Source organism: Podarcis raffonei, chromosome 8, assembly GCF_027172205.1.
Source record: "Podarcis raffonei isolate rPodRaf1 chromosome 8, rPodRaf1.pri, whole genome shotgun sequence".
Taxonomy (NCBI): domain Eukaryota; kingdom Metazoa; phylum Chordata; class Lepidosauria; order Squamata; family Lacertidae; genus Podarcis; species Podarcis raffonei.
Window position 1 is genome coordinate 24,607,497 of NC_070609.1, and position 142,173 is coordinate 24,749,669.

Sequence of the window (142,173 nt, forward strand, 5' to 3'; positions counted from 1 at the left end):
TGGTACAGCTTTGGGCAAAGGCTAAAGAAACACCTCTTTCGGCACTTGAGATGTATATTTTTTAGGACCCACCCATGATTGTAAGTTGTTTCCAACTGTTTTCAGCATAGTGTTTAAGCTGCTGTAACCTGCTCTGAGGCATTAGTGTGGGCACTTAATTAATTAATTAGTAAATATAATAACAGAATGAATGAATGGACAACTTGTTCTTTTGTATTTGCTGCTGTGGTAATGGAGGCTGCAATGCTATGTTCACTGTCCTGAAACAGGGTCCCTTTAAACTGAGAGGGGAGGGCTTTACTCTCATGTTTGTTCAGGCTCTTAACCTACAGGCAGGTAGGTACAGTTATCCATGAAGGTTGACAACTATGTATGTTTTCTCCAATATAAATGTGCCTGCGCTCAGTTGAGCTTCTTCCCAGTTAAGCATGCACAGGGTTGCTATGGCCTGCACCTATATATATATTGTACATTATAGACATAGCAAACTGATTCACACAGCATTGGGTGGTATCAGAAGGCTGGAAGGAAATTGGGAGGTGATATTAATCTTTCTCTTTTACACTGTTTAAATATATTAATATATATATATTTGGACTTGTTTGTGAAGAAGAGGACAGGTGTGGGGAGTACAGACACTGCCTAAAGCATCACTTGCCAAATTGGTGCCCTCCAACTGCTTTGGACTACAACTCCCATCAGCACATGCTGGCTGAGGCTGATGGGAGTTGTAGTCCAAAGCAGCTGGAGGGCACCAGGTTGCCAAAATCTGGCCTAGAGTGTTCAGCAACGGGCAGTGAGATAACTAAACGTTTAAAAGAAGACAAGAGCTTTGCAGTGCTGGAACAAGCCACACCTCTTAAGTGTGTGTGTTTCTCCTTCCCTATGAAGGGATCCAGATTTCAAAAGCTGTAAATATTCTGTGCGGGAGTTCTGGCTTTACCTGTGTGCGCACTATCCCTTTTATAGCACATTCAAAGCACATGCGCCTTCAAAGAATTCTGGGCACTGTAGTTTGTTAAGGGTTGCGGGGGAATTGAAACTCTGCGAGGAGTAAAGTGTGCATAAAATGGGGCGCCTTCTCCTGAGCAGAATCGCGCGGCAAAACTTCAGCATGTTCCTTCTGACTCTTTGAAACGCTGAGCAGCTCTGAGAGCGTATGTAAAACCGGCAGTTAAAAAACAAAACTAAACTGGAGAGCAACCAAAACAACAGCAAAAAACGCTCCAGCCCTGAGCTCTCTTGGAGAGTAAAGCCCCGATCGCTAGGGCTGCAACTGCAAGAAGGCTGCGCCTTTGCAAACTGACTCGGGAGTAAGCCCTATTAAACTCGACGGGGACTTACGTGCGCGTACAAAACGTGCTGGATCAGGCGCGCCGCCTTAGCTCTGTGTTGATAGGCTGCTCGTTTTTCCAGAGAGGAGGATCTCCGCGGCTTGGGGAGAAAGGGAACAAGGGCAACTGGGTGCACTTTGTCTTTAACAGGCTCCGGGCCAAAAATCCGCGCTTGCAGGCTCGCAGGCAGCGGCGGCGTAACAATATCCCCACGTGACTGCCATGAAAGCCTCTGTTCCAACCAGCCAGGCACCGAGGGAGGGAAAGAAACTTACAAGAGGTCGGAGAAGAGGCGCCGCTCGTCATTTACGCACTAGAGAGAGAAGCCAAACCTCGGGGATGTGATACGAAATTGACCAGAAAGGGCTGGAAAAGACGGATTTGGCCACGCTTCTGCCCTCCCCTCTTTTCTCTCCACTTCTCCGCGGTTTCGCTTCGCTCTCCTGTCACTCTTAACTTCTTCCTCCTTCCTTCGAAGGCTCCCTTTCCCTCGCCGCCTCTTCCTTACTTTTGGATGACTTTCTCCCCCACAACCCCATCTCCCTCCCTTCTTCTCCCCGGCTGCAACTGCGCCCCGATCTCCAAGGTAACGCCTCTCGCAGCAACATGCCGGAGCAGATCACCGTCTCCGAGTTCGTGGCCGTGACTTCGGAGGATCTCAGCTCGCCGGCGGCTTCCAGCTTCGCCTCCAAATTGCAGAAGTGCCGGGGGGCCGTGGTGGCGCTGGAAGAGGTGAGAGGGGCGGCGGAGGAAGCGGGGCTTGTATGGGGACGGACGGACGAGGAAAGGCTCTTTCGTTGGGGGAAAAGGCTGGAGAACCGAGATAGTTTCCCTACACCCCCCCCAACTAAAAAAAAATAAATCGCGCCTTTCTTGCGCGTAAAAGTGGGCGCGGTTGTCTCCTCGGCGCGGCGCGCACCTGAGCCTTAACGTATTTACTAAGAAACAAGCCGCCCTAGTGCTCAGTGGGGCTTGCTTGCAGGTGATGATGCAGAAGGCAGAAACAGGTTTAGTTCCGCGTTCCTGGCTCTCGCTACTTTCTCTAAATTTTACGGCTTCCTTCAGTTGGGGAAGGGCCCAAACTCGGCGGGGGAGCGTCAGTCTTTGTGCGCAGAGGGTCCCAGGGTCCATCAGGCTCCAGGTCGGATCAGAAATGCCCTTCGCCAGAAGCTAAGAGTGCTGCTACCTGGCATTGTAGACCACATCGAGCTAAGTGGCTCCAGCGTCTGCTCTGCTCTGTCCTCCAAGAGAAGGGGGGTGGCCATGGGGACTGCTGCTGCCTGCCCCTCAGCAACTGTCATCTGAGGCAACCACCCACCTTTGTCTTATGGTGGGGGCCAGTCCTGAAATCAATAGTACTGTAAATTTTCTGCCTGAAAGTTCTTGAGTTCTGAGGCAGGTGCTCACGAAGTGTGGCACAGGCAACATCTGTAGAGCCAAGATTGCCCTTCATCTGCGCCAACCCGAGGGACACCTGATGCAGCCCAAATACAGTCCCAGATAAATGTGGGTGCAAGGCTAACGTTCCATTAGGGGTTTTTTAAACCCCAAATAAGCATATGGTTAGGAGGGGTGCAGGAGCAGATTCTGTGCCAACTCCCTCCCTCTAGGAACAGGAGGAGGTCAACTCTGCAGGCTGCTTCTTTGCAAGCGCCGTTCCTGTTGATAGAGCATGAGACTCTTAATCTCAAGGTCAGGAGTTTGAGCCCCATGTTGGGCAAAAGATTCCTGCATTGCAGGGGGTTGGGTTGGGCTAGATGAGCCATGTGGTCCCTTTTTAAAGCACTTGCAGAAGAGCACCCTGCAGCCTGCAGGATTGAATCTGCCACTCACCAGGCCGGTGAGTGGAGAAGGATTAAATTCTGCATCCCCATGGAGAGCGTTCAGGGAAGCAGATGCCTTGCAGCCTTCTCACCTCATGCCCTGCCCCCTGACAGTTCCAGTTCACTCTGGACGACTCAGTCTGGCCACGGCTGTCTTGATTTGGCCCAAGCTGAGATCCCCACAAGTAGGTTTGGTTTTGATTGGGCTTTGTCCAAATCAGGCCCACTTGCCCTACTTAGTACTTGACAGATTCAGAATCCATATTTATCCTCCTTGTAATTATCACTCCCAGCCATGCAAGTTCTTCTTCTGTTCAGAATGTAAGACAAGATTCTGTGAGTGCACGGTCAGCATTCAGGAGGCCACTCTTCCCAAGCCAACCTGCTTTGTAGGTGCTCAGGCTACGTAGCCCTGTACTTTTTCTTGTTTGCTGTGACCCCACTAAACAAACTTTTGTTTGTTAAGCCTCTTCTCCACTTGGATCAATACTCCATCTGCATTTGACATGATGTCATAGTTGTTCTCCATCCAGATGTCTCTCTGTGTGTTCTGGGAGGGGGGCTGTGAGATTTCCAAGTGACTCTTTACCAAGATGCTAAGATGCACGCATTTGGAATGGTTACTTCACCTGTTTCAATATTGTGAACCAGGAGAGAATTCCTGGGAATGGGGACAAGAGATGAGTACCATTTTCTGAAGGCTTATCATTAAGGCAACTACGTATCCTGTTTTACAGAAGACATTTTTTTTTTGACAGCACCCTTCGTTGGAAGGGCTGTCAAGCCCCAGTCTAACTAAAACATAGGAGAATAAGAGGAGCCTGGCTGCTGGGTCAGACTGGTGAAGCATCTAGTTCAGCATCCTCACAATGGCCAACCAGACTCCCTAAATTAGGGGTAAGCTTACTTTTTCAGCAGGGGGTTGGTCCACTGTCCCTCAGACCTTGTGGGGGGCCGGACTATATTTTGAGGGGGGGGGAATGAACATATTCCTATGCCCCACAAATAGCCCAGAGATGCATTTTAAGTAAAAGGACACATTCTACTCATGTAAAACCACGCTGATTCCCAGACCGTCCGCGGGCCAGATTTAGAAGGTGATTGGGCTGAATCTGGCCCCTGGGCCTTAGTTTGCCTACCCATGCCCTAGATTTTCCAGCAAATGGCATCCAGAGGCATACCATATTTGACAGTGGTCAAACATAGCCATTGTGGCTACTATCCAATAGCTATAGAAATGCCCTGTTATCAGTGTGAGATAAGTGGATTTCTGATGGATATTGTTTAGTCGTGTCTGACTCTTTGTGACCCCATGGACCAGAGCGCGCCAGGCACTCCTGTCTTTTTCTGATGGTAGCCTAAGGTTATTTCTGCAGCTCTCAAATTCTGAGTGTTTGACACATGCCAGTAAAAAGTTCCTCTGATCCATGCTTATTCCAGGTTGTTTGCAGAGATGAATGTTGAGGTAGGCCAGAAATAAGAAGAATCAGTTTTGGAATAGGCTAGCAACCCCAACATATGTTTTATATTTGCAGTCTAAAAGCAGGAAATTCAAAAAGTGGGTTGTCATATTCAGACTATATCTATTTAAAATTGAAGGGCAAGTTAGTGGCTAACCTAAATCCATTAAATTCAGCGGGACTCCTCTGAATTTGACTTACCTGGATATAGCCCAGTATGCTTTAGTCTTGTTTTTTTAAAACACACACTCATACACAGAAGTCTTTCTAAAGAACATGGTTAGAGGCCGTTTCCACAAACAATGCTTTTCTTACAATGTTGGAAGTGAAACATCCTTCAGCCAGAATTGATGCCTTCCACACTGAGTAATGCACTCTTTATTAAAAATGATATTTCTTAATCTCACTTGTTAAAGAATGCTTTGATTTCTGTCCCCACACCCCTTCTAAGAAACCACAAGGAGTGTAATCTTGGATGATAATGTGAATTATCTTTTTGTCAAAATTGCTGCCTTCCACACTGAGTAATGCACTCTGGATTAAAAGGCAGATTTGTTAATTTGTCTTGTAAAAGTGCTTTGATTTCCAAACCCTGAGAACTGCAGTCTTGGGTAACAATGAGAATTCCATTGCAGTTCCTCAATCTGACATTACAGATACCTGCTCACTTTCTGAATTCTTTACAATCCCGGAGGCAGCTCTGAAAACCCTAAATAATGGAGACATTGCAGTGCTGAACTTGGGCTGGAGACCTCTACTGTTCCAAAAGTCTCTTCCATTCTGCTGTTGTGCTATACAGTGCCTTCTCTAGTGCAGCACCACGAAAAGTATCTGATGAGTTATGGGAAATGGGAAAACTTGCATGCATACACTTGGGTCCAAAAGAAACAAAAAATTGCTTAGACTTTCTTGGTCTCTTTGGCTGTGTTCTTAATTTTCTTTCAAAACTGCTTCTTCATGTGGCCAATCTTGCATCTGCATAGTTCTCCCTGAGTGTCCCCCAGAAATGGAGTCAAGCTGACTCATGTATGTGATGACTCCCCACCCCTAACCATAAGGGCAGTTCTCAGGAATCATCTATATTTGAGGGTTGGGAAGCCGTGGTCTTCCAGATGTTGTTGAACTCCAACTCCCATCAGCCCCAGCTAGCATTGGCAATGGTCAGTGATGGGAGCTGTAGTCTAGCCACATCCAGGGAAGGTCTCACATTACCCACCCTTTATATAATTTTATAAATGTAGATCCTGCCTTGTTGCTAAGTCAGAGGCAGTAATGCTTCTGAATTCCAGCTGCTGCAAACCACTGCAGGGGAGAGTGCTCTTGTGTTTGGGTCTTTGCACAGACACCTGCTTGGCCACTTGGAGAACCGGATGCTGGACTAGTTGGGTCATTAGCCTGATCCAACAGGCTCCTCTTATGTTCAAGGAGTGTGCTCGAAATGGATCTTGGATCCCACTCCAATTTGAAATAGTTGTTGCTTTATGATTGGAAATAGCTCCATGGGCGCCGGGAAGCAGAATATAAAGGATATTAGTAATATTAACAACGTTAGCAATGGAAAATAATAATCATCATGCTGTTGGGTTGTGTGCCTTTGAGGATCATTTGCTACCTGGCTGCCTTGCATATCTGATTCATACACATTGGATCCCTAGACCTCACTCGTGATCTGCTTCTTTGTTGCCTCTTATCAAATGCCAAGCTACACAGCTGGTGGTCAAAGGGCACCTGCATGTTGTCCTGGCTTATGTGTATGTTTCCACACTCCAATAACTGTCAGACTCATATATATGCCTATAAGGCTCTCGAAGCATTTTTCAAAATGAGCAGAAATCTATTTGTATTTATTTTTAATAAGACATTTCTGTACTGCCCTACACCCAATTGATCATGGGCAGTTTACAAAGAAATAAGGTAATATAGAAACAGATTAGAATACATAATGAACAAAAAACATTCTCCTAAATTCTGTAAATTTGTTGTTGTTTAGTCGTTTAGTCGTGTCCGACTCTTTGCGACCCCATGGACCAGAGCACGCCAGGCACTTCTGTCTTCCACTGCCTCCCGCAGTTTGATCAAACTCATGCTGGTAGCTTCAAGAACACCATCCAACCATCTCATCCTCTGTCGTCCCCTTCTCCTTGTGCCCTCCATCTTTCCCAACATCAGGGTCTTTTCCACGGAGTCTTCTCTTCTCATGAGGTGGCCAAAGTATTGGAGCCTCAGCTTCATGATTTGTCCTTCCAGTGAGCACTCAGGGCTGATTTCCTTCAGAATCGATACGTTTGATCTTCTTGCAGTCCATGGGACTCTCAAGAGTCTCCTCCAGCACCATAATTCAAAAGCATCAATTCTTCGGCGATCAGCCTTCTTTATGGTCCAGCTCTCACTTCCATACATCACTACTGGGAAAACCATAGCTTTTACTATACGGACCTTTGTTGGCAAGGTGATGTCTCTGCTTTTTAAGATGTTGTCTAGGTTTGCCATCGCCTTTCTCCCAAGGAGCAGGCGTCTTTTAATTTCGTGACTGCTGTCACCATCTGCAGTGATCATGGAGCCCAAGAAAGTAAAATCTCTTACTGCCTCCATTTCTTCCCCTTCTATTTGCCAGGAGGTGATGGGACCAGTGGCCATGATCTTCGTTTTTCTGTAAATAGCATAGTTTAAAAACACCTTTAAAATGACACAATCCTATCATCTGATAAAAGCTCAGTGAAATAGGTGAGCTTTTAATTTGGTGCCTGAAATAATACAAAGTTGCTGTGTGGCACACATCAGTGGGGAAGCCATTTCAACACCAAAAAGGGGCTCCCATGGATCCTTGCAATATGCACCTCAGTCGACGCAGAAATCACCAGGAGAGTCTCTTCCACTGATCTTACAACAGGGTCAGGTTGATAGGAGAGAAGGCCTTGTCTAAGATACTTGGGCCCTCAGCCAATTCAGGGCTTTAAATGGCAACATAAGAGACTGCATGAGATGGACGACTGGCTGCCTGGGACTGGCGTGAGGTAGAGTCCATCATCATCAGGATAGCCTGACCACAGTTGCCCATGCACTGGTACCCTCATGGCTGGATTACTGCAATGCCCTCTGTGTGTGTGTACCTTGGGGGTTGGCCTGGAAGCTGAAGCTGGTGCAGAACATGGAGGCTAGGTTGATTGTGGGGGCAAACTATGGGCAGCATATACACATTGCTTTCAGGATTTGCACTGGCTGTTGATCTGCTATGGGGCAAATTCAAGGTGTTCTTACGAACATATAAGGTCATGTTAAGCTCAGGACTAAGTTACAGGCCACCTTATCCCTTATACACCCAGTAAAACCTCAGTTTCTCCTGCAAGTTCCACAGATATCAAAAGCTTGTCTGCAGTAACTCAGAGCAAGGCTTTTAGTGTGGCTGCTCCTGTTCTGTGGAATTGCAATCCAGCTGAGATATGACAACTGCCCACTATCTGCATTTTGTTGAAGAAAAAAAATGAGGACATTTTTGGTCCAATAGGCTTTTCCAGCTGTTTTAGTTTTTCTTTAAATGTATCAGCTGTTTGGGGTGTTTCTCACTGGGCTTTCTGCTGCTTTTATTGTATATCACATTGAAACAATTGTGTTAGAAGGTGATGAATAAATTGATCATGATGGCAATAATAATGTCTAGGGCCACAGACTTTCCATCCTTGTTCGAAAGCATTTTATGGATGACTTCATGCTTCAATTTCTCCTACTTGGATTGCACGGTTGGATGAATTTTAGTTGGTTTGGATTTTGTTACTTTTCCCTGTGTCTTTTCGGTAAACTGTATTGAATATTGGTGGGAAATAGTTGGGCGTGTGGTCTAAACCACTGAGCCTCTTGGGCTTGCCGATCAGAAGGTCGGCAGTTCGAATCCCCGCGATGAGGTGAGCTCCCATTGCTCGGTCCCAGCTCCTGCCAGCCTAGCAGTTCGAAAGCACTCCAAAAAGTGCAAGTAGATAAATAGGTACCGCTGCGGTGGGAAGGTAAACAGCGTTTCCATGTGCTGCTCTGGTTTGTGTTCCGTTGCACCAGAAGTGGCTTGGTCATTCTGGCCACATGATCCGGAAAAACTGTCTGCGGACAAACGCCTGCTCCCTCGGCCTGTAAAGCAAGATGAGCGCCGCAACCCCAGAGTCGTCTGCGACTGGACTTAACTGTAAGGGGTCCTTTCCCTTTATACTTCTTTTAAAGAGAAGGGGCTTTGTGGGGCAGACCAACTTGATCAATAAACCCTTCAAATACATTTGTGGCCTGAACTCTGTGAGGTTCAGAAAAATCTGGAGGTAAAACTTTAAAAGTGCTTCTCTCTTCATTACATTTTTATTTTGCTACATGGGGCTGATCTTCCTCATTTTATCCTTGCAGCAACCTTGCAAGATAGGCTGTGCCCATGAGGTGGGAGAGTGATGACTCAAGGTCATAGAATCATAGGGTTCCTTCCAACTCTACAGTTCTGAGGATCATCTAGTCCAACCCCCTGTAATACAGGAATATGCAATTGTCCCATACGGGGATCAAACCTGCAACCTTGGCATTATCAGCACCATGCTCTAACCAACTGAGAAAGGTTAACTTCATAGTGGCTGAGTGGGGATTTGAACCCGCCCCTCCCGTCTGCCGCCTTCTGACCAGGATGGCACTGGGCACAAGCTTTCCTGTTGACTAGATGGAAACTTGCTATGTTACACTGCTGTCTGTCATGTCATTTGTGCAGAATAGCAGGAGGCTGCTGTCCGTTGTATTGCTGGTTGTTTCTGTGACACTTTTGCTAATGTAGCCAAAGTATCAGTTGAACTCCTTCCAACATTAGCATCATCCGTAAAAATAGAAGCCATGTCCAAATGGCCATCCGTAATATAGAGCCCTTGATATTTTGTTGCAGCTTTTTTCTTCAAGTGGGCTGTTGCCTTAACAACAAGAACAACAACAACAACAACAACAACAACAACAACAACAACAACAACTGCTTGCTACTGTGATCTGGCACTATTCAGGGTGGAAATGAAGCAATAGGATGTTCCTGAATAGGCAAAAATTGCAGAAGATGAGGAGCTTAATTGCCCAACAGACAAGTTGTGGCCCAATAACTCTGCAAGATGCACATTGTGGTGTCAGCCACCCCAAGGCGTTTCTAACACTATTAGAGTACAGTGCCTCTCTTCGGTATGGTGTTGGCACACATTTGGAGAGGCCATTGCATTGCACCTGTGGTTCACCAGAAATGCTTTGTAATTAAACTGTCTGACCTCATGAGAGCCGAAGAAAAGCCCTGCTGGATCAGCCTCATCTAGTCCTGCATCCTGTTCTCCCTGTGGTCAACTAGATGCCTATGGCAAGCCTCCAAGGAAGACCTGGACACAATAGCAGTCTTTCCTCTTGGGATTCCCAGCAACCATCATTCAGAGGCATGCTGCCTGCAACGGTGGGCGTAAGCCCCTAGCCACTGAGTCTGGTAGCCATTGATAGCTTCATTCTCCAAGGATTTGCCTAATCCTCATTTAAAGCCATCCAAGTTAGTGGCTTTTGCTGCCTCCTGTGGGAGTGAGTAAAGGTAAAGGGATCCCTGACTATTAGGTCCAGTTGTTACCGACTCTGGGGTTGTGGTGCTCATCTCGCTTTATTGGCCGAGGGAGCCGGCGTACAGCTTCCGGGTCATGTGGCCAGCATGACTAAGCCACTTCTGGAGAACCAGAGCAGCGCACGGAAACAACGTTTTCCTTCCTGCCGGAGTGGTACCTATTTTTCTACTTGACTTTGACATGCTTTCGAACTGCTAGGTTGGCAGGAGCAGGGACCGAGCAATGGTAGCTCACCCCGTTGTAGGGATTCGAACCGCCGACCTTCTGGTCGGCAAGTCCTAGGCTCTGTGGTTTAACCCACAGCGCCACCTGCATCCCTCACGTGGGAGTGGGTACTGTAGCTTCATTATGAAAAAAAAAGTTTGCTTTTCTGTCCTTAATCTTCCAACATTCAGCCTCATAGGATGGCTCCTGGTTCTAGTATTATGGGGGCTGGGGAGAGAGAAACCCTTTTCATTTTCTCCACACTTCACAACAGTCCCCTCTAGAGTAGGCTGCTGCTTCTTCATTTGTACAGAGCTAGAAACAGGTTAAGAAGTCACAGCCACCCTGCAATTTCATTCCCAGGCAAAGCTTTGTAATTCTTCCAGATCTACTCTTCCCATGAGCTCATGCTGACCTACTTCTAGATCATGCTTGGAATTCTGTCTTGGCCTCATGACCTCGTATAGTTTCCAGGTCAGGTGCTGGAAACAAAAGAGCTACACCTTCCATTGGTTGTACAGTGCTGTATTTTTTAAGTTTAGATTTGCTGGGAGCCTAGTGATGCTACTCTGGCACCCCATCTGGGAGAATCCATTTGACTTGGGGGAACTGTTTTGCCCCTGAAAGTTTTGCCTCTAGAAGTATATAGTGAATTGTGCTTGCTTTTATACCACTGCTTCCTCGGCTCTTTTGGCCTGTGGTTGGCTTGTGTGCATGTGCCCTGCATTAAGCAAATGAGCTCTGCTTCTGCATAGTTATGTCCAGAGCTATGCATGACCTATAGGTTGCCCTAAATCTCCATTTTAACCGGTTAGACAAGAATCCTAGAAGCCACAGCTTGCAGTTATTTCCTGTAGTTAAGCAAAGTGCCATTGGCCTACATGCATGTGTTTGGGAGACGTCATTTCCTCTGTATAGCAAACTCAGGCGCTGAGTGCCAGTTGGATTGTAGCCAAATTTGGGACACTGAGGAACAAGAGAGGATATATCATTATGCAAGGTTTGCAGAGGGGTAAAAATGTATGTCAATCATCTGAAGTCATAACGACACTCCCTTGTCAAAGTTGGCCCATAGGGATGGGGATCTGGCCCGTTGGTCTAAAAAGGTTCCCCACCCTCCACCGGAAGTGAGTGAAGTGGTTGAGGATGCTAGGACTGAATTCAGTGGAGGTTGAGCTCATGGGCTGCAGCCAGCAGGTCAAAGATAAGGACTGCAAATGCCCCTGATCAGAGTTTCTCTCTTCGTCCCTCCCTGCTATGATGCTGTCTTACAATTCTGAATGGCCAGGGCTGTGTCTTATTTATAGTAAATTATATCTGCCCTGCTCATTCCACCCACCCCAGATAGATACCAGGCTGCCTTTCAGCAGAGGTTCTCATCAAATTATAGCAGGTAGAATCAAGCTGGCGCTAATAATAATAAAAAACCCAGCATTCATAATTGCCGTATAACAAAAGAAATTCATCAGCAAAAAAACAACCCTGATTCAAAACTGGAGCTGGAGGTGGTTAAAAGAACAGAATCTGCATCAGGCTCGTTCTAAAGATGCCTGGACAACATTTCAGAACACCAGAGGCAGGAGGGGAAGTTGGCATTCCTGTCAGAATGGCGAGCCAGGGAGCACCCCAAGGTTGAGGGTCTGGCGCAATTTCAAGCTGATGGCCTGAGCTGTGACAAGATGGTTTCTCTCTCCCACTCCCTGGTTCAGCTCCCCACTTCCTAAGGGGTTGATCTCCTTTGGGGATTCGCAATACTTGCCGCGGCAACCTTTACAAACTGAAATGTGGAAGGGACAAACCTCACGTGACACCCGGCACTACTCTTGTCACAGTGGATCTCAAAAAAATCTGTTCTCCAGATTCCCTGTAGCATTCCCTATATATGCACTTGCTCAGGGAGTCTCTCAGTTCGTGTTATTGCTATTGGAACACCCCCAGAATGTTTCCAGACGTACTGATGCAGATTTCAAAGAACAAGGGGTGATATGGCATCAAGAGGTAGTCATGGCCGCCATCTTGGATGGCTTTAATGGAGGGGAAGAATATCAGTAGCTACCAGCCAGGATGGCCATAGCTGGCTAGAGTTGCTGTGGTGCTCAGATTCTGCTTGCGGGGTTCTCATGGTCATCAGGTTGGTCACTGCAAGAACAGGATGCTGTGCTAGATGGGTCTTTGACCTCTGATACGGGAGGGCTCCTCTTATGAGTAAAACAAGGGAAACCTTCACTGAACAGGGGATAAAACAGCATACCTCAGAGCAGTTGCCAACATGGTGTCATTCAGATGTTGTTGGGCTACAACTCCCATCAGCCCCAGGCAGCAAGGCCAATGGTCAAGGACTATGGGTATTGTAGTCCAGCAACATTTGGAGTGTACTACTTCTAGAGAAATTGCCTTGGAGTGACATTTCCTCGGACTTCTGGGGTGGCGCCATCGGCAATGGCGGACTCCCTCTGAATCGGAGGGACTAGCTCCGCGCGAAATCGGGTCCTTTCCGCTACGGCGAAGCGGGGACCCCTTAAAAATCACAGGCGGATGAAGCCTGTGACCATGGGACTCGGCGGGCACCCTTAGCGCCCCCCCAACCCGCTAAGGAACCCACTAACGGGCTCCGAAGCGAAGAGGGGGAAGTGGCACGGTGCTGAGAGTCAACCGCTCTTTCCGTGGAGCGAAGCCGCATAGCCGTTGCCGGAGAGCGCTGCCTTCTTCTTGGGACAATTTGGATTATAAAAATAACCACCGTGAGTACCTAAACTTGGAAAATTGGACTATAATTTAAGGAACTGGGAAAAGAAAGGAATTGGACTCAAAAATTTATTACAATTTGGTACTGAAACGGAAAGGTCTAAACAGGAAGTCAGCCTTCCGTTTCCTTGTAGACTGAACAAAGCAAAGACAAAGTAAACTAGAGCCTTGAAAATCACTATTAAAGGAGTGGATTTCATCATCTAAAATAGTACCCCCCCTTCGGCAGCAGGAGGAGAAGGGGGAGCTTTTTTTGGACTGTTTTAACCTGCAGAAGTAAGTTTAAAACAAAGTAATTTTCCACCGTCCTGACCCAGGGAGCGGGGTGTCAGGACTGACGTTTGAAGCTCATTGACCAGGACAGAAGCTGTTTGACAGATAGTTAAAAGAAGAGAAACATTGTGATTCCACTGCTTCCTTTTGCAGTTTAAAAATAACAACGATTGACAAAGTATCTAAAAGGAAAAGAAACTTTGGGGTTGGATTTGCAACAGAAGTTTTCCCCCTAGGGGGAGATGGTGAAACTGTAACTAACTTTAGGGAATTTCCAGCTGCTGTAGTTCAACCCGTGGGAATTGACTGGTGACCTTGGAGGACAATGCATTCAGAAATGTTATGCGCTTTTTACAAAACAAATGCTCTATTGGAAGAATTACATGAGGGAACGAATTTGATGACTGACTTGGTTGGGAATCTTAAGCAGACAGTGGGAAATTTTGGACAGGCAGTAGAAAAAAGTATGGAGCTTACCCAGGAATCAAACCAGGAGTGTGCCTTGACAGAACAGATGAAAGAAGAGGATTCTGCTTAACTTTGGTAGTCAGAAATGGAGCCAGAGATGGAGGTGGCGCGCCTGCAGGAATATGAGTCTTTGGATTTGGCAACTGATTCTCGAAAAAATCAGACTCGGAAAGATGAAGTTTGGACTGGAAATGGGGGGTTGGATTGACCCCCCTGAGCAGGGATATATGGACTTTCCGAGTCTGGCAATGGGCCGTGAGAGGTTTGGAGATTAGGGGGTTCCAAAGTTTGGAGGGATTTTGAAATATGCTTTTAAGTACTACATGGAGCTCAGTTTGGACTGTGGAAAAGGGACTGATTGGTTGAAAAGGGGCAAAAGCACGATTAAATTGGAGATCACACGAGTGAAAAGAAAATATGAAGAAAAATCGTGGAAGGGACATGGAAGAGATTTAAGAGCCTCGGATATAAGATTACCAGGTTAATGTGCCAGTTTAATGGGATAAATGGACTGACAAACCCGAGACCAGGAGGAAGGCACGCTGGATGATGATTTTTTCTTTTTCATTTTGTTACTAGGACTGTTTTACATAAATGATGAATATTAGAAGGATGTTTGAAATGAAATTGCTTGGCTTTGGTATAAAAGTTTAAGGGATTAGGAAAGAATATAACGGTTAAGAGAAGTTACTAAAAATAAGATATAGGTTAAGGTTTTTTATAAGATAATGAGGAAAATAGAGTAAGGTAATGTAATGAAAGATTAGAATAAATAAAGTGGGGAAGGATTTGCTGAATTAACAAACTGAAGTGGTATACAGGAAAGGGAGGGGTGAGGAAGTCCGGGAAATAAGCAAATGAAAGTTAAGTAAAGGAAGATGGAATTGTTTTTAACTATTTTTAGTTTGTATTTTTTTCTTTTTTCTTTTTTCTTTTTTTTTGCATTTTGTAATATTTTGAAATTTCAATAAATATCTATGAAAAAAAAATGGAGTGACATTTCCTCAGTATTGGCTAACAGTTTAGAAAAGACAAAGGAAAAATAAGCTAGTGGATATTGCCGCATGCTACAAGAATGGATTTCAAAAGTTGGTTTGCTTCCTGGGCCAAGGCCAGAAACTCTCCTTCACCTCCATCCACCCCAGTCTGGGTCTGCATAGGCTGGATTGAAATGTTGTTTTCAGGAGAGAGAGAAAGTCTCATCATGGAGGAAGAGGTGAAGTGGAGGAGGGACACTGTACAGACATGTCTGGGCAAACTTCAAACACTGAAATGGAGAGCTAATTGAGCCTTGTGACAAAATTCTTCAAAACGCTTGCAGAAACAAACAAACGTGTGTGTGTGTGTGTGTGTGTGTGTGTGTGTGTGTGTAGGACATCAACCTTGGCCTCCAGTCTATGAAAATAATTGAGAAATCCAAGATTTTACTGTAACTCTATCCTGGGCAGTAGTGAGTTCATCCTAAAGCAAAGGGGGGGGGGAGTGAAAGATAGTTTTAGGCTGTTAAGTAGATTGCAGCAGTAACTGGGGAGGGGGTGATTAATTCCTTCCCACCCATGGTGGATACTTCAGGGTGGGTAGTTCCTGCTAGTATGAACATTTAAATGTGTATATTTTATGCAAAGGATTGAAATCCTTGTTATTGAGAGAGAGATGGGTGGCTGTTCTTAGCTGTTGATAACATTGTTGTACTTGCTATGATGGATAAATACCGTAATGGCAGCAATCCTTAGAATACACTGCTCACTTTTAATCTGGAATCAGTCCAAGCACAGGGATCTGAAAATCTTAAAATCTTTTGACCCCCTACCTACCATCTGAAATAACTGTGCCTGGTCTTTCACTGAATGTAGTACAGTATTGCCAGCTTAAGAGGAATTAATGGAAGATTGACAGCAGGGGTAGCCGACGTAGTGCCCTCCAGCAGGATTTGACTACAATTCTCATTAGCCGCAGCCGGGATAGCCATGAGCGACCATGTTGGCTACCCAGGATCAACACTTTATGACTCATGAAACTAGAGTTATTTTCACAGTTTAAGGTGAGCAATGAGGAAAAGTGGGGCTCTTGTGCCTTGAATCAGGCAGAAATTCAACTGATTAAGCCTTTTCTAGTATGGAAATAAAATTGCAGGGAAAACCTTGCCTGTTGACACTCTGCCTGCCAAGCATCTTAGTACTTGACATGTGACCCCCTGATTTAATTCTGAGCCTTCCACCCCACCTGCAGGGAATATGCAAATTTGCATTATGCAAAGTACATGCATTATTTATGCAAATGCATGCCCTCTTTTGCAGGTAGGGCAGAGGGCCCAAGTCCACAGACAGTGTACTGTATTGGCCTCAGAAAATCTTCTTGGCACCCCTCACTCTGAATATCTTTTTTTATACCCTGCTGCTCCTAATTTTAGATTTCATAGCTGCCCTTTTCAGGCTGGGCTTCCTTAACAGTTGGCTGTGTTTTATTGCCGTACCAACCAGTTCCCACTTCATTGAGCAGCTCTGCAAAGTGGAGAATGGCTCTCATTGATCTTACTTAACAACCAGCGTGCAAAAGAAAGGGCGATTTCCAAAGAGGCACTCTCTTTCTGACAGCCAGCAAAAGATTCTGTCTGGCTAGCAGGGCACATTTGGAAGGAATTCAAGGCTGATTTTAGAATGCAGAGTGTAAATTAGACAATTGCACAGACAGGCTCCGTGGGGTCAGTGATGGGGTCTAATGCAGTCACAGATGGAGGCTGTGTGAGGTCACCACCAGCTACAGGTGCAGAGCTGTCTCCTCTCTCTCATTCTGGAGACATTTTCCCCTTGCATCTCTGCATCTGTGGCTGAGCTGATTATCCTCAAGGAGGGGTGTATATCTCTCAGAGATTTTGGACTGCAGCTGCAGAAGTCCAGTGGGGTGTGCACAGCTGCCTGGCTTGGCTTCTGCTGGCATGAGCTTGGGGAAAGTAAAATAAAAAGCAGTGTCTTTGGGCGATTGTGGAATATGCTCTGTAAGATGCTATTTTGCACACCGGGAAGGCTCTTTTTGAACTGTTGATAGACCTAGGGACATAGGTAGTTACCTAGGATGGAGTCAGACCCCTGGCACATCTAGTTCAGTACTGTCACCACTGATTGATAGAGATGCTCCACAGCTTCAGAGGGGGACATTCCTAGTCCATCTTGGAGATGCTAAGGATTGAACCTGGAACCTTTTGCTTGCAAAGCAGATGCTCTGTTACTGAGCTGTGGTTGGATTGCCGACAGTGGGTTGTGGGACGGTGATGTCTTCCTAGCACTTAGTCAACCCATGTGTGGGGAACCTAGGACCCTCTGGATGTTGTTGGACTCCCCTCAGTCCCAGCCAGTATGCTGAATAACCAACAGTAATGGGAATTATAGTATAGTGCACTGTTTCTCAAACTCAGGTCCCTAGCTGTTGTTGGACTACAACTCTCATCACCCCTGACCACTGGTCCTGCTAGCTAGGGATGATGGTATTTGCAATCCAACAATAGCTGGGGATCCACAAAAGGTTTCCCCATACTCTAATCCAACTTCCTTGCCTTAAAAAACAAAGGTACAGGAGAAGTTGCTAGAGAGCAGCAGTAGCGGTAGCGATGCCCTCTTGATGTTGTTAGACTGCAGCTCCTATCATCCCCTGACCATTGGACATGCTGGCTGTGGCTGATAGGGGTTGTCTAACAATATATGGAGAGCACCACATTGCAACTACTGCTGTAGAACAAGAGAATGGAATACAGGCGACTCTCAACTTATGCTTGGGTTATGTTCCGGACAGTGTTCAAAATTTGGCAGGAGCCAGGCACATTTTGCACCTGGCTATTAACCACTTAGGGACGCAGGTGGCGCTGTGGGTTAAACCACAGAGCCTAGGGCTTGCTGATCAGAAGGTCGGCGGTTCAAATCCCCGTGAAGAGGTGAGCTCCCGTTGCTCGGTCCCTGCTCCTGCCAACCTAGCAGTTCAAATGCACACCAGTGCAAGGTACCGCTCCGGCGGGAAGGTAAATGGTGTTTCCGTGTGCTGCTCTGATTCGCCAGAAGTGGTTTAGTCATGCTGGCCACATGACCCGGAAGCTGTACGCTGGCTCCCTCAGCCAATAAAGCGAGATGAGCACCTCAACCCCAGAGTCGGCCACGGCTGGACCTAATGGTCAGGGGTCCCTTTAACTTTATCAGCCACTTGCAACCAAGTGAAGATGCCTGGGCACCAGGATGGCACCTGGCATCTCCACCATCTGGAGGTGCATGCCTGGGGTTCACTGGATCTTGACCGTTTTCACGCACTAGCAACACAGCCTGCAGAATTCTATCTGTTATATTTTATCTGCACAATCAGAATGAATTTCAGGAACCAAGAAATCACATTGAAAAATATGACTTTCAAGCTGTCAGGCCCAACAATAACAACTAGGCATTCCATTTTTGGGATTGGTTTAAGGAGCTATACGGCACCTAGCTTATATATCTGAGTTTGTAAATGTGAATATGCACACACTGCAAGTTACCTGTACACTGTACAGCAGACAGGTGAGCTTTCATTGTTGATTGGAGGCGTGGGGCATAGGTCTTGGCTTGAGAATAGGCATGTTTACAAATGTTTCGACTGAACAATGCTAGAATGCTTGCAAGAACTTCCAGATCTTTGAAAGTAGGAAAGTGAAGTCTTTCTTCTGAGATGGCAACAAAATGCAAGGGTGTGGCCTCATTCTTAGCTTTATGAAAAACATTCTCAGTTGCAGCAAATCTGTTTGCTGCAACTGAGAATCTCGTGCTACTGCGTATAATTAGCAACAAGCAGTCTGCCTCTCACCTGCGTCTGGTCTTCCAGGAACAAAGTAGGTGTTTGTCCCTCCTGCAGCTCCTGAGACAGGCTCAGGCCTGCCAAGGACACTCTGGATACTGGTGGAGCCTTGCTTCCTTGCCTAGGTGGATTCCTGACTGTGAGGTTCATGCTGTTTTCAGGGAGCAATCAGAGGCTGACTTGGGGGGCAAATCCAAGCACCTCTGATGGTTGCAGGTTCAAATTCGTTTATTTGCAAAGGTATAACCCATACTTTCACAAAAATATAGCAAGGTGGAGTACAACATCTAAAGATAGAATCAATGAAAAGATCCATAAAAACAGAAATAGATATCAGTAGATACTGATTGGTTAAAAGGAAACCACCCAGAGATCAAGAGCTCTACTGACTGAGCTATCCTAGCTGTTAACTTCAGGCTCTAAAGAAAGAGCTATGGGTGTCTTCCATGCGTGCTGCGGCTTGTGTTGGGATCCTCTGGGTTGTGTGTGCTCTAATGCAAGTGCTGATGATGTCCCTTCCCTTAAGAAGACCCCTTTCCCCCAGCCAAGCTCCCCCCTCCACGGTTTTCCTCTGACTTCATTCCATTTTAACAAATGTTATCCCTTGCTTGACCCTAAACAATTGCTTTCTCCCCATCCAGATGATTACATCCGCCAAGTATTTTTCCAGCACTGTTATCATGACTGAACCAGGCTTCAGGTTAACTCTTTGCTGCTCCGTCCGTCTCTGCAACCTGTTTGATGGTTTGTGGCAGTGCTGCTCTCTTAGATGAGCAGGTAAACAAAGACCCCTGCAACTTGGGATGCGGGAGAAATAAATTCAGTTTGCCATGAAAATCTGGCAGTTAGAGCTGACAGAAAAATTAACCACCAAACTCTCTCTCCTAAAGCAAGTAATAAAACTGTTAGTCTTAACCTTAATCCCTGTCCACTGAAAGGCTAAGCCAGGCTTTCTGATACTGTGGTACCTCAGGTTACATATGCTTCAGGTTACAGATTCCGCTAACCCAGAAATACTGCTTCAGGTTAAGAACTTTGCTTCAGGATGAGAACAGAAATTGTGCTGTGGCGGCGTGGTGGCAGCAGGAGGCCCCATTAGCTAAAGTGGTGCTTCAGGTTAAGAACAGTTTCAGGTTAAGAATGGACCTCCGGAACGAATTAAGTACTTAACCCGAGGTACCACTGTATTTTCATTCCAATCCCATGCTAAATATACCCATCCAATGACAAAGGCTTGGAGTGGTAATATCTAGGGGGGAAACATGTTTATTGCTACATCCCAAGCTTTGCTTTATACAGCCAGGGTATCACATCCCATTTGCCACTTGAGGTGGAACAGGAAGTGCTTCCCTGCCCTGCTGTTGCCGCCACCGCCAACACCATCCGCTCTGCTACCACTGCCAGGAGGCGCTAATTTCAGGGAAGATCACACCAATTTTGGGTGAGATGGTGCCACTGCTTCTCTTGCCTCTGGAGGAGGCAGTGGGGTAGGTGGGGTGTCTGCAGGAGTGCTGCCTGGGGGACTTCTGCCACCTGAGGCAGCCTCCTCCTCCTGCCTAATGGCTCTGCCAGCTGCATACAGCTAAGGTGAAAAGCTACAGTGTGCCGCATTGCTGATTTAGGGTCAATAGCCAATTGAGGTTGCTTGTGGTCAGGGCCGGATTTAGGGTCGATGAGGCCCTAAGCTACTGAAGGTAACGGGGCCCTTTATTTGTCCAGCTGTCCTTTGTCAGCAACAAATTGTCGCTTTTTTGTGTTGAATATATGCTATATGGTAATTTATGGACCTCATAGGTATCTAAAGCCATTTGCACATAACAAATAGGAGCCTACACAACACAATACACTGTTGCTGTATGTAGGTTTTGTTTTATTTGTTTTTTATCTTATATTTTGGAAATGTACATCCAGTTGTTGTTTTTCCTTTAAATTTTTTTGGGCCCCCAAGAGAGTGGGACCTTAAACTATAGCTTCCTTAGCTTATACGTAAATCCAGCACTGCTTGTGGTTGTTCCTTCTTAGGGAAGAGCTGTGCGGTAGGGGCTGCCCTGATCTCAGAGGTGGACGGGAAAGAATGCTTCAGGAGAGCAAGACAGATGGAACCACTACTAGCTTCATCTGTAACTTGAAGAACTTGCTTTTCCTTCCTCCCTCTCATTACTTTTCCCCTGTGTGTCATATCTCTCTTGAATTGTGAGCCTGAGGGCAGGGGCTGTCTTAGTATTGATATTATTATTTTGGTCTTGAGAGACTTTTTGGCTACAGGGGTGGTGTGCAATTGCTCATTAATAGGAATAAAAATGCAAAACTTTTGCAAAATTCGTGCAAATTTGCAAAGCAGCCGATCTCTGGTGACCCTCTGGGTGTGGATGAGCACTGAACAGTAACGGACATTTTGCCTCAAATGGCCAAATAGAGAGATGTTGAGGCTGGTGTCTCTCCTTTTTACTGTGGCAGAAAGGCATCTTTAGGATCCTGCTTTGTATTGCGATTCTTTGTTTGAATCTGTCCCAGCGAGGGCAGAAGGAAAGTGGGATTGGAAGTGGCTTTGGATAGAAAGGAGGGCTCAGGAGATGGACCTGTTTCCACATTCACAGAGGCTCCTCTTTGGCTGTTGGGGGCATTTTATGTTTTTGGTTCCTCAGCCCCAGCTGCCTTCTTTCTGTTCTCCATGCATGCAAATAGCTTGGTCGGCAGAGCATGGGTTTACATCAGTCAGGGTCGTGGGTTCAAGCCCCACATTGTGCAAAATATTCCTGCATTGCAGGGTGTTGGACTAGATAACCTTCATGATCCCTTCCAACTCCACATTTCTATGATTCTACGATTCAGATACCTTCTGTGCATTTGTAAGGACACAATTCAGCAGAGATCTCTACCAACCTTTTTAGCCTCAGTGGCTAGCTGCTTGACTTCCCCTTTTGCATGAGTGAGGTGAAACAAACCAAGCAGTCTTCAGTTAACCATAGTTTCCCATTTTCTCTGAACCAGGAAAGATTGTGACATCTGAATTGCACCACTGACGGTTGGTTTCTAAACAGTGCAATACTTATGCACTAGGAAGTAATAGCATGCACGACAAAAGGGCAAAATGCTATGCTTTCTTTAAAAAATACAGTTGACTGACCTTCTTTGGATGACCTTGGCTATCATTTTATTGGGCAGTATAAAATGTCACTAGAATGGATGCTCTGAAATCCCACTATAGTTTCTCTGGTCTTGAATATCTCCTCGAACAGGCCTTTTAAACTTTACTGCAAACCTTTTCTCCCCCTCACTCCCTGATACCTGAAATTATACCCCTGGATGGAGAGGCACCTTCAGGGATACTGTAACCATGGACTGAAGGGGGGAGTATTTGGCCTCCAGAAAGGAAATCCCTTCCTGCTATTAAAGGTTCCTAGTCTTGATGGCTGTTTGCTGCCAGCCAGGATTAGAGGCAGGCAGCATGCCTGTGAATTCCAGAGAGGGCTATGATTCTCCTGCCTCCTGCTAGGCAAAAAGGATACTGTAGATATTCTGATAGGGCAACTAAAATGATCAAGGGGTGGAGTGCAGGGCTTTGAACTTTTTAGCTGAGAGGAAAAAGTGAGCAAGAGGTGACATGACAGAAGTTTCTATAATTATGTATGACATGGAGAAAGTGGAGAGAAAAGTTCTCCCTCTAGAGACCCTGGGAACATGCAATGAAGCTGAATGTTGGAAGATTCGGGGCAGACAAAAGAAGGCACTTCTTCACATAGTGCATAGTTAAACTATGGAACTTGCTCTCATGGGAGGGGAGGCAGTGATGGGCACCCCCCTTCCTCACCATGTCTTTGATTCAAACGGATGTCTGTCTGTCTGCGCTCTCCCTGAGCGCAGGCTCCATTTTTGTAATCGGCTATGTCTTTTGAAACATAGTAGTGTTTTGACTTTGACATCAGAGCCAACTGCTAGGGGCCGAGGTCCCTTAACACCCCCAATAAAATATTTGAGGAGGCTGGGTCCCTCCAAACTTGATGGGCATTGCCATTCAAATGGCGAGTGTGTGCCGCATCTTGTGATCAGTTACGGAGGATGGTGCTTACCTGCCCCTTCCCCCCATGTTTTGTTCAAGTTGGCACGCTTGCTTGCGTAGCTTTGCTGCTGCCTTTGTTGTGATCCAGTGCAAGACTGTTAAATAAGTGGATGCTATACTTAATGGGCTGTTGCTTGGTTCTTTTATTAAGAGGCAAACCAAGAGGAAGCCAGCTAACCTTCATTAGGTGGAATTGCTCAAAAAAGGAAAGGCTTTGCAACCTTGTTCCAAAGCTTCAATTTTCGTTGCCAAGGATGGGGTTTTAATACAGTGGACGCTTGGACTGCAAACTTGATCCATGCGGGATGCACATTCACAACCCGCATCTGTGCATGTGTGGGTTGTGATTCAGTGCTTCTGCGCATGTGCAAAGCGCAATTTAGCGCTTCTGCGCATGCGCGACCGCTGAAACCCGGAAGTAACCCGTTCCAGTACTTCCGGGTTTCGGCGGTCTGCAACCCAAAAAAAGCAACCTGAAGTGGCTGTAACCCGAGGTATGATTGTACTCTGCCTAACTCACACGTGTAGGAGACTGGAGAGATAAATTGCATTTAGCATGTCCTCTCCTAGCCATCAATAACCCACAGACACACCAGAAGCTCCTGTATACCAAGTCAGACCATTGGCCCATCTAGCTTGTCTGCAGTGTAGACACTTGACTGGTGCTCTCTATACTGGCTGGCAGTGTCTCTCTAGACTTTCAGACCCTACCTGGAGATGCCGGGATTGAACCTGGGACCTTTTGCAAGCAAAACCGTTGCTCTGCTGCTGAGCTGAGCTCCTCGACAGGCCACATTCCAGTCTCAAGACAGAATGCGAGAGAAGGCAGCAGACATTCAAATGAGGCCCTGCTAGGTGCTTAGGCAGGTTTCAGGTTGCGCCAGGGGCTGCCTGAATGTCTTGTGCTGAGGTCTTCCCCATCATTTGATACCTTTGATCCTTTCAGACTAGAAGCGCCTGTGATCTTCTGCATGCAAAACGTGTTCTCTGCCACAGAGCTATGCCCTTGTTGCAGCCAGGGAGGAACTGGCTGGAAGCCACACCTCCTTTTCTAGCTGTTCAGTCAATGCATTCTCTCTCTTTCCCTCTCAATCTCTGCACAGCCCACCCACCCCCTCCCCATGCTTGGGATCTCTCCACTCCAGATTCGGGTAGCCTGGCAGCTGCCTAGCACATCTGCCACAGGCCGGAGCTTCAAAGAGACTTTGTGTGGCCTGGCAATTCCCTCTTCCCGCCTCCCGGCTTGGCACTGCCCAGCAACTCTGACAAACCTTTGTGTCTTTTTCTCTCTCTCTTTTGCCTCGCAGAGCCTGGATGGGGACCAAGCCATTCTCCAGCGGATCAGGAAATATGTGAAAGCTATTCATGCTTCTGGGCTCAGTAAGTTAATGCTCTCTGCGTGCTGGTGTGGCCGCCAAGGGGTGGGGAAGAGTGGGGGGGACACCTTGGGGGGAACGGGTAGGTGCTGCCAGGTGTGTGCAAAGTGCAATCTGACCCCCCTGTACAGTGTGAGCAGTGCCATTTGAATAACCCAGTCGAAGAAGAGTTTGGATTTGATATCCCCCCTTTCACTCCCTTTAAGGCGTCTCAAAGCGGCTAACATTCTCCTTTCCCTTCCTCCCCCACAACAAACACTCTGTGAGGTGAGTGGGGCTGAGAGACTTCAAAGAAGTGTGACTGGCCCAAGGTCACCCAGCAGCTGCATGTGGAGGAGCGGAGACGCGAACCCGGTTCACCAGATTATGAGACTACCGCTCTTAACCACTACACCACACTGGCTCGAGAGAGAAAAGGAACTTTACTGGGCAAACTGAACAAAAACAGTGCATAACCTGTGCATAACTTGAGGAGAAATAATCAGGGTTGCTGTTTTTTGTCTTTTAGAACAGGCCTCCTTCAAAGCAGAAAGGTATTCAGCAGTGCATACTGAGGAAAGGCTCCCTCAGAACTCCCGCAGCCAATCAGGGCACAAGGATTACGCCATTCTGATTGGGTGCTAGGCAAACACTTCCACTACCACTCCCCTCTTGATTGGCTGTCTTAACTGTCATTAGAATGAACCCTTAGGCTACTAACCGAATGATCCCTGCTGTTGTACTTCAAACAATCAAGGAACTTGGGAAGCTGCTCTACACAGTCAGACCATTGGTCCATCTCGCTCAGTATTGTTCATGCTAATAGACAGTGGCTTTTTACAGAGTTTTAATGCTGGACTATTTCCCAGATCCTGCTTCTCCAGCTTCTTGGTTTTCTGATTTCAGCTCTGCCCTTCTTTTCTTCTGGATTTTGGAGAAACCCCCTTTAACCTCTTTCTTAGCATTTCACCCTGGTCTAGTTCACAGTCCGTCACCTGCAAAGTCTGGTGACCCTACAAGATGACTCTCTTTGGTGGGATATATGAATTGGGATCTGGATTTGCCCTCTCCCAGCTGCCCCATCACCAGACTGACCTTTTGCTTTCCCCACAGAAGCTGTGCTGTTTGTAAACATTCTGTGACAGCCTTCTTTGCAGCTAAACATATTGGGAGATTTTATGAGGTTGTGCTGGCAGCAGGAACGCAATTTGCCTTGGTGCAAGGTTTAGCTGATGTCAGCCTTGTGCAATCCGCTTTCAAAATATATAAATTGCAACACAAGACTTCTGAATTAGGATCTCTTGAAGCGAAGGCATAACAAAATCTGCACTGAGCATTCTTGCCCTAGAACAGCACAAGTGAAGGATTCAGGACCCTCTGCCCTCCAGTTGCTAGACTACAACTCCCATCCTTCCCAAGCTGGCTGGGGCTGATGGGAGTTGTTGTTCAACAACATCTGGAGGGCAGCAGGTTGGTGAAGGGGGCCCCTAGCCCATGATAATGATGATGATATATATATGCTGCCCATCTGACTGGGTTGCCCCAGCCACTCTGAGAGGCTCTCAACAAAATGCTTAAAACACACCAAAACCTCAAACATTAAAAACTTCCCTAAACAGGGCTGCCTTCAGATGTCTTCTAAAGGTCAGATAGTTGTTTATTTCCTTGACATCTGATGGGAAGGCGTTCCACAGGGCGGAACGCCTTCCCATCTGCCTGGTTCCCTCTGCCTGGTTCCCTGTAAGTTTACTTCTTGCAGTGAGGGAACCGGCTGAAGACTGTTGGAGCTAGATCTCAGTGTCCCGGCGGAAGGATGTGGGTGGAGAAGCTCCTTCAGGAATACTGGCCCAAAGCTATTTAGGGCTTTAAGGATTAGCACCAACACTTTGAATTGTGCTCGGAAACGTAGTGGGAGCCAATGTAGATCCTTTAGGACTGGTGTTATATGGTCCTAGCAGCTGCTCCCAGTCATCAGTCTAGCTGCTGCATTCTAGATTAGTTGTAGTTTCCGAGTCACCTTCAAAGGTAGCCCACAGTCTCTGTATATGCCACACATGCACCTCAGATTCATTCAAGAGGCCTAAAGGATGGTGTTGGAGGCAATTCAGGTTTCTCTCGCTGCTAATATTCTTGGACCCAAGAGCTCAAGGACCACAGTGTTGGGCCACGCCCTTTACTGGTGTAAGCAGACTGGAAGTGCTCAGGGCTGTTGTTTGCCTGAGGCCTCATTCCAAATAAAGCTTGCTGGATAATCTTGGGCCGGTCACAGTCCCTCATCCTGATTTGTTGTGAAGGTAAAATGGGGAAGAGTATGCCACCTTGAGCTACTTCAAGGAAAGGGGTGATATACAGTGGAACCTCTACTTATGGACGTAATCAGTTCTGGAGGTTTGTCCGTAAGTCGATCCGGGTCGCTGGTAGAAGTGCCATTGTGTACTGGCGCATTCGGCGGCAGCACGCTTCTGCACATGTGCAGACAGCGGCAGCGCGCTTCTGCGTGTGCGCAAACGGCAGAAGCCGCTTCTGCACGTGCATGAATCGTGGCAAACCCGGTATTTACTTATGAGTTTGCCGCGGTCGCAACTTGGATTGGGCCCAAGTAGAGGCAGTCGTAGAGGTTCTTCTGTAAATGCAATGCAATGAAAGGAAGGAAGGAAGGAAGGAAGTCAATAAATAAATAAATAATCTGCAGTGTGGGTGTCGGATGTTGCTGGAGATGCAGTGGAAGAGGCTCAAGTATGCACCACACAGCCCTCTCCTCACAGCTGCTGGTGCACACCCAGCACCACTGCCACAAAATTGCTTTGCACAATTCAGCACATGCCTGCATAATGCCTGCCAGTTGGTGTTCCTGCTGGGCTATTAATGGGTGCTGGTTATGATGGATATAGATTACCTCCAGGATCAGAGGCAGCATGCCTCTAACTATTCGTTGTTGGGGAACATGAGCTCTCTTGCCCTCATGCCTTCTTATTCGATTCCCAGAGGTGTCTGCTTTGCCACGGTGAGAAACAAGACGACGAGCCAGGACAAATTCATACTATACATTTAAAACACACTGGCAGCACTTTAAATAGTCGTTGCTTCCCCCACCCCCCAGGGAATTCTGGGAACTCTGGTTTGTTTAAGGGCGCTGAGACTTATTTTCCTAACTGAATTACATCTCCCAGAGTTGCCTAGCAAAAGAGATTGATGGTTAAACTACTCTGGGACTAGTAGCTCTGTGATGGCAGCTCTCAGCTCCCTTAACAAACGACAGCAGAAGCCACGACTGCTTAAAGCGGTACCATAGCGCTTTAAATGTATGGTGTGAATGTGGTTCAGTATAAAGCTCTTGTCTGATCCTGCAGGGCTGTCTCCATGTTCAAATTCCACACACTGCTTTGCTTCTTCCCTGACTTCTGTGGGTATCGGGATCCAGCAGAAACCTTCCTTTCTCCTGATTTTTGTGTCTTCTTCCTTAGCGCATGTGGAGAACGAGGAGCAGTACAGCGAAACTCTGGAGAACTTTGGCAACAACCACCTTTCTCAGAACAATCATGAGCTTTCCACGGGATTCTTGAATCTGGCTGTCTTCACCAGGGAAGTGACGGCACTTTTCAAAAACCTGGTAAGGGGCGGCATTAGGTCTGCTTTTCTTTTCCGTCAAATGTCTCCACTGCATTCTTCTTCTCAATCCAAATGTGTACACCACCTATTTAGAGGGAGGGGATATTCAACCAGACCTGGCACTTTTAATATGGGACCTGCTTCTTTAAAAGAAATGAATATGCCAAAATTCCTTAACCTCTACAACTCCCATAAGCCCCAGTCCAGTGGTTACTGTTGCTAGCTAGGGCCACATTTGTAGCATACATCTAAAGCACCATGGTGGGAGAAAACCATGACTTTTTAAAGTGGCACCACACTGCTTTAAATGTACAGTGTGGATGTGGCTAGAGTCTTTTCTGCAGCCCCTTTAAAAAGATCTTTATTATTCTGACATTAATGTTGGAGGCTTACAGTCCTCTTTCTCATGCACATCTGATGAGGTGGATTCAGGCCTGCAAAAACTTAGGCCGTAATTAATGCAATTACGTTCTTCAAGACTTTAAGGGAATCTGTTTCAGCCGAAGCAACGGAGATAACTCCCTCTCTGGAAGGTGATGCAATTGTGAATGTGCCGGTCTTGTTTGGGGCAATAGGTTCCTATATTTCAACCACTGCATTTCCGTAAGGCGTGTTTTCCGCACTGCTGTGTTTCCAGCTATGTGTCCTGTGTTGATGCTGGGGCCCATTATCACAAAGCAGGCTGCTGCTACGAGGTGGTCTGTTTGAGGGAAGGATTTTTATGAATATGGTGGGAACTCTTGAAAGAACTAGGAGTGAGTGAATCTGTCAATTTCTGTTTCAGTTGTTTATTTTTACAATCTCCAGTTCAGTTTTCCATTTCCACATCAGTTTGCATATGTGTGTGTGTGTGTGTGTGTGTGTGTGTGTGTGTGTGTGTCCTCATGAAGATTCATCAACATCTTAGTGAGAAATCATTGTACAAAATACACATTTTTATACAGTGGTACCTCAGGTTACAGACGCTTCAGGTTACAGGCTCCGCTAACCCAGAAATAGTACCTCAGGTTAAAAATTTTGCTTCAGGATGAGAACAGAAATCGCGCAGGAGCAGTGGGAGGCCCCATTAGATAAAGTGGTACCTCAGGTTAAGAACAGTTTCAGGTTAAGAATGGACTTCCAGAACGAATTAAGTTCTTAACCAGAGGTACCACTGTATGCAGTTTTGCCCAACATACACAAGTTTTGCAAAGCTATTTCCCCTAAGGAAAGCATTTTATTCCATTGTTTTCACTAACGTAGATATTTATAGGTGTGTGCTTACCCTAGTATATGCATTTTTGTACATATCACCGGGTTGGTGATACTCGAAGTAGTACGACTTTTGGAGGGTTGCTGTGTTCTGGTGTGCAAATTGTTCTAAAAGTTTGCCTTCAAATGCAAACTCAACTCTTTTCTCACCTGTCCCTAAAAAGGACCATTAGTGTTTGTATTTGTACTGGTTGGGCAGAGGGAGAAGGAACATGGGCTGCATCTGTGTGACTTTGCTTCTTGTTGCCACTAATGGTGATCTCTTCCTGGCCCCTCCCTCAGCTTCCCCCTTTAACGTAAATCGGAAACCTCTGGGCAGCGGCTATGTTGTTTATGGCTGGGGACTGAAGGAACTGTGCTGTGGGTTCTGTGTGCTAGAGCAGGCTCTGGCTGGGTATGTTTGGTTTAAACAGAAGCCCCATGTCTCATATTACAGCCCCCTTGCAAATGTGGAAGGAAAGAAAGAAAAAATAAAGATGTGGAAGGGAAAATGTGGAAGGAAGGAAAGGGGGGGAAAACCCCTGTTTGATATGGCTCTAGCGGAAGAGCACATGAAAACAATGCTTGGGTATGTGCCACTTTAGACTAGGGTAGCTAATATGATGCCCTCCAGATGTTGCTGGGAAACAGCTCCCTGACCTTCCAGCTACTAACCCTGGTGGTTGTGGTCTGCATCCATTGTTGGAGGCAGTAATGCTTCTGAATGCCCGTTGCTGGAAACCACAGGAGGGGGAAAGTGCTGTTGTGCTCCAGTCCTGCTTGCAGGCTTCCCATAGGCAATCTGGTTGACCACCTTGAGAGAAGAAGAAGAGGAGTTTGGATTTGATATCCCACTTTATCACTACCTGAAAGAGTCTCAAAGCGGCTAAGATTCTCCTTTCCCTTCCTCCCCCACAACAAACACTCTGTGAGGTGAGTGGGGCTGAGAGACTTCAGAGAAGTTTGACTAGCCCAAGGTCACCCAGCAGCTGCATGTGGAGGAGCGGGGAAGCGAACCCAGTTCACCAGATTATGAGTCTACTGCTCTTAACCACTACACCACACTGGCATGGTCCAGCAGGCTCTTAGGATATGTTGTTATTTTTCACTATGCTGGCCGGAGTTGATGGGACTCCAGCAGTGCTTAAAGGGCACCATGTTGTCTACCTAGGGGTGAACCTGTGTCCTGCTTTAGAGAGGACAGCCCTGTAGGTTTGAAGAAGTGTCCAGTCCCAAGCTTGTGTCACAGTGTTGACAGGCACGGAATGTCAAGAATTAACTCTTTATTGTCAAAAGGACACTTAGAAGTTAGGAAAAGGCACGTCCATCAATCCTACGCCTCTCAGCCACCCCTAGGTGTGCACCTGATGATGCAGTTGCCGCAACAGAGAGGCCCACCCACCGACCTCAGCTTATGTATCTCCTCCACCCAAGCTGCGTGCAAGCAGGTGCAAAGACTCCACCAGCATGTGACCTTTTGCTCCTCCTGTTTCAGTCTTCTTCTGGTCCTGGGAAAAGTGGAGCAGGAGAGGTGGGATCAGGAGGAGGAGGACAAGGTGTGGAAGCCCTTGAGTCTACACCAGCTTGACCGATCTCTCCCTCCTCCTGCTCTTGTTCTTCATTCTCCAATCCTGCACTTCTGACTCTCGTCTCCCAGCTGTTACAGGTTCCCCCAGTTACCTTCTTCCAAGTCAGTCTGCAACCTCCGCTTCTTCCAGTGCCCACTCCTCAATAGCCAGCCAGCACTCCTCAGTGTCCAGCCAGTCCCTGACATCTTGGTTTGAATATCAAGAACTCTAAGAAAAGGAGAGCAGGAGGGGCCTTGAAGTCACCCTTCTGCAGTTAGATCCTGGACAGCAGACTTGAGCTGCTGTGCTGGACAGCACACTGGTCATATGCTCAAAGTCTTATGGTGTGATGGATTGTATTTCTATTTAGATTATAGTAGTTCTTTCTAAATTGGCACACCTAGGCCTGTAGCTCAATGACAGAGCATCTCCTTTACATGCAGAAGGTCCTAGGTTCAATCCCTGGCCTCTCCAGCTCAGGACATCTGGCCTGGTGTCCTGTTATCACCATGACCAACCAGATATCTATAGGAAACAGCAGGACCTGAGTGCAAAAGAACCCCTCCAATCTTGCAGTTTTCTGCAGTGGTATTCAGAAGCGTTTTCTGCCTGTGACCGTGGAGGTAGGACTGGGAATGTCCCCTGCCTGAAACCCTGAAGAGGTGCTACCATCCACTGTAGGCTTTGTATTGAGTCAGTGTTTCCTCAAACGTGGGTCCCCAGCTGTTGTTGGACTACAACTCCCACCATCCCTAGCTAGCAGGACCAGTGGTCAGGGATGATGGGAGTTGTAACCCAACAACAGCTGGGACCCAAGTTTGAGAAACGCTGATAGAAGGACCCAACAGTCTGTTGAGGTATAAGCCAACTTCCTGTGTTCCCATCCATATTCATATTCAAATTTTGTTGTTGCATAAGTGGCCATCCTATGACTACTTCCGCCTTAGGCAGACCCAGCATGCTGATGCAAAATGGTGACGTCACAGGAGTGGCTGTTGCCTTCTGTAAAGTTCTTTGAACAGGACTGGTCCTACCATGAAGCAGAATTGAGGCAGCCAGAAATGCTGGTTGTCAGGGAGTGGCAGCAAGGTCCTGGAGGTTACAGAGCCTGCCCTGCACTCCCTAACCTAGCTGCCCACCCTTGGGGGCAAGGGAGGAGGATGCCTCACCAGGAATACTGTTCTGCAAGGTTCACCGAAACAAGCTGAGCACCCGATGGCCCAGGAAGGGCCGTAGCTCAGTGGTGGAGCATCTGTATTTGCATGCAGTATAAGGCCGATTCCTATGCTCTTCAGAGCTGCGCTGTGGTTTCTTCAGCTGTGCCTGTAGCACATCTGTACTTGATCACAATCTACAGCCGTGGTTCCATTTTGCTTTTTCTGAGTCAGCATGTCAGTGGGTGGCACTGACTTATTTTCATGTGTAGGTTCTTCAGCACAGCCACATAAAACTCGCAGGGTGGATTTTCTTTATTTTCTTCGCTCCTCCTCTTCCCTCCCAAGAGAGGTTGGTCCGAGACTTAGAATCATAGAAACTTAGAGTTGGAAAGGGACCCCAAGGGTCATCTATTCCAACTCCCTGCAATGCAGGAACCTCAGCTAAAGCATCCATCACAGATGGCCATCCAACCTCCAAGGGAGGACTTCTCGTGGGAGTCTTTTCCATTGCTGAACAGCTCTTACTGTCAGAAATGTTTTCCGAATACTTAGTCGGAATCTCCTTTCTTGCAACTTGAAGCCATTGGTTCAAGTCCTATTCTCCAGAGCAGGTGAAAACAAGCATGCTCCCTCCTCATGTGACAGCCCTTAAGATATCTGAAGATGGCTATCGTATCTCCTCTCAGTCTCCTCTTTTCCAGGGGCAAAACATACCCAGCTCCTTCAAGCGCTCCTCATAAGGCTTAGTTTCCAGACCCTTGATCATCTTGGTTAACCTCCTCTGCACACATTCCAGTTTATCAATATTCTGCTTAGATTGTGGTGCCCAGAATTGGACATAGTATTCCAAATGTGGTCTGGCTAAGGCTGAATAGAATGGTCTGGACACTATGCTTCTGTTGATGCAGCCTAGAATAGCATTAGCTTTTTTTGTTTTTGCTGCTGCGTCACACTGTTGACTCATGTTAACCAAGACCCCTAGATCCTTTTCACATGTACTGTAGTAAGCCAGGTGTCCCCCATCCTATATATGTATCTGGTTCTTCCTGCCTAAGTGCAGAACCTTATGTTTGTCCCTATTGAAATTCATTTTGTTAGCTTGCACCCAGTTCTCCAATCTGTTAAGGTCATTTTGAATTCTGATTCTGTCTTCTGCGGCCTTCGCTACTCACCCAGTTTGGTGTCATCTGCAAGTTTGATGAGCATCCCCTCAATTCCTTCATCCAAGTCATAAAGACATTGAACAATAACAGGCCCTGGACAGAACCCTGGGGCACCCCACTTGTCACTTTTTCTGGGATGATGAGGAACCATTAATGAGTACTCTTTGGGTTCGGTCAGTCAACCAGCTACAAATCCACCTAACAGTTACCTTGTTCAACCCACATTTTACCAGCTTCCTTGCAAGAACCATTAATGAGTACTCTTTGGGTTCGGTCAGTCAACCAGCTACAAATCCACCTAACAGTTACCTTGTTCAACCCACATTTTACCAGCTTTCTTGCAAGAATATCATGGGGGACTTTGTCAAAAGCCTTACTGAAATCAAGATACAGTCATACCTCGTGTTGAAGTAGCTTCGGGATAAGTATTTTCGGGTTGCGCACTGCAGCGACCTGGAAGTAACGGAACGCGTCACTTCTGGGTTTTACCACTCGCGCATGCACAGACGGGGCGAATTGCGAGCTGCGCGGATGCGGGCTGCATTCGCTTCTGTATGTGAACGGGGCTCCGGAACGGATCCCGTTCGCATCCAGAGGTACCATTGTACATTATGTCCACAGCATTTCCCTGATCCACCAAGTTTGTAATTTCATCAAAAATGGAAATCAGATTGGTCTGGCATGACTTATTTTGGAGAAACCCATGCTGGGACTTAGTAATCATAGCATCCTTTTCTAAATACTCACAGACTGACTTTCTGGATGCTCAGGAGGTAGTCCTGTAGGCTGTCAGGTCTCCAACTGAACCAGGCTTGTTTCTTTTGTCTCTGGTCATGTTACGGTTTTGGCCATGCGATTCTCTCACCTGACTCCCCCCCCTTCCACTTGTGGGTTGTGGCTTTTGCAAGGTGGGGAGAAAGGGCTGACTTGCCTGTGGGTTTTGTGGCAGTGGAGGAGTAGATGTGGCTTGTGGGCAGACCAGACATTTTTGTGCCTTGCAGCCATCTGAGGCTGCCCTGGAGTCTCCTGCACAGGAAGAGGATTCTCTTGCCGTGAGACAAATTGGAGGAGGTTTAGCATCTTCAGACTCTCTCCCCACCCCACAGTCTCTCTCTCCCCCCACTGTTTCCATATCTGCATGCCATCCCAAATCTGGCCTGCTTGAGGAGTGGGGGGAGACGAGCAGGAAACAATATTTACCTTAGTTGGAGTGAGGCTTGCATAGTCCAATAAATAAGAGTCCCTTTCTGGACCTGCCTCTGCAGAGAGCAGGGGTGGGGAACCCCAGACACAAACCCCACCTGGCAGGGAGAAAAAAATCTGGGGGGTGGCATAGAAGGGGCAAAGCATATTTCTAGTTAAGCATGCTGTGTCCCACATGCTAAGATCTCTGAAAAGAACAAGTGTTAATGACAGGATTCCAGCAATGCAGGGGGAAAATGGGGGTGTAAGCTCTTTGGTTTTGGGGGGCCCTCACCCCCTGCCCCATCTTGTGCCACACATGTTCCCCAGCCACACCCCATCTGCCCAATCTGTGTCCCCCACCAGCCCTGATTCACACCCTGCTGGAGTGCATTTGCTTGCCTGGAATAACAGAACCATACAATTTTAGGCTTGGAAGGGTGACCCCAAAGGTCATTTAGTCCAACCCCCTGCAATGCAGGAATCTTTTGCCCCACATGGGAATGTGCCCTTGGACTCCGATAATGCCTTTTGCTTGCCTGGATGGAGGACAGAGAGGCGTGAAGGTACCAGCCTAGTGTACAAAAGTAAATTTTTTAGATTCGTTGCTCTGCCTGCTTTTGCTTCTGGCCCCAGCCACTACTATCATGTGGCCTCTAGGTGTTAAGTTGGGGGTGAACATATCAGACAACACAGCGATTCTTCAAACAGCTCTTGTTTATTCACAGGCCAGAACAGAACTGAACTGAAGGGTTCAGCCAGCCTGCTTATATAGAGCTCCACTACAATGCAACTGTAACCACTTTCTGTAACTATCCAATCACTGAACATCACTTTCAATCCCTTATTTGCATATGTGGACCTGAGTGAAATCTATCTACAGTATCCCCCTGCTGGCCCAGGGTGAGAACTTCAGTACATAACACTGGGAGACCTCACAGAAGGTCATGTGACCCACAGGCTGTAAAATGTTTCCACCTCTGGCACATTTGCTGCATGCTTTGGAGGGAAGAGTGGGACTGTGCACCTTCTCTGATGTCACTGTGCCCTGCAGGCTCCAACTCCAGTTAGCTGTGAGGGCTAAAAGGGATGCCTAGATATGCATGTCGGACCACACTCTGTGAGAGAGATGGGGAGCCGTGGCCTTCTGGATATTGTTGGACTCCCATCATGCTTTGCCAGTGGCCGTGCTGGCTGGGGCTGATGGGGATTGGATTCCCAATGACACCTGAAGGGCTGCAGGTTCTCCAGCCCTGCTGTACACCAGTTGGAACTTCAGCGTCAGTGTGGCATACCAGTTGGAGTGTTGGACTAGGACCTGGGAGGCCAGGGTTTGAATCCCTGCTCAGCCATGAGGCTCTCTGGGTGACCTTGGGCCAGTTACTATCCCTCAACCTAACCTCCCTCACAGGGTTGTTGTGGGGAGAAGAGTTATGTACACCACCTTGAGGAAAAAGTGGTATATATGTGTAACAAATCAATAAAGGGCGCATACGGTCCACATCAGATGATAAGCCTGCATGTGTGTAGCTCTGCATATAGGGCATTCACTGAGAGAATGTGTCAGGCGTGGGGAGTTATTTAGCTCTCCCAGCAATGTTTGGTGTTGGCGTGAAGAGGCCTCCTGCACATACTGATGTATGCTTGTAGAACTTCTGCACATGAAGGGAGTGGCATGGAGCCATTTGACACACATGCACCTTGAAGTGCACAGGGCCCCTGCGCATGACTGCCAGCTGTGGGTCAGTAAGGCCAGTGTGCAGAGATGGGGCTATAAACAGCATGACACCCACCCCTCACCCATTCCTTTTAAGACATGAAGGACTTCGTGAACTTAAATCGGGAACGTTCATTCACTGAGCACAGCTTCAGAATCCAACACAGGAGTCTGGGTTTTTCTTCCAAATACAGTTCTCTGAATTCCTTGGGGAAAGCTGGGAGGCATTCTAACCAGAACTGATCTAAAAACCCATATATAGCAATAAAATGAAATGAAATGAAATGAAATGCTGTGTGTGTTTAAAAATAATGACATGAGCTTCATTAAACTTTTGCTTCAGCTTTTCACTGAGATTTGGTTCCTACATCTGTGTTAGAAGCTGAAATAAAAATGCATCGCAAATGAATGCCAACCTGGGTAGAAAGGTCTGCCTAGCTGAGCACTAATGGCTGCCTATGTTTTTATTTGTGGCTCTTCCAGGTGCAGAATCTGAACAATATTGTCTCCTTTCCTCTGGACAGCTTGCTGAAAGGGCAACTTAAAGATAGCCGGCTGGTAGGTGTCCTTTAAAAAGTGTGTATGCATGGTGTGTGCTCAAGGCTGTAGTTGGGGAAGATGTGTCCAAACAGAGGTGCCTGGGCCCATGGTTTGATGTCCCAACACATCGCTTGTTCTGTTGTGCCAGTGTCTTGACAAACGCACCGAAGAATGGAAATCTCACATAAAAAGCACCCACAAAATGTGTGCAGTTTAAATGTGGACTTTTCTTGCATTCTTAAGAAAAAACAGATGCTCAAAACAGACCTATGATGTAGTGCCTGTGTAATTAAATGAATTGGGATGCAATTTACTGATTTATTATATTGCATTTATACCCCTCTCTTATTTACAAAAGATCCTAGGGTGGCTAACACTTCTGTGGTTAAAAAAGAAAAATACAAAAATGAAATAGACTTATTTAAAACATTTAAAAAACTGTTTAAAAAGATCTAAAACCAAGAAACCACAAACATCTAAAACAAATTTAGGAGCAGATGTAACCAAAGTTTTCAGCAGGTGTCTAAAACTGTGCAGTGATCATCTTTGCCCAATATTAGCAGGCAGGGAGTTCCAAAGTATAGGTTGTTGCCATGCTAAAGGAACGGCTCCTTTCAAACACAGAATGAACATGGCACGACACTTGCAGAAGTGCAAGATTGCAAGAAGTGCAATCTGCAGAAGATTCTGCAGACTGGAGGAATTGAGTCAGCATGTATAGGGTAAGGCGATCCCTTAAGTAATCTGGTCCCAAGCCGTTAAGTGCTTTGTACCAATAGTAACACCTTGAACTCAGCCCAATAGCAAATTGGCAGCCAGTGCAGATTTTTGAGCACAGGTGTGCAATATGCTGACTCTCGCTCATGCCAGCAATCATGCTGCAGCATTTTGTACAAGGGAAGCCCCACTTGGGGTACACTGCAGTAGCCCTGCCTTGAACTGGACCGCTTAGCCCATCCCTGCTAGCAAGTAGATATTATGTTATGCAGAAAACCCAGGCATGCTGCTTTTTTATTTTAAATTTTTTTTAGGAGAAGACTGTATCAGAAAATGTTTCTATGATGTAATGAAAGAGTGGTAATAAATTTAGCATATTCAGCTAAACCTCATAATAGTATATCATTAGGGTACAGTGGAATTGCACACGTATGCATATTTTATTGGGAGCATTCACCAAATGAGCTGCATAACTCTGCAGAGGAGCCGGCTGCCGGTGTCCACAGTAGCTGTGGAGAGCCTAGATCTCCTGCATTCATATTTAAATTCCATTTACATTGCTCCATACCTATACAATATATTTCTCAGGATATTAGCACAATATTCTGGATCAGTGTCAGGAAAGTGTCACTTTCTCGCTTTCTGTCTCTCGATAGGGATGGGCGGGAGGAGGAGGAGGAGGAAGTGAAATGTCCCAATGATACCCACAGCACTCACTCAAAAAATGTGGACATCAGTAATTGCAAGGAAGTGATCAGGCAGGCAGAGGAGGGATGGATCAACCTCCCTCTCTTCCTTTCCTCAACCCCATTCTGGGATTTTACCAACCTTTGGGCATAGACCCATGAGCACCAGATTCTTGCTGCTTTTCGTTTTCTTTTGATGGAAGCTCATTTTAGCAGTTTGTTGATTGCACCCTTGCAAGGCACCCTTGCCCAGGTCACAGAACCATGGTTCTCTGTGGCTTGGGCCATGGGACACAGGAAGCTGCCTTGTCGTTTAGTCATTTAGTCATGTCCGACTCTTCATGACCTCATGGACCAGAGCACGCCTGCACTCCTGTCTTCCACTGCCTCCCGCAGTTTGGTCAAACTCATGTTCGTAGCTTCGAGAACACTGTCCAACCATCTCGTCCTCTGTCGTCCCCTTCTCCTTGTGCCCTCAATCTTTCCCAACATCAGGGTCTTTTCCAGGGAGTCTTCTCTTCTCATGAGGTGGCCAAAGTATTGGAGCCTCAGCTTCAGGATCTGTCCTTCCAGTGAGCACTCAGGGCTGATTTCCTTCTGAATGGATAGGTGTGATCTTCTTGCAGTCCATGGGACTCTCAAGACTCTCCTCCAGCACCATAATTCAAAAGCATCAATTCTTCGACGATCAGCCTTCTTTATGGTCCAGCTTTCACTTCCATACATCACTACTGGGAAAACCATAGCTTTGACTATACGGAGCTTTGTTGGCAAGGTGATGTCTCTACTTTTTAAGATGCTGTCTAGGTTTGTCATTGCTTTTCTACCAAGAAGCAGGCGTCTTTTAATTTTGTGGCTGCTGTCACCATCTGCGGTGATCATGGAGCCCAAGAAAGTAAAATCTCTCACTGCCTCCATTTCTTCCCCTTCTATTTGCCAGGAGTGTGTTAGACTCTGACGTGAAAGACCTGGGTGCAAATCTCCACTCAGGTGGCCAGTCACTGCCTCTAAGTCTAACCTACCTCGCAGGGTTGCTGTGGAGATTATATGAGGGGAAGAACCATGTATGCCACCTTGAGCTCCCTTTCCTTTTGCATCACACCCTGGGATCCAGTTCATCAGCCTTTTCCTTTGACACCTGGGCTCAGAGCAGAGTGATGTCATCAAGTCCTGGTCTGTGGTGCAACCCTGAAGGCGTGGGGTGTTTGTCGAAATAGCAAGCCAGAGGCTGCAACTGCAGATACGCCATAAATCTCCTTGACTCCTGCCTTTTCCCTTCTCCTGCACAGGGAACCCTTGAGCTCTCCCCTCTTGTCCTTCCCTATTGAGGTAGGCTAGCTACTTCACACCTCTTTCACACCATACATTTTAAGCCCTTTGATACCACTTTATAAATGGTCACTGCTTGCCCCCAAAGAATTCTGGGAGCTGTAGTTTCTCAAGGGTGCAGGGAGTTGTTAGGGAAAACCCCTTTCCTCCTTCTAGAGTTGCAATTCCCAGAGTGGTTTAACAACCAATCCCTCTTCACAGGGAACTATGGGAACTGGAGCAACCCTCTGGATTGGTTGTGAGTAAGAAAGCAGGAAGTTGGGTGCTGACTGAAGGTGGACTGAAGTTTGTGGGCGGTTCTCCACTTGCCCTAATGGTCCAGCCTCAAACTTGCTTTTACTTTCCTCTTTTGCATGACTGGTGCTGTGTTGACAAGGATCTCCACTTGAAAAATTGAGCTTGACTATGTATGTATGTATGAACAAACACCCAGGCTGTTTTCTGCACAGTTGCCAAGTAAGAAACCAGCTTGGTTCCGAGCAATGAATGCAAAAGGCACTGGCGTTAGGGAATGATGCTTAGGCGCTTGAGGCATTAAAAAAATAAACAAACCCAGACTTTTGTTTTACTAAGCTCTTACAAGAATCCCTTAGCACTCTCCCCACATCCACTCCCCATAGCAGAATTCTGGCTCCAGGCCTGCTGAACAGATGCCCTTTCTGTCCCATGGCCAACTGGCCCTACGGTCCAGAAATCAACTGAAGTGCAGAGAAGCGAAGACTTGGATTTTTCAGCCTCTGGCCTGGGGAATACTTCTGTTGAGACGGCTTAACAGCTAACAACTTCTCCTTGCTGTAATCAATATGTTCGGCTTTCCTGGCATTGGCAGGAGGAAAGGTTTTGGTGGCTCGGTATGGGGTGGCTGCCCCCTCTTCCCATCTCTTTCCCCTCCCCCCGCCTTGGGGACTCTCCTGCTAACTCTGCCCCCCTCTGGCTTGGCAGGATTCCAAGAAGCAGATTGAAAAGGCCTGGAAGGATTATGAGACCAAAGTGTAAGTAACCCCTGCTGCCTCTGGCTCATTTCCCCATCTCCTCTCAAACAAAGGTGTTTTGTTGTGGGTTCAGCGGCATGGGAGGTGGCAGAGCTGGCGTCAGCCAATGAGATGGCTATTTATTTATTTGTGCCGCTGTGCTTTCCAGTACCATTCTGGTGGCTGTGCTAGAACCTGTAGCTTGCCAGCAGAAGGTCCCCAGGCTCAATTGTGGTGTTCTCCAGGAGGGACTGGAAAACGCTCTTTTCTGATATCTTGAATAGCTGCTATCTGTCAGCATAGATGAGAGGTGGACCTGTGGACCCTTCACATGCTATTGAACCATAACACCCATCCCCATTAACCATTGTCCTTGCTGGCTAGGGCTGGTGGGACTGTTTGGGGACACCAGGTTGGGCAAGACAGTTCTAGGTCCTCTGAAGCCTCCAGATCCGACTTGGGGAGGAGGATGAGATCTGCAAGGGGCTGATGGGAGTTGTAGTCTAGCAACATCTGGAAAGCTGGTTTCTCCATCCTTGCATGGGTAATACTGAGCTAAATGGACCAGTAGTTTGACTCTTATGTTTCCTAGCTCTGATCTCCATTATATTTCTGCGGGATCTCCCCCCCCCCATAAAAAACAACAGAAAAGTGTTTAGTTGTTGCATTGGTCACAGAGGTAATGAAATGGGCCACAGCAGTTGCATACCATGGGTGAAATTTAAAAAATACCCCTACTTAACACGTGACAATTTTCTTCTGCCATGTAGCTGCTTGCTTGCAGCCTGTATGAATACAACTGCAGTAGGATCACCACTTACGTACCACCAAGGTAAAAAGGATAGAAGACACATGCCTGTGTAGAATTGCATGCTCTAATTTGTATGTATGGGTGCCAATTTAGAAATAATTACTATTATGTAATTAGACATATAATATATAGTGCAGCCTGCCTTAACAGGAAAGGGTGTGAGTTGTGTTAGAACATAAGAAGAGGCCTGCTGGATCAGGCCAAAGACCCATCTAGTTCAGTATCTTGCTCTCATAGTGGCCAAACTGGATGCGCCAATGGGAAGCCCACAAGCAGGGCATTGGGTGCAACGGTGCTCTCCCCAGTTGCATTCTCCCCAGCATCTGGCATTCGGAGGCACACTGGCTCCTAGTACATCTAGGCTGGTGGCTGTCGCAGGCTCATACACAGTCGCCATCATCTCTAAACCATGGGTGTGGTTGGGATGGGGAACCTGTGTCCATCCAGATGTTGTTGGACTCCAACTCCCATCAGCACTCCAGTCAGAGCACAGCCAGTGATCAAGGCTGATGGGAGTTGTAGCTGTTGCATTATCTTTGGCATTCCTCGTTCCCCTAGAGCAAAGATGGAAAAGGAGAAGGAGCGAGCCAAGATATCTGGAGTCATTCAGGCCGAACCATCGGCTGCAGAAATCGCCGAGGACCTGCAGAAGGAGCGCCGCACTTTCCAGCTTCAGATGTGTGAGGTAGGAAGTCCCTGAAAATGATGGTGTTTGTTCCTCCTAGGATTGGATGCCTGACCCTGACAGCAAAGCCTTGGCTGGGCCCTGTGTGGGCATAACTGCATAGGTGCTTGGGGTTAACTGGCCCTCAGCAGCTACTTAGGCCCTTTGGCTGAAACCTAAAAACTCTGGGAGGCTTATTTGATACTTTCTGGCTGTTCTTTTGACCCAGGAGTAGAAAACTTTTTTTTCTTCACCTTCTCTTGGGGGTAATCTGTAGGGGCCTGGATGCTATTGGTGTATTGCTATTATTATATTGCTATTTGTTGCACTTACTAGTCGCTTTCTAAAATGAGAAGAAACTCAAAGCCACAACAAAAAAGGAGCACATAGATTAAAACCAACGTAAAACTGAAACAAAGTAAAAGCTAAAAACACAATCATATTTATAGAAAAGGTACTGGAGGAGGCCACAGATATCAAAACCCCTGCAAATTAAAGGCCAAACGCCTGGCAGGGGAGAAACCAAAGTTTTTGCCTGGCTCCTAAAAATAGATAGTGATGGCACCAGGTATGCCTTCCAGGGGGAGAGTGTTCCATAAGCAGGGAGCCACCACTGAGAAGGCCTGTTCTTGTGTTGGTTCACGTGGGGAGAGGTAGTCCTTGAGTATACAGAACGCGCAGAGAGACCAATATAGCTACTGTTCTGGAAAGCAAATGAGAGCAACTCCTTTCTGACTTTAGTATGCCTCCTAAACACACAATGCACGCATGTACACATGCCTACAAGTTTGTTCCTGGGAGCCTGAGGAAATACCTTCTTTTTCCCAAATCATGCAACCAGGAAAAAGGAAAGAAAGTTATTAAATTGGGGGGGGGGAGAGATGTTAAAACTGGTGGGGAATCCATTTGGCCTGGTGGGACACATCCTTATCTCCCATCCCCTTCCACAGGGCCAACTCTGAGAGGTGGGCATGGCCATCTCAGACATCATGATGGTGTCAGGTGAGTGATAGGTGGGTGGTCCTTTCCACTTCTCAAAATTGACACACAGCGTGGGGGGGGGGAAGGTCAGCTTTGCCACCACATTCCCTGGAGGGTGGGGGACATGCTGGCGTAGTAGCACCAAGCACAATTGAAACCAACCCCCCCTTCCCTTCAGCTGACGTGACCCAGTGATGCAAGCTGTGGTTTGGAGATAATGGCCTCATGGGCCAAGATGGGTGCCCTGGTGGGCCAGGATTGGTCCACAAACCAGACACTCTCTGCCCCTGCTTTGAAAAGCCAGGACAAATAAGGAAGAAATTAACAGGATGGAAGGAACTCTGATAGGATGGAATGGGAATACTCAACATGATGCCCTCCAGATGTTGTTGAAGAGCATATTCCAGCATTGGCCATGTTGGCTGAGGTTGTTGGGAGTTGGAGTCCAACAACATCTGGAGAGAACCACATTGGCCACGCCTGTGATGGAGAAGTGGGGCAACTTCAGCAGGCATCAGGGCTTAGAACGTCTCCTCGGCTGGAGGCCCAAACCTTTCCCTGTTGCATTTTTCTGGAAAGGATGCTTGGAAGAGGCCTAACTTTCACCAAAGGCCAGGGTAGGACTGGGGGAGACACAATAAAGCTAATGATAACAACCCCTCCCATGTAGGAAGGAATCCAAGCAGCTGGAAATGTTTTCTAATCGCTACACATCTCCCCTCCCCACCCCCCGCCTGTTTCAGCCCTGCTGTTCTCCCAACCAGTCATACAGCGCTGGATTGTCCCAAAGGTGTATTAAACACTTGGTGATTGGATGGTGGAATCCACAAATTTATGGAAACCACATACCTCTGGCAGCCTCTCCGCAGCATTGCTCGGCTGTCTCCGGAGAACATTTTTTCCATTGCATTCTGAAAGATTCTCTCTGGCTCCATGGAACTTGTTGCATATGCTTAAAGCCACCTGAGCCCTGGACCTGCCAAAGAATGACTTCGACTTGGCAAAAGGAGCTTGTCTTCCTTGCATGTTGCAATACGCAAGGGAGCCTTGCCTAGCAATACAGTGCTAGTTAGTTCTGTACATTTCCTGGTTGTTTGCGAGGCCCGCAGCTGTGGACGCGTCAAGACTTGTTTGTGTCTGTTACCAACAGCTGTCGTGTGTGACTTGCATTTGTCAGAGCAATATGTGCAGATATCGTGAAAAGGTGCGTTCATAGGGGCATCCAGACTTATCGGTAGTTGTGCTTCTAGCAGATCCACTGAAATCGGTGGGGCAGAATGGATACAACCAGGTAGATGTGGAGGCAGATCATAGCCTTGTGACTAGTAGCCATCAGCAGCCCTCTCCTCCATGCATTTGTCCAAACCTCTTTTAAAGCCATCTTGGTTGATGGCTTGGTCATTGCCTCCTGCAGGAGCAAGTTCCATAACTATGCGCTGCAGCCTTAGTCCCTGACACCATGAGAGACCAGGCACAACCCCCTTCTGTCTACTACAGCAGGAGGTAAGAACACATCTGCTTTTCTGGGTAGCCAAGTTGTAAGGGACACATTTCCCTTACTGCTGAAACAGCCCTCTCCAGCTTTTCAGAGCTGGGGGAGAAATCAGGGGCTCCGACTGCCAACCCCAACTTTCTGCTTGGAATTGGGGATAATTCCCTGTGCCTTCTTCTAAGCCAGGATGTGACACCCTTGGCTCTGGGCCCACATGTGGCTGGGATTCCCCCAGCTGCGCTCTGTACTCTCACCTAGTGCTTTTGCTGAATATGTATCCTTAGTGAGGCCTCTTGCTTCCTTCCTTGCTTAGATGGAGGCTGAGTTAAGTGTGTGTGTGTGTTTGTGAGTGTAAAGCCCTGGCGTTTGCACAGCCTGCTGTACAAAGGTGAGAGTCCAATCTGTTGCTTTGCCCCCTGTTCCCCTTGGGTCCATGGTGGCAAGTGACCACTGAGTTTGGTGGGGCAGATGGTAGGGCGGCCAACAGGAAGTGGAAACTGAGCCAATGATGAGCAGGGCCAACTAATTCTAGTGACATTCCCATCCTGCCTGCTGAATTCTGCAAGGGCAGTGCCGTGGGAAGCTGACAGCTAATGCAACCCTCTGGACTGTAGGCTCACAACCACACCATCCATTTTAAGCATATAGTCTCCCCCCCAAAAAACACACCACAGGAACTGTAGTTTAAGGGTACTGGAAATTGTAGCTCTGCAGTGGGAAAACTATAGTTCCCAGGATTCCTTGGGGGAAGCCATATGCTTTAATATGAGCCATATGAGGGACGCGGGTGGCGCTGTGGGTTAAACCACAGAGCCTAGGACTTGCCAATCAGAAGGTTGGTGGTTCGAATCCCGGTGACGGGGTGAGCTCCCGTTGCTCGGTCCCTGCTCCTGCCCACCTAGCAGTTCGAAAGCACGTCAAAGTGCAAGTAGATAAATAGGTACCGCTCTGGCGGGAAGGTAAAGCGTGTTTCCGTGCGCTGCTCTGGTTCTCCAGAAGTGGCTTAGTCATGCTGGCCACATGACCCGGAAGCTGTATGCCGGCTCCCTTGGCCAATAAAGCAGGATGAGCACCGCAACCCCAGAGTCGGCCACGACTGGACCTAATGGTCAGGGGTCCCTTTACCTTTATATACTTTAAACACATGATGTAAATGTGATCTAAGTAAATAGGCAGGTGATGGCTGATTGAGAGCCGACTGAGGTTGGTGGGGCAGTGCCGTAATCGCCCTGGTGAACCAGCCTCCAACAGTCTTTGGCTAGCACCGGTTGCTTCTGGAGCTGCTAATCATTAGCTTGTGAGGTTGCCCATGGAAAGATGCAGCCCTCCATCTGAAACCAGGTGCCTCTTGTTACTCTTGCCAAAGAGCAATAGACACTTGCCGTGGCGAGGATGGTGAGCGCTGCAGAATGGCGGACTCCTGCTTGTGAGTGCAAGACTTGCCTTCCTGTTGCACTCAGGTCCTGCTTGGCGGCTTCCTTTAATGACATCTGGTTGGCTGTCCTAAGAACCAGGATGGGGCTTCAGGATTCTTATGTTCCTGCAGTAGTTTCCGGCTGTTCTGTCTGTGGGGCCCCTTGGTGTAATGTTATGTACAGCTATTGGGGGATAGAAATACCTTCCTCACCCCCAGCTGCTTAAGGCAACAGTCTTTGCAGGTCGGTGAAACAGGTTAATGTGAGTTTGGGCTCCCGAGGGGCATTCAGCCATCTTGATATGTGGGGTTATCAGTTGTGCGAGAAATTGGAAGAGGAGGCTGACTGTTGGCTCCTTGTGAGCTGCAAAGGGTTGGGTTTTCCAGAAGGGTTAAAAAAGCTCCCCAGTCTTGGGCGGGTGGCAGCTTCCCTCTTCCTTTGTGTGGTTTCCCCCCCTTTTCTTTCTTCCTTGATTTGGGTGGAAGGGTTGGGGCTCCGCCAGCGAGTGAGTCATCCCTTTGAATAGCTTCACTGTTAAATAAATAACAGCACATGGAAGCACTCCTTCTTCGCTCGCAGCTCTGTGCCAGAGGAGCAATAGCAGGAGGGGAAAGATATGAGGCGTGTCTAGGATTTCTAGGGAAGCAGGCGCTTGTTTTACTTTTCTTTTAAAAAAAAATTATTTATTTTTTACTTATGCAACTTGTATGCTGCTTTCCCCCAAAGTGGCTGATGACTCAACAAGAATGCAAACTGGCACCTCAGCGTTCAAAACGCAGTATGCCAGTCCAGATAGATTCATTTTGATACTGTAAGCACTCTGAAATTTTAAATTCTAACATAAAATATTAAGGTGCATCAGTCAATATTGAATTACAGAATTGTAGGGTTGGAAAGGACCCCAAAGGTCATTTAATCCTAGAATTGTAGCGTTGAAAGGGACCTCAAGGGTCATCTAGTCCAACCCTCTGCGATGCAGGAATCTCAGCTAAAGGGAGAGAACAAAGTAGTCTCGCAGTGACAACTTTACCAACAACACCATTTTGAAAGATCTGTTATCATTAGATCCTGACCGGGCATTTTCCTTTTTTCTTCCCCTGTCATCTAGTATCTTCTGAAAGCCAACGAAAGCCAAATGAAGCAAGGACCAGACTTTCTGCAGAGCCTTATCAAGTTCTATCATGCACAGCACAAGTAAGCGCCTCAGGATTTCCAGCTTCCGGCCAGTTGCCCGCATCACTTCCTGTGAAGGGGCTTCTTAAGTGACAGCTGATCACTCATGTTTTGCTGTGGCTCTCTGACAATGCAAGCTAACTTCACAATGTCCTCTCTTGCCCTCCCTTTTTGAAACATTTCTTTTGCTGATTGAAAACGACAACACATTTCCAGTTTCTTCCAAGATGGCTGGAAGGCATCTCAGAACCTGTACCCATTCATTGAGAAGCTAGCAACGTCCTTACATGCAGTAAGTCATTAAGGGATCTCTCTCATCTAAAGCATTTGCAAGGGACTCTTAACTGCAAGTGCAGCTCTGGACTAAAGCACTGGCTTACTGCAGGGTGGGGAATCTCAGGCCCAGGGACCAAATTTGGCCCCCAAAGCCACTCTATCTGGCCCCCGAGACTCTACCCAGGACACACACCCCTCACTGGCCCTAGTTTGCACCTCCCTTTTTTTTTATAAGCATAATCCACATAACAGATTTATTGTTCTTTCAAATTAAATACAGTATCTGAAATTGTTAGGAGGCTTTGACATCTTACGCATGGCAAAGAGTTTATAAACAGATGAAGAAGCCAGTTCTCTATGAGCAGCAGGGGGGCATCGATGCCCCAGGTCACTGTGCCAACGCATCCTCAGTTGGCAGCACAGATGGCATCCTGTCCCTGTGCTTCTTAAAGTAGAAGTACTCCGTCATCCTCATTCCACTGAAGCCTTTGCTCTTCGGGCCTGCATGACTTCGGCATCCCGTTCTAGCTCATCCAAGAAGCGTTCTTGGGAGATGGAATGAATGGTGTAGGCATAAATTCCTACGACCACCGCGCCGATGCCGAGCGCCGTGAGGGCGTTGCGGGCCCTCAGGCCGCGCTGGGCCGCGTCCACCGCGGGGCTCGAGGCCAACCTGCCAGGGGCCCCGGCGCGGTGCAACTCCCACTGCCGCCGGACGCTCGAGGTTGGGCCACGCGGGGGTCCCACTCCTCCAGGCCCCGACGGAGACGGCGACGGCAATGACATTTTCCACGCCCGCTCCGGATCAATGGGAAGGGCCTACTGGGCGCGCCCTCACGGGGACGGCTGAGGCAGGGCGGCCATCTTTGTTGAGGGCCCACGGCGCCTAGTTTGCACCTCCTTGAGTGTTTTGCCTGATTGGAAAATCTCCTTGAGTTCTGACAATGCCTCTTGCTGGGTGGAGATTAAAGAGGGGCTTGTATGAGTGTGTGTATAAGGAATTATTCAAGTATGTGTAACTGTACTGACCCATATTCCTCCTCTCTTCTGTTGTTCTTTCCATTGTGAAGAGACCCGTGTGGTTTTTCACCTATGAAGTTCCATAAATAGTTACGTTTGAGGGTATAGCTGAATTCTTTTAAAAAAATAAAGCCCAGATTTGTAGCTTGTGGTTTGAGGGAGTCCATTGTGACAGAAGGGGTAAAACTGTCTGTCCTCCTTTTTGGAGAAGGTTCTGTCAATTAGAAATGTTTTGCATCAACCCCTCAAAGTTTGTAGAACCCTACAGTGAGATAGGTTTGTTCTGTGGGAGACTTCACTCTTGATTTTGCACCCCCTTAACTCCCTGGGATTAATAGAACAAGTCTCAACAGCAGAACAACGCCTAAGAATGTTGTTTGGAGGTGGTTGCTGCAGTGTTAGTGATGGGGCTGGACCAGGTTTGTGCAGCCTGCATCTGATTTGCCTCTTAGCATCTTCCTCCCTTTCTAGCTTCATCAGGTGAAGGAAGAGGAGGTCAAGCAGCTCACTCGCATCCGCGACTCCCTCCGAGGCATCCTGCAGCTGGAGAACAAAGGGGTGAGTTTCCTGTGAGCACTTTGTGTGTGTGTGTATGTGAAAGAGGTTGTGCACACCTTCGAGATCCCATTCTGTTTTAATTTGAGGCTGGATGGCTTTAAAAGAAGATGAGTCATTCGTGGAGGTTAAGGCTATCAGTAGCTTGTTGTTGATCATTACATTTATTTCCCACCTTTCTTCCAAAAAAGACCTCAAGGGTGGCAAACATAATTTTCCTCCTCCTCCAATTTTATCAACATCAAGCTGAGCTGTTGCGACTGCCCTGAGGTCTCCTTGCCAAGTGGGGATTTGAACCCTGGTTTCCTGTGTCCTAGTCCAACACTCTTAGCCACTATGCCACACTGACTTTCCCTACGATAGCTGTGTTCCACCTCCACTATTATTGGAGACAGCATGCCTCTGAATACCAGTTGCTGGGAATCGCCAATGGGAAGGCTGCCATTGCACTCAAATCCTGCTTTCAGGAGCTGCTTCTTACAGGCTGCTGTGAGAACAGGATGCTGGACTAGATAAGTCACAGGCCTGATCCAGCAAGGGCCCTTCTTATGCTCTTATATCACTTGATTCATGAAATCATAGTTGATCATTTATGTTTTGATTCGTTTAAATCTGGCTAGGTGTTTTGTATTGAAACAAGATTTTTGCATCACGCTTTGGTCATATGGCTGATCTTGCTTATACAGTGGATGCTCAGGTTGCGAACATGATCCATGCAGGATGCACGTTTGCAACCTGCAGCGTTCGCAACCCACGTCAGCGCACGCGCGGGTTGCAATTTGGCACTTCTGCGCATGCGCAAAGCGTGATTTAGCGCTTCTGCACATGCGCAACTGCCGAAACCCGGAAGTAAGCTGTTCCAGTACTTCTGGGTTTCAGCGGTCTGCAACCCGAAAAAATGCAACCTGCAGGGTCTATACTGCCCCCGCCCCTCCACCCAGGTCCTTGAACTAGCCTTGCTTGTGAGAATAGATTGCCTCCCAAAGGGATTTTGAGCCAGCGGCCATGTAGCTGTTTGTGGAAGGAGGAAGTTCACAATGGGGCATCCCATGTGTAGAATCGCTATATATGTTTCACATGTCCTTGCAACTCTCAGGAAAACCTCAGCAGGAAGAACTCTGGCAGTGGCTACAGCATCCACCAGCACCAAGGGAACAAGCAATATGGGACCGAGAAATCGGGTTTCCTGCACAAGAAAAGCGATGGGTGAGAATGTGCAATTGTCTTTGTGTTGGATCTCCAGAAGGTGGTGGCCAAAAGCGATGCAAATGTCTCTTTGGGAGGGTTCTTGCATCTCACTTGCGCTCCAACAGGTACTGCATGCACTGAGAGAGGTCTCTCCCCACCACCCCTTGGAATTAGGCTTTAAAGAAGTATTCTGTTGTGGTGCATCTGTGTGTTTGGTGACCACAACAGTTTCTCCAGTTTGCACATGAGGCCATGGACCCCAAAAGGTCAACACCACCTGCTATACGGGATGGTTTGTCTGAACCGTATTAGTGTTAGGATTGAGCTGGTGCAAAGCCAGGAAGCTTCCCGGCTGAGTGGGGATCTCATCCCTGATATCCTCATTCCTAGTCCCAACACTCTGACCACGCTGCCATGCTGGCTTGTCATTGCTTCCTGAGGAAAGCTTTCTATGTGATGCTAGTGACCCTCAGACATGCAGTTTTTTGCCTTGAACTTGACATGGCACAGTCTAGGAACAGCTGTTCCTGCATTTGATAACTCTGTAGTCTTTCCCTGGGATCCACCTTTAACCCAAACGTGCATTTGGGGATTCATTCTGTATATTTGCATGGTGGTTAGTCCTGTTGCAGCCACCTTAGATCAAGTTATGGACAAGTGTTTTCATGAGCTCAAGCGTTCAGTTTCTCCTGCTCAGCTTGGTTGATCATGTCTGTGCGTATATGCCTGTCACAGATAGTGCTGTTAAATGACCTTTCAAGCCTTAATTGTATTTTAAGGATCACCTGCACCCATATAAATAAGCCAAGACCTTGAGATTGGCTTCAGAGTCTCTGCTCTTGACTCCATCAGATTGGAGGGCGTAGCAGATGGGATCTTTTCAGTGATGGCCCCATATTTTTAGGGGCTCCCTCCTGCAGGAGACGCATCTGGCTCCATCAGTACAGGCTTGTGAATGAGCCTTTAAAACCCCATTTCTTTTCATAGCTTTTAGCTGACATGCTGAGCTGAACGACTTATAGTGTTGCTGCGTTTAAGTAGCCTGGTTTAATCATTAAATTTATTTTATATGAGCATGCTACTAGTCTATGAATTATTTTAAGCAACTGTATGTTTATTTGAATGGAGTTTTTGCTGTCTTGTGCTTCTGTTTATTTTTCTATAATAGGCTCTCTTGCAAGGGCTTTCCCCGAAAAATTAATCTAGAATTATGTAAAGTAAATGAATGAATAAGAATAAATCTCTCTGTGTGTCTGCATGCGCATGGATGGGCACACACCCATGTTTCATCCAGCTGACTTTTTCTGCCACCTGTTGAAGATTGGCCTTTAAAAGTGTTTGCCTGCAGTGATCCCACTGCAATAAAATTATTTAGCGTTTAGGGTGCAAAGGTGCTTCCCCACACACAACCATTAACTTGGCGGGATCCTTTGCCAAAAGAAAATGCATGCCAAGCCTCTTAAGACAGGAAGTCCAGCATTTTGCCATTTGTGACTTCCAGGGGAGATAATCTGGGATCTAAAACTGCATTTGCGCTGCCTTTCTTTCTTGGTGTCCCAGGATTCGGAAAGTGTGGCAGAAGAGGAAGTGTGGCGTGAAGTACGGATGCCTCACAATTTCGCACAGCACGGTACGTAGGGCTTATGGGAGGTGGGTGTGGAAATTCTTGCCCAAAGAGTTGCCTGAAAGCTACAGGTGTGTCCGCACTGATGTGCATTAAGGTTTTTTAAAGGAATTCCTTCAAGGCTTTAGCGAATGTACGATGTCCGGGATGGGGCAGGAGTGTGTGGTTGGGGAAAACCAACGGGCAGCCCAAATGTGGAGGCTTGCAGGATAGACTTGACCGGTGGCTGGAGGTTCCCCACACAAGAGCCATTGTGTGGTGAAGAGGTCAGAGTGGTAACCCTAGAATCTGGGAGAGCCCAAGTTCAAATCCACACCCAGTCATATGAAACCCAATGGGTGTCTTTGGGTCTGTCCCTATCTCTCAGTCTCTCCTCCCTCAGAAGGCTGAAAGGGAGAGGGCGGGAAAGTGTCTACGCCACCTCCAGCTCTTTGGAGAAATGGAGGGAAGTAAGTGTAATACAGTGGTACCTCGGGTTAAGAACCTAATTCGTTCCGGAGCTCCATTCTTAACCTCAAACTGCCCACTTTAGCTAATGGGGCCTCCTGCTGCTGCCTCGCTGCCAGAGCACGATTTCTGTTCTCATCCTGAAGCAAAGTTCTTAACCCGAGGTACTATTTCTGGGTTAGCGGAGTCTGTAACCTGAAGCGTATGTAACCCGAGGTACCACTGTAATAACGAAATGAAATAAAATCATTTTGCCTCTCTCGGCTTGCCCTGCTAATATCTTGCCACTCTGTTGAAGATGGTTTTGGATGGGGCCTGTGGTTAGCAGGGAGGCTGGGCCCCCAGGTCCCTTTCCTGTCTTTGCATCACCTATCAGAATTCATTTTCTTTTCCTCAGCCAGCTCCTCTTTCTCCATTCTCTTCCATCCAGTTTTCTTGTAGGTATTTGTTTCCAAACACACTGCTTTCCTTTCCTTTGGACCACATCAGCAAGGCCGAGAGGGGGATCTTGCTCTCCATATACACAGCCGAGGCTTCCACCTCGGGGACGTCACTTTGGTGCTGCTAATCCAGCTCTTTACTTCACCCCCAGAGGTGCACTCCATTGTCTTTCAAGACAGATGGGAAGCCAACAGCAACGTGTTTTATTCCTTTCCGCATCCTAACTCATACTGTTTTTTGTTGTTGCCTGTGTGGTCCTCAGACCTTCCTGTGGTGGTCATAACCACTTTCCCCCTTAGTGGTTATGGATTGCTGCTTGTGTCAGGTCTGGTTTTGTAAATTGCACTTTGATGTGGTAAAATAAAAGCAGAAAACCCTAAACCCACAAGGTGATTTGACCAGGTTTCATATGTGTCTAATATGTGGTTTGAATATGCCCTCTTGTGGTTAGAATTGGTATTTTCTGTGCCAGAGAAAATCCTATAGCAGGGATCATCAACCTTTTTCAGCCGGTCCACCGTCCCTCAGACCATGTGGTGGGCCGGACTATATTTTGGAACGAATTCCTATGCCCCACAAATAACCCATAGATGCATTTTAAATAAAAGCACACATTCTACTCATGTAAAAACACCAGGCAGGCCCCACAAATAACTCAGAGATGCATTTTAAATAAAAGGACGCATTCTACTCATGTAAAAACACGCTGATTCCCAGACACTCCACAGGCCGGATTGAGAAGGTGATTGGGCCACATCCGGCCCCCGGGCCTTAGGTTGCCTACCCCTGTCCTATAGCCTCCATTCTACTCCTATGTGGTACATTGTAGATACGGAGGAATCTTGCCCATTCCACTTCCATAGTTTTCCAATCTGAAGCTCAGGGACCTCGGGGTGAATAGAGGCCATAGGGAAGAGTCTGCTCGCTACTCCGCTACCATTTCTCTTGCCTTTTTTGCAGATAAATCGGCCTCCCGTCAAGTTAAATCTGTTGACCTGCCAAGTGAGGCCTCATCCAGAGGATAAAAAGTCCTTTGACCTTGTGACACGTAAGTGTATTTAAACCGTTGTACTTCATGCACCCTGCGGGCGAGACCAGTGGCGGGCCTGACGGTCAAGAAGGCAGTTTCTGCACAATGCTGTAGAGGAAAGCGAGGGGCAAAGGGGGGTTGTCAATGTTGGAAGATAGCTCATCTAAGGGAAGGGAAGCTCTGGTCCTAAACCTCCACTGGCTTGCAGGATCTCTTTGGGAGAAGAAAGGCTAAGGAATAAATCCTACACAAATCTGGAGTGGAGTCCCTAGGATGGTTGGATGACACCTTGTAGGCCTCCTTCCAGCAGCTCCTGTAGCTGGTACCAAACTTATTGCTCTGCTTTCCTTTGGGCCACATGAGTGAGGCTGAGGGGGGATCTCCATACACGCTGCCCAAGGTTGTGCCCTGGGGAGGTCACTGGTGCTGCTAACATAGTGATTTGAATTCACCCCTGAAGGTGCACTCCATTGTCTCTCGAGGCAGATGGACGCCCCAAACCAACCACAAAGGATGGGCTTCAACTATGTTGTTGCATGCAGGGAATGAGGACGTGGCAGCATGGCTAACATCAATTTATTGGCATTTACCTAACTCTTACAACTCATTTACCTACGGGTTGTTGTTTTTTTTTAAAAAAAACCCAATATTTTCCTAAACATTATCAAGAGTATTGATAACATCAAGCAGTTTTTCTGAAGCAAAACACTTGCTGCTCTGCAGGTTGAGATGAACTTTACCCCAGAGGTCAGCTGCAAATCAGTTTCATCTGAAACTCTGAAAAACAAACATTTAAATATGTTCATTTTTTAAATAGTGACTTGGGGGGGTTGTATTTTTTTTTTAAAAAAATATACAGTTTCTACTAAGCCTACAAACATTTTCTGTTCTTGTAATTCATATAAATATCATTGCCCACTCCACAATATACAATGATGCATAATAAATAAGAAAATGCAAACACTTGAACCGTATCTTGGAAATCTGTTGTTTCTAAATATCACAAACAATATCATTTCTTAATGAATCCTTCAGAATTTGCCTTCTCGGAATTGTTGTAATATATTTTTAACCTATCATTGAGAACTGTGAACTGATGTGAAAGTTACAAATATATATGCCTGACTTGGTATGTATTAGTCACATGTAAAGAGTTTGTTCTTAACTATTGGTTGGTCTTTGGGTGATTTGCAGTAGATCACCAAGGACACATCACTCCCAGTATTCTAACAACAGCAACAACTCTTACCCATAAACAAAAACAAAATGAAAAATAGAATTCTGAAATGAACAAAACTTGGGTGGAAGAAACCAGGACTGTATTTGTGTGTGAAAGGACTGTGAGCACATTTCTGCTACCAAATACAAATTCCTGGGCTGAGACAATACTCGCAGGTGCCCTGTTCTTTAGTTCTGTGTATATAAGTTTTTTTCTTTTTTTGCATGAAGTTGCACATATATGCTTAACATGTCTGCTCTTTGCTCTTTATGCGTAGAGGCTGGGGGCTATGCAGGGGTTCTCCCAGCCCTAGATTGAGGGACTGTCCAGGATTTGGCTTAATGCAGACGACAAACCCCTTTAATTCCCCCTGGTCCAAGCGGCATTGTCCTACAGCTACTATTGTCCCACAACTTCTCCTCCATAAATCCAGAGATTCCTTATGCAATTGATGTAGAGCTCCTATTCAGATTGTCGAAGTGTAGGGAATCTCCATATTTAGGGAAGAGAAATTAGGGGCTGCAGTAGTTGGAGGAGGGTTTGCAGTCTGCATTAAGCCACAGTATGAACTGGCCCTGATATTCAGGCAGCTGCCAAAGGGTCTAACGCTACCTGCCATTTGGGAACATGCATTGGGGGGAAGTTCTTTGCAGCTGAGATTGCAAGATTCCTGGACTGAGCAGCTGGATGGCCACTGAGCTCCCTTCCCATTTTAAAATACCATGAACTCTGGTTGTTGTTGTTGTTGTTGTTGTTATGCTACAAGCTGAGGGAAGTTTCATGCTTCTTTTTTACTCTTTTTTTAAAAAGATATTTATTAAAGTTTTCAAATTTAATACAATCAAAAAAGAATCAAAAAAGCAAAAGCAAAAAAGTTTAAAAACACATAAAGTTCACAATACTTATTTTTCAATGACATATTTCCCTGACCTCCAAGTTTCCTCTCCTTACAGATAACAGGACGTACCACTTTCAAGCAGAGGATGAGCACGAATGTATTGTGTAAGTCGCTTGCTGCTTGTTCTCTCTGCCTTAGGCCTCCTGCCCCTCTGATTGGGGAAAACTGCTTGTAGCATTAGTGAGGGGAACAAGCATTTGCTAAGGGGGAAATAAACATGTTCTTACTTCTCTTCCTGCTGTTACATCCCTGGTTTGTTTTGGGTTTTTCTCTCCCAAAGGGCCCATTGCTCAGTGGTAGAGAATCTGCCTTGCACGCAAAAAGATGCCATGTTCAACCCCTGGCATTTCCAGATCCTGGTCTGAAACCCTGGAGAGCTGCTGCCTGCCAGTTTTCCCCAAAGTATCCTGGGAATGATAGTTTGTTGAGGGTGCCGAGAGCTGTTAGGAGACCCCAGTTCTGCGCACGGAGCTACAGTTTCCAGAGTGGTTTAAGAGTCCATCCCTCTACCCAAGAAACACTGGGAATTGTAGCTCTCTGATGGGAACAGTGGTCTCCTAACAACTCCCAGCACCCTTAACACACTAGGGTTCTTGGGAATCATTTTGGGAAGGCTGTGAAAGTGGTAGGATCACTGCTTTAGATGTATAGTGTGGGTGGAATGTCAGTGTGGACAATATTGAGATAGGTGACCCCAGTGGTCTGCTATTTCGAATGCCTAGTAACTTTTCATCTTTAGGTAATAGTATCATAAGATCTGGAGGGCAATATCCTGATACTTATAAATAAAGCAAATCTGTTTTGAAGCATTAATACCTCCCAACACCGACAATCATTTTTCCCATGAATGAAACAACCCAAATTTTATGTTTTGTGTTTCTGTGTTAAATTCGTATTCACCTGTATTGGTTTTTTTTAAAATTCTTGAATGTTACTGAAGTATGTGCTCTTGTTTAAAGAAATGAAAGTATTTATTTAAATATAAAAAAGCCTTTCTTTAGTGATTGCAGCCATGAAAGGCATTTGTCCTGGCCTGCGAATTAAATGGGTTCCTGATGAGTGTTCTTTCCCACGAACCAGGTGGGTGTCGGTGCTCCAGAACAGCAAAGACGAAGCACTCAGCAACGCTTTCAAGGGGGACCCAGGGGGGTGCGTGTCTTCGGCCGGCAGCATGGCAGATGGGGGGCTGCAAGAGCTCACCAAACTCATCATTGGTGAGGTGAAGAACATGCCAGGCAACAGGCAATGCTGTGACTGCGGAGCCCCAGGTAGGTGCAGCAGGGATGGGTGCTGCAAGTCAACATGAAAGGATGTGGATGCCATTGCCTTGTCCAGATTTTCCCAGTACTTTCCCCGCCTTAAAATCGCAGCAGGGAGAAGAGGAATGCTTATCTGAGCAAAATCCACCTTTGCTCTGCAAAGCACACCTGCATTTTCAGACCATGAAGTCGTAATTTTCTGGAAGGAAGATTTTAGAAAATCTCCAGAGATTGCTGCTTTTGATGCTGCTATGATGCATGCTACATAGTATACTATAAACTTTGAAATAAAAAGGTAAAGGACCCCTGTCAGTTAAGTCCAGTGGTGAACGACTCTGGGGTTGCGGCGCTCATCTTGCTTTTAGTAGCTGAGGGAGCCGACGTTTGTCCGCAGGCAGTTTTTCCAGGTCATGTGGCAGCATGACTAAGCTTCTGGCGAAACCAGAGCAGCGCACGGAAACGCCATTTACCTTTCTGTCGGAGCAGTACCTATTTATCTACTTGCACTAAATACCTAGGCAAAAATATTTAGAGAAATCTTTAGCAGTGATATGGATATTACTACATATCTGGTGTTTGGTACAGACATATCTGTAATGTTTAATGCCACTAAATTCGCAGCGAAGGCTGCTCAGCTTTAGACAAGGACATGCGTCCATGCGTGAACCTAAGATTTTGTTTTTTATGTACAGGGGTTGACCGTTTTGCACACGTCCAATTGACATGTGGGCCCTTTTGGACCCAGAAGAGGGTGTGGTGGGCTTATGGGCGCTCCACCAACACATGCAGGGGCCAGGAATGGACCTCCTATACAAAATGGTTGCCACTTGTATGTTTTTATTTACTGTGTGGGTCAAGCTTTTATTTTTGTTAAGAAGTTAAGTTCTTAAGTTGTTTGGCTACAACTGTATTTGGTTGCCTTAATAAAGGATTTGATTTGATGCGACCTCTTACAAAATCCAAGGCCCAAGTCTCCATAAGCCTTCTGATCCAATGGGAATATTTCCATTATTATTATTAGTTTTTCCTTTATTACTCACAAGTATATCTTTACATCTTACTTTATCTCACAATTATACATATTCTTGTTTTTAGAGTATGTTCGTACTTATTATTGTCATAGATCGACATGTATTACTGTACACAAAAAAGAAAAAGATGCCATTTTAAAATCATAATGTTCCTCATAAATGAATGACTTCCCGTCTCTTCCATTTTGTACTAATAAACGTATTGCCTATATTTGTCCAGTGGGAATATTTCCATGTCAGCCCAATTGAAATGGATGAGGGCTGTGCCAGAGAGTCTCTTAGCCATTGCCTTCACTTCCATGGGGCTTCCAGCAACTTGTACCCACTGTCCTTTTGTAACCTGCTTACATGTCAAAGTGGGAAAGGAATGAGTCTTGGCGGGGAGAAAACGCCTTTTTCATGTAGCATCTCTGTACTTGGCTTCTCTCTCAGATCCCACGTGGCTCTCCACCAACCTTGGCATTCTGACATGCATTGAGTGTTCAGGGATCCACCGTGAGTTGGGGGTGCACTACTCCCGAATCCAGTCCTTGACCCTGGATGTGCTCAGCACTTCTGAACTGCTGGTAAGCACAAAGGCTGTGCGTTGGAAACAGGGGGCGCTTCCCCCACTTCTGTTTTGCCTCCTTACTTCTCTCTTTCGTAGCGACACTGCCAAAGTTGCTTCCTCCATGGTGGCATCAAGTTCTTTGGCATCCTGAACTCACCGGCACAACAGTGGGAAGCTAAATCTGGTGTAAAACCAGATATCTTTGTGCCTACAAACAGATTTTAAATCTAGCAGGAACCGGCTAAGTGCCCTTGAGGTTGCTTTAGATGAAGGGTAGGGGATCGCTGGCCCTCCAGGTGTTGCTGGACTCCCAACTCCCATAAACCCCAGCCAGCATGGCCCAATGGTCAAGGATGATGGGAGTTGTAGTCCCAACAACATCTGGAGGGCCATAGTTTCCTCAGTCCTGCTGCTTTAGATCTCTTCTTGCATGACAGTAGCTGCTGTGTCCCTAAGAGCAACACATTGTAAAGTGATGCCGCCGGGAAAGGCAGAAGCAGTAATAGCCCAAAATAGGAATAGGGAAGCTGTGCCCCCCCTAAAGCTGCTGGACTCCAGCTCCCATCAGCCCCAGCCAGAATGGTCAATACTCAGGGGTTATGGAAACTGTAGTCCAGCGTATGTTCCCCACCCTGGCCCTAAAACAAAGAAGGAAAGGCTCCTTGTGGAGAATTAATCAGGGACCCCTTTTCCTTTTTATACTCTATGCCTTTTCATACCTTCAGGGTGGTTGTGGGGACTTAAAATATATATTGGGTTAAAATGCCGTCATTTTCTTTTAGCGTATTTTAGATTTTCAAGGATAAGAGAAAGTAATCAAAATGCATAAACATATTATAGAAATGTATCCAGAGCAAATCATCCCATCACGGCAACAAATACAGAAAGTTAAGCAGCAAAGAGTTTCCTAAATCCTCTTATCCCTGCCCTCCTCTAAAGGCTCCCTAAACAAAGTAGATTTCACTTGCTGTCCAGAGTAGAGAAGGCTGAGGGGAGGCCTTTTGCCTTGGATTGCCTTACCAACTAGCCAAATGGACAACTATGGGAAGCTTTTCTGCCTACAGTATTATTATTGTCACATGGCATCCTTAGGCAACACCCACTGCTCATGCCTGCCCTGGGCCTCCTTTTCATTTTCTACCCCCCTGGCCAGACAGTTGGGTCTAGCCTATGTTCCCATTTCCCACAATGCCCTGTTTCCCTGGGGCATTGTGGGGAGTGTTTTTAATGGTGCGCTCGCATCGCTTCTCAGAGAACCACTGATCCTCCCAAACCATTGTCAGGAAGCCCGGGAAGGCCTCTTAAAACAGAAGAGGGGGCATGGCAGGGAGAGATTTTGCCCAGGACCTCCCCCCCACCTACCCACCCAAAGCCTGTATGTCTTTGACGCTTCATGGAGATACATAACACCAGTTCCTTTCCTTGTTCTTACAGCTGGCAGTCAGCATTGGCAATGCCAAGTTTAATGAAGTCATGGAGGCCACTTTGCCAGTCCCTGTTAGCCCGAAACCCTCCTCAAGCAGCGATATGTGAGTAGAAACTGAAACGGGTGGTGGGATGTGTGTGTGCGCGCATTGGTTGTTAACCAGAAGGTTGGCGCTTCGAGCCCACCCTGGGACAGCTGTGGGCAGAGTTTCCTGCATTGCAGTGGGTTAGACGACAGGTGCCGTGTTTGAGACCTCTCCGTCTTCCCTCCACGCAGGAATGCCCGGAAGGAATTCATCATGGCCAAGTACATGGAGCGCAAGTACGTTCACAAAGCGGCCAGGGATGAGCCTTGCCGCCTCTGGGAAGCAATCCGGAGCAGGGATCTCCTGGCTCTGCTTCAGGCCTTTGCAGAGGGCCACGACCTGTCCAAACCTCTAGCCAGCCCCGAAGGCCAGGTGAGCAGAATAAAACTGAGTGTGTGTGCAGGGGAAACACTGGAACGAGGTGTGAGCCATCACTTAGCTAGCTGGAAGCATTTCGGCATCACAAGACCCCATAAATAATGGCCTGCCACATTGTGGTGGCTGGTTTCCCCAGCCACTCTGGCTGGCTTACAGCATATATAAGGTAAAGGTAAAGGGACCCCTGACCATTAGGTCCAGTCGTGGCCGACTGGGGTTGCGGTGCTCATCTCGCTTTATTGGCTGAGGGAGCTGGCATACAGCTTCCAGGTCATGTGGCCAGCATGACTAAGCCGCTTCTGGCAAACCAGAGCAGTGCACAGAAACACCGTTTACCTTCCTGCCGGAGCGGTACCTATTTATCTACTTGCACTTTGACATGCTTTCGAACTGCTAGGTGGGCAGGAGCAGGGACCAAGCAACGGGAGCTCACCCCATCACTGGGATTTGAACCACTGACCTTCTGATCGGCAAGTCCCAGGCTCTGTGGTTTAACCCACAGCGCCACCCATGTCCCGGCCAGAGCATATATAAAACATAGTAAAACATCAAACATTAAAAACTTCCCGATATGGGAGTGGTTGGTAGAGGCAGGGAGCCCACACAGCAGATGTCGATCCAGAGCCAACACCCAGGCAGCTTACACAGGATTTCCTTTGACTTGTGGTTGGTTGGTTTTTGTCCTTCCCCCACCTCATCTGACTTGATCTATCAGAGCAGAGCTCTAGCACAGAAAGGATTGCCAAGTATTGCCTCTTTGCCCTTCTCATAGGAACCAGGTGAGCGGGCTTTGCATCTGGCTGTGCGCTATGCCAACAAGACCTCCCTCCCCCTGGTTGACTTCATTATACAGAATGGGTAAGGCTCAGCGTGGAGAACTCTCCACTACCTATAGACAAGGAAGTATTCGGGAAGGCAGAATTCTGCACATATAGTTGTGCAATCAGGTTCAGTTGGATGTGATATCACTCTGCCTAATAGTGGGCACAGCTGGTGGGTGCTGATAGAAATGGGGCCACCGAGAAATCAGGGTCACCCCTAAAGAATCCTGGGAACTGTAGTTTATGAAGGGTGCCAGGAATTGTACCCTTGTGCCAGGGAACTGCAGTTCCCAGGAGCCATGTGCTTTTAATGTATGGTGCAGATGTGACCAAGGAGGAGTTATCAAGCTTGCTTAAGGAAATCTTGAGTTTTCCAAAGGTACAAAATCTTTAGACACAAAAACCTAAGGAGATCCCTGCCCTCCCAAATAGCCTGATAAGAACTGAGCATGCTCAGTGGGCACAGAATGTGAGAAATGTTAGAAAGAAATGTAAAACTAGAGGTGTGGGGATAGAGAAATGGAGTGTCCTGTTTGGAAGGAATGGCTGGCAAGAGCCCTGAACTCAGAGGAACATAGAAAGTGGCCTTACCCGAGTCAAATCATTAGTTCTTCTAGCTCAGTATTGTCCACACTGACTGGCCATGGTTCTTCAGGGTTTAAGGCTAAGGTCTTGCCCAGTTTTACATGGAGATGAGGCAGACTGAACCTGCGTCCTTCTGCATGCAGCCTCTGAGCTATGGACTCTCTGCTCTCATTAAGTTTAGTGTATTATTGTTGATGCAGGTCCAATTTGCAAAACGTATAGGTGGAATTCAACTAAAATTTTGCATTAGTGCAAGGGGATTTCCCCTCCTCTCTTCCCCACCCCCCATCCTGTGCACACACTATGCCACCCCAAAATCTGCTCTGGAGGGTTGAGGGAACCCCTAGAACAGATTTAGGGAGAGACTATTCTGTTGCACAAGGAGAAATCCTGGTGCCAACGGAATTATCTGCTTAGTGCTGCGTTGCACACAGCCCCAAGAGTCTGAATTTCTGGCTAATTCAAACTTCTTTTCTAAAGTAAAGACAGGAAGGGGTGACTGAGAAGCCTGGAGAGAGGAGATGGACATGGGGAAGATTAAGGAGATCTCCCCTGCAGCCATGAGAACTGACAAACTAGGCTTTGTGTTTTCAGTTTCTTTTTTTAAAAAAGCTGGATTTTGCCCTTTGTTGTCTTGTCTGTGTTCAGGGGAAATCTGGACCGGCCCACTCCAGATGGGAGCACAGCCCTGCATTATGGGGCTCAGTATAATCAGCCCAACTGCATCAAGCTCCTGCTGAAGGGGAAAGCCTCTACAAATGCAGGTAGGATATGGCCCCCAGGTGACTTCCTCTAAGATGCGCAAATACATAAGCACACTTCTCTTCAGGCATGCACAAAGTGAGCCTTGGTTTGGTTATTTCATAAAATTTACACACTGCTTGATTGCAAAAAACATCAAAGCAGTTTGCAAAATAATAATAATAATAATTAGACCATAAAATTCTTGGTAAAAGCAGTTAAAAACAACAATTTAAAGTGTTCCGGGGAAAATTGACGATAAACTAAAAGCAGGTTAAAACACACATCGGCATTCTGGATAAGCTCGCCTAAACAAAAATGTTTTTAGCAGGTGCCAAAAAGAGTACTTGATAAGTGAAAGCGCCCGGCTGATGTCACTAGGCAGGGAGTTCCAAAGTTTAGGTGCCACCACACTGAAAGGCATTATGTGGCACCTGTAACAGGAACAGTTCTGCGGATTGAAGCGGATATATATGGGGCAAGGAAATCTCGGAGGCAAAGTTATTAAGGGCTTTCTATACTGATAGCAGCAACACCTTGAACTCACGCCAATAGCAAGTCAGCAGCCGGTGCAGATCTGTGAGCGAGGTGTTATATGCTGAAGCGTTCTGCACTAACTGCAGCTTCTGGCTCAAGTGCAAGGGATGCCCACATACGTCAACAGCTCTATGCCCTCTTTCAAGTGGGGGTAATATATTAAAATGCCCCCTTCCCCGCCCTCCACACCTCCTACAGCTTTGCTTTGTTTTTCTCTGTTCAGTAAATGCAGCTGGTGAAACACCTCTGGATGTGGCGAGGAGGTACAAGCATACTGAGTGTGAAGACTTGGTAGGTTGGGGGTGAAGCTAGGGGTCATCTGTGAAGCATTGAGAGCCAACATGGTGTGATGGTTAGAGTGATGGACCTGAGATGCCAGAGCTCAATTTCTCATTCACCCATGAAGCAACTAGGTGATTTTTGCAGCAGGCACTATTTGCTGCCCTAACCTACCCCGTGGGGTTGGTGTGGGGGTTAAATAGGAAGGAGATAATCTGGTATGTCATCTTGAGCTTCATGAAGGAAAGATGGGCATTATCACTGTCCACGGCCACATTCAAGACAGGCAAAGGCATTTGAGGCGGGTGTGGCTAAGGACTGGTGAGGGGTGTAGCTTGCGGAGGGTCCTTGAGGTCCAGGCAGAGGGGACTCTGCAGACAGTGCTTGTTTAGTGAGCTGGAATTGACTGGCTATGGCTACAGTCCTAAGAACATTTACATGCATGTAATCTGTATGCCACCTTTCCCTAGTTCAAACAATGCTCAAGGTAGCATGCAACATGGAAAAAAAATACATAATCACAACAGAACAAGAATGGTCACAAACAATAAATAAAACATCAAAAAATATGCAACCAAATTGAGCAATTTCCATGTAAATAATAAAATTAAGATATAAAAAAATATCAGTAACAGCAACAGCGCCCCCCCCAACAATACCCCCCCATGAGTCCGTTCAGCAGCCTCAGCTTTTGTAGCTGGAGTCAGTCAAGGTTCCACCTTCCCAGGCCAGAAGGAAAAGGTCTGCAGGGAGCATGTCTTCTGGGACTCACAGCCAAGACGCTTTCTGGCCTCCACATTTCCTTGGTTGTTGAATCCATTGAACTTGGTGGGACTTACTTCTGAGTAGATATGGTTTGCACTGTTAGTAGTAGACCCATCATTGCATTTGGAAGGATTCCAGTGCATGATTCCTTGGGGGGGGGGTAAGCTCCATTGTGTCCCCAAGCGTGCTAGGTTTTGCAGCACTACAGCACTTACAGGAACCAGAAGGGTCTTTCTCATTGGTAAACTGACGATGGAGTCTCTGTGTCCTCTTTGTTTACAGCTGGAGCAAGCCCAGGCGGGGAAATTGGCTTCCCAGATACACTTGGACTACGACTGGGAAACCCCTCAGGAGTTTTCTTACGACAGTGAAGATGAGCTGGACGAGAAGGTACTGTGTGTTAGGAGCTCTGACTGTGTTTGTCCTAATTCAGAAGTGGGGAGCCCAGCTCCCATCAGCCCCAGTCACCATGGCCAGTGGTTAGGGATCATGGAACTTGTAGTCTGTCCTATGCAGTGTAAATCCTCTGAAGGTATTTCCCTGCAGACCAAAGAACTGAAGCTGCTGTAAGGATGTCTTGCCCTCTGGTTGCCCAGGTAAATGATGTCCTGTAGTTGGGAAACCAGAGGGCACGTGGTTATGAAATTTGTTCCCACAAGATGCTGTGAGGGTTTTAAAGGATGGTCAGGCATTCATGGAGGGCAGGCTATGTTCTACCTCCATTGTTTAAGACAGAATGTTTCTGAATACCAGTTGTTAGGAATCACAAGTGTAGAGAGTTGCTGTTGCACTCATGTCCGACTTTTGGGCTTCCCATAGACATCTGGTTGGCCACTGTGAGAAAAGGATGCTGGACCTGATGGGCCTCTGGTCTGATCCAGGAGCACTGTTCTTGGGTTCTGAGGGCTGGACCTACATGGCCAGCCTGGGGTTGTACAAGGAAGGAGCTGGTAGAAGCCTTCAACAGGTTCATAAACATTGCATCCACAGTCACAGCTTGGCTGTAACTTCATTGCAAAGTCCTCCACCTGCCTAGATTGGCCCGTTTCTTTCACCCCATTACTTTCTCTCCAGCCACGCAACCTCATGGTTTGAGGTAGTCTGTCTCCGCTACCAGCTGGGAAGCCTCAATGGGAGAGCTCTGTTGCCTTCGTATCCTCCTTGTAGGTTTTCAGGAGTCATCATGTTGGCAACTGTGAAAAGTGGAGTGTTGAAGTGGGTCTTTATCCAGGGCTCTTCTGGTTCACTCCTATGGCCTTCGCTCTTGCTTGTGTCTCACAAATCTCTTCAGATGTGCACCAATTTTGACACCATTTGCTGCCTCAAATTGGAATATGCTTTTGAGCCATGGAGAGGCCCTTAAGACCCAGAGGAAGGGTTAGTTTCAGGAACTGGTCCTGAGTGCAGTGAAAGAAGGGAATGAGCATCTAGTACAGTCTTCTTCTGATGTCATGTGCTCCAGATGTTTTGAGACAACAACTAGTATGACTCAGTGGTGAGAGATGAGGGAAGTTGTAACCCAACGAAGTCTGGGAGGCACTACAGTGAGCTAAGAGGTATAGGGATATTGAAACAGAGCTTTGCTGCTTTCTCCGATAGGTGAGCCCACTGCAGCGGTCTTTTGGGTCTTCATCGTCTCCGACCACAGGCCAGCCTGCCCTCTTCCCTCCAAAGAGGTGGAGTTGCACAGGTATAGACATCAGCAACAAGACCTACGAGACCATCCTGGTCCCCTCACGGCCTGGCCTGCAAAGCTCAAAGAGTGAGGAGACCCCACCACCGCTGCCAGTCAAAAATCCCACCAGAGGGAGTTCCAAGACAAAACCAGGGCAGAGTGCTTTGGGTAAGTAGAGCCAAGCAGTGACAAGGCTGACTACATGCTTTGCACACCACATGCTTTGCACAAATGTGTGCATCACAGCCCCAGTAGAAAAAGGGCAAGTCTGTTGCAATTGGAAAATGAAGTGTGTATACATGAAGTGTGTATACACACACAAAGACTCATATTATACAATATTTAAATTCACAATGTGGGTAAAACCCATGTATTATATTTACGTATATTATACATACTGTATGTATGTATGTGTCTATGCATTATATCTTAGATTATAGCCAAGACTTCTACATGGACATTTTCTTGGGGCACATTGGCTGGAGAGTTGAATAAAATGGTACCCATCTTGTGATTAAATAATTTCCCCTCACAAAAATATTTATTATGTTAAGTTTATGTGTAGAGACATACTTTCTGATTCTTACATTCTGATGTTTGCATATCCAGCAGATGTTCTTGCCTTCAGTTTTGCAGTCAGTAATGCCCTCCCTGTAATCACCAAACTCCTAAGCAGCTGCCTATGTGCTCCGAGTAGAAAGATCTTAGCATCCATTGAGAGCTTGTATCCAGTATCTCCATTAAGCACTAAAATCATTGCCTGATGCCTTCTATTTACTGCTCACTCCTTCCAGGTATGAAAAAAGTGTCTAGGATATACCCAGCTAGGTTTGACTCCTAACAGACCCATTAAAACTAAAGGGCCTAGGTTAGTCATGTCTATTAACATTAGCTACACCCATACTATGCATTTAAAACACATGGCTTTCCCTGAAGGGTCTTGAGAACTGCAGTTACAGGTGCTAAGTATTATAGTTCTGTGGATATAGATGACTCTGAGTATGGCTAACATTGACTACAACCCTCCATCCTTCTGTTTACTTAGCCAATGTAATTCTGAGATCTCTGTTTCTGCTTCAGTAAGTAATCCGTTTCCCATTTTTTTCTAGACCCCTCAGAGTCCTTGCCTCAGTCACCAGATGTCCCTGAGGGGCGGCACTTGTCCACTTCCAGTGTTCCTGGAATGCCAGATGGTGGCACGTCCCGGCAGCCGTCGAGCTTCCGCAATTCTGTGGAAGTCAAAGGCACAGCCTACTGGGAAACCTGCTCCGAAAAGGAAAGTGGATCCCTGCGCAGAAGATCGGACCCCAGTCAGGCGACAGTGCTACAGCCTTCTCCTGGTACCTCTCCAGAACAAGGACAAGCCAACCCAGTCAAGTTCAGGTGAGACCAGGAGGTGTCAGTTGTGGAAAGGCCTGAAAGCCAAGCACCTTGTAGGTTAGCAGCGGCTTCAAGGGTCTAGTCCAATGTATGGTTACCATAAATGGCCTGGGGAAAACTGATTTTGGCACCATCTACACTATACTTTTAAAATGGTGTTGTACCACTTTAAGCAGTCATGGCTTCCCCCCAAAGAATCCTGGGAAATGTAGTTTGATAAGGTTGCTGAGAGTTGTTAGGAGACCCCCTGTTCCTCTCCCAGAGCTGCATTTCCCAGAGTTCTGCAGAGAGAGGGATCAATTGCTAAAGCACTCTGGCTTCCAGCATTCTTTGGAGGAAACCATAGCTGTTCAAAGTGGTATGATGATGCTTTAAAAGCGTAGTGCAGACGGAGCCTTTGCTCCCTTCTGTCCCGCCTCAGCCAAACTAATGTTATTTTTAGGTCTGAACTGAGTGCAGACCACCAGGCATGTATTGCTACCCTTGCTCTAGGGCTAGGCTGGAAAACCTCAGGCCTGGGGTTTGGGACTCACACTGGGCCGCAGCCCTTACCAGCCTTGATCTGCACCTCCCTTGAGCGCTTTTGCCTGGCTGGAATGTGCCCTTGAAGCCTCTTGCTTGCCTGGTGGGGAGATGCGTTTCTGGCTGTAGTGTACAAGGGTTAGAGTCACATCTGTGGTTCCACCTACTTTTGCCTGTGGTGCTGCCCTTTCCTGGCATGCACCCCCAGGCTACCCTTCGTTTACATGCGCTTTCTCTTCCCTCTACAGCTCTGAGAGCACCCGATCCTATCGGCGGATCAGTAGTGGCTCGGTGGGCAAGCTGCCTGGCACCCCACTTTCCCCTCAGAGCTCTGGTTGCCCAGAAGAACTGCCTTCCTGCAAGTCTCCGATGCTGACCCAGACGCCTCCCCCCGTGCCGATGCCAAGAAGGTTTGCCCCGGTGAGTTCTGTGAGATGGTGATGCTGTGGTTCAAACAAGTTTTCCACGTGGTTTGGGATTTCCTCTTGAACACAACATCGGTGAGCATTGTCAGCATTCAGTATCTGGGGCCAATAGTCATCCATTTCAGTAATCGAGTCATTGAGAATTAAGTTCAGATGATAAAGGCTGTTGTGGAAAGAGGCTGTGGTTGCCCCTAGAGGCTTCAGGCTGGTAGGAAAGAATGATGGACCTCTTGTGAGTTTCAAAGGCAGGATGAGGCGTAGAACTTTCCTATGGTGATATGTGCAGGCTATAGCACAGGGAGAGACAGGACTGTATCAGCTGAGAGTCCAGAAACTTTTGGCTTCTCTTCCTCCTTGAGCTGTTTCTATTCCAGCTGCTTGTTAGAAGAAATCTGTTAACTAAGGACTAATACCTGAGTTTGCTTTTTCCCTCTTCTCTCCCAACCCCTTTCCCTTTTGAGTTGTGTCTTAATTGCTAGCCTTTAGGAAAAGAACTCTCTAATTACAGATATTGAAAAGCCTCTCCAGGAGGCTTTCCTTTCCTCTTTATCTTTTTTTCTTTTTCTTTTTTGGTTGGAGAGTGGGCAACACGTGCTTTAGTAAATAAATAATAAATTTATTTACTAAATAAAATAAATAAGTAAATAGACATGAGTAAATACTCAAGTCTAATGTGCCATCGAATCTAATGTGCACCTTGATTTTTGCAGTGTAATTTGGCCCAAAAAGGTGAGCATTAGATTCGAGTAAATAAGGTAAAGGGGTCCCCAGCAGAGATTGCTAAGAACCCTAAGGCTAAGTGTGAAGATTCAAACAGCTTAACCCGCCCCCCCCCAAAAAATCCACAATAAATATGCATATCAGGGATGATGTAGTCTTACAACATTGGGGGGGGAGGTGTCACAGGTTCCCCCCTGCTGGCTTGCAGAATGGGTGACAAGGCTTTTGGCAGGGTTGGGTAACCTGTGGCTAGGGGTGGGTGACTTCACCCTTTCATCAATGAGGTGCCTGTTTGCAATTCTGTTTAGGCTTCACAGAACCACGGAAGGGCTGTGGCTCAGTGACAGAAGGGAAAGAGGGTTGTGTGAAACTGACGACTACCGTTTTTCATTTTTGCAGGCTAAGGGACGGCCAAAGAGAGTCATGGCCTTGGTTGACTGCAAGGGGGACAAGGCTCGGGAGCTGACTTTCTCCAAGGGTGAAGTGATTGTGGTGACGCGGGAAGAGGATGATCAAAGTTGGGTGAGTGTTGCTGCTTCCTCCAAGGGACAAAGTGGGGGAACACTGTTCCTTCTAGCTTGGGAGGGAAGGAAGGAAAGACGGCAGGAGGATGGTGCTATCAAAGGCATGTTTTTTCCAACATGGGTGTGTATTTGCAATGGACCTTCTGCACCACTATAATCATTTCCTTGTACAATTGCGCTCTTTCCCTTCTTTACGAGTGATGTGTTGAGGCTCCTTACATCATACCTCTCCCCTTCCCTTTTCAATCCCACTAGTGAAATCCATCTTTATAAGTGTGGCCAGTATTCCAGAAATGTTGTTCCTGACATTTCCCCACAGCAGACACGAGAAACGTCTTGTGCTCATCATACTCAGCAGTGGATACTCTGGTCGCTCTACTCAAATTTTGTCTGGGAAGTACTGATGGTTGCTACGGACATGTTGGTTAAGCAGAGATTAGGAGGCTGTCATGGTCACCACGGCTATTTCTGCCAATCGAAAGAGCGAGCCTCATTGCAGGCATAGCCCATCAATTATACAGAAGGAAAAGAGCGCAGCCCACACTCTCAAAACAATGAAATGACTGCGGTCATGCGGAAGGTTCAATGCAGATTTGCACCTAAGAATGTTTTTTGGGGGGAATAATAAGACAGGTTCTTTGAAAGGTACATTTGCAAGAGCCTCTCTTTCGTCTGCCTTTCTTCACCCCTTTTGATCCTGTCTCTGTCTTGTCCCCCCCCCCCCCCAGATCGGTTTCATTGAAGGTGATGGCACAAGAACAGGAGTTTTCCCCTCCAGCTTTGTCCACCCATTGCAAGACTGATGGGACCATTTTGTTCACGTTCCAGCTGCAGAGAGGAGTCTGCCTGAGCTGCTTTGCGGACCTAAGGTGGACTCGCCCCATCTCCTTTGAGCCTGCTCTTCTCCATAGGATGCCATCTGCGTAATCACTTTGATCATATCCTTGGGAAGAAGCCACTGGCTTTGGCTTGGCTACTGTTTTCATTGCTGTTGTTAAGCAGGACCAGGAGAAAGGACAGGAGCTCTGCTGATGTTGCTTGGTTGACTTTTCCTGGCTTCTTTTTGCGGCCTCACGCAACCGAGGTATCTTCTCGTGGCTGTGGAGGCTCCATCTCCAAGTCATCTCTGCCTCCGTTTGATTTTCTTGCTCGAGAACAAATGTACACTTGGGTGGGATTCAGACTCCTAGTGCAGTGTTTGGTTTCGTAGCAATCTCGGCTTCTGTTACGACAGTCACGAGGGATAAGCCCCGCTTCCAAGAGAAATCTGAAAACATGCAGCAAATGCATATATGCTGGAGACTTGGAAAACCAAGCCAGGCCTTTGGCAGGGCTTCAGAGCTGCTGCACATCCTGCTCCAGCCTTATGAGGATTCACGTTGCTCTTCCCCCAGTAGAGGTCAAATACCCTACCCTCATGGATCCATTTCTGCATCTCTTCATCCAGTGCAGAGTCTTCACATCTGCTGTGTGCAGAGGATTCTGGGAGCCTTGGTTGGTCCCAACTGGCCTAGTCAGTTGAGAGTGCCCTTTAGGGGGAAGGGTTGCAGCTCAGTGGTACAGCATCTGTTTTCATGCATAAAGTCCCAGGTTCAATTCCCGACGGCATCTCCAGGAGGGGATGAAGAAGCCCCCTGCCCGAAGCCCAGGAGCACTGCTGCCAATCAGTGTCGACCGTGCTGAGCAAGATGGGCCAATGGTCTGACTTTGCATAAAGCAGGTTCCTGTGTGGCTATATCTGTTAGGCACCAGGTGTGCGCTGCTGGAGAAGTTGGATAATGGTGTGCAAACTCCAGGTCTTGCCTCCGCTATTCACCTTTCAGGGACTGCATTCTGCCAGGACAGCCACAGCTTTCCCATGTCCCATGGAAGTCACTGCCCTCCAAATGAAGAAGATTGATGAAGGGCAGAACTCATGTCTGATAAAGCAAAGCTTTTCAAAGCGTTGGGCGCTCGTGAGAAGTGAGGGGCATCTGTAGCTCTTCTTCAGGCTGCAAAATGTCTTGGGGCCCATATTGACCAGCCTGTCTGCCATTATCACTCACAGAATTACAGAATCGTAGAATGTTTTAAGTCAGAAGGGACCTTTGAGGTCCAACCTACACACTGCAGAAATCTTGCAACTGCAGCATCCCTGGCAGAAGCTGGTTGCACCTGTGCTTAAATACCTTCAGCAAAGGAAAGACCACCACCTCATGAGGCCATCTGTTCCTCTGTGAAACAGTTCTAGCAATTAGGACATGTCTCCTATTAGCCAAAATCTGTTTCCTTGTGACGTCTACTCTTTGGCTCTACTCTTGGAGCAACAGAGAACAAATTGATTTTCTACATTATAGAGCTCCTGATAACTTCCTGTGGAATCTGTGAGTTCTGTATAGTAATGTTTTGAAACCACTCCTGCTCGCACTTTGGAAGCTTTTCAGGCTGAATCCAAACTTCTTGTTGTTTGGATTTGGGCACCACTGGGAAGGCAGGGATGCCAACAGTGGGCGGACCTAGAGCCAAGGGCAGGTGCAGACAAGTAATTCTAGTTTTCTCCCTGTCCTGTTCCCTGCTGAGTTCTACAGGGGCTATGGAGGAGGCTGGGAGCCAGGACTGGTTGACGTTAAGAAGACAGGCCAGTGTGGGCTGGCTGAGAGCAGACTGAGGTTGGTAGGGCAGTACGCCATAAGATCCAGCCCAATATTTTTAGAACTGCTCAGCCAGTTTGGAAAGTGCCCTTGTCCCATTTTTGATCCTCTCCTGCCAAGCTATGAGAAAACCAATTCTGCAAGTCTGCAGAATGGTTAAATTTTGAACAAAAAGGAAAGCAGCTGTGGGAGTTGCCAAATTGGCAGTTCTCCCCGACAATGAAATCCCTCCCCAAATCCCACTATTAGGTTTGCAACTATTTTTAAAATGTTACTTAAAAAAAATGAATAAATGTGAATGTACCACTTTAAACCTTTTAAGAGGTGGATGGCCCATCAGAAAGATGAGTAGATGTCTGAACCCGTGGGGTTGTCTTGCTGATAGGTATATCTGCTGTGGAAATAGCAAATCCAGTTTGGCTCTCATGGGTGAAGAACTCACTGTGACTGCCCTTTTAAATACCACGTCCGTCCTCACCTTCAAATGCTCCAGTCTGGTTTGACCAGTTTTAAAGAGAAGCAATATCACCATACATGCTCTGGCCCTTTCCCCAGGGTGTGAAAAGTTCAGGGCAATCTTTAAACAGCTGGTTCTTTTCCACAGTGAGCACCCTGCAGATTTCTTTGCAAAAGATGAATGAATAATGTGGAGGCATTGGCCAGCGAAAGCTTTGCTGGTTCCAAAACGGAATCAAACCAGGCCCCAGATGTAAGATGATTTAAACAAGCAAAGTTCTTTTAAGCTGCTTTTTCAGCACCAAGAACAACCAGAGCTAAATTTATTATTTTTGCTCAGCTACCAGCTGTAGATGTGTAGCTTGGTGGGGAGAACATCTGCTTTGCATGCAGAAGGAGGTCTCAGTCCCTGGCATCTCCAGGTACAGATAGGAAAGATTCCCTATCTTAAACCCTGGAGAGCTGCTACCAGATAATAAACGATCCATCTAGCTTGGTTTTTATCTGGCTCAGTGTAAGGCAGGCTTTTATGTTCCTTTTAAGTAAAGCCTAGTACATTGGGCAGAAAGTCTACCAGCATAGTAAGTATTGTTCCCTCAGCCAACCCCAGCATACATCCTCCAGGAAGAAGGGATGTGGGGACAAGGGGCATTAGGCAGTTTGCTGTGTTCATGTCTTTCTGCTTCGTTGTCTTGTGCCCGACAGTCCTGTAGAACTCACTGACACAGAATATGATAAGGACTAATAGGACAAACTGCGGGAGGCAGTGGAGGACAGAGGTGCCTGGCGTTCTCTGGTCCATGGGGTCACGAAGAGTCGGACACGACTAAACGACTAAACAACAACAATAGGTCAATTAAGGCCTGTTTCAGTTTGTGGGGTTCCTGACCAAATACATGAATGGAATAACCACTGAGGTGATTGGATGGGACAAACAGGAAACTCCCATTTTCATTCTCAAACCTGGCTTTATGTGTGTATTCTGTGCACAGAATCTGGCTTCTGGCACAAAGTATGCCTACCTAAGTATCTCAGATCTTCTACTTCTTTAAAAGATAGGATTCTAATTGTCTCAAAGACAAAAAAAGAGGGTGATATAAGGGGGCTGCAACAAAACGTTGCAGTACAAAGTGCTTGTTCATGATTCCAGCCACTGGCATAGCAATCCTTGTACTCTATCCCAAGTCATTTCTTGCTGCCCAGCAGCCCTTTAAGATCACTCTGTAAATATGTAATTATTATGTAGTACAGGGGTTGCCAACCTTTTTGGGTCAGTGGGCTACATTTAGAACTTTTTTAAAAAGTGCCTTAGGTCACAAAATGGCTGCCGTGGGGGGCATGGCATAATAACTTTGCTGTACTAGGGAGAGGCTGAGCCAGTGGAAACAGGAAGAGCAAACAGTATCTCTCACATTTTTTTTTTTTTTTGAGGCAATGTGGCACCCTTTTGTGGGTGCCATGGAAGGTACTAGGGACACTGGCACCTATAAGGTGTCATCTTAGAGGCTCCTGGTATAGAAGTTTACATGTTAGCTAATACTTTGAAACTATCTCAAATTGAGTTCAGCACTCGGAGCAGGGGGGCAGGACTGTGCTTCATTTCCCCCCAATTTCCCAAACTAATGAAAGCAGGGCCAGTCCCATCGTTGGGCAGAGTGGGGTAATGGCCTCTGGCAACAGACACTGGAGGCAGCCCTCTCCAGCCATTCCTCCTGAGAGTGCGCCACAGGCCTGCCATATACCTCTAAACTAGATTGCTTCCCTCAGAGTGTCTTCCCAGGAACCTATCTTGGTTTTGTTGCAGAAATTTTCAACCCGGTTACCCCCTCCAAAATTTGTTTGCACTGAGTTTAAAAGTACCACACAGGTATTTGGATCTGTGATTGTTTTCTTGGACCAACATAACCCTTGTCTGGTATGGGGCTGATACCACAAGTCTGCTGCTCTCTGAAATACTGCATTTTTATATATAAAAAAGACAAAAAGTTGTTGGGAGATAAGTTGAATATGCCACCTGAAAATGTACTGTTTTTTGTTCCTATCTTTTTGTTTTGTTTCTAATAAAAGTTCTGATTGATGATGATTTTTTTTTTATTAGTAGTACTTTAGTACTTTATTCATACCCTAGTTGGCTTCCCAACACCATAGCTTTATTTATTTCAAATATTTTCATATCAACTCATTACACAAAGATCTGGAGTGAAATACAAACAAATCACAGCCATCCTCCTAGTCCTCATGGGCAAGTAGCAAAGGAGCAGTAGGTAAGAGAGGGAGAGGGAAGGAGCTGGATGAGTACCTGGCAGTAAGCCTCCAAACTGCTTAAGGTTAGAAGTTCCTGGAAAGTGGAGAACTTTTGGCCCTCCAAATGTTGCTGTACTACAGCTCCCATCATCCCTGGCCATTCATTGGGCATGCTTGCTGGAGCTGATGGGAATTGCAATGCAGCAACATATCCCACATCTGATGTAGGGCAATAAAAAAAGATATTCACCTAGTGTCAAAAGGACAATGTAGAAAGTTTTCCTGGGCAGTGTATGTTTCCCCAGATGGGGTTGGGGTTCATTTGATTTACTACTCTCTCCTCACCATAAGGTCCCAAAGGAGCTCCTAGCAATTCAGAAATACAGCATTAAAGATTGTTTAAAACAAATGTCACAGGAATAGGGAAGACACTGACAAATGGGAGGAATTCAGTGTCACACTATGATGATTGCTCTCTCAGTGCAAAGTATCTTAGCTTGCCAGACGGAACAATCTACCCCACTTGGAAGAAACCCTATACAAATACTGAAATTGTTATGTATGAATGCAATTAATATGCAATTAATATCTATAAAAGGAACCATCTGCCCCACAACATGCAGCTCTGGGAATTCTCACGGGATGATTTTGGGGTGGGGGTGGGAAGAATTGAGGGGAAAGTCTCATTGCACTGGCTTCTGCTAGTGCAAGTGTTTAGTTGACTCGGGGTCAATATCTCGGGTGTCAAAGCACACAGCAGGAAGAACGCAATGAAGCTCCCAGATGCAGAGCAGGGAGTGCCACAACTTAGGGGCTGCCACAGAGAAGACCGTCCCAGGCTGTCTTACACACACACACCAACTTCTGGGGGCAATGAAACGACCAAGAGAACTCCTCTGCTGATCTGAACACCCAAAAGGTTCTGTGGGGAAGAAGGCAGACTTTCAGAGGTTTTTTTTGGGGGGGGGCAGCTTGAATTGGGTACGGAAACGAACTGGCAATCACTGTTAGTGGTTGCGTGCCCTACTTTCCCCGAAGACAGCCTTGGACTTAATGGGTGTGTGTGTGTGTCCAATCCCTCTTTTAGATTGCAACAACTTTGCTGATTAAAAAAAATGCGACAATGCTGCATTGGGGGGCCGCCTCCCCCCCCCTTTTTCCTTCTGCAGCACCCCGGGACCTTTCCGCCATGGGGAAAAAAAGAGGGAGGCTTTTCGGCGGCCAGTTTTACGCACCTCTTTGCGGGCGAAGCCAGTACCTCCGCCAACAAACTTTTGCAGGTGCAAAGGAGACTGAAAGCGGCGCCCATCTCCGGGGACGCCCGAGGGAAAGGGCGCCTGGAAGGGCCCCGAGAAAGCCTCTCGCTCCCCGGGCCCTTCCAGCCACCTGCAGACGGCCTCAGTATCCAGCCCACCCCGCACCCACCCGCCTGAAATCTTTCCACCCCTTAATCCTCGGCTCCTATATTTAGCCCAGCCCCCTAGTGCTATTTTGACTCCCTGGCCGTCATTTATAAGTGACCGAGTGGCCCCTCCCCTCTCCAGCACGCCTGCGTTATTTCGCCCTCTTGCCTTCCTTCCGCGTCAAACTTCTCCAGTGAGTGCGAAAACTTTCCCTTTATTCCGCAAGTACGTTCCCGCCTCTTAAAAAACACCAAAAGTCACCAAAAACCAACAACTACAACTGTCATAAAACCTGATCCGGATTCAGCTGGGTCCGTTTCTTGCCCCCCCCCCGCGACTCCCCGTTAAATATTTTCAGGCGCTCGCCTTACTGAAGCGTGGCATAGGTTTGGTTGTGTTTTTTGGGGAGAGGAGAAGCCATGGGGCAAGCGGAGGAGCTGATCCGAATAGGCAGAAAGCTGGATAAGATGGTGTCCAGGAAGAACATGGTAAGAGAAACGGTGCGCGTGTTGTGTTTTCGCTTTGCTTGTGTGCTTTCTGTTTTAACTCTGCTTGAATTCGCAGGAGTCTGTCGCTGGCACTGGGAGGTCCCTTTCGGGTTTCAAGAAACAGTTGCTTTTAATGTGGTTTCCTGTGGTTTTCTCACCGATCAGCAAACTTTCTGCAAAACCGTCAGAATCGAAGGAGGTGCAGCTGCAGCTCTCAACAGTTGCGGGGCGGGGAAATCAGGTTTTAAAAAAAACACCTCGCAGGGTTTGCGTTACAGCTGAGAATCGTTGTGCTCTTTAGGTGACCCGAGACAAGCAAAAATATATTATTTCCTGTGTTTGCTTTGCTTAAAAGCCAGGTTCCCACCCCCCACCCAAAAAAATCTGGGGAGTAGTTTTGTTTTCTCTCTCTTTCCCACCCCACCTCAATCATATTTGTGAGAGCTTCAGTTTTCTTTCAGGGACAGTGTCTCTCCCCCCCCCCACTTGCTCCTGCAGATCTCCAAGTGGCCAGTCCCTAAGAGGATTTGGAGAGAAGGTATGTAGACAACAGGTGTTTGGCAGGAGTCTGGCAATGTAAATTTAATCTTTGCCTGGTGTCTTGCTGAAGGAATGGCAGCAGAGAAGTAAAAATAATGTATGTTGTGCAGGAACAGGGGAGGAAAAGAGGACTCCCAGCATTGCCTTCCTCCATCCAGCTACATGGGAAGATGTGTGTGTGTGTGCGTAACCACAATTTAAAGGCTGAGAAATAAAGTTACATGCCGCTCCAATCTGCAAGCAGTGAGAGACTCCAGGAGTTTCAGGGTTTGGTTTCCTTGGAATCATAGAGTTGGAAGGAACCAACTTTTATTTTATATACTGTGATCTTTTTATGTGAACTGCTCTGAGACCTCTGGGTATAAGGTGATATATAAATAATAATAATAATAATAATAATAATAATAATAATAATACAATGCATGAATATGCAGCTATCGTTTATGGGGTGTGAATCAAACCTGTGACCTTGGTGTTATCAGCCCCACACTCTAACCAGCTAAGCTATCTTTGGAATGAAGGTCAGTAGAGATGGAAGTGCCTTTGGGACATATAGTTTTATTTGCACATATATGCAACCTGAGCATAAGATAGAGGGGCTCATGACATTAGCACCCCGGCAAATTTTACTTAAGAATAAGATTGCTTTGAATCCAGGGAATCCTAAACATCCTATGTCTCCAGCTTGCTTCCAGCTCACTCAAACTACACTGGCTGTCGTGGTGGGGAGAGGCACAATGATTTGTTCTATGGCACAGAGCAACTTCTTTGCTTATGCTAATTGTGGTGCTTAATTTGCCAGCCAAAGCCATTACCAAGACGAAGGGGTTGCTTTGGCAAGCAGACACAGAATCCCAAGGATTGGAAGGGATTCCGGGCATCATCAAACTCATAACAATTTATTAGTACAATTGCAAAAGCAATTGGGGGGTTTATGTGCTATGTTGTAGTGTATCGGGCAGTTACTTCACCTGTGATGGACATGGGGTTATGTCTTTAATAGTAATATTTGATTAGGTTATCTGTAATTTTGAAGTAAGCTCCCGTTGTTCGGTCCCAGCTCCTGCCCACCTAACAGTTTGAAAGCATGTCAAGTGCAAGTAGATAAATAGGTACTGCTCTGGCGGGAAGGTAAACGGTGTTTCTTTGCATTACTCTGGTTCACCAGAAGTGGCTTAGTCATGCTGGCCACATGACCCGGAAGCTGTCTGCGGACAAACGCCAGCTCTCTCAGCCTATAGAGCGAGATGAGTGCGCAACCCAAGAGTCGTCCACGACTGGTCAAGGGTACCTTTACCTTATTTTGTAAGTCATTTTGAGACATTCTGGGTCCATTCAAATAACCACTTACTTGAAATCCAGCTGCTGTCTCGCTGCTAGTTTCTGAAGCCGCAATCCATATAGACACAATCCATATTCACCCTATTGCTTCTTGACAAATGTTGCTTGATTTGTAAACCCCTCCCCCTTGCCCAAATCAGCTTCAGTGCAACTAGAAAACCTACGCTGAATTCGCTTTATTCTTAATAACAGTGTGTACAGTTAAGATGGCTGTTGCTCATGCGCAGATGAGAGCACATGCAAAAATGAGTGCGCATGCGCAGATGATAGCATCATGAATAGAAGTTCCATGTTACAGGGGTTAGGAAAGGAAGAAGGTCTTGCGCATTGGCTGAAGACACCCCCCCCCCCGATGTGAACGCGTTGGGTGGGGAGAGAAACTCTGTATTTTAAGCTGCTAGTGTGAATGCTATACAGTGGTACCTCAGGTTACATATGCTTCAGGTTACAGACGCTTCAGGTTACAGACTCTGCTAACCCAGAAATAGTATCTCGGGTTAAGAACTTTGCTTCAGGATGGGAACAGAAATCATGCTCCAGCTGTGTGGCAGCAGCAGGAGGCCCCATTAGCTAAAGTGGTGCTTCAGGTTAAGAACAGTTTCAGGTTAAGAACGGACCTCCGGAACGAATTAAGTGCTTAACCCGATGTACCACTGTATGCAAAGAAACTTAGAATCTTAGAGTTGGGACCCCGAAAGTCATCTAGTCCAAGCTCTGCTTAAAAACCTCCAAGGAAGGACTTTTCCTCCTTGGTGGGAGATGCACACTTTCCCATTTCACCTGGCTCTTCAAGGCACAGCTATGGAGTTGAAAAGCTAGACAACCTCACCGTCAATGCTTGTTTACTCTGCCATGTGTGGCAATTGCGCATTGGCTTCTGGAGCTGGCTGTGTTAGTCAACCTGATTGTAGCATTTTCCCTTTTAATGATTAGGTCGCTCACATGCAAGAAGGGAATCAAACTGAGTGCTAACTTTGTTTTAAAAAGCACCCCTAATGGGTAAAATAGGGATCTAATGGGGGCGGCTAGAAAATGGGGGATGTGCTTGGTGGATTAGGGACAACTAGAGGGCATGTTCTTGCTGAGGAGTTTAGGACCCCTCCCAGCAAAATGAGCAGGAGGGTCCCTGAATGTGGCAGGGCTGGCTTACCACTGTGGGTCGGGAGCCTCAGAGCTGGGGGCCAGACGTGGCCCTCTCTGCCTGGCCCTTGGCTGGCTCTCCCCAGGGGTCATGCCCTCTTTCCCCAGACCTCACCCCTCATCAGCCTTGCTTTCACACCCTCCTTGAGCATTTTTGCCTGGCTGGGATGCTGATAATGCCTGCTCCTTGCCTGGATGGAGGATAAAATGGCCTCTCTGCCCGGCCCTTGGAATTTGGACCCCAGGCCACCCCCCTCGCCCGTCCTTCTGCGCACCAGAGTGTGTTTGCCCTGTAAGATGTGTCCTTGAACTCCAATCAAGTCTCTTGCTTGTCTGCACGGAGGACAGGGAAGAGTGTGTGTTCAAAGGAAGCTAGCCCCTTTGTATAAAGGCAAAATTTGCATTTGTTACTCCACCCACTTTTGCCACTGGCCCCGCCCACCCTTGGCAGGTCCCTTTGGAAGGTTGCCCAGGAGGGAATGCAGCCCTTGAGCTCACCCCTATAACACCATATATGCCCAGAGTGGAGAGGACACAAGCCCACACAGTGCAAAATTCTCTTAAGTGCACATCTGTCCTTGCATTATCTCCCTGTGGACAGGTTCTGTTGCATTTACTCGAGAATGGACACATTCTTTTTTTGAAAATAAGTATTTATATCCCACCTTCCCCCCCAAGGAGCTCAAGGTGGCATAAGTTATTCTCCCCTTCTTCCATTATTCTCCACAAGAACCCTGTGAGGTAGGGTAGGCTGAGGTTCCAGGCCACCCACCCAGTGAGTGGGGATTTACCGTATTTTTCGCTCTATAGGACGAACTTTTCCCCCTTCAAAAATGAAGGGGAAATGTGTGTGCGTCCTATGGAGCGAAGACACCATAGCCCCGCGGCCCTCTCCTGGCTGGAGAGGTAACGCGAGGCTATGGCAGGAGCCTCTATAGCCGTGCGTCACCTCTCCAGCCAGGAGAGCGCGCGCGGAGCTAAAGCAGCCCCCTGCGACCCTCTCCCGGCTGGAGAGGTGATGCGCGGCTATGGCAGGAGCCTCTATAGCCGTGCGTCACCTCTCCAGCCGGGAGAGCGCGTGTGGGGCTAAAGAAGCCATAGCCCCGCGACCCTCTCCCAGCTGGAGAAGTGACGCGTGACTATGGCAGCAGCCTCTCCGCTGCACCTTTCCGCTGCTCCCTGACCTGCTCTTTGGGGCTGGTGGTGGGCTTCCCCCCCGCCAGCCCCAAAGAGCAGGTTGAAAGGAACCTGAAGCCTGGAGAGCGAGAGGGGTCGGTGCACACTGACCCCTCTAGCTCTCCAGGCTTCCAAGGTAGCCGCCTGAACGCACCTTAAACGGCACCTTGTTTTAGAGCGAGAAAACAATAGGGGGAAAATTATCCCACTCTCTGCGCAGCGCTTCCTGCCGCTTCGCTGAAGGGGCGCTGGGCAGAGAGCGGAAGAATTTTTTTCCCTTGTTCTCCCCCCTCTAAAACAAGGTGCGTCCTATTCTCTGGTGCGTCCTATGGTGCGAAAAATATGGTAAACCCTGGTCTCCCAGGTCCTAGTCCGGCACTCGAACCGCTACACCACAATAGAGTTGGTGTAGGTCAGTGGATGTTTTGCCATTCTTATTTCACTTGAGCCGTCTGAGGATTTTGTCGTTTGGCTCCAATACTCAGTAGAAGGTGAACCACAGAGCAAGATTTGCACCTTGAGTTGAAGTTAATGTTTGACTTCCCTTGCAAACTTTGCTCTAGTATGCAATGACTGTAAATAACTCCTCCCTACCCTCCTCTGCCAGATCTCCTTCAACACCCACCCCTCCAAAGAGTTAAGGCCAATATTTGAAGGTTCTGCTGCAACCACTAATTTTGCAGATCATGCCTGCATAGGGGGGGAAAAGGCTTGCCTGCTTTAGGGAGACTCTGACCTGGGAAGGGAGCATGAAGAAACACAAGAATCTGCCCTATACTGTGTCAGACCCATTGGTCCATCTAACTCAGTATTGTCTACACTGACTGGCAGCAGCTCTCCATTTGGAGCTTTGACATCTGGAGAGAGGGGGTGTGGCTTAGGGAGAGACCCAAGGGCCAGTTTGAGAAGCTAGTTGGGCCACATTTGGCCCTCAAGCCTGAGATTCCCCACCCTTGCCTTAGGGACTAGAAACCTGAGCACACAATGGGCAATATGAAAGAAAGCTCAACCCCACAACCAGAAGTATTAAGGGTGCATTCACCCCTATTCTAACTATGCAGGGATCGAGGGGTTTACTGATGTCTTCCCGTCCCTGTATGGAAGTCTCAGCAGCAGAGAGAGGCACCTCTTTGTCTATAATAATAGTAATAGTAATAAATTTATTATTTATACCCCGCCCATCTGGTTGGGTTTCCCCAGTTGCTCTGGGCGGCTCCTAACAGAATATCAAAAATACAATAAAACATCAAATATTAAAAACTTACCTAATAGACGGGTGCAGAAATTAGAAGCTCTGCAGTGTAAAATGTTTGCGATATGTATGTTTGTGACATCATCTTGGAGAGCAATGGAAATGAATTGGTGACTTTCTCACCCACCCATCACCTGCGAGAGAGTTTTTGTTTTCCCAAAGGCAAGAGAGCCCAGTGGAAGTCCCATGTGCTGCCTGCTTGGGCTGTTGCGGCCAATTGCAGAAGTTATTTGAGATGCAGACAGACGTTCCGTTGACAAGGAAACAACATTTGACTTTTGCAATGTCAGGTTTCCGCAAAGATCCATGGTGGTGTCAACACTTTCCCCTGAAAGGAATTTCCAGATCAGGGTCTGCCTGCTGATGGGGGGGACAGGGACATGTTGCCCCATGTTCTTGCCAATGGTACGTGTTGGCCACAGAAACCTCCAGCCCTAATAATTATTTAATAATAATAATAATTTATTATTTCTACCCTGCCCATCTGGCTGGGGTTCATTCATTGCAATGTGCCAAATTCAAGCTTGGGCTGTGCCACTGGAAACCTGCCACCCAGAGTTGATTTGTAGTGGCATGCCAAAATATGCTGACAGAATATGCCGAATTAGATGGTCTATCAGATAAAATAAAGAATAACTCAAAACAGGAATTTGTTTCAAAATGGGAGGTTTTCAAAGAATATCTGAAAAATAAATATAGTAGTTTAAATTCTGTTGCAGCATTCGAGGAACTTCAGCAATAGTTGCAAGGTAGATATAAGAAATTAGATTTATTAAAAATAAGTTTAATTATGATAAAAGTGTGTATTGGCAATAAGTAATATGAAACTGAAATATGGAATAGACGGGAGGTTGGGTCTTTAGTGTCCTGGTAGTGATTGCAGTCTGGCTCCGTCGCAAGCACTGGCTGGTTGTCTGTCTGTGGGTCCCTTTTTACAACCACAGTCAGACACCGAATTGGTATGGTCTCAAGCAGTGTCAGGAGTGACCCAGCAATATCATCAGATCATCATCTGAAACCCATCTTCATGTCTGGAATGTGGCAACATGAGAATGGGCCTTTTCTGTGGTGGCTCCCCAATTGAAGAATGCTCTCCCCCAGGGAAGTTCGCCTTCGTTCCATATCTTTAGGCACCAGGCAAAAACATTCATTTTCTCCCAGTGGCAAGAAGAGCAAGAGCAGCTCTAAGGGGCTCTGGTGGTTCGTTGTGGGCCTCTGGCTTGAGCCATGAACCTTAGAGTGTGCCTGCTGACTCCTGGCTCCACCCTTAGTGACCACTGAGGGCATCCTGCCTGAAGGTTATCCCTTGAAGCCTTTTTCAATTCTAGAACACCACTTCCCCTTCTGGGCCGCCTTTCTGGCACCAGCAATCAGCAGTGAGCAGGGGTAAAAGTGGGTGGAAGGAACAGACGCTCATTGGCTGACATGCCCTTCTCTGTCCTCCATCCAGGCAAGCCAAAAGCACAATCAGAGTTCAAGGATGTGTCCTAGCCAGGAAACTCCCAAGGGCCAGATACAATGGTCTTGGAGGGCTGCATCTGGCCCCTGGGTCTGAGGTTCCCCACCTGTGCCCCAAGAGATTGTCACTGACCATTCCTACAATAGGCATATCGCAGGAGACAAGGAGAACATATTTTAAGGCTTTTTAATATTCCCTGTGTGTGTTTGTTTTCCCCCTTCTTAGGAAGGAGCCCTCGACCTACTGAAGAAACTGAACAGTTGCACAATGACCATCCAGCTGCTGCAGGTATTTGAATTCTGGGGCATAAATATTCTGGGCCAACGAGGTGCTCTCTAGACATTTGCCTCATCTCAAAAAGGGTGTTGAGGGAAGTTCAGAAAAGGGCAAGGAAGATGATCAGGGGGGTGGAGCAGCCCCGCCTCAGGGAAAGGGTCCAGTGTTTGGGACTCTTTAGTTTTGAGAAAAGGTGAGGAAAAAGGTGGCGTGGTAGATGTTTCTAACATAAATCATGGCCTTGAGAAAGTGGTTGGGGGAAAGTTTTTGCCTCCTCTCTCATAACTTGCATTGATATCTAATGAAGCTGAATGTTAGAGGATCTGGGACAGATACAAGAAAGTATTTCTTTGTGTGGTGCATAGTTAAGCTGTGGGCGTCATGCCCAGAAGAGGCAGTGATGGCCACAAAACTGGATGACTTTGAAAGAGGATTGCGTGGCAAGTTCCTGCCCCCCCCCAGTGGAAATAATGACACATGACACAATTATTAAGGTTAATGGGCTAAATAAGGCCACAACTATATTGGTTACAAGTGATGAGCGGTATTGGCGTAGGCATTGGTCCTAACCGACTATATCCGACTTCAGCCCATCCGCTTGAAGTCCGGGAAGGGTTAACCACCAGTAGGGGGAGCCCTGCTGGTATACATCAACTAGGAACTCCCTTGGGGTCACCGATAGGGGGCGTGCCTTAGGCCCTCACTTCCCCAGGCTTTGGACAGGGCCACGCCCCCTGGAATCCTTTATTGGACTACCTTTCAGTATGCGGGGCAGGTGATGGCGCTACCTCCCCTCTTCCATCTACAGAACTATACCAATGCCTAACCGCCAATACCAAGAAAGTTGTGACGATTTGCTATGAGGTAGGCGAAAACCAAGTGGCTGATGCCAATTTGCCAAGTGGAAAAATTCCGACCAGGCCCCTCAGTGGCGACCAAGCAAGGTCCATAGCAAGGTCAAGGAATGAAAACCTTATAGGGCGGGAGGGTGGGAAAAGCAGGAACTGCGTCCTGCTTTAAATAAGGCAGGCCACACCCCCAGAGCCTTCCAATTGGCTGGCCAGGAGGTGACGCGGCCGGGAATCCCACCAATCACGCGCAGGGTGTGTGTGTGTGAAGCCCGCAACCCCACCTCCTCCGTAGGGCAGAAGTGGCTTTGGACAAGTTCATGGAGGATGAGGCTACTAGCTATGATACCTACGCTCTGTCTCCATGGTCAGAGGCAGTTATGCTTCTGAATACCAGCTGCTGGAAACCACAGTGGGAGAGAGTGGGTTGGCTGCTGTGAGAACAGGATACTGGACTAGATGGATCATTGGCCTGACCCAACCGGCTTTCCTTATGTTTGCTGGAGTACAATTCCCATCACCCCTGTCACGCTGGCTGCTGCTGATGGGAATTGAGTCCAACAACATCTGGAGGTTATCGCTTTGGCTTTGCAAGGTCAACTCTGACATGGGCCCCTGAGTCCTCCAGCTGTTTCCTGGTCCCTTTTAAGTTGGAGACCTGAAAGATTAAACCAGGGACATTCCACATGCAAAGCATTTGCTCTGTCGCTGAGTTCTCTTGCATAAACGGCTGCTGATCCCTCTTCTCTGTCTCTCAGACCACAAGAATTGGCGTGGCTGTCAACACAATCCGCAAACACTGTGCTGACGAAGAGGTGGTAACTCTGGCGAAAATCCTCATCAAGAACTGGAAGAGGTTGTTGGGTAAGATTGCTTTGTTGTGGGTGGCAAAAAAATGGCAGCAGGTTCTCTGAGTATCACCATTAGAAAGCTGCTTAGACTTCAAGAAAACAGCATTAACTGAGGGTGTTGAGATTTGTGAGGCCTTGTGCCCCAAGGGAGAGGGGCCTGTAGAGCAATGACAGGGGATGTCTGGCCCTCAAGGTGTAGCTGAACTACAACTCCCATCACCCCTGACTCTTGGCCATGCTAGCTTTGGATGATAGGGTGATTCTGGGTCAGAGAGACAAGAAAATGAGAGCCCTGGCGCTTCCATATTGAGACATTGGGGACTAGTAGGTTGCAGAGCATATGTAGCTGGGGTGACTATCAGCTGGTACCGTGTGGGTGTTGCACATCATACAGGTGATAGTGTGAGAGTGAGGCCCAGGGAGGTAAGTGTGCCTGTTGCCTCTCTCCAACACCGTCTGTGCATATGCAGCCGCCCTCAAATAGACAACCAAATAGCACCAGTGGGGCTGTGGTTTGCCCTTTTGACCATGTTTGTTTCTTCCAGGGAAGCAAAATTGGAACTAAGAGCTTCTCTCATAATCAGTAACTAACCGAGTGCTGCTTTTACAAACTCTCACAGAGACGGTATGACACACCAGTGGCGTTTGGTTGGTTAAATGTGTACAGGAATGTTCACTGACGACTCAGTAGCATAGCATTTTCTCATGCAACTACAGTAATAACAGCTATTGGAGAGCTTGGAAATATGTGCCATATTTGTGTTGGAGTTAATAGTCCTGACAGTTACTGCTGGAAATACTAGCGGAAGATAGTTGTTCATCCCACACTTTGTTTTGGAGAGTTACCTCCTGGTTTCTTTTTCTTTTTTTATTCAGCCGGTTTATTCCGACCTGCAAAGACTGATTGCAAAGGAATTTGTTTGCATTTTAAAGTGTGGCTTGCTTTCAGAAGCTGAGGGCCCAAAAAGGGATCTAGGTTTTTAAAGAAAACAAACAAACAAAAACAAACAAACAGAACACCCCATTTAAACAACAGAAACACTGATCCCAGCTTCTCAATGTGCAATTAATGTTATTAAGTGTTGTTTCTTTCAAAACAAACAAAGGAAGAGTGCTGCTGGATCAGGCAAAAGGCCCACCTAGTCCAGCATCCTGTTTTCGCCACTTGCGATTCCTGGACACTGGAATAACAACAACAACAACAACAATTATTATTTATTTATTATCCCCAGCCACTCTGGGCGGCTCCCAACAGAATATTAAAAACACAATAAAACATCAAACATTAAAAAACCTCCCTAAACAGAGCTGCCTTCAGATGTCTTCTAAAAGTCAGGTAGTTGTTTATTTCCTTGACATCTGATGGGAGGGCATTCGACAGGGAGGGTGCCACTACCGAGAAGGCCCTCTGCCTGGTTCCCTGTAGTTTTGCTTCTCGCAGTGAGGGAACTGCGAGAAGACCCTTGGAGCTGGACCTCAGTGTCTGGGCAGACCGATGGGGGTGGAGGTGCTCTTTCAGGTATACTGGGCCGAGGCTGGTAGGTATGCATTAAAATTTGAACTGAACTAAATTTTGTTCCCCATCTTGGTTAGGCTAGGGATGGCTGTGATTCAGTTTGTGCTTTGTTTCAGAAAGTACGAAACCAGTAAGTTTGACTTTATATGCGTGCTGAATCGAATTCCCCCCCTCCAATCCCTACTCTCTTGTAAACATGCACCAACATTTTGAATTGTGCTCGGAAACGTACTGGGAGCCAATGTAGGTCTTATATGGTCCCAGCGGCCACTCCCAGTCACCAGTCTCGCTGCCGCATTTTGGATTAGTTGTAGTTTCTGGGTCATCTTCAAAGGTAGCCCCACGTAGAGCACATTGTAGTAGTCCAAGTGGTATACTGCCTCCAACTGTGGAAAGCATCATTGATGATTTACAAGTCCTGTCTTACCAAGCAGAACGACAAAGCATACTGAAGATAAGCATGAAAGGAGTTGAACATGATTGTTCTTGTTGTTTTAAAGGAAATTATAGCTATGGGACAGATCTGGATCACAGCAGGGAGCTTGTTGTTGTATCTTCTTCTTCCTCTTCTTCTTCTTCTTCTTCTTCTTCTACTACTACTACTACTACTACTATTATTATAAAAACCATTTGCCCTCGTTGTGGTTCTGATCAAAATCCCCAGCCCCAGCTGTGACTGCTGTTGACTTTTAAAAAAAATCATGTAATTATTAACTAGTTATCAGCATCTCTGCCTTGGTGTGTGCTTTTACGGGTTTGTTGGAGCTTAGTTGCAACTGCTTCAATATAAAAATCCACGACTCCTCAAGTCCCGTGGAATTATTACCATTTCAAAAACATTGCCACCCTCCAGTTTGCAAGCATACTTCCCCATTTGTGGGGACTTGAAACTTTTCTCCTTTTTTTTTTTTTTTTGGTGGTCTTGTAGTAAGGTTAAAGCTTACTGGGAAATGATACATAACAAATTGAAAAAGATGTTTAAAATAACATTTGTTAAAAAAATAACCCCAGAAGCTTTCCATTTGGGAATTATAGGGGTAGAACTACTTAAACAGTATAGAAATTTATTCATGTATGCAACTACAGCGGCAAGAATGTTATTTGCCCAAAAATGGAAAGAAGACGAAGTCCTGACGAAAGAAAAATGGATACAAAAACTTATGGAATATGCAGAAATGGCGAAACTTACTGGAAAAAATTAAAAAAATCAAGATAACAAACTTTTTATAAAAGAATGAAAATAGTTTATTGAATATTTACAAACACACTGTGAGATAAGAATGTTGGCAGGGTTATTGTAATAACCTGAAGTTTCATAAGAGTATATATTTAAAGTAGATGAATAAAAAAAAGGTTAATTTGGAATGTGCAGGAAATGTTAGAAATAAATTTAAGGAACCACAGAAAGAGGAGGAAGGAAGTCGAGTTTTGAAATGTTAGAATGATTGTAAAACTATTGAAATGTATATAACAGAAAATCATAAATAATTTTTTTTTTAAATGATTTTTTTTAATTAAAATTTGAGTTGCTCACAAAGCAAGTAGAAGTGTGAGGGTGCTAGAAAACTATTGCAGGGCTTACTTATATGAAACTACTAACGAAACTAGAAAATATAGAAGACTTTACAATATTTGATGGTACCTGGATGTCCCATTTTCTCTCTTTTAGAGTCGGGGACGGAGAAGAGCAAAAAGGAGAAAGAGAGAGGCAAAGGGATTGATAGCCCTGGCTGGAAAACCGAAGACACCATTTCCCACCCTGTGACTCTCTGCAAAAGTTCTGGTGGAAAACAAAAAGACCGGTATCCACATGTTAGGGCCATTCGCAGCTTTTAGTGCAAGGAGGTGCAAATGTTGATTTGAATCGGGTCCAGTTGTCTTCCCTCGAAAAAGTGATTCTGTTGCAGATATCACATTTTCTGAGTCGACAAATATTGTTAGTGGTAAAATTGCTATTCCCCCCCCCCCTCCCCAGTTAGCAGGAAACCAAAGGAAAGGGAGATGAAGGCGCTGGATGCAGGAAAAGAAACAGAAAGAACAAATTCTCAAAGTACCAAAAATGTTACATAATTCACAATGTATGTATTAAGAAATTACATACATAATTTCTTAAGAAATTAAGAAATTTCTTCACCAGGAGCAACACTTCGTACCACCACTTCTAACTACTTGCAAAGATATGCCTCTGTAGCTTCTCCTTTGCTACTAGAATTTAGCCAAATTTTTAAAGTATATATGATATAATTTGCTCTACGCTATCCTTAGATTCCTTTGAGATGGAGGGCAGTCTAGAACCATATATGTTGCTGATGAGCAGCAGCAACAACAATAGCACAATATTATTATGCCTAAGAGTGACTTTTTGCATCTGTGGCTGGTTTGTATTAGGGAAAATTTCTTTGCAAAACTGTGTATACTGTCGGATTTTGGTTTTCAAACAGCTTGGTTCTCGAATATTTTGGCTCCCAAATGCTGCAAACCCAGAAGTGACTGTTCCGGTTTGTGAACTATTTTTGGAAGCCAAACGTCCAACGGTGCTTCCGCAGTTTCCAATTGGCTGCAGGAGATTCCTGCAGCCAATCAGAAGCTGCACTTTGGTTTACAAACGTTTTGGAAGTAGAATGGACTTCCGGAACGGATTCCGTTCGACTTCCAAGGTACGACTGTATTAAGATGAATCCGTTGATGAAATTTCAGGATGCCACAGGCTGATGTGGAAAGATTGGAAAATGAGAAACTGAAATGGACAGGTTTCCCCCATCCCTACTCAAAAAATTTAAGTTTTAGATTAGTCTCCAGGTGGGAAGCTTAACCAGAATGAAATCATTTAAACGGGATATCCTTGAAGGGCAACCATAGGGACATTTAATTGGGCCTAAGCATATGCAAAATCTCCTGCCCAGTTTCTAGGGTGTTTCTTGTTTTAACCTAAGAGACGGCATCTTGTTAAACAGACACTCCCTTCACCATGGTGTTCTCTGCTTGTGCTTGGAAAAATGCCCATCTTCGCTGCCAGGCCCTGTTTAGTTTCACTTTCCACTTCAGCGCCTGTAACAGCAACTATATCGCTTATTCTGTGTCATTTGCAAAATGGTGGGGTGAGCCAGGATTGTCCTGGACCTTGTTAACCACCGTTTGACAGATGGCAGAGCTGCTCTGTGCTGAAAGATTTGGGGAATGCTCTGAGTGCCATTAAACAGGGAGAGAGCTTCCAGTGTTCTTGCTGCTACCCAGTTTGCTGCATATGATGAGCATCAGATAGGTAAAGCTTTGTTTTACAATTGTCTTATGGCCGGCGACCAGGTGGCATAGAAAAGATTCAGGGCATGGATCCACAGAGCTTTATTTGCAAAGCTGTTGCTGCCATGTTGGGATTCCAGACACGCATGAAGACTAGGGTGCATTCTTCTTATGAGATGCTCATTTTATCAATTTCCACAGGTGCTGCAATGTAATATGAGAAAGGCATGAGCCATTTTTAAAAAAATAATATGATGATTTCTGGCTAGCCACATGCTTGCACCTTCTTCCTGCCCCATTGCTCTGGGGGTTTCCATGTTAGGATGGAATAACGTGCATCATTAGCACTATTAAATATAAATCAAAGGGGAAAATATGCATGTGGGTTCCAGTGCCACAGCTTGGGAGTCAGAGGTGGGTCTGGGGTATGGACCAGTTGAAAACCACTGTGCCAGTGTACATTTGATGCACGTTACTGATATAAAGGGGACGCGGGTGGCGCTGTGGGTAAAACCTCAGCGCCTAGGGCTTGCCGATCGCATGGTCGGCGGTTCGAATCCCCGCGGCGGGGTGAGCTCCCGTCTTTCGGTCCCAGCTCCTGCCCACCTAGCAGTTCAAAAGCACCCCTAAGTGCAAGTAGATAAATAGGTACCACTTTCTAGCGGGAAGGTAAACGGCGTTTCTGTGTGCTGCGCTGGTGCCGGCTCACCAGAGCAGCTTCGTCACGCTGGCCACGTGACCCGGAAGTGTCTCCGGACAGCGCTGGCCCCGGCCTCTTAAGGGAGATGGGCGCACAACCCTAGAGTCGGACACGACTGGCCCGCACGGGCAGGGGTACCTTACCTTTTACTGATATAAAGTACTAGGGACGCGGGTGGTGCTGTGGGTTAAACCACAGAGCCTAGGACTTGCCGATCAGAAGGTTGGCGGTTCGAATCCCCGCGATGGGGTGAGTGCCCGTTGCTCAGTCCCAGCTCCTGCCAACCTAGCAGTTCAAAAGCACGTCAAAGTGCAAGTAGATAAATAAGTACTGCTCTGGCGGGGAGGTAAACGGCGTTTCCATACGCTGCTCTGGTTCGCCGGAAGCGGCTTAGTCATGCTGGCCACATGACCTGGAAGCTGTATGCCGGCTCCTTCGGCCAATAAAGCAAGATGAGTGCTGCAACCCCAGAGTCGGTCAGGACTGGACCTAATGGTCAGGGATCCCTTTACCATTACTGATATTAAGTAGGTGCACATTTAGAATTCATATGTTGTGGAAAGCAAGCCAGCTAATTTCCCCATCTGAATCAACCCAGATAAATTCTTCAATTATTTTGCACCCCGTTCCGGATCACCTGAAATCTGTTCCTCTTCTATTCATTTAGCCCCAGTTAATTTCCCCAAAGAGCATCCTCCATATCAGTTCAATTCTCTTTCAGTCATTTCTTTTTTTAAAAAAGGCAGTTATGTACTGAACATGCTCTAAGCAAGAGGATAATCATACAAAGGATAAAGCAATTAAAATTTCTCATAAAGCTGAACATAAACCTTAACACCACCTTATGTTGCCTGCTGGACTAAGAAAGTCTTTGGCAGGGCTCAGAGTTATCTCCCCTTATAGTCTATGATAAATTCAGGAGGTAAATTCTGCCAACTGGAGAAGCTACCTCTACTGCCAGCACAGACACTGAAATGCATGATGCTGGAGATGGCGAACTGAAGAATGCCAAATTCAGGCAATCTAACATCATGCTATGTCTCTATATGTAGAGATCCCAGAAGTGCTTCAGCTACATCGAAAAAATCCCACTTGGAACCTAAAAAAGAGAGGTATGTGTCCTATCTTTCTTCAGTGGATCTCATAATATTTCAATTTCCTGGGAAGCAGTCTTGCCAGTGGAGACTGATCCCATAGCACAAGGGGCTCACCGCCCCACCTCCTGTCTGCCATCAGCCAGCCCCACCTGCCTGCATTCTTACCTGTGACCAGTCCAGGGGGTGGCACTGCCTATCGGCTTCTTCTTCCTTCTCCTCCTTGGTGCCGTTGTTACCCTTGCAGTACTCAGCAAGGAGGAGGATGGGGACAAAACTAGACCTGGTTGGCTCTGCCTATCCTAGGCTCTGGCTACACCTTTTTGGCTCCACCTACTTTAAAGGGACGTGGGTGGCACTGTGGTCTAAACCACTGAGCCTCTTGGGCTTGCCAATCAGAAGGTTGGCAGTTCGAATCCCCGCAATGGGGTGAGCTCCCGTTGCTCGGTCCCTGCTCCTGCCAACCTAGCAGTTCGAAAGCATGTCATAATGCAAGTAGATAAATAGGTACCGCTCCGGCAGGAAGGTAAACACCATTTCTGTACGTTGCTCTGGTTCGCCAGAAGCGGTTTAGTCATGCTGGCCACATGACCTGGAAGCTGTACGCCGGCTCCCTTGGCCAATAAAGCGAGATGAGCGCCACAACCCCAGAGTCGGCCACGACTGGACCTAATGGTCAGGGGTACCTTTACCTTTAACTTTTACATCCCACCCCACCAGTTCCAATGGGCCCCCACCATAGAAGACCCTTGGCCATGAAGTCCAGGCATCCATTTCCCATGTTAATGTAAGGGGGTGAAGATTGCATAACTCGGCGATAGGACACGTGCTTTACCTGCAGGAAGCCCCAGGTTCAATCCCTAGCACCTCCAGTTAATCGGGTAGGAGATGATGGGGAATAATCTGCCTGAGACCCTGCCGGTCAGAGTGGACAACACCAGGCTAGATGGACAACATAGTCCAATCTGGTCTAAGGCAGTTAGCATGTGTTCCAAGCTAACAGTCTGGCAATTCATAGCTCTTTTTTTGCACTTTGTACCCTTTCTCCCCCAAAAAAGAAGAGACTCCGAAGACTCGAGATCTTCCACCTCCACTGCTGCTTCCTCCTCCTCTCCCAAGAGACTGTCAACGGACAGGTAAGCTATTTTGTCAGCTTTGCTGATGCTGCATAGCTGGCCTTTTACCTGGCGCCATTGCTAGCTTTGCAAGCGCAGGATGGCTTTTATCCCTGTTCTAGTCCATAGTGTTCAGAGAAAGTGTTTGACTGGTCCCCTGACAGGATGGGCGGTTTCCTAGTCTAGTCCTTCCTGGTTCTTTATTTCATACGTTACCCTTCTTCTTCCTTGAAACAGTGAGCCAAGAGCTGCGCTAATAAACAGGGTCCCATCCGCAGCATACATTTGAAGCACAAGTATACCGCTTTAACGGTCATGGCTTCCTCAAAGCATCCTGGGAGCTGTAGTTTATCCCTCACAGAACTTCAGTTCCAAGCACCTTTAGCAAACTACAGGTCCCAGAATTCCTTGGTGGAAGTTTAATGTGGTGCAGTGCTGCTTAGTGCAGATGGGGCCATTAAAAAGAAATAAACATTATATACTGAGGATAGTTAATAAAATTTAACTATACTTGGGAATCCCCCCACTCCCGTTGCAGTGAGTGTGTTTTGGCATCTTATTTGTTGCACCTCTTTGTCTTCCTTACAGGAGGGCCTCCACTGGCTCCAACCCAGCTGCATCTCCTCCCGGGTCTCGGAAAAATTCTACCGATAGCAAAGAGGAGAGGTATGGCTGGGTATTTGTGTGTCCTCCCCAAGTGGGGAGGGGGGAGATGAAACTGGATATAAAGATTCCCCAGTGAGCTTCATGGCTGAGTAGGGATTTCAACCCTGGCCTCCCAGATTCTAGTCCCACGTTCTAACCACAACACCACACTGGCATGAATTTGAGCCACAAAAAAAACACATTAAGGAGAGGCTGGCTGGATCAGACCAATGGTCCATCTGGTCCATTATCATTTCCCCAACAGCTGTTAATCAGATGCCCCTAGGAAGCCAGTGATTGCTTCTCCGCAAATGGTATTTTTGTGGAATATTCTGCCCATAGAGATCTTCTGTTTCCACCTTTAAACAGCTGTTGAAAACGTTTCTGTTCTGCCAGGCTTATGTTGGCGATTAAGAATATCTCTCTCCATAGTATTTACTTGATGGTCTCTGATTTTAAAATACAGTGGTACCTTGGGTTACATACGCTTCGGGTTACAGACTCCTCTAGCCCAGAAATAGTACCTCGGGTTAAGAACTTTGCTTCAGGATGAGAACAGAAATCGCACGGCGGCAGCGGGAGGCCCCATTAGCTAAAGGGGTGCTTCAGGTTAAGAACAGTTTCAGGTTAAAAACGGACCTCTGGAACAAATTAAGTACTTAACCCGAGGTATCGCTGTATTTTAATGTGTTTTTATTATATATAAATATTATTGTATACGACTTTGATTTTTTTTTACACTATAGTGGTATAGATATTAGATATTTGTATAAATAAGTAAAATAAATATACCAGAAGGATGCCTATGTCTTTTAGGACTAATAGCCGTTGGTAGCTTCGTCCTCCATGAATTCGTCCAATCTCCTTTTAAAACCACCCAAGTTAGTGTCCATCTGTTGACATACTTTGTGGCAGCGAGTTCCATAAGTTAATGATGCACTTTATTGAAGAAGTGCTTCTTGTCCTTTCTGAATCTCCCAGTTAGTTTCACTGGGTGGCTCCCCTGTTCTAGCATTGGTGGGGGATTACGTTATTGCTAGGAGATTTTTAATAATAATAATAATAATAATAATAATAATAATAATAATAATAGAGAGGAGCATTTAGTTGTTCATTTTTGTGTTTTTATATTGTAATCCTCCCTGTGATCCTTGGATGAAGAGCAGTATAGAAATTTAACCAATGAAATGAAATGAAATGAAATGTAAGCCCCCTACCTCTGGTCTGGAGTGGTCCAGGCTAGACCACAGACTGCCTCAGTAAGAACTAGGCTTAAAAAGAGAGCCTTCCTTAGGTAGGGGGGACGTTCTTCATGGTGATGAACGTGCATGGTTCTGCTTTTGCAAAAGACCTGTTGTTTTCTGCCCTCTTCAGATCCCACAGCAAAGCTAGGCCAGATGTGCCCAAGACCCCAACCAGCCCCATCACTCCGACATTTTCATCTTCTACCTGCTTCTTGGCATCATGCTACCTGACAGGAGACTCTGTCCGGGACAAATGCATTGAGATGGTCTCCGCAGCTCTGAAAATGGATGGTGAGAGGCCAGTATATACCTCTGTGGCTCAGAAAACCTTCCAGCTGGGATGGGGAAGCAGAGGGCCTTCAGATGCTGTGCAGGTCGGGGCGATTTTTGTTTTCACATTTTCACTTCTTAAAATATGGCAACCCTAGGTTAGGGAAGCAATGAAGAAATGCAGATGGAATCCAGAGAGGAAAATATGGATAACGCCTCATTGAGCAAACTGAACAAAAAACAGTGTGTAATTCAAGTAGAAAAACAAAACCTCAAGAGAGGTTTTGTCTTTCTTAGTACAGACCTTGTGCAGAGGAAGGAGACATTAAGACATACGCAGAGGAGGAACTCCCTCAGAACTACCAGGGCATGCGCTGCTTCAGCAAAAGTCCTGCCACTAATGCTAACAAGAATTAACTCCTAAGTTGCACACAGAATTATCTCTTCTGTTCCGCTTCCTTTTCTCCTCAGATGATTACAAGGAGTTTGGAGTCAATTGTGACAAGATGGCAGCTGAAATTGAAGATCATATCCTTTGGATAGGATGGGTTCTGTGGGCCAGAGCAGTGTTTTGCTATCACTCACTCCAGGGCTGTCTTTTAGTCTTAACTTTCCCATCTATAAAATTGGGATACTGTTGCTGATCCCAAGGGTTCTACCTTACGAAACGGTTTTACGGTGGTACCTCAGGTTACATACGCTTCAGGTTACAGACTCCGCTAACCCAGAAATATTACCTCAGGTTAAGAACTTTGCTTCAGGATGAGAACAGAAATTGCGGCAACAGGAGGCCCCATTAGCTAACGTGGTGCTTCAGGTTAAGAACAGACCTCCAGAACAAATTAAGTACTTAACCTGAGGTGCCACTGTATATCTATATATATAATATGAATATGAAGTACTGGAAGCGCTTTGTAAACGGGCTCTATGCATAACAGTATTGCTTCTGGGCTCCAAAACAGATGAGACACAACAACAACAACAACAACAACAACAACAACAACAACAACAACACAATTTTATTTGTATCCCGCCCTCCCCGGCAAAAGCCGGGCTCAGAGCAGCTAACGACAAGTAAAAATAGCACAGTGTGCATAAAATCATAGTCAATTAATTAAAATACATTCTAAAATCAATTCAGAATCAACCATTGGGTTAGAGTTCTATGAGGATTACAGAAGGAGAGAGGGGGTCAGACTGTGCCTTGGCCAAAGGCCTGGCAGAACAGCTCCTTCTTGCAGGCCCTGCGGAAAGATGTCAAGTCCTACAGGGCCCTAGTCTCTTGTGACAGAGTGTTCCACCAGATTGGGGCCATGGCTGAAAAAGCCCTGGCTCTGGTCGAGGACAGCCTAACCTCCCTGTGGCCCGGGATCTCCAAGATATTTTTATTTGAAGACCGTAAGGTCCTCCGTGGGACATACCATGAGAGGCAGTCCCATAGGTATGAGAGTCCTAGAGAGAGATTGGATCTCGTGATACACACACGCAGTGGAGGCTGGCTTGCTATCTGTGATGCATGGCAATCAGGGTTTGGGGCAGAGATCTGTTGAATTGCCTCCTACCTGAAATCCTTTTTGCTAGCGATGCTGAGGATTGAACCTGCGGCCTTCCCCACACAGAGCATGCACCCTGCCACCTGAGCTCTGTGACCCATTTCATTCTGTGTATCATCCTTTTTGCCCTTCTTCCTTGACGCCTCCACATATCTACCAGGAGCTGAAGGGCACCGATATGAAGTATCGCAACCGTGTGAGGAGCCGCATTAGCAACCTGAAGGACCCCAAGAATCCTGGCTTGCGCCGAAATGTGTTGTCCGGAGCCATTCCACCCAGCCTCATTGCCAGGATGACGGCGGATGTAAGTAGGGAGGAGAAGAAACAGGCTGGGCTATAACTTTTTACATCCGTGGCAGGGAATCTCTGTCCCACAGGCCTCACTAGGGGCATGAGGCCATTTTGGCCAAGCCTCACCTTCCTTCTGCACACCTGGCATATATGGGATGTCAGGTGTGAGCAGGTAAAAGATGTGACTGGGCTGAAATGGGGGTTTGCAGGGATGTGAATTGATCTGACTGCCTCTGCAGTCTCCTGTGTGTTGGTCATTGCTAGCCCTAACAACCAGCTGATAGTTTGGGCTTGCAAAGCGCTGTGGCCAGTTTAGGACTGGTAGGGCAGAAAGTCTGCTCTAACGAAGTAATTAATTGCAGGAAATGGCCAGCGATGAACTGAAGGAGCTGAGGAACGCCATGACCCAAGAAGCCATCCGAGAGCATCAGATGGCGAAGACCGGAGGCACCACAACTGACCTCTTCCAGTGCGGCAAATGCAAAAAGAAGAACTGCACCTATAACCAGGTGAGAAGCGGTGGGCTGGGCTGTTGGGCAAGACCTATCAGTCTGGGCAGGTTCGCATGGTAAAACAACAACAACAAATCCCTCTGTGCTTCACAAGAGATCTCTGCAGTGAGCGAGAAAAGGAATGCTAATGATGTTAATTTACACACTGTACTGTAGATATAGTCAATTTCAGGGACCGCAGAAGAATCTGAGCAAGATCTCTACATATATATATACAGTGGTACCTCAGGTTACAGACGCTTCAGGTTACAGACTCCGCTAACCCAGAAATAGTACCTCGGGTTAAGAACTTTGCTTCAGGATGAGAACAGAAATCGTGCAGCAGCGGCGCGGTGGCAGCAGGAGGCCCCATTAGCTAAAGTGGTGCTTCAGGTTAAGAACAGACCTCCGGAACGAATTAAGTTCTTAACCCGAGGTACCACTGTGTGTCTGTGTGTGTGTGTGTGTGTGTGTATTCAGTGCTTTTTTTTCTGGGGGGACGTAGGGGTTCTCATACCCCTAAACATTTTATGAATCTTTGTACTTTTATGCGTTTACTGTATTTATTTCCCCCGATTTGAACTATAAACTATATGTTTAATAAAGCACAGTGCTTTTTAATTTACGTGTTGAAACATTTCGGTTATTGCCTTCATCTGCTGCTCTGATAACAATGAATGGATGCTGTATCTAAGGAGCTCTGAGGATGACACTCTCAGGATGCCTTCATTCATCAGAGCCAAGCTCGTCCTCCAGGCTGAGGCCACACAGTGTTAATGTGCCCGGTGTGTACACCCAGAAGGTCTTCCTCTTTGCTAACACGGTTGGATCTGTTGGCATGTCTGCAGCTACTATTGATAAGACTGACAGGCTGCGGTTCTCAGAACTGAAATTATTTGCTCCACTGTTTTGGTCAAGATTGCAAATTTGTAGTTTCTAAAACATGTGTAGATGGGTTGTAGTTTTATCCATGTACTGGATATGACACCCCCCTTTTTTGCACTTGGATTATATTGTACAATGTGCAGGTGGTATTCTCTCTTGAGTATATAGTCTTTATATACCATTTAATGCAAAAAATGGGCTTCCAAGTGGCTTGCAGATTATAAAAAACAGTTACACAGACATATAACAATCCATCATTCCCTTTAAAGCAACTTAACAATTAGAACAGGAGCTTTGGGTTGAGAGATCAAGGGAATGTCTGTGTAAACAGATGCAATATAGTATAGATTGATATATAGCTATAGGCATTCTGTGTGTGTGCCCTGCCAGGTTCTTTGCTCTGTCTTTGGACTAGCAGAAGGGGCAAAACGCATAGCAAGCGATTGTGCTTAATTTATGTAATTTATGCAAGTTGCAGAATCCCGCTTTCCTTAGTGCAAGATTGTGGCTTAAAAGCTTGATGTGCCCAAATTTGATAGTGGCAATGAAAATGCTGGAATTTAGTTGTGAGGATTAAATTTTGGAAGCTGGGGCCTCTTTGCTACTGGAATTTGTGCTCCAGTTTGCTAAGAAAGGCAGACACCCAGCTCACAGCTGACTTTCTCCTTCCAGGTGCAAACACGGAGTGCTGACGAGCCAATGACGACCTTTGTGCTGTGTAACGAGTGCGGGAACCGCTGGAAGGTAGTATTCTCACCCCCACCCCCCAAAATAAGTTTTTATCTTTGCACATTTTTGTGTGTACACATCATGCCTTAAAATATGTGTTCATTTTACATTTTGGAATTCCTCTCAAAATCTGGAGAAGGGTTAAAATGGAAGGACAACTTCATTGTGATCCATGTATCGATTTGGGAAGTTTGAATGAAGTTCACTTAAAATGCAGGTAGAGCAAAATCCCTGAGCATCCGTACTCATGCCACAGAGGGAAGGGGTGTGTATGCCTTCCCTTCCTAGCATACCAGCTTTACCTCTGTTGTCCCTTCATGTCCATGCGAGGACAACCCATTTAGATATGGCCCAGTTAAATCCCAGTGCGTGTAGGTCAAAATCTCGCGGCCCAATTCCTCAACCAAATCTGGGGAATGACTATGTTGGTGCTGGTGAATTTGTCTTTGTGTGGACAACGGGGGATGTTGAAGGTGAGGCAGGTTGGGCTTTCCTGCATGCAATGTCCCAGAAGATCCAGCAATGTTCAGAGAGTGTCCTTTCCCTTGCAGTTCTGCTGATGTTCCTTGAGCCCAGCCAGTGATGGAGAAGATGATGTCCTGTTGTTCAGGAGAAACTTTGAACTATCCACTGAAGAAATAACAGCAGAAAGGGGAAGGGGTGCACATGAAAGGTGGAAATGCTGGATCCTTAGGGATGAATTACTTAAAAGGAGTGGTGATGATCTGTTGTTAATTCAGGTGATGGAATGATGCCACTATTAGGAAGGCTGTGTTCTGCGAACATACTGGGCAAGTGCAGAATTTTGCTTGAGTGTGGAATTCCACCTTCTGAGACTCTCCACATTTTCGTTATTTTTTTAAAAAAAGAGTTTATACCCCTTAAGCTTTGAAATTGCATGTGTGGGCAATATATAATGAAAATCTCTGAAGCCCGGGAGTGGATGAAGATTCTTTGTCTTCAAGCTATGGCACATCAGTAGCCTGCAAAAGGTCTTCCTTCCTCTGCCCAACTCACAACACTTCCTTCAGATCACAGAACCCAGCTTTTTACGCTACAGAATTTAGATCATTTTTAATCAGTGTAGGATACAGTTCTGACTGCAGCCCATTAGCTTACCATGTGCTGTTGGGGGATGACCTCTTTCAAAGGATTCAAATGTCAGATGTGGCCCTCTGGGCCTCTCCATGTGGCCCTTAGGCCTCCCCCTCATTGTGCCTCCTTGAATGCTTTTGCCTAACTGGAGTGTGTCTGGAACTGTTAAATGCTCTCTTGCTTGACAAGTTAGAGGTTGGGGAACCTTTGGGTGGCTTTCTGTACAGGAGGATGAGCCTCCTTTACTCCTAGCAGAAGAGGGAATTTTCAGCAGGCGTAGTTTCTCCCTCCCATGTATGACAAGCCGTCACCTACCAACATCCCCTCATTCCCTCTCCTATGAAGCTGCCTCAGGCTGAGCCAGAACATTGACCTGTCTGGCCCAGGGCTGCTTCTTGCTTTGGCTGGCAGTAGCCACTTAAAGGCTTTCCCAACCCTTCCTACTTCCAGGGTCCCTTTAACGGTGATGGTGGGACTGTGCATGCAAAGCTATGCTCTGCTGCTGAGTGGCAGTCTCCCCTTGCGTCTGGTCACCATGGAAGCTGGAAGGTGGACACATAATGCTTTTTCAGAAGGGTTCCAGGCTCTAGCTCTAGGGCAGAGGTGTGGCACCCAAGGGTGCCGATGTGCCAGCCATTGCCTCCTATAGTGCCCACGAAAGGTCTTTGTAAATATCCTGTAAAAAATAATAATAATATCACAGTACACTAGTGATTGTTTCCTCTTCCTGCTCACTTCCTGTTTGTACAGGCTCGGCCTCTCTTCTGCTAAATTCACCGCCTTAAATATGCCCACTTCCTATCTGTTCTGAATGGGGTGGTTGAATTCTCTGTTAGACATGGAGGCCATTTTGCCATCCCTCAGTGGCAGCCATTTTGTGATGCGACGGACCCCCATGGCAGCCATGACACTGTCTCAAGATTTGTAATGTACCCACTGGCCGAAAAAGGTTGGTGACATGTGCTCTAGGAGAGGTAGCCATTGTGGATGGGGTCAGTCATTACACACGACAGATGGCGTTGGCTAAAGATTAGAAGCATCTTTCGGCAAAGTGCCCTGTGTCAGGAGCCCACTCATTCGCTCCCCCAGTCATGAGAAGGGATCCCACAGAATTCAGTTGGAAATGGACGTGGGAATTTCTACTGTTTCTTGGCACGTTTAGAGCAGAAATAAATCCAGTGACTACAGGTGGTTTTCATTCACAAAGTTCCGGTTTGTTTGTTCTTAACAAGTAATTAATGACTTTAAAAAATATTTTTTGTTTTGACATTTCCTGTACATTGAAATGGTGTGGAAAGTAATTACATAGTTAATTAAATTCATAATGTAAAGGATTGTGTAAATTACATTAACTAGCAGACAGCAAGACAAATAACATAGAATTGGGCAGAAAATGAACTGCAGCGGAAAGGAAACAGCGGTGTTGGCGACAAAGGTGGGTTGGAATGCAAACCACTGCCTTCTTGCATCCCTAGTCCTGAGCTTAACTGGGAGCAGCCCATTTTGATTTCACAAAATGTCCCAGAGCGATGCTGTAACAAGTGGCCTGGGGCATTGAGGGGAACCCAAAATGGCAGGTGGCACCACAGTCAATCTCACCAGATAAACCTAGGACAGGTAAGTGGGCTGCACTTGGAGTGCTTCTGGTTCTGATGCCAGAGAAATGAAAACTGCAACAAACCTGGGAGTGGGAATTCAGGGTAATCCATTTCCTCTTTCTAAGAACGTTTGATGTGTCCTTAATGCTTTTGGAGTGGAGTGTTAAATGATCATTGATGGCCCTTGTACGTTAGTAAACTCTTGAATGCTCACGCATTGCTCTGTGTGTGCATTCTGGGATGGAAACAGAATATGGTGCTTCTCTAGCAGAGTCATACCAAAATTGTTGGGTTACAGCAGGGGCAGGGAACCTGGGGCCTGAATGCGGCCCTCTAGATCCCTCATTCTGGCCCTTGGGCCTCTCCACAGGCCACACCTTTCCCCATCCTTGCTTCATACCCAGAATGCCTTTTGTCTGCTGGGATGTGTCCTTGAACTCCGACAATGCCTCTTATTTGTCTTGGAGGGAGAGGGGTGTGTGTGTGTGGGTATGTGTGTAAACTAGCCCTCAACTAAAATGCCACAGGTTGATGCCAAACGGGTGTTTGCTAGAGTCTCAAAGTCTTCTATAGGGGCTATATAGGGCTCTTCTGAGCTTTCTCTCATGCATGAACTGTTGTGCCTGAGCCACAAGGAGGCAGTCCAGGTCCATCGGCTGCAATTTTTATTCTTACAGAGAATATTGTGAGAGGTTTGTCCCACCCTCTCTTTTCCATCTCCACCTCTTGTAGAGCAGGTGTGCTTATAATAATAGTAATCATGATATGATGACCATTATAAGATTTCATTTGCAGCCCACTTGCCTTCCAAGATGCAGCACAAAGGCAGTGTATGAGGGTCTGCATTGCTGCATCCCATCCAGGCACCAACCAGCTCTAGACCTGCTTAGCTTCAGCAAGGTTGCGGCCCCAGGTGTCTTAAGACTATGTGATCATCATCAACCACAAGCCACCTTATTTCAAGCTGGACCATTTGTCCATCTAGCTGAGTATTGTATACACTGACTGTATATCTCTGCCCCCTTTAGTGATCTTTCTTTGCCTCCACCCCACCCGAGATCTCTCAGGTACCTTCTGATCACATATGTGCCATCCATTTAAAGCACATTATGTCCCGCAGGGAATCCTGGGAACTCTAGTTTGTCGTCGTCCCCAGGAGCTATAATTTCCAGCACCCATAGCTAACTACAGTTTCCGGGATTCTTTGGGGGCAGTCAAGTTCTTTAAATGTGCATTAAATGGGTGGTGTGTACACAGCCTCTCTCAGGCACACATATGTATTCTCAGTGACAGATGGACCCACGTTGACACATTCCCATCTCTTGTGGCAAAAACAGTTTTAAAATTGTTTTCTCACCCAGCTCTGAGACTACCGAGTGAGCCAACTGTGTGGTAGGTGGTAGAGGCTGGGGGCAAATGGATTCCTTCTCTCTGACTCTTCTGCTCCACAAGCTGTATGTTTTTGCACATAAACCCATAGCAGATGTGCATGTTTTTACGTGTGCGTGACTGTTTTGTGGCCTGTGTTTATGTAATTGTTGGGTTCTATCCAGTTAAGTCCCAGGGATGGAAGGATCTGTCAGTTCTGGGTCTCTCAGGCCACATTCACAACCATAACATTTAAAGCAAATATTGCACCCCTTGAGAAACAGTAAATAGAAATCCAAACTTTCTGATCCTCTGTTGGGTGGATGGATTTATATTGTGAACTGTCCCGAGATCTAGGGATGAAAGGCAGGAAAAGAAAGAAAGAAAGAAAGAAAGAAAGAAAGAAAGAAAAGAAAGCCCCATTGCACAGGAAACCACCCATTTGCTAAAAGTCTGCAGCTGAAAATGAGAAACTACACGAGAAAAAAATTGAGGGACACCCGCCACTTGCATTCATGGGCCACACATGGCTCTCTTTATTCCTTACAAAGCAGTCAAGATTACAGCTTAGGTCCGACATACAACCTGTAGGCCCTGAATGCTAGGCCCTTATTTTGCCATGCTGAGGTAGATAATTGACAGCTCCGTTGCGTATCTGCGCTTTCCTACAGAGCAGCGATGCCAATCCTTCGTAGCTTTCCCCTTTCGATCGCTGAAGTGAAGCTCCGTGTCTGGAGGCAGTCTACCCACAAAAGATACTAAGCAGCTGCGCCAGCAGCACCATCTGCAGGCAGTGGCAGGAGCCTCTACCTCCACCCCTGACTTGGTGCGTTAGATCGTCACAGCTAAGGACTTCGTTTAAAATTTGGGAGAAAGTGAAGGTAGACAAAATACAGGTGGAGTGGGATGGAAAAGGAGAGTATGCAGCCGGAACCCAGATTGGGCTAATAATGGTGTGCAACATAAACTAGATCCTGCCCCAGCCCCCCAAGTTGCTTTGGGATAGCGCATTTTGGAGGTGTAGGGGTCTGTGCTTAACCTACTGCTGCTATGACCCACATGGCCTCTGCAGGTTACTTTTTCCTCCCAGGAGGTTGCAAAGCTGTGGTTTTGAGGGTAACCATCCAGCTTACAAAAGAATTATGTCAAATAAAAATGGCTAAGGACATTAAGACAGACCCAAGCTCTGCAACTAATTGCTACAGATAGCTCAGCTGGTTGGAGCGTGGTGTTGATAACGCCAAGGTTGCAGGTTCGATCCCTGTATGGGACAGCTGCATATTCCTGCATTGCAGAGAGTTGGAATAGATGATCCTCAGGATCCTTTCCAATTTTACCATCCTATGGTCAAGTCATTGTGCTAGGATGGCATAGATCCAAGAGCTAAAAAACCTCAAGTATAACCTTTGGATTTTTAAAATAAAATAAAACCTTTTTACTAAAAATGGCCTATTTACCAGAATATTGAAAAGCAGTCTGTGTAACACCAGTTTACTGGTGAGAGTCGTGAAACTACCAACCTATAAACCTACCTTCCATCTCGCATAACTTGGTGAAGAGAACGATTAAAGCTAGAATTATTAAGCATTATAGAAGAACAAGCCTGGCAGCTGAAGAGTCAGCATGGCTTCTGCAGAGAAAAGCACTGCCCCATCACCTCTTGGGCTTCTTTGAGAGTCTCAGCAGGAAGATAGGGGTGATTCAGTGAGCATTTTGGTCTTCCCCAAAAAACTTTTGGCCCTCCAGTGGCAGCTGTGGCGTCCCCCTCCAGGGCTCTAACCCTTGTGCACTCATGCTGTTTTCTGATCTGATTACAGAACTGAAAATAAGTTATGTTTATCACAATGTGGAAAATGCAATGTTGTTGCTTTTTTGTACTGTATAATATGACCTACTTTTATCATTCAAAACATTTGACTTTCCAAAAAAGGGGGGAATGCAGTTGGGGGCTGGGTAGGTTATGAAGCAGGGAAAGGCGTCTCCTGTCCACCCCCATCCTGTGGCCTTTTGCATGTAACTCTTACTAGGGCCTCCATGCTTATCTTTAACTTGTCTAGTTCCGACATGCAGTTGTGACTGAGAATGGTGATGCCATTTCTGCTAGCCAAAGTGTTGACCAATGAGAACGTCTAGTGGTAAGGAGAGAACAGGGCTACTTTGGCTTGGAAATGTCTGCAAAGAAGGTTTTTGTTTTCATTTGCCATCGTCCTAGAGCTCAGACCTCTTCCCTCACAAAACCACCACATGATGGGAATGCTAAAAATCCCAGTTTCACAAATCCCTCCTCCATCAGAGGCTGGTTCCACATTCTTGAATCCTGCATACCTGTAGGAGACAATTCCTATTGAATCCTCCAGCACGAAGAGGTGGTGTTGTCTAGATCCCATAAAGCTCTAGTGTGGTCTCTAGAACCAAACCTGTGCTCCTAGTAAACCTGCGCTCTAGAACATCCTGGTTGGGCTCCACACCTTGGAAAGCAGTGATCTCATCCCTTCATCTAGAATACGTCCTTGAATTTGCTGTACGTAAATGCCAGTGATGGAATAGTACATGGCTGTATGGGACAACTCAGCAGATGGAGGAAGAGGCTCATATCGCACAGATTGTTCTGTACACCTCAACCCTCCAAAGACCTCTTGTCACCAAGCAGTAGGCAGTCTGAAGACTTGGCATCTCAAGAACTGAACCCAGGGTCCCTGTGTTTGGGTTAGGTGTCAGCAACTGGCATAGTCAGTCTCTGCTCCAGTGATTTGTAGAGAGGGGACTTCAGGAACCTGGGGTAGGAATCCCGGTGCATGAGAGCATAAACTTGCGCTTGCGCCTCATCGAACATGTGAGCGCCAGGTGATGGCAGGGAGTTGTTGATGGTCTCGCGCACTGCAGCATCAATGCTGACCTGCAAGAAGAAGCAAACACACAAACACACAGGGTGCTGTCTCAACTCATTTTGGCAGAATCGGCTCTGGAAAATAGGTGGTGTGCAGGCAACTGCTCTCTGCATTTCCTGGAGTAAGGATATCGGACGATTCCATCAAAAATGGAAAGAAGAGTAGAAATTACGGATGCTCGCTTATTCGACTCATGGCCAGTATGGAAATCAGCACTCACTGTTGTTGTTATCAAATGATTTCCTGCATTTGTGGAAATCGCACAGGTCCACACACCTGCAGTGCAATGGATGAGCCTCACCCTGGGAAAACCTCTTTCATGATCAAGGAGTCTTAGGCAAATGGTACAAAATAGATTAAGTCACACCCACCTGCCATTTGCAATGTGTTGCCTTTGCACTGAAAGGAACGGAATGGAATCATGTAATGGCAACATGTTTTATGCAATTAATTATATAAGTTGCCTAAGTTCACAGCTAGGGCTGATGGGATTTGTAGTCCAACAACATCAGAAGGGCCGCTGACTACTCTTGCCAGTCCTCATCACCTGCAGTTTGCATTTATTTATTTTAAATTTGTGGACTGATTGAACCGTGGGTTCCTTTTCAGCCAACCAAAGTATGCTTCCAACAGACTACCTGAATAAGGGTTGGGAATAGCAGTGATTTGTTCATTCCCCTAGAAATGCCACGAATCCAGCAGATCTGAAAAAGGAAGGTGAGTGGCGGCTGCAAAGCAATGCTCAGCTTTGGATAACTGCTTCTTGGTCCACTGCGTCCCTTTCCATACCCCAATGCTGCACCCAGCCTACCTCTTTTGGGGAGAGGATGGAGATGTAATCCAGGTAGATCTTCTTGGCTTTCTCCGAGATCTGCTCTGGGCTCTGCTCCCTTTTGAGGTCCTCGCAGGCGAGCCAGAAGGACATGTTCTCTTCACTGTGCTCAGTCTGCAGGAACTCCATGAATATGCGCCGGCCAGCTGGACTGGTCAACATGGAGTCAAAGGACCATTGCCAAGAGGCAGCTTCTTCCGCTGTGAGCCTGAAAAGCAAGAGGTGGGAATGGGAGAAGAAGAAGAGGAGTTTGGATTTGATATCCCACTTTATCACTACCCGAAAGAGTCTCAAAGCGGCTAACATTCTCCTTTCCCTTCCTCCCCCACAACAAACACTCTGTGAGGTGAGTGGGGCTGAGAGACTTCAAAGAAGTGTGACTAGTCCAAGGTCACCCAGCAGCTGCATGTGAAGGAGCGGAGACGCGAACCCGGTTCCCCAGATTACGAGTCTACCGCTCTTAACCACTACACCACACTGGCTCTGCTGTAGAAGATGCTCTTTCTTCCTCCTGTTCTTGGGGCAGAAGGTACAACTCTGTATACTGTTCAGGACACAGCAGCTGCATACGTGCCATAAATTTAAAGCACATATCACCCCGCAAAGAATTACGGGAACTGTAGTTTGTTAAGAGTGTTGGGAACTGTAGCACTGTGAGGTATAAACTACAGTTCCCAGGTTTCTTTGGGGGAGGGAATTGTGGGAATGTTAAGGATAGTAGGAAAGGATATATTGAATAAGTATTATCCTTCACTCATGCTAGTAAGTGATGTAGCAGAGCAGATTCCCCTCAATATAGCTGGGAGCTAGTTTGCAGCTTCATTTGACTCTCTTAGTTAAGATTATTCCTGGTGTCCCCTTTTGTCCCTCTTAAAAGCATAAAGACACAAGAGTATTTCTGAGTAAAGTAACAAAAAAGTTTACTCACATTTCAGATCATAATATGATCCCTGAAAGGCAGGCTTTACTTGGTAATTACACAAACAAACTGTGAGTTTATCTCATATGGAGACTGAATTCGTGTTGCTGGCTGAGAGCCAGCAGACAGCAAAATTACATTGAGATAACAAAATGGCTGCAGGAGAGCAACATGGCAGTAAAAGATCAGGCAAGACATGAGAGAGAACAAAAGACATCTGAGAAAATGACTGCATGACTTGGCTCTTTTATGGAGTCAGCCAGAGCCATGCCCATCTCCTAGGTCACATGCAGGGGGAGGAAGCTCCAGGGACCAGTGGAACAGGAAGTTACACTGACTGAATGTCCCCCTGCTTGTGTCCACTCTAGGGAAATAAGGAATGTTGCATTTGACTGTACATCCAAGAGGAATGTGCTTTAAATGTACAGCGTGGACACAGCCATCACGACTGTTTGCCACTTGCAAGGAACCAGTCATTCAGCATGGCAGTCAAAGGTGGATCTCAAAGGGGTGGGAGTAAGGATCCAGCCCTCTACTGGATCCAGTCCCCAGTCCCTGTGATAACCTTATCCTCCACAAATGTGTCTGGATCCTTTTAAAGCCACTGAACAACACATGCAAGGAGGTGCACGATTCTCAAAAGTTATCGTAGCCGCCTTCTTGGATCAGGAATTGGCAATAGTAAGTTCAGGTACTTTGGCCCACCTCTCCTCCAGGTTTAAAGGGCTTTCCAGGTTGGAGATGCTGGACACTTTACATCCCACACCGTCTCGCCGTCTCTTCCTTGCCAACCGGTTCCTGCAACAGACAATGCAAGGAGAGCATTTTTCTCCTAGCCATTGGAGGAACAAGGCAAGGCAAAAGATCCCTGCTGGTAAATATGATCTCTCCTCAGGACTGGTTAGTACGAGGTATTTGGACTTTATAAGAAATGGGACTTGGCAGAGCCAATGGGCACTAAGCAGCTGTGCATCAAAGGCATGGTGGCTGGTGCCCATTGGATCTGATAGGACAGAAGGCAGGGAACCCAACAGTAGGTGGCGCCAGAGTTAATCACAGGTGGCACCAACCAACTCTACTTTTGCTCCTCTCTTCCTTCCTGCTGAGCTCTACAGGGGTAACATGGAGACTAAGCAAGAGGAAGGTGGCAGGCGGTGGCACCCCCTGGGCTGGTTGCAAATAAGAAGACAGGCAGGTGGGGCTGGCTGGAGGCAGACTGAGGTTGGTGGGGCAGAGCCCCATTTGCCCTAATGGACCAGCCTCTGCTAGTCAAAGGTAGGTTTTGAGAAAGGGGTATTGGAAAGGGTGGAGAGAGGCTGCATGGACTGTGGGGTGAGGATGGACTGAGTAGGATTCAGGTTCTGCCTGCAATAACAACACCCAGACAAGGTTGGCTCCCACTCACAGCCCTGCAGAGGCATTTACCATGTGCAGCAGTTGCAGCAACACCAGCAGAAGCAGCAGTGTCTGCGACGGCAGCAGCGACATAGGCCTCTCCTCGTAGTCTCTGAAAGCTGACGGCCTTTCGCTGGGGAGCTGGATTCCATTACCTTGGGAGGGAATGGAGAGAAGAGACCAGATGTATTTTTTATTTAGTGCACTGCATTTGTCTCTCATCTTTGTCTCCAAGGAGTTTAAGGTGGTGTGCATGGTTCTCCCTCCCTCCATATTTAATCCCTGAGAGAGGTAGGTTAGGCTGATTGGCCATGATTGGCCCATGTTACCCAGTGAGTTTCATGACCAAGTGGGGATTTGAAGTCTGGTCTCCCAGGTCCGAGTCCAACACTCTAACCACCACATCAGTGGATTTTCACATCCTCAAATGCTTCAGACAGATTTTTGCATGTGTACAGATCTGCGTGTACCCTGTAATTCTGCAATTTCACTGCATGCAGATACTAGTTCATCGCCCTGAGTAAATACATCCAGTGTTTCCTCAGAAAATAAGTTTCTAGCCTTCAAGACTGCAAAAGCTAAGCCACGTTCAGAAAACAGAATGCATCAAGGCTGTGGTCGAATACCTGCTCACCTGAGAAGAAGTCCCATGGATGACAGGAGGGCTTTACATCTCGATAAACATGTACAGGATCAGGCAAAATACAAAGCAGACAACTGGATGCATATCTTATAAATCTGCGCTTGAATACTGTTTGCAGAATTATGCTTGTCTTGCTGCAGATTTTTATTTTGTAAAGCAACAGAATACACTCAGCTTTGGCTATGGGAACAGGGAGCAAATACATGGACTTTGAAAGCGAGTTGACATAATGGTAGAAAAAGAGGGCTTTAAGAGAAGAATTCTGAACTGATTCCAAAGGAAAGATACGGAGAGAGATTCTCAACCTGTCTTAATACTAATATGACTGCACACAAAGCTACTTTCTACCAAACCAGTTGGTCTATCTAGTTCAGTATTGTCTGTACCAGGTGTTGCCCAATCCAGATGTGGAAATCCAGATGTTGTTGGACTCCAACTCCCATCAGCCCCAGCCAGCCTGACCATTGGGTCAGGGGAAATGAGAATTGCCATCTGACAACTTACTGAGGCAAGGCTGGCCCAGGACACTTTGGCACCTGAGAAGAACCACAAAATGATGCTCTTCCAGTCAGGGAACAGGTGAGAGAATATCTACATCAGGAGTACCAGGGGGGTGGCCGATTTGGCCTCCAAGGAGTGGACCACAGCTGCAATGGTGGCAGCAGCGGGCAAGGCATCCCTTGGAGACCAGATCAGCTGCCCCTGTGGATCCTGCCACCTGAGGTGGTTGCCTCACTGAGGGATGCATGTTGCCCACCTCCCCCAGCCTGGTGCCCTCCAGATGTTTTGGTCTGCAACTCCCATCAGCTCCAATCAAGGTTTGCTGGGGCTCATGGGAGTTGGAGTCCCAAGCATCTCATCAGGAAGGGGGAGGCTGGTTTATAATGCCTGGCAGCAGCTGTCCAGGATTTCAGAGGGTTTTTTCCCAGACCTACCTGAAGGTGGCAGGGACTGCATCTGGAACTTTTTGCGTGCACCAGTGGTGTTAAGGAATAGTTAGACTACATTAAGAGAGCCAATGCCCTACCCTACCATCGAGGCTTAAGGTGGGTAACACTCTGCTCCGATCCTTCCCAATTTCCAAATGCCAATTTGGCTACAAATCTTTTTAATTCAACGGCTCACAGCTCCCATGCATCATTGCCTTTCAGCCTTGGCTATGCTCACTCAGGAAAGTGAAAAATGCTCTGAGTTAGAAGGGACCATGAGGTCCCTTGCAATGCATGAATATGTTGCCCAACATGGGGCTTGAACCCACGACCCTGAGATTAAGAGTCTTCTACTCTACCAACTAAGGGACATGGGTGGCGCTGTGGGTTAAACCACAGAGCCTAGGACTTGCCAATCAGAAGGTCGGTGGTTCGAATCCCCGCAGTGGGGTGAGCTCCTGTTGTTCAGTCCCTGCTCATGCCAACCTAGCAGTTCAAAAGCATGTCAAAGGGCAAGTAGATAAATAGGTACCACTCCGGTGGCAAGGTAAACAGCGTTTCCGTGCGCTGCTCTGGTTTGCCAGAAGCGGCTTAGTTATGCTGGCCACATGACCCGGAAGCTGTATGCTGGCTCCCTTGGCCGATAAAGTGAGATGAGTGCCGCTACCTCAGAGTCGGCCACGACTGGACCTAATGGTCAGGGGTCCCTTTACCCTTTACCTTACTCTACCAACTAGGATCAGAGGCACTTGATTACAATCGCAAGTTACAGAGTTGAGAAACTGAGGATTTCCTTTGAACCTGGAAGCTTTCCACAGCAGTCTCCCACAACCTTGCCAAGCGTTTTGAACCGAGCATGTGCAGAGTGCCTTTCTTCCTCGCTAGAGAAAGCCAGCAGCAGCCCTGAGGCGGGGGCGGAAGCTCTGCAATGCTCCGAAGGGTCGCTAGGGGGCATCCTGCCTTGTCCACACAGCGGGCGCGGAGTTGCTGCGCACGAAGCGGTACGATGCGAGCCAGCTGCCTCCAGCCGGCTGTCTGGTACAGAGGGGACCCCTTCCTTCCCCCCACCCCGAGGGCTACGGGCGCCTCCCTGCTCCCAGGTCTTTCTTGATCAATGACCCCGGGCGGGAGCTCAGACTTGCCCTAGTCCTGCAAAGCCAAGATGCTGGGGGAGCCCCCGCCGCGCCCCGCCAGCCGCACCTACCTGGTCCCACCCGGTGGCGCCGCCGCGCGCAGGAGCCTGTTGGCCACCTCGCCCGAAGCTTTGCTTGTTGCCCCTGCTCGGAGAGCTCAGCGCTTCCTGCGCGGCTCAGGCGCTTTCCTCTCTCCGGCCACCAGGGGGAAGCAGACGGCCGCCGCGGACCCGAGCGGCTGCTCCGTGCAATGCGAGGCGGGTCGGATTGCCGCCCACAGGTAAGGCTCGGCCGTCCACCCCGCCGCCCAAACCATCAACGATTCCGAGCCTCCCTCCCTCCCATAAGCTAGTCCTAGGAAAGAGGTGCTGGACCTCCACGATTTCCGTTTTCCCAGGCGGCTTCACTCGGTGCCATTTGCTTTTACACACAAAAAAATCACCTGGACCTTTTATAGCTGTTAGTCAGCTGTTGCAGCTACTCGGAAGTAAGTTCCACTAAGTTCAACGGAGCTTTCTCCCAGGTGAATGTGCTATATGTGCAGGAGGAGGAGGAGGATATCATCTGATGGAACTGGAATTAAGTTCTAGCCTACAAAGGGGCACTGCATAGTAGATGTATTAAGTTTCAAGATGCCCTGGAGTTCTATTTGTGGTCAAACAGAACTACCCAAGACTTGGGTCTCCAGCTGTTTTTGGACTACAACTCCCATCATCCCTGACCACTGGTCCTGCTAGCTAGGACTGATGGGACTTGTAGTCCAAAAACAGCTGGAGACCCAAGTTTGGGAAACCCTGCTCCAGAGGTTACTGGGCTCCAGATCCCACCTGCCTCCACCAGCATGGCAGCATGGGAGTTGTATTCCATCATCTGGAGAGCCACAAATTAGCCATTCCTGGCAGAGTAGGGATGGGTAACCTGTGCTCCTTCAGATATTGTTGGACTCCAGACTCCCAGCATCCCTGACCATTGACCCTGCTGGCTGGGGCTAATGGGAGTTGGAGTCCAAAAGTCCCTGGATGGTTCCCTGTTCTTGTGGCTGCATCACAGTGGCAAATGGCAGGGCTGTAGCTAAATGGTAAAGCATCTGCTTTGCATGCAGAAGGTCCCATGTTCAGTCCCCACCATCTACATGCTGTTGTTGTTTAGTCATGTCCAACTCTTTGTGACCCCATGGACCAGAGCACGCCAGGCACTCCTGTCTTCCACTGCCTCCCGCAGTTTGGTCAAACTCATGCTGGTAGCTTCGAAAACACTATCCAACCATCTCGTCCTCTGTCGTCCCCTTCTCCTTGTGCCCTCCATCTTTCCCAACATCAGGGTCTCTTCCAGGGAGTCTTCTCTTCTCATGAGGTGGCCAAAGTATTGGAGCCTCAGCTTCACGATCTGTCCTCCCAGTGAGCACTCAGGGCTGATTTCCTTCAGAATGGATAGGTTTGATCTTCTTGCAGTCCATGGGACTCTCAAGAGTCTCCTCCAGCATCTGCATGTAGGATGGGCAATGGATGCTGTCTCTAATCCTGGAGAGCTGCTGCCAGTTGGTGTAGACAGTACTAAGCTAGATTGACTGACACTCCAATGCAATATAAGGCAGCTTCCTATGATCCTTATGCTCCAGCCAAAACACATGATGACTATCCAGGAGTCTGGACGGTTGCTGTCTCCCGATGTTCAAAATCAGGGGGGTAGCAGCCCCCCCCCAACTCTGAGATTGGTCTTTAACATCATAAAATGTGGTCATTTGCCATTATTTTAATAGGTTAAGCATTTAAATGGGATGCTGTGCACTGGGAAACCAGTGTGCCCCTCCAAATGTTGGACTCCAGCTCCTATTAGCTGCAGGCAGCATGGCCAATGGTCAACATTGGTGGGAGCAGAAATTCAACACAATTTGGAGGACCACAGCTTCCCCCGTCTCCATGCCCTTGACACAGTTATTAGCCTACAGCCTAGTCTTAATTCCTAGAAGGAAGTCCTCTTGATTGCTATAGTGAAGGATGGTTAAGGGAGGACTTGAACCCGAATCACACAGAAGCCACCCCTGACACAGCACAGCACACTAATCCTTCCTGTCTGAATTCACAGCCATCTGGGGTGGTTTTCTGAATTTGCAGCGATGGGGGTATTAGCAACATGTTGGCTCGTTTCCTTCTTGCTTGTACAAAAAAATGAAGCTGAGTTGTTTATGGCCCTAATAAAGTGTTTTGTGGGAAGTGCCCCCTTCCCTGTCTGCTTTTGTCATTCTTTACAGCCTTATTGCTAGCAAGTTTTCCCAGCTAATAATGTAATGCGCCCTTACAGCCGCCGTGTTCCGTTCGGTAAACTGAAAATGACTGATCTCTGTAGATTCCATGTACCTGGGAGACTGCCTTGTGCTGTTTCAGACCATTGGTCTATTTGAGTTCAGTGTTGTCTACATGACTGGAACAGGGTGCCCAGGGTTTCAGATGCAGGATGTTCTCAGGCCTATGTGGAGATGCATTTTTGGGATTGAACCAGGCATATCCTGAATGCAAAGCAGATGTTCTGCCACTGAGCTACATGCTGATAAGCAATTTAAACAACAACAACACAGGCTAGTGTGATTTTAAGGACAAGCAACCCAGACAGTCAAGTTGGGGCTTTAGGGGCACCCATCTATTCAACTATTCCACAAGCCATCTATTCAATTGCCCCATCAGCAGCTGAAACAAATAGTGTATGACTTCTCATGTGAAGTTATCCTAGAAACACTTATCTGTGCAGCTGGTGTTGCATTGACATTCAAATGACCACTTTGAGGGTTGGTTTGTTTTACAACCAAGCGGTGTGTAAATTTTATGAAATAAATAAATACACGTTTATTCCTTATGAGTATTTGTGGGGATCACGAGCAGGGGACACGTGAATGATTGTGATCAGATCAGATTGTGTGAGCTGGTGTAGCAGAGTAGCCAAGAGACGGAGCTATGAATCATGAAGTCTCTCGTTCGAATCTCATCTCTGCCATGAACTCACTAGGCGGCGTTGGCCACACCTCTCTTTCTGTCCCTCAGCCTCAGTCCTTCCACCTGCAATATGGGGGAATAATACTTAAACTTACCTTAAAGCAGGGGTAGAGAATCTTATGCCTTCCAAGTGTGGTTGAATTTCAACTTGTCACAGTCCCTCTCCTGTATCAAAATGTGTTCAGTTTTGTATGTTGTTATATTTTTGTTTTGCTATGTTATTAAGGAAGTGTTACTGTGCTATTGTTTTGCTATAAAACTGTTTTGTAATGTTGGTTTGAAATGCATTGTTTCTTTGTTGTCAGCCACTTTGAGGATGGGGTGTGTGTGTGTGTGTGTGTGTGTGTGTGTGTGTGTGTGTGTAAATGGCATACACATCAAATGAATGAATGAACATTGGCCCATCTAACTCAGTTTTTTCTACACAGACTGGCAGCTGCTCTCCCAACACTGCCAGGAGATACTGGGGACTGAACCTGGAACTTTTGCGTGCAAAACAGGTGCTTTCTCACTGAGTTATGGCCCTTTGCTCTCCTTTGTGACAAATACCATAGAAAAATGTAAAAATATGCAGAAATTGAACAAATGGAGGAGGACACTTAGTTTAAGGCTGTCTGTCCCTGACAGTACATGCCTAGTTTAATGAGCCACTTAGATGCTTTCATTCTAGAGGTACATTGGAATGCGTCAATCACTGCCAGGACAAAACTGGTTCATTTGGAAAGGAGGTGGGGCAGTGCTGCTGCTGGAATGGGGAAGGGGCCACAGCTTGGTGGTAGAGCATCTGCTTTGCATGCAGAAGGTTGCAGGTTCAATCCCCAGCATCTTCAGTTAGGTAAAAAATAAACAACCCGTGGAGAGCTGCTGCCAATCAGTGTGAACAGTACTGAGCTTAGATGGTCTAAGCCAAAGCAACTTCTTAGGTTCCTACATTCTGAAACAGCTCTGCATGATGAAGAGGCCACTGGAACGCTGTGACATTAATGCAGCCTGCTAAAAATAAATCAAAAGCCTTAAGAGAAAAAAAAAGCCTTGCATAATACGATAAATATTTAACCATTCAGAAAATGCAAAGATGAGGAGAAATGAAATATCCATTCATTCAGGGAAGTGCCATTTAAGACTGCAAGTGGGAAATCTGCAACACATCTGATTTCTAGGGGAAGTGGAGAAAAAGATTGTGTGTGAGTTTTTCTTCTTTTTCTCTTCTGTGCCTCCATCCTCATTAGGAGTTGAATACCTTAAATATATATAAAGAACAAGTTAAACAGCCAGTTCAATATTGCCATGTAATATGGTCAGAATGGAATTATAAAATTCTGCAAGAGAGCTACATAATGTATATGAGCATGCACATCTTGATACCTTTGCCCTTTTTGGGTGTTATGCCCCCTCATGTGATAAGGGTGAAAGGGGAAATGTGCAGGCCAGTTTTGTCTCCTCTGCTGTCACACCATGTTTGCTGCTTAATGGTAAGAGTTCATGCTTTTGATGCAGACGGCCTTGTGGCTGGGTTCTCCCAGACTGTCCTATGGCCAGCAGGCAATTGTTTTTCTTCCAGCAGTCCTTTGGCCACTAACTGGTTGTAGTGGCAGGATCTTCTGAGGATGGGTGTTGCCTTCTTTCTTTCTTTCTTTCTTTCTTTCTTTCTTTCTTTCTTTCTCCTTTGTGCTTTTAAATGGGTTTATTATTATTTTTCCAGTGCTGTTTTAATAGGGTTACTTGTTTAATTGTTTTATAAGATTTATATTTCTTGCGGGTTTCTAGTTGCATCTGTTTTAATGGGTGCTATAAGCCACCGTGGGTCCTGCGCTGGGAGGAAGGCGGGATAGAAATAAAATAAATGAATGAATAAAATATCTCTCATATTGCAGATTGGGGGTGTGTGGACAGAGCTGAGGCTGAAAGAGAGTAGCTGTTGCTGCCTAAAAAGTTCACAGGAACATAGGACTATTCCTCTACTGGCTCAGTATAGTCTTCACTTGTCACATAGCTGCTTTCCAGGGTTTCAAACAGGGATCTCTGCCAGCTGAACTTGGATATGACAAAGATTGAAGCTGAGACCCTCTACTTCAGGCATAGGCAAACTCGGCCCTCCAGAAGTTTGGGACTACAACTCCCATCATCCCTAGCTAGGAGGACCAGTGGTCAGGGATGATGGGAGTTGTAGTCCCAAAACATCTGGAGGGCTGAGTTTGCCTATGCCTGCTCTACACTCCAAGGGAAGCCTTTTATGGCAGAGGTGAGATTTGAGACAGATTTCATGCAGTAAGTCAACCTGGTGCCCTTCAGCTGTTTAGGACTACAACTCCCATCAGCCCATGATGATGATGATGATAATAATAGTAATTATTTATTTATTCCCCACCCGTTTGGCTGGGCTTCCCCAGCCACTCTGGGCAGCTCCCAACAGAATTAAAAGCACAATAAAACATCAAACATTAAAAACATCCCTTAACAGGGCTGCCTTCAGATGTCTTCTGAAAGTCAGATAGTTGTTTATTTCCTTGACATCTGATGGGAGGGTGCTCCACAGGGTGGGTGCCACTACCACAAAGGTCCTCTGCCTGGCTGAAACTGACAGGGTTTGTACATTGCCCAGAACAGCTGTAGGAAGCCAGGTTGTTGAAGAATCCTCAACATTTCCTCTCTTGATAATGGCTGCCTTTACAGCATTCAGCAGATTAATTACCATTTCTAGGTCATTGCCTTCAACCAATTGATATAAATAGTTCAATCACATACCCAAGGGATTTGCAAACATTCTCAACCCAGTGATTTCCTCCTTGGGTGACAAAACAGCCATCTAGAATGTTGTGGTTCCTATCATCTTTCCAAAATATAGTCAGGAAATCCCCCTAAAGTGCCTTCAGCGATCCCGGGTGTCGTAGTCAATTAATCTAAAAGGATCGCTAGAGACGGATAGAGAAAAGTGCTTCTTCTTCTCTCATAACATTGGAACTGGTGGACATTCAAGGAAGCTGAATGTTGGGGGGGGGGGTTGAGGACAGACAAAATAAAAACCTTTCCCTCACAGCACAGTGGGATTTGCTCCCATATGAGGCAGACATGGGCACTGGCTTTGATGGCTTTCAAAGAGGATTAGACAAGTTCATGGAGGAGAAGGCTCTCAAGGGTTACTAACCACGAAGACTGTCTGTCTGAGGCTGTCCACCTCTGAATCCCCATTGCTTGGGATCGCAGGTGGGCAGAGTCCTGCTGCTTGCTCAGGTCCTGTTTACTGTTGCATCCCACGGAGTCATATTGTTGGCCACTGTGAGAACAGGATGCCGGCCAGGTCCACCACTGTCGGTGTTATGTACTGAAGTTCTCACCTTGGCCAGCAGGGGGATACTGTAGATAGTTTTCACTCAGGTCCACATATGCAAATAAGGGATTGAAATAGTTCAGTGATTGGATAGTTACAGAAAGTGGTTACAGTTGCGTTGTACTGGAGCTCTATATAAGCAGGCTGGCTGAACCCTTCAGTTCAGTTTTGTTCTGGCCTGTGAATAAACAAGAGCTGTTTGAAGAATCACTGTGTCGTCTGATATGTTCACCCACAACTTAACAATCACTTTTAAAAAAATAAAATAAAATTGTATACCGTCTTTCTATCGTACAATACTCAAGGCAGTTTACAAGCTGAAGAAACAAAGAATGTACACCTTATAACAACCGAATGCAATACAAAAGTGTGTTAATAAAACGTAGCTTTAAAATAAGCAACCTACATCAAATAAAGTAACATTCAACAATCATTAGAATAGTATAAAATAATAATATCAGCATATAAAAATTAAACAGAAATCCACTCTTAACAATTAAGATAAATAATTTCTAAACTACAATGAATAAAACAACGGCAAGCCACAGGGCATAAAATAATACAATACAAATTGAGAAGCAGATGCTGGAGGGTGGGGCAAGGCAGCTGGAAGGAGGCCTTGCCTGATGAAGTCTCTCCCCTCACAGTTCTTCCTCCAGGCACAGCTCCCTTATGAGGAGACCCAGGGCCAGGAGGTGGGGCAAGGCAGGTGGAAGGAGGCCTTGCCTGATGGAGTCTCTCCCCTCACAGTTCTTCCTCCAGGCACAGCTCCCTTATGAGGAGACCCAGGGCCAGAGGGTGGGGCAAGGCAGGTGGAAGGAGGCCTTGCCTGATGGAGTCTCTCCCCTCACAGTTCTTCCTCCAGGCACAGCTCCCTTATGAGGACTCTTATGTTCTTATGATGTCTTGGAAGTCTGGGTGCAGTTCTGCTCGCAGAAGACGAGTTTGCAAAGAATTAAGAGAAACAGAGTGGGGGACATCCACTTTCCCAGACTGTTCCTGTAACTTTGACCTTAATCAACTTACTTCTCCACATCACTGGTATTTAGATGCATGGCATTTACAACCTCCTCCTCCCTCCACTTCTCTCTCAGATCTCAAGATGAGAGGTCACCTTTGTCCTCTGAGATAACAAAGGAACAAGCACGGCTGCCTTGTTCTTCTCTAGACTAGTTAGATAGACTGGAACAAGCAATTATTCCATCCAGGTTATGTACTTCCTACAAGAAACAACTTTATTATTTTCATAACTACAAGCATTTATCTTGTGTGTGACTGCAGCAAGTAAAGTCTACTCCCTAACTGAGATTTACTGGCTTTAATGCAACTCACTCTGCATACCAATAGGGTTTCAAGAGGCAATCGGACCCAGTTATCCCAACAGATGTGGTGTGAAGTACCATGGAGATATTTTGAAAAGATTTTCCATCGTTTGTTTGTTTTTTGCTAAGAACAATGTCTTTTTTTTCTTTTTGAAACTGTTCCATTTATTTGTTACTTCTATAAACTGCAGCGGATGGTTGACAGGCCTATTAAAAGTACAAAATACAGTCCAACATTTAATCAATAAACCCAAATTATAGGCAATATAAAACAGAAACTGTCTAAAAGTCAGCCTAGACACAGCTGTATAAAATCCATTTTAAAAAAGCATAAACTCAAGCAAAGGGGGGAATAACTTGGTGCAAGGATTTAAAGCAGGGGTCAGCAAACTTTTTCACCAGGGGGCTGGTCCACTGTCCCTCAGACCTTGTGGGGGGCCGGACTATATTTTTTTTGGGGGGGGGAATGAACGAATTCCTATGCCCCACAAATAACCCAGAGATGCATTTTAAATAAAAGGACACATTCTACTCATGTAAAAACACGCTGATTCCCAGATTGTCCACGGGCCGGATTGAGAAGGCGATTGGGCCAGATCCAGCCCCCGGGCCTTAGTTTGCCTACCCATGATTTAAAGGCACCAGGTGTATCCCTAGCATAATGGAAAAGGCCCCAGGTGAACAAAATGGGCTTCACCTGGTGCCTAACTTTTCACTTATTTATTTATTGTTGCATTTATACCCCAGTTTTCCTCCAGGCAGTTCAAGGTGGTGTACGTGCCTTGCCTCTTTCCCATTTTATCCTCCTCATCATAATAATAATAATAATAATAATAATAATAATTTATTATTTATACCCCGCCCATCTGGCTGGGCCTCCCCAGCCACTCTGGGCGGCTTCCATAGAAACCAAAAATACAGTAAAATATCACACGTTAAAAACTTCCCTGAACAGGGCTGCCTTAAGATGTCTTCTGAATGTCAGGTAGTTGTTTATCGCTTTGACATCTGCTGGAAGGGCGTTCCACAGGGCGGGCACCACTACCGAGAAGGCCCTCTGCCTGGTTCCCTGTAGCTTTGCTTCTCGCAATGAGGGAACCGCCAGAAGGCCCTCGGCGCTGGACCTCAGCGTCTGGGCAGAATGATGGGGGTGGAGACGCTCCTTCAGGTATACTGGACCGAGGCCGTTTAGGGCTTTAAAGGTCAGCACCAACACTTTGAATTGTGCTCGGAAACGTACTGGGAGCCAATGTAGGTCTTTCAAGACCGGTGTTATATGGTCTCGGCGGCCGCCCCCAGTCACCAGTCTAGCTGCCGCATTCTGGATTAGTTGTAGTTTCCGAGTCACCTTCAAAGGTAGCCCCACGTAGAGCGCATTGCAGTAGTCCAAGCGGGAGATAACCAGAGCATGCACCACTCTGGCGAGACAGTCCGCAGGCAGATAGGGTCTCAGCCTACGTACCAGATGGAGTTGGTAAACAGCTGCCCTGGACACAGATTTGACCTGTGCTTCCATGGACAGCTGTGAGTCCAAAATGACTCCCAGGCTGCGCACCTGGTTCTTCAGGGGCACAGTTACCCCATTCAGGACTAGGGAATCCTCCACACCTGCCCGCCTCCTGTCCCCCAAAAACAGTACTTCTGACTTGTCAGGATTCAACCTCAATCTGTTAGCCACCATCCATCCTCCAACCGCCTCCAGACACTCACACAGGACCTTCACCGCCCTCACTGGTTCTGATTTAAAAGAGAGGTAGAGCTGGGTATCATCCGCATACTGATGAACACCCAGCCCAAACCACCTGATGATCTCTCCCAGCGGCTGCATGTAAATGTTGAAAAGCATGGGGGAGAGGACAGAACCCTGAGGCACCCCACAAGTGAGAGCCCAGGGGTCTGAACACTCATCCCCCACCACCACTTTCTGAACACGGCCCAGGAGGAAGGAGCGGAACCACTGTATGACAGTGGCCGCAGCTCCCAGCCCCTCAAGACGGTCCAGAAGGATGTTATGGTTGATGGTATCAAACGCCGCTGAGAGATCCAGCAGAACTAGGAAACAGCTCTCACCTTTGTCCCTAGCCCGCCGGAGATCATCAACCAGTGCGACCAAGGCAGTTTCAGTCCCATGATGAGGCCTGAATCCCAACTGGAAGGGATCCAAATGGTCCGCTTCTTCCAGGTGTGCCTGGAGTTGTTCGGCAACCACTCGCTCAATCACCTTGCCCAAGAATGGAAGATTTGAGACTGGGCGATAGTTGGCCATCGTGGCCGCATCTAAAGATGGTTTTTTAAGAAGCGGTTTAATAACCGCCTCTTTCAGCGGGTCTGGGAAGGCTCCCTCACGGAGGGAAGCATTCACCACCCCACGAAGCCCATCGCCCAGTCCTTCCCGGCTAGCTTTTATAAGCCAGGATGGGCAAGGATCCAGGAGACAGGTGGTTGGTTTCACTCGTCCAAGCAGCCTGTCCACATCCTCGGAGGTAACAGATTGGAATTGATCCCACTCAACTTGACTAGACAGAACTCTAGCACTCTCCCGTCCCGGCCCTGCTCCCACGGTGGAGTCTACTTCTTCCCGAATCTGAGCGATTTTATCTGCAAAAAACTTTGCAAAATCATTGCAGGAGAACATGTGGCCCGTACTGGGCCCCGATGTTGCAGGTGGTTCCGCTAAATTGTGAACCACCTGAAAAAGTCTCCTGCTGCTGTTTTCTGCAGATGCAATAGAGGCGGTGAAGAAATTCTTCTTCGCCGTCGCTATCGCCACTTGGTAGGCTCGACGTTGAGCTCTAACCTGTGTCCGGTCAGATTCGGAATGAGTTATCCGCCACCGGCGCTCTAGCCGTCTCAATGATTGTTTCATTGCCCTCAGATCCGTGGAAAACCACGGGGCTGTCCGGGCTCCATGCAATCGGAGAGGACGCTTCGGAGCCAAACAGTCAATAGCCCGGGTTAACTCCACATTCCAGCGGGCCACCAGGGAATCAGCTGAAAGGCCATCAACATGGGATAAAGCATCCCCTACCACTCTCTGGAAACCATTTGGATCCATTAAGTGTCGGGGGCGGACCATTCCTGCCTCAGCAGTACCTATTTATCTACTTGCACTGGTGTGCTTTCGAACTGCTAGTTGGCAGGAGCTGGGACTGAGCAACAGGAGCTCACTCCATTGTGGGGATTCGAACCGTCAACCTTCCGATTGGCAAGCCCAAGAGGCTTAGTGGATTAGACCACAGCGTGTCAGGTAGGGGAATCAGGAGAAGGGCCTCTGAAGAATATCCCAAGGACCAGGCAAGAGTGTGTGTAAGTCAGACACACACAGAGAGAGATTTGTCAAGTAACCTGCCCTGAAGCCATTTAGACAAAGGAGCCAAAAGAGCCCTTCAGACCTCCCTCACTCCAACAAGCCTTTTAAGTAAAGATTTTTACTAGTCTGCACCTGCAGTGGAACTGTTTCCAAACGTTTTATTGTTTGTGTGTTTTCTGGTCTCCTTTAGGAAGAAGGGAAGGCTATAAATTTAACAACCCCAGTTTCTCCTTGGAGACACAGGAAGTCATTGCACCTCGGACACACTCAGGACTTATTGCCAATAAGGAGTTGGCCAGATATGTGGCAGACAGTGTAAAAACACTGAAAAGCCTCCGCACCCCTACTGGCATTCTACCTGCGTAATTGTTTTTGCAGTTTAAGTTACTTTATCAAGTGTTTGGGTTTTCTTTAGGGCAAGGAAAGGAGAGCCAGAGCCCTGGCTTCCTTGCCCTGCTGCCGAACTTGTACGTCTGCCTAACTCGCCTTGACGCTTTGTCAGCTGAGGCCAAGACACTTCACCAGCTGGGGCTCCCTATAGCTCCTGGAGCGAGACTCACTCTAGCCAGGCAAAAGGAAACAGCCATGGAGGGCTGGGTAAGGAGCGTGGCCTGAAAATCATCTCAAGAGAAGGCGAAAGGGCCACAAAAATGAGCCAGAGACTCAGTATATGGCATAAGGGGAGGCTGATCAGAAAAGACTGCATAAACTGCAGCTGCCCGTCTCAGAAGACGTTGCTTATCTCTGAAGCAAGCTGAGAAGTAATAGAAGGAACTGCTGTTCAGGAGAAGGCAAGAAATGTAAGGCGCCTGGGGACACGCTGGGAAGAATCGATCAGAAGCACAGATTGTAAATATAATGCAGCAAAGAATCAAAGAAGCATGTAATACATATATTTTTAGGTATGCGTAAACAGTAGAGGAGGATCACAAGGTGTTGTACTCTTGGAAGGAGCACAAAAACTCTTTTTCCCTGGTGCTACTGGGAAGCAAGCAGAATGCTAAACAGAAGGAAGAAGCCCAGCAAGACATTCTACTCCCTATGGTGGGATTTACCCATCATGCATTGCCTGTTGGAGTGATGAGAGCAGAGATGGAAAGCCTTGGAAAAATGAATGATGGCACCGAAGGACTACCCAAATGAAAGGCTGTGTGCTAAGTCCTTTCTGTGGTAGCAGTGTTTTGCTGGAGGAACTATCTGCCTGGGGGCAGGGAGCATGGAATTATTATTACTATCATTATTAAGATTACTGCAGTGTGTTACATGGAGGGGCTGCCTTTGAATATGGTTCGGAAACTGCAGCTGGTGCAGCATTCAGTGGCCAGTGGGTTGGACCAGATGATCCTCAGGGTCCCTTCCACTTCTATGGATTTTGGGTAGGCAGAGACTAGGCCATTGGCCCATTTTGTCCAGCATCCTCTGCTCACAGTGGCCAACTAGTTGCCCAAAGGAACCCCACAGGCAAGTCCTGAGCCCCACAGCAAACACTCTGCATTTCTGATTCCCAGCAACTGGGATTCAGAGTCCCAATGCTTTTGACACTGGAGGTAGCTACCACTTTGGGCACCATTTTTTAAAAAAATATTTTAGGTGCCGGATGTTTTCCTATTCTAAAATGATAACTCATCCTCTTAAGCAGAAGCTGCCATGTTACAAATATAAAAGCCCATCTCTGTTTGTTTTCCAAAATGTCAGAGTGGGGAGGGGACAGCCCACCTGGCTTTAACACTCTTAGCTTTTTAAATATTAAATCCTGGTTTTTTGGGGGGGAATACAGAAGCAGAATTTGAAATGATGCACTCCTTTTCATCTCCCTCTCTTCCCCCACATTTGTTTCTCTCCCCCGATCTTCCCTCCCAGTTCAATATTAAATCAAATAAATGTCCCCTGCTGGGTTCAGGGAGGGACGGAGTTTCAGGCAAAGTGGCTTTTGAAATATTAAAGGAAGATGAAATAGGCCGGTGTGAAATATGATTGTTCATTCCTAATGGCGGGCTTCCAGCCATCATTGGCTGTGGGCTGTTCCCCTCCTCCCATCAAAACTCTAGAGAATAATGAATGGGGGCTGACACAATAGACAAATTATTGTCTTCATTATTATGGTTGATTATGTGTTGATCTACGAAGTGTTCCCTTGCTTGGGTCAAAAGGCTTTCTGTCACTTTATAATTAGATACTGGGAATCTCTGGATTGCTGGCCTAAGGGTGAAGGGTGGGAGATTCTAGGCTTGTGGGATCTGCTATATATTTTTGTACTGGTACCCTGAGAGCCATTTCTAAATTTGTGGCTCAGTATGAGGGCACAGAATCGTGGAATCATAGGATTGCAGAGTTGGAAGTGACCAGCTGAAGGAGTTGCACCAGCTGTCTGCTGTTGTTGCTGTCACAATCATTATTTGTTAAATTTATTGGTTGCTTTTTCTTGCCATAGGCCAATTGCAAGAGAGTTACACCCCCCCCCGCCACCTATAGATTCAATTAAAAGGGAGCAGGGACTTAGCTGCTAAGTTCAAGGTACTGGTTTTGCCTTGCATGAAAGAGGAAATGAACTTGTAATATCTGGATTTGAAGAGTGAAAAACTACTGGTTTATAGAATCAGGTAGGTAGCAGTGTTGGTCTGACGCAGTCGAAATAAATTAAAGAATTAAAGAATTGTCCAGTAGCACTTTAGAGACAAACTAAGTCTGTTCTGGATATAAGCTGTCGTGTGCATGGACACTTCTTCAGATACACTGAAAGAGAAGTCACCAGACCCTTATATATAGTGGGAGGGTGGGGTGGGGTTCACACCTTATAGGAATTGGTGATTTAGTGCTGTGGCACATGCCCTCTGGAATTCCTTTCCCTTGAATATTAGACAGGCATCATTTCTGCTGTCATTTTGGTGCCACCTGGAGACCTTCCTCTTCCAACAAGACTTTTAGTCAAGATCTTTCCCAGTCTCCACCCCCACTGCTCAGCCCGGACACTGAGGTCCTCCTTCAAGGGTCTTCAGGTGCTTCCCTTATTGAAAAAAGTGAAGTTACAGGGAACCAGGCAGAGGGACTTCTCAGCAGTGGCGCCCTCCCTGTGGAGCACCCTCCCATCAAATGTCAAGGAGATGAAGAACTATACAACTTTTGGAAGACATCTGAAGGCAGCCCTGTATCGGGAATTTTTTATTTCTTATAATATTTCTTTATTAATTTTAACATATAAATTATAAAATGTACCACAAAACTTATCACGTATACAACCTCTGATGATCCACCGTTTTAACCACTTCTTATGCATTTCTTAACTTTATATTGCCTTTACATCTCTTAACAAATCATCCTCCCCCTTGTCCATTTTTACAATACTTCTAAAAATACTCCTCACAAAACTTCTTGCAACCCTACAAACATCATCTGTTCTTCACAATTACTTTTCAAATAGTCTGTAAATTTACTCCAGTCTTCCGTGAATTTCTGGTCTCGCAGGTTTCGAATCCTTCCTGTTAGTTTATCTAATTCTGCATAGTCCATTAACTTCATCCTCCATTCTTCAATTGATGGTAACTCTTCTTGCTTCCATTTTTGGGCCAGTAATAATCTTGCTGCTGTTATTGCATATAAGAAGAGCTTACATTCCTTTCTATTTATATCACTCCCCACAATGCCCAATAGAAATGCTTCTGGTTTCTTTATAAATGTATATTTCAACATTTTTTTCAACTCATTATATATCATCTCCCAGAAGCATTTCACCTTTTTACATTCCCACTACATGTGATAAAATGTTCCCTCTTTTTTTTTACATTTCCAACATTTATTACTGACTTTATACATTTTCGCTAACTTAACAGGGGTAATATACCATCTATACATCATTTTCATCACATTTTCTTTTAGGGCATTGCATGCAGTAAATTTTAAACCTTCCTTCCATAATTTCACCCAAACACTCAACTGTATATTATACCCAAAATCTTTGGCCCAGTGAATCATAACCGACTTAACCTCTTCGTCCTTCAAATGCCATTCAAGCAGTAATTTATACATTTTAGACAGAATTTTTGCATCATTACTTAATATCTCTAATTCAAACTTTGATCCACTTTCATCAAATCCTTTTTCATTAGAGTCTTGTTTAAACATTTCGTTGACCTGGCGATAATGTAACCAATCATTAACATATTCTTTAATTTCTTCATATGGTTTCAGTTTCCATTTACTTCCTTCCATATATATTAATTTCCCATATGTTATCCATTTCCTACTCATATTGACCTTTTTTACACTCATCACTTCTAATGGAGATAACCAATGTGGTGTTTTTTGTTTCAGTAGGTTTTTATACCTATCCCAGGTTTCTATTAGAGATCTTCAGAATATATGGCTTCCAAATCCTTTGTGGACTTTTGTCTTGTTATACCATAAATATGCGTGCCACCCAAATTTATTATCATAACCTTCTAAATCCAACAATTCCATATTTTCTAATTTCATCCATTCCTTCAACCAACAGAGGCACAGTGCTTCATAATACAATTTCAAATCCGGCAGGGCGAAGCCTCCTCTTTCTTTAGCATCTGTTAGTAACTTAAACTGAATTCTCGTCTTCTTTCCAAGAAGAAGAAGAAGTATCGGGAATTTTTTAATGTCTGACATTTTATTCTGTTTTTATATGTATTGGAAGCCACCCAGAATGTCTGGGGAAACCCAGCCAAATGGGTGGGCTATAAATAATAAAATTACAAGGTGTGACCAGAAAATTCGGTGAATGGTCACAGAAATCGGACAGGGAGAAATATTTGAACATACAATCGGCATTGAAAGCCCAAGAAACATTCACAATTGTGTATGGAGATGAAGCTGTAACTCGAAAGATGGTGTATGAGTGGTTTAAGTGTTTCCGTGAAGGGCGGCAAACCATCGAAGATAACCCTCGGTCTGGCAGTCTGTCGATGAGCAGAACAGCGGCAAATGTCTTTTTTAAAAAAAAAAAAATTATTAAAGTTTTCAAAGTTAATACAATAAAAAAACAAAAAGAAAAGAGAAAAAATAACAAAAAATAGAGAAATACAAAAAAGTTTAAAAACACATAAAGTTCACAATACTTATTTTCCATTAACATATTTCCCCGACCTCCTCTTACCTCCCTTTTTTGTATTCCGGTTCAAATTGTTAGTTCAGCAAATCCTTATCAGTAATTTTTAGCCTCTTTCTGCACCTTTTTTTCCCATATCACTCAAAACATTACAGCTGGAAACCACTTAATTTCTATCCGACATCATTCTAACATTCATTAATTTTACAATATTTCTGTAAATAGTCCTTAAATTTCTTCCAGTCTTCTTCTGCCGACTCTTCTCCCTGGTCACGGATTCTGCCAGTCATTTCTGCCAATCCCATGTAGTCAATCATCTTCATCTGCCATTCTTCCAGAGTGGGTAAATCCTGTGTCTTCCAGTACTGAACAGCGGCAAATGTCAACAGAGTTTGTGAGTTATTGATGCAGAATCAGCGTTTGTCCATCTGACTGATGGTGGAAGAATTGCATATTCCATGTGAAATCGTTACTGAGGTTACTGAGATGTCCCACTCTCCATATTCTCCTCATCTGGCCCCTCTGGATTTCTTTCTTTCCCCAAAACTGAAATCTGCACTGAAAGGGCACAGATTTTCCAACATTTCACACGTCCAAGCTGCTGTGAGGAGGGAACTGAAAGCAGTACGAAAAGAGAACTTCTCCAGAAGTTTCCAACAGTTCTACAAATGTTGTCAATGGTGCATTGTATCAGAGGGGGCCTACTTTGAAGGCCTGTAAGGTATGTATGTTCAAATATTTCTCGCTGTCCGGTTTCTGTGACCATTCACCAAACTTTCCAGTCACACCTTGTAGTATTATTATTATTAGTAGTAGTAGTAGTCTGCCACTGTATTGGGATTTTTTTCTGATGATTTAATTCTTGTGCTTTCCTGGGGCAGGATGGCAGACTAGCTCTGCATTACAAAGATGTCTGTGAACATGACATGAAGGCTGGCAATGTCAACCCTACTGTGTGGGAATCCCTTGCAGATGACCACAGTGCCTGGAGACAAGACAGTCAGGTTGTGTATCCACAGCAGTGACCAGAGGAGAAATGACCGCTGGGAGGAGCGCAGAGAGAATAAATGCCATGGTGCATCTGCAGCAGCACAACCAGATGCCTTCATCTGCCCTAGCTGCAACAAAACATGTCCCTCGTGTATCAGTCCCTACAGCCACAGCAGGCGCTGTAACTGTCTAGCTGTTTGACTTCACCCCCAAAGGCGCACTCCTCCATTGTCTCCCAACAATGCCAACGACAGATAAATAAATAAATAAGGACTGGGTGCCTCTGAATAGAGATGCAGGAAGAATTCCTTTGCACTTCCTGAACCAATACACCAGGGACTAGGAAGCTTTTTCATCCTGAAGTCCTCTTGAAAGACCTACATTGGCTCCCAGTACGTTTCCGAGCACAATTCAAAGTGTTGGTGCTGACCTTTAAAGCCCTAAACGGCCTCGGTCCAGTATACCTGAAGGAGCGTCTCCACCCCCATCATTCTGCCCGGATGCTGAGGTCCAGCGCCGAGGGCCTTCTGGCAGTTCCCTCATTGCAAGAAGCAAAGCTACAGGGAACCAGGCAGAGGGCCTTCTCGGTAGTGGCGCCCGCCCTGTGGAACGCCCTTCCAGCAGATGTCAAAGTGATAAACAACTACCTGACATTCAGAAGACATCTTAAGGCAGCCCTGTTCAGGGAAGTTTTTAACGTGTGATATTTTACTGTATTTTTGGTTTTTATGGAAGCCGCCCAGAGTGGCTGGGGAGGCCCAGCCAGATGGGCGGGGTATAAATAATAAATTATTATTATTATTATTATTGACTGCTGTGCAACTTTCCAGGGTCTGCGCGCCAATGGTGGGCAGGGCCAGAGACGAAAGTGGGTGGAGGAACAACGACCGTTCTTACCCATCTACAATAGGATACATACCAGCCACTTCATTTTTTAAAAAAATGATATTTTATTAGATTTTAACAGAAAAAAGGTTACAGAACAATAGACAAAAAAGTAAAAAAACACAAAAAAGATACAAAAACCAAAATTTAACATAAAAAAGTAAAAATAAAATAAAAATAAAAATCCCTCCTTTCAGTTTCTTACCATTCATTTACTTATTTTCCTGACTTCCTCTCACCTCCCTTTTTTGTATTCCATTTAGAAGTTGGTTCAGCAAATTCATACCCTCTTATTTTACCCTTAATTATTTATCCTCATATGTTGTCACTTCAGATTTTCATCTAATATCAATCCATTCTTACAAGTTCTTATTTTACCTTATTACTAGATCTGCTTCGTTTCATTTCAACATCATTACCATTTAAAAATTTTACAGTTCAATTTACCATTAATTTCTTTAACCTTATCTTACCTTCTAAACCTTAAAGTTTTAGAATTTAAACCATATTTAAGCTTAACTCCTTCAAATCTTTCTGCTAAAGCCAATTAATTCCTTTCCAGCACATTTTAGTATTTCATTAGTATTACACTAATTCCAAAAGTAAAATAGTTTATAAAAAAGAGATTCTCATTCTGGATTTATCCAACGTCCCTTCTTCCTGGTTTCAGATAATGTCAGTCCTTCCACCATTGTGTTCTATCCATCAATCGGGTGTTCTAATATCAGAGGCTCTCAAGTCCCTTCTGTGCCCCCTCTGCAGGTTTTCTTGTTCCTGTTTATACTTGCATGCGTCCCTGTCCCTTGTTGGATTCTTGCATATTTTCTTCCCTTTCTCCTTGGGGAGTGAATCTCCGGGGAGCTCCATACAGAAATATTCTCCATTTTCTTTTATCAGATTGTCCTATTCCCCGATAATCCACTCCCCAATATTTGATTTGTAATCCAAAAAGTAGTTGTTCCAAAAATGATCATCAACTTGTTTCACAGTCCCACCAGAGCTAATGACTTCCTTAACTCCAAAGTTTAACAGATGTTCTCCAAGTTCAATCTTCCAATGTTGCAGCTTTTGGTCATGCGGGATTTTGAGTCTCTGTATCTTTTGAGGTGCAATCGCAACCTCTTCCGTCTTCCTCTGCCCTTGGACTTGCCTTGTTGAACCAGTTTCCTGTATTGGCTGTTGTGAGATTTCTTTGACTTCGTTTCCTGTTAGTTCATCTTTACTAGCTGGAGCAGATATAAGATCCAACTTTTGGTTCATCAAGATCACTTTCTCATCCAACTGCTGCAGCACAGCATTTATTTTGCCAAGGGCAGCAAGTAAGGCTTCCTCCCTATTCATTTTCTGTCAAGGTCAAATAGCTGGTCCCACGGTCTGATTTTCACAGATGTTATATCTTCCCCGTAAATTGCAACAAACACACTGGCTAGCTCCCTCTAGGGGATACAATTACTATTTAACGTCCATCTTTAAAGTGTATCTAACAAAGGGAAATTTACTTTCGATTTTCAGATTCTTTGTTTCCTTTCAATATAATGCAAACAAGCAGAAAGCAGTATTAGAATTATTTTATTTCTCTTTTAGTTCTGTCTGTCAGTAGTTTTCCCGTTTTCAATTAATAATCATCACCGACAATTTCTGTCCTGACATTCCGTCCCCAGGTTTGGGACGATGGGAGCTTGTATTCTTTCATTCTCTTTGCAGGATTAAAAGGTCAAAATTTCTTCCCCCCTTTTCTCCTGCTGTCAAGGGGTTTTTTTATAGTTATAGATGCAGGAAATTTCAATCTTAAAATCAATTTTCCCGGCTTTTTAGCTTATAAGATCTTTGCTTCGGTCTATTTACAAAAAATGGGAGGCGGACTTCCTGTTTACACCTTCCTGCTTCGGTGCCAAATTCAAGGTTGTTCCTTTGATCAAAGGGGGAATTCCTTTGATCTTCCGATCTTTCAATTGTCCTACTCACGGGTTGTTGTTTAAAAGCCGAATTGTCACAGGAAAGAGGACAGCGCTCTCCGACATCAGCTGTGCAGCTTCGCTCCGCAGAAGTAGCGATTGACTCACAGCACCGCGCCAGCACCCCGTCTCTCTCCGGAGCCCTTTGCAGGGTTCCTTTGCCGATGGGGGGGTGCAAAAAGGTGCCCGCCGAGTCCCACGGTCGCAGGCTTCACCGCCTGCGGTTTTCGAGAGGGTCCCCGCTTCGTATATACCAGCCACTTCAAAGTCAGAGGTTTCCTTACCCATGCCTTTCCGCACGCCTCTCAGCACAAGCAAGCAAGAGGCACTATTGCAATTCAAGGACAGCCAGGCAAAAGTCCTCCGAGGAGGACCCAGAGCAGAGTCAGTGAAGCCCAGAGCTAGAGAGAGAAGCCAAGAGGGACATTTGTGGCCCTGATGTTCCCCACCACTGCAGTAAACAAACTGGGACACAGCTCTCCTTCGAAATGCACACTTTTGCTATGCCCTGCTCCAGTTTCTTCTCTAGGTAAGAAGGAACACATTCACTATGTGCCCCAAAGTCCTTGCTTTGACTTGCAATAAAATTAAAGAGAAATTCATCTGGTGGAAGAAAGGTGAGCGCAAACCAACAGAAGTTAAAAGTGGACTAAGAATGAGATGGTTTTTATTTCTTTTCAGAGAAAGAGGTGATCAATCACTGGGGTAGGCCTGCTCCCACCGGGGATGGATTTGCCATTGCTTTTGTTTTAAATCAAGCGCTGAACAGAGATATGTTGTACATACAAATCTGCTGTAAACCCTGGAACAATTTGGTGAGGTTCTAATTAGAATGGCTCGAGGGAAGAAATGAAACAATGTAGGAAATTATGTTGAGCCTACAGATGAAACTAGTAGGACCTTGGAGAGTGTTATGGAGATTCAGGAAACAAAAGAGCTCAATTCAATCCATTGTGTTTATAATCCAGCAACATGCTGCAGTTGCAAACATATACACACTTTACCTGGAAAGCAAATCTAATTGAATTCAGTTCAGTTTATGAGTTGACACTGGTGAAGTGGATCATGAGTTGATTATAGGGGAAGATTACTTCCCCCTCTTTCTGTTCCTTCTTCTCCCTTCCAACTTCTATTGTTTTGAGGTCCCTTTATTTACGAAAGCGAGTCACTACAAGATTACCCTGGGCACAAAGCAGTGAGCTATGGTTTGTCCCACAGAGAAGCAAACAAACCATAGCCTGTTTCTCCAAAGGTTGTTTTGTTTTTCAGCTCTCCTTGTCCTTTGATGCCTTTGTCCCTTTGTCTGGAGTGGGATAGCTGAGTTGTAGTTACAGCAAACTGATATTTGTAAGCCAACAACAAACCATGGCTTCTTCCTAAAAATCCCTCCTGCTGAGTAGAAAAGAAATATAACTGTTTCAGATCAATACAGTCCAAAACCTACAGAGGAGGGTGCAGTCACCCTAAACCAGGGTTAGGCAACCTGTAGCTGACCTGATGCTGTTGGACTCCAACTCCTGTCAACCACATCCAGGATGGACCATGGCCAGAGATGGCATAACAGCTGAAGAGCCACAGATTCCCCATCCCTAACCTAAATGATGATGCTTCCATTGTTAGAACCAGCAGCACACAAGCTGTGGGGCTCCATGGGATTGTATGAAAAAGATGGGAAAAGTGAAACTGATCACTAGTTTTCTGCAAAGCCCTTCTCCCTACAATGCCCCATTACTGGGCCAAATGTCCATATTGTCTTGGGGCTGAGGATGTCAGCCCATCCTTAACCAGGCAACACAGCCTTGTCATTTATAAAAGGGAAGAGGCTTTCCTCCCTTTGTTTACCTCTGATCGCAACATAAGCATGGGGGAAACTCTCATTCTGAGAAGTGCTGCTTGACTCATTCAGCATTTGCATATGAACCGTCTCTGGCTACTCTCTGAAAGCTTCAGAGGCACTTGAGATTCCAAAGTGAAAATGTGGAATATGCGCCAGGAGGAGTGCGCTCAGCTCTTGCCTTTATTCTGGCTAATCAGAGTGATCTCTTGAACTTTGAGTGAATGAGCACTTGAGTGATATGATTGTCCCGAATTGCTGTTTTTGCCTCAGAAATAGTGATAGCAGCTAAAGCAGCTGACTCTGCTGTTCTGTTTTGAACTGGGCCATTTTAGGGACAAATTGCACTTTGGACTGGTGGTTTGCACATACAGTGCTACCTCGGGTTAAGAACTTAATTCGTTCTGGAGGTCCGTTCTTAACCTGAAACTGTTCTTAACCTGAAACACCTGTCAGGGAACTGCCATCGGAGCTAGAGGCGGAGGGAAGGCTCCAGAGGGATGCCGGAGAGGGTCCCAGTAGGGAGAGAGGCAGCCCATCTGCTGGGGAAGGAAATCAGCGTAACACCAGTGGAGAAGGGGGGCAGATGGGGGAATCGGAGAGGAGGCTCCAAGACTCCTCGCCGGAGACCAGCGGAGAGAGTACAGGTCAGAAAACACGTGGGTCCCTGCTGAGGCGATCAATGATGGGTATCTAGTGGAAGAATTCCACAGCCTGTTCCCAGATAAACCAAAACCACTAGCGAGATTCTGTGAGGAAGAATTTGGAATCACAGACGACGAAGAGGACTTTGTGGGTTTTCCTGCCTCCGAAGAGGAGGGAGGGGAGGTGTCAGAGGGAGAAGAATCAGACTGGGAGGCCCACCTTGCGGGAAGAGATCGAAGTGGGTGGGAAGCGGGTTTTGAATCCTCAGAGGATGGCGACAGCTCCTTCAGGGGATTCCCCGCATCGTCGGCCGAGGAAAGGGACGAGGTTGGATCAGAAGGTCGGGCCGGGATGGAGGGGGTCCTGGGGGGGAGGTGGATGTCAGGGAACTGCCATCGGAGCTAGAGGCAGAGGGTAGGCTCCAGAGGGATGCCGGAGAGGGTCCCAGTAGGCAGAGAGGCAACCCATCTGCTGGGAAGGAAATCAGCGTAACACCAGTGGAGAAGGGGGGGCAGATGGGGGAATCGGAGAGGAGGCTCCAAGACTCCTCGCCGGAGACCAGTGGAGAGAGTACGGGTACTCTGCTGCCCACACCCTCCCTGCGCAGAAGACTTCCGCGCAGGGAGAGTAGGAGGAGACTTGGCGTCAAAGAACTTCTTTGCTGGAAGAAGTTCAAGAAATGCCCACTGATGGATTCTGCCAGCGACTTAGACAGCCACGAAGCTAGAGGCTGTCCAGACAGAAAGGGTTCAACCAGGTAACCTAGCCAGGAGTGGCGGCAACTTACGCACGAGCAACCCCTAGAACCATTACAACACCACTTTAGCTAATGGGGCCTCCCGCTGCCACTGCGCCACCGTTGCACAATTTCTGTTCTCATCCTGAAGCAAAGTTCTTAACCCGAGGTAGTATTTCTGGGTTAGCGGAGTCTGTAACCTGAAGCGTCTGTAACCCGAGGTACCACTGTAATGCAAAGCCTTGGGCTAGCTTTGGCTTGCTTGAACATGTGAACCCTTTGGCAAACTCCCTCCATAATGATGAGAGGGACATAACAAGACCAGGTTTGGTGTGCTTTAAAACTTAGACTGTCAGCAACACTTGAGAGGTCTGAGATTCTCTGCATGTGGTAGCATTTACTAATACCCCACAGCAAGAACTTTTAATTATGTGAAAGGAAAACCTGTGACCATTTATCCCGCAACCAGAAAGTTAAGGATGTGGCATCTGGAACCCAAATTGGAATTTTCTTTATACACACTCAAGGAGGGTTGAAGCTTAATGGTTAACTTTGATAAGGCACAATATTTCATTTCAGTTAAAATCGCTTTACAGAAGGAATTAAGAACTTACAACTTCCACTGCAAGCCTGTTTCTAGTTAAACCAATTGGATAGGGAAAGGCATTTCTATAAGAATAGCATCATGTGAACATTGCAAAAAAACAAAATGAAACCTTGCTTCCACAATCAGCAGTGAGCACACCACAAATTGCTGTGTCTACAAGAGCCCTTTGTTTCCGAAATCTGGTTTCAATTATTATTTGAGCGAATTGTTTGCTTTAGTATTTGATTCTTCCCGGAGAGCCTTGGCAAGTGAGTGTGTCCCACATGTTCCACAAAATGAATGCCATAAATCAATTGGCGGTGGCCAATCTTTGCAGCGAAATGTCCTTGCACAACCAGTTCAACTAGGAGAACATTATGTGAGCCCAGATAGAAAACAAGCAGCCCACTGCCCTTTGCAGGAATCGAAGTTCTGAATAAGGGACCTGAAAACAAATAGCATTTTTTTAAAAAAAGTCAAAAGATGTTATAGGATAAAAAGTGTGGGTAGAAATCCCACCACTCCTGGTTTCTATGGAGAGATGCCTGCTTCTCTCTCTCCCTTTCTCTTCTGCTCACTGTTACGAGAGAGAGAGAGAGAGAGAGAGAGAGAGAGAGAGAGAGAGAGAGAACAGCATCATCTCAGTGTGACAATTTTCTTCATCAAAAGGGCTCAGAAATAATTTAGGGACTGCCTGCCTGCAGATTCAAATCCTTTGGAAGAGAGCGGTATTAAAAATGGATGCATCAGCCTTTGCTGCTTGGGGGTCTTATAACAGTCCAGTCCCTGGTCTCTTTGAACTTGACAAAGAGCAAATGATAAAGAACAAATACGTCACCAGACTGAATCTGGATTCCAAAAAGAAAAGCTTCAACTTCTTGTAGAGTTTTTAAAAAATTGACTTCACAGGATTGATCCCCAGACCTTTTGTCAAGAAAGGCTTTCAGAGCAGCTGACAGAAACCAATTCTAAAACAGTTCCTGCCTCAGACTTGGCATCTAAAAAGACATGACATGTGAGGAAAAAGCAATGGGAGGGAGGAGGAGAAAGCAAGCTCGAGCACCAGGTTGTAAAAGTTACAGTTTGTAAAGTCACCAGTGATGTCAGAGGTGCTTCTGGCTGCATTTGGGAAAGCACAGTCCCTCCCCGAAACAGCCCCACCCCCACCCCCACCCCAAATGATCAGATCCAGGAGCAGAGTTGGCGACGACACCCAGACAGTTCTTCCAGACAGCTGACCTGATGGCAGCTAGAACCACCATATTTTGTTAATTTGTTAATAGCATTTTGTTAATGACGTCAGTCAATTCCAACAAAACTTGTGGAGCGTTGCATGCTTACCTCAGTCACCTATCAGGAGAAAACTTAAACAGGGGCACTGCCATATAACTGAATCATTGAGGCTTAGAATCAGAGAATTGTAGAGTCATCTAGTCCAACCTCCTGCAATGCAGGAATCACAGCTAAAGAATCCCTGACAGCTTCAACTATCTATGACATTGCCTCTCCATGTCTGAGTGGCTGGTGGTCTAACATTAGTACTACTTCTGTTTACATAGCTGAGAAAGGAGGACCACAACTTGGTATAATGATCGTGTTTCCTTTGGCCTCTAACCACCCTGCTGTGTTGTGTTAGATGCTCCGGAAAGAGCCATGTCCCAAACATTCCCTTGCCATCCCATCAGGGAGGAACCATTGGGGTTCCAATTGTGGGAATGTTCATGGAGGCAGGAGAGGATATATTGTTTATTAGTATGCTTCCTAACTTCAGCTAGCAAGTTCTATAACTTAGCAGAGTTTTACATTCCCCTTTTAAACACACAGCAGATAGCTGGTTGCAGGCTTGTTTAAGCCTCTCGATATTAGATTCCTGGTAAGTTCCCTTAAATCCCTCTTAAAAGAATAAACATGCCACAGACTTGTGTAAGGTATATAAAAGAAATTTACTCACATCATCAATTCACAGTTGGATCCCTGAAGGCAGACTTAGTTACAAAGTATATACATGTGGATCTAACCCATATGGAGATAATCCCAGTGTCCTCTGTTGGCTGAGAGCCAACAGAGCAATTCTAGCTAAAAGCTGCTCCAACAACGGAGGAAGTAAAAGAGAGAGAGCTGCTGTGTGACTTGCCCTTTTGTTACCTGGACAGGTAAGGTCACACCCACCTCTAGTCACATGCAAAAAGGAAGTATGCCCCAGCCAGGAGGAAAAAGGAAGTTTTTGACTGGCTGGACCAAACATTCCCCTGCATGTCCACTCTAGGAAAACAAGGAATGTTGTACTTGACTGCTACTTATGTATCACATCCCACACCAAGGTTAGCTGGGTCCTTATGAATAAGGGGAGGGTCTAGATCAGCATCTAGTGACAGAAGGGTTTGGGCTCAACGGTTGACCAATAATATCAGAAGACAGGATTGAAAATGCTTTCCCAAACTCAGAAAGCTAGTCACATTCCCACCGTAAATGTATGAGGGTCCCTCTCTTGTTGCAGCCCTGCCAGCTGTGGGATGAAGTCACAGAGGTGATGCGAGAGAGCTTGGCCAGGGTTTAGTACCAGCAAAGCACAACCTTGAGCACTGCCTCCTGGCTGAAATGTTCTTTATTGGAGCCTTTACCCATGTTTTAGCTCAGGCTTCTCCATCTATTGTTATGCCTAGGTTGCCTTCCCATGCTTGACGCACCCAATCTGCATTCCACATCTGCTGTCAATCAGCAGTTGATAAATGGAAGAAGCAGAACCCTTCAAGGGTGAAGCAGATGGGATACCGCAATGTTCTTGCTGGAGCTCAGATTAGTCCATTCCCTGTATAAGCCTTTAAGAAACATCCTAATCTGTGACAGCTGAAACCAGGAGTGTTTAGCACCCTGGAGCATGCTGCAAAAGACGTTGGCAGCTAGAATCCTCTGAGGGACAAGCTACCTATTTCCCTATACCTACCCTATAAATGCTGGGATAGCTCAGTAGATAGAGTAGGAGACTCTTAATAAAGCTTAGTAAAGCTACAGAGAACCAGGCAGAGGGCCTTCTCGGTAGTGGCACCCGCCCTGTGGAAAGCCCTCCCACCAGATGTCAAAGAGAACAACAAATACCAGAGTTTTAGAAGACATCTGAAGGCAGCCCTGTTTAGGGAAGCTTTTAATGTTTGATGCATTTCTGTATTTTAATATTTTGTTGGAAGCTGCCCAGAGTGGCTAGGGAAGCCCAGTCAGATGGGCGGGGTATCAAAAATTTGTTGTTGTTGTTGTTGTTGTTTGCAGGGTTGTAGGTTTGAGCCCCACATTGGGTAAAAGTCCTGCATGACTAGATGACCCTTGTGATCCCCTTTAACTCTACAATTCTAGGTTTCTATGTAACTAAGCTCTGATAGATGGGGGAGGGATTCTTCTTGGGCGCTGAGAGATGCTTGTTGGCTTATTATTATCTTAGCATAATTCTATACATTAAGTCAGGTGTAGGGAACCTTTGGCCCTCCAGATGTTGCTGAAGCCTGACCACTTGTAGTCCATGCACTGGTAATCTTGACGCTGGATTTACTGCAATGCACTGTATGTAGGGCTACCCTTGAATTTGGTTTGGAAGCTCCAGCTGGTACAGAATGCTGATGGGGCCAACAACATGTGACACCATTCTTAAAGCAGCTGCACTGGCTGCCCATCTACCATCAAGCCAGGTTCAAGGTTATCATAGAATTGTAGAGTTGGAAGGGACCTCATGGGTCATCTAGTCGAATGCAGGAATCTCAGCTAAAGCATCTATGACAGATGAACTTCCAACCTCTGCTTAAAAACCTCCAAGGAAGGAGGGAGACTGTTCCACTGTTAAACAGCTCTTACGACTAGAATTCCCCCCCCCAACCTGATGTTTAGTTGGTATCTCCTTTCTTGTACCTTGAAGGCATTGGTTCAAATCCTACCCTCCAGAGCAGGAGAAAACAAGCTCGTTCCCTCTTCCATGCAGCAAATACCTTGAGATATTTGAAGATGGCTATCATATCTCCTCTCACTCTCCTCTTTTCCAGGCCAATGGGGTTCTTGTCTTAATTTGCAGAGCCCTGAACACCTCTGGGCCAGGGCACCCCAGAAACCACCCGAACCTTTACAATCGCGGCTCAATCATCTGCAGGAGCTTCAGTGATCGTTTCCCAAGTTGGTGAGACTCATTTAGCAACAACAAGAAACCAAGCCTTGAGAGTTATCAGTCCGGTGGAACACTCTGCCGGTAGAGATTCAGCAGGTACCTTCTGTGCCAGCTTTTAGCACCTGCTGAAAACCTTTTTTCTATTCTGTCAGGCCTATGCAGGTAAATAAGAATATATCCTTCCACAGTGGTTAATTGGAGTCTGTTTTAATTTTTTAAAATATGGTTTTTATTTTATGTTTTATGTATTATTGCCGTAAACTGCTTTGATATTTTCTTCTTTCTATGATATAGTGGTATATAAATATTTTAGTAAATAAACTTCAGTTCCCATCATCCCTAGCCATTGGTCATGATTGCTGGGGCTGATGGGAGTTGTAGTTCAGGAACATCTGGCAGGCCAAAGGTTCTCCACACCAGCATTAAGTGATTATACTAAGCAAATAGGGAACCAGCATTAAATAAGGGACATACAAAATTACACTGTGCTGTGATAGTTTCGAAAAAAGGTTCAGTTGGTGCATTTCTGCTTGAAAATGGGAGACAGCTCATCCATTGCATTCAATATTCATATTGATTTTCAGTTGTATCTTTATTGCGTCTATCATTTCTTAGATTGTATTTTATTGTATTGCACTCTAGATTTTATGGAATTCCGATTGTCATGCAATAAAATACAACCTAGGACAGTGTGCTGCAATAGCTACCGCATTGCCGTGGTCTGCAGCAATTTCCAACGAGCTCATGGGATACATAGTCTGGGAATCACTGGTTTAGAATGCAAGGACATTCATTTACTTGCGACTAGGGGTGGAAGAAGAACCTATCAATTTCAGATTTGTCAGTTTCTCATTTTTCCAATCTTAAATTCCATTCTCTACGTTTTGCAGCAATTTTCCATTTTGTTCTCTTAAAAAATTCTCATGAAAATCCCTCAGCATCTTAGTTTAAATTTCTCTCAATTAATACATGTTTATATGTAGTTTGACTAATGTGCACATTTCCACTTCAAGGTACGATAAAAAAATTGTACTTAAAAAGTCCTGCAGATATTATTTATTTATTACCTATTCATGTTTCCTCCAAGGAGCTCAAGGCGGTGTATCTGAGTCTCAGTTTTATCCTCACAACCATCTTGTGAGGTAGGTTCAGCTGAGAAACTGTGACTTGACCGAGGTCACCCAATGAGTTTTGTGACTGAGGAGGAATTTGAACCTTGCTCTTCCAGGTACTAACCCACCCTTCTAACCACTGCACCACACTATCTCTCTCTGGCTTTTAACTGCTTTCAGCCAAGATTTGTGCACTGTAGAATTGACACACACCCAGAGGCATCTTGGACAACTTGGCCACAGCTGCCATTTAAACAACAGCAGCCAAAGATCCAGCGTCCTGCAGCCTGGAGGCAGCAATGGGTATCTTTCCAGTAAAAAGCTGATTACTGGCTCCGCTCCTTGATTTTGACATTTAGAAACAAAATGGTATGTACTCTTGCGGCACGACTGCTTGGGAAGGCTTATGACTAAGCAGGATTGTGCTAATGATGTTTGGTACTGATGTGGAAGCGAATATATCATTAGCCCCATGTGAGAGCTGTCGCTGATGCTCTTAAGCATCACTGCTTGGCAATGGAAGGTGGTCCATGATGGCAGGGGTTTCCAGATCTTGGTCCACAGACCACCAGTGGTCCACAAGCTTCTTTCAGGTCATCTGCAGGAAGGTGGCACAGGTGAGGTGCAGGCTTTCCCACCCAGTCACTCTTTCTTCCCACCTGATGCCCCCACCCCTCAAGCTGAACCATGCAGGGTGGAGTCTTCTGCTTACCTGCGCGGCGCAGGTTGCTGCTGCTTTGCAAGCACCCTGCAGGATCAAACCCTCCTGCTCTTGGTCAAGTGTCTCCTCCTTCCTCCTTCCCAATCCTAAATGTAATCTGGGTTTAATAACCCCAATTAAATATGATGCCCAGCCCACCTGAATTAATCCAGGGCTGGATCTGGGGCAGGTGGTCCCCATGGCAGTATGGGGTGGGGCAGCGCAATCTGGGGGGCTCAGATTGGGGTCCTGGGGAAGAGCTAAAACATAGAGAGACAGTGGATAGGGAAAAGTTTCCTTGTCTCTCTCATGACAGAACTGCGGGTCCCACAGTGAATGGGGATCAGGACAGACAGAAGGAAGTACTTTCCCACACAGGGCACCAGTAAACTGTGGAACTCATTGCCACAAGATAGTGTTGGCCACCCATTTGGGGTTAGAGCCAGAGGTGAGGAACCTGTGGCTCTCTGCTCTTAGACATCAACTCTCAGCTACTCCAAGTAGCACAGCTAATATATAGTTCAACAGCATCCAGAGGGTCAAAACATCTTGGCCTTTTCTTTAAAACAGGCTCTTTCTGGTGCCAGTCGTTTTATGGAGTATTAATGGTACAACTGTAGAAAAGATTTTACTGCATTCAATACTGTGATCTTTGGGGTTATATTTTATCTTATTGGATACTACTTCAGTTGTTTTTGGTTGTGAAGGGATTTATAAACCCACAAACAATTGTAAATACCCTTTTGGCACAAGGCTAAAACTGCCCTGTGCTCTCATGCCTGTGATGGCAAATGCTAGGGAATGGCTTATTTATTTTCTAACTGCTGTGACTGCTGCTGCTTTGCATATTTGAGGTTTTCAGGCTGCATATCATCTCCATTCCTCCCATTTATTAAAATGTATCCCTGGCCACTCTCCAATCACATTGTCAGCATGGCTTGCAATAAAATATTTAAAGTG

At 46.4% G+C, this 142,173-nt stretch overlaps 3 protein-coding genes and 1 long non-coding RNA gene across 6 annotated transcripts; 2 read left to right on the plus strand and 2 right to left on the minus strand.

The window, feature by feature from the left end:
• Positions 1–1,358: 1,358 nt before the first annotated feature.
• Positions 1,359–72,764, plus strand: ASAP3 (ArfGAP with SH3 domain, ankyrin repeat and PH domain 3). 2 transcript variants are annotated; one of them, XR_008331736.1, is made up of 27 exons: positions 1,359–2,066; positions 24,078–24,150; positions 27,590–27,735; positions 36,235–36,309; positions 39,966–40,015; positions 41,364–41,490; positions 46,466–46,551; positions 46,747–46,822; positions 48,298–48,384; positions 49,478–49,587; positions 51,130–51,199; positions 53,042–53,129; positions 55,284–55,332; positions 56,309–56,496; positions 57,951–58,084; positions 59,503–59,597; positions 59,771–59,951; positions 60,730–60,815; positions 62,012–62,127; positions 62,865–62,932; positions 63,968–64,075; positions 65,285–65,528; positions 66,470–66,743; positions 67,511–67,682; positions 68,807–68,929; positions 69,660–71,023; positions 71,156–72,764. XR_008331736.1 is itself a non-coding variant. In XM_053398610.1 (26 exons), the coding sequence occupies exons 1-26, from the start codon at positions 1,941–1,943 to the stop codon at positions 69,732–69,734; spliced, it is 3,027 nt and encodes a 1,008-aa protein (XP_053254585.1). In that variant the 5' UTR covers positions 1,359–1,940; the 3' UTR covers positions 69,735–72,764. The 2 variants fall into 2 exon arrangements, 1 of the variants encoding a protein (XP_053254585.1); XM_053398610.1 differs by having other exon boundaries at positions 69,660–72,764.
• A 2,346-nt stretch (positions 72,765–75,110) lies between these two features.
• LOC128418664 (uncharacterized) lies at positions 75,111–75,601 on the minus strand. Its single transcript, XR_008331737.1, has 2 exons — positions 75,497–75,601; positions 75,111–75,183 (listed from the first exon to the last, which is right to left on the minus strand). It is a non-coding gene; the product is annotated as an uncharacterized LOC128418664 (long non-coding RNA).
• A 188-nt stretch (positions 75,602–75,789) lies between these two features.
• Positions 75,790–99,664, plus strand: TCEA3 (transcription elongation factor A3). 2 transcript variants are annotated; one of them, XM_053398611.1, is made up of 13 exons: positions 75,790–76,152; positions 83,286–83,348; positions 84,943–85,048; positions 88,221–88,353; positions 91,544–91,603; positions 92,644–92,721; positions 93,289–93,366; positions 94,720–94,880; positions 95,331–95,386; positions 96,561–96,716; positions 97,066–97,212; positions 98,752–98,823; positions 99,360–99,664. In XM_053398611.1, the coding sequence occupies exons 1-13, from the start codon at positions 76,084–76,086 to the stop codon at positions 99,366–99,368; spliced, it is 1,188 nt and encodes a 395-aa protein (XP_053254586.1). In that variant the 5' UTR covers positions 75,790–76,083; the 3' UTR covers positions 99,369–99,664. The 2 variants fall into 2 exon arrangements, with proteins under 2 accessions (XP_053254586.1, XP_053254587.1); XM_053398612.1 differs by lacking the exon at positions 75,790–76,152 and adding an exon at positions 76,171–76,690.
• A 3,712-nt stretch (positions 99,665–103,376) lies between these two features.
• LOC128418663 (regulator of G-protein signaling 17-like) lies at positions 103,377–111,857 on the minus strand. The gene is made up of 5 exons (XM_053398614.1): positions 111,680–111,857; positions 108,934–109,058; positions 108,214–108,306; positions 106,569–106,797; positions 103,377–105,765 (listed from the first exon to the last, which is right to left on the minus strand). The coding sequence occupies exons 2-5, from the start codon at positions 109,053–109,055 to the stop codon at positions 105,577–105,579; spliced, it is 633 nt and encodes a 210-aa protein (XP_053254589.1). The 5' UTR covers positions 109,056–109,058; positions 111,680–111,857; the 3' UTR covers positions 103,377–105,576.
• Positions 111,858–142,173: the final 30,316 nt, after the last annotated feature.

Bases quoted from the DNA above. Each gene is read 5' to 3' on its own strand.
- LOC128418663 (XM_053398614.1), bottom strand. From the start codon at position 109,055: ATGGAATCCAGCTCCCCAGCGAAAGGCCGTCAGCTTTCAGAGACTACG. The intron at 106,798-108,213 runs GTGGGCCAAAGT...CTTGCTTTTCAG, and splicing joins CCTTTAAACCTGGAGGAGAG to GCTCACAGCGGAAGAAGCTG. The intron at 105,766-106,568 runs GTAGGCTGGGTG...TTCTTCTTGCAG, and splicing joins CCATCCTCTCCCCAAAAGAG to GTCAGCATTGATGCTGCAGT.
- ASAP3 (XM_053398610.1), top strand. From the start codon at position 1,941: ATGCCGGAGCAGATCACCGTCTCCGAGTTCGTGGCCGTGACTTCGGAG. The intron at 36,310-39,965 runs GTAGGTGTCCTT...CTGGCTTGGCAG, and splicing joins AACTTAAAGATAGCCGGCTG to GATTCCAAGAAGCAGATTGA. The intron at 48,385-49,477 runs GTGAGTTTCCTG...TGCAACTCTCAG, and splicing joins TGCAGCTGGAGAACAAAGGG to GAAAACCTCAGCAGGAAGAA.
- TCEA3 (XM_053398611.1), top strand. From the start codon at position 76,084: ATGGGGCAAGCGGAGGAGCTGATCCGAATAGGCAGAAAGCTGGATAAG. The intron at 88,354-91,543 runs GTATCCACATGT...CTCTATATGTAG, and splicing joins GGTGGAAAACAAAAAGACCG to AGATCCCAGAAGTGCTTCAG. The intron at 91,604-92,643 runs GTATGTGTCCTA...CCCCCAAAAAAG, and splicing joins TTGGAACCTAAAAAAGAGAG to AAGAGACTCCGAAGACTCGA.